Consider the following 135,250-nt stretch of genomic DNA (forward strand, 5'->3'; position numbering starts at 1 on the left):
AACTAACTACACTCAACAGTCTCTACCAAAATGCCTTCAGCGCGTACTCTAGTTACTGCATCAAGCTACAAAACTTCTAACTTTTTAAAGAATTTTTAGACATCAATAAGGTCTCTGCGTTATAAATCACATCAAAATCACCTCAGCCTAAACACTACACACTCCAAATTTCATCAAAAATTAATTAACCAGCGTACCTTATTGGGGTTTTGACTCAACATTTGATCACTGAAAATTAGCACATAACATTCTCAAAAGCATAAGTTCTTCTCTATTACAGCGTTCCATCAAATCAAAATTCTCTCAGTCATTTTATCAAGCAATTTAAGTGCCAAAAAAAAGTTACACGTCTTGACAATCCAAAATGCTAAAGGAACCAATTTTAAAAAGCCGCAATATTCTGTGTACCCAAAAACTAATACACAAATTTCACAATCCATCTTCCTCAAAATGAACCCACAAAATAATATTCAGTAAAGTTCGAAAACTTACAGTGGATTGTAGTTTGCGGTCTTCGAAAATGCTAGTAAGGCGTCTTCACAATGCAATCCCGCAAACTAAAACTTCCCAAATGCTATATCCTCAGCGTTTTTGTGGGCTTTTGGTGCTGCACGACCAGGAATTGTTTCGATTCTACTCTATTGTTAAAATATTTTCTTTTATTGTTATTTTTTATTTGGTGAGTCGGTATTCATTACAGGGGAATTTACTTCAAACCTCCGAGATTTACACCCCGTCGCAATCGGTGAAGTGAAATTCCACATATACCCGTATCAACTATACAAATAATTCAATATTTTATCTAGACAAATAATTCAAGAGATATTCCCTATAGAGCCGTCTTTACTTTATTAATTTAATTCCTAACGTGTCTAAGATTATTTTCAAATGATAGATTTTACCATAAAATCATATGACTTACCACAATTGTCTTTAATGAAAAATAAAAATGACAAAAATGGTCAGAACTTGTTAGATTACCAAATCTAGCACGGTCATGCTTTAATTAGATTGTCAATTCATGTTGTTAGATGTTACAGTCTGACATAATTTAGCGTTATACTGTAAAATCTCTCTACAGTTATACTCTATATAGGAATAAACTTTATATAGTCATAAAAAATTATATTCTCATTTTAGAATAATTATAAATAAGAATAAACTTCACATTGTAATAAGTTATAATTTTTCTAATTCTCGTCTTAAGGAAAATTGTCTCCACATAGTAATAACTATCTGTATATTGTAAAAAAATATATGATATGTTACATTAAAGGTTTAAGATGAAATAAAATATTTATCTAAAGTTGTTTGGGATAATGATTTATGCTTTAGAGTTGATACAACATCTTTTAACTTATAGGTACATTACTCGCTAGCATAGACATCTTCTTGTTGAAACTAAAATATTTTTAGCGTCTCAAGTATGTTTAGAGCTTCTTGGCACAAAATTTTTTGCGTCTCCATACTATCATACTCATGATTATTTCCTTTCTATTCTTTTTTTACTGTAACAATGATTTCTTCTTCAAAAAAAGCATATATGACTTGTTGTTCATTTCTATAATTGAGAAAGATATTAATATCCATTCAATTAGTGTAGTGAAGTTATCGAATATAATCACTCAATTCTACTATGACTCTTTGATTCTCCTCCTCCACTTAATTTGTAACTTGCAATTCATCGATGTCGGGGGTCCTAATCTTGTAATGTTTAAAACAATTGGCAATTGTCTGCGGTTTCACATCAATTGACCATGCGGCAACTACATTTACAATTCCATCAAAGACACTTATATTTGTTAGTTCCAAGACATGATCTTCTATCTGTTCAAAAGTAGGCGATTGAAGCACTGAATTTGAAATCCTAATACTGTTGAAACATGAATTATAAAATAAAAAAAATTTGTAACTACACCTCTATTAAGTAATAACCTCTTTATAGTAATAAAATTAGTTAGTCTCACCATTACGACTATAGAGAGGTTTTACTTATATTAAAAATAGTATCATTTATTATTTCATCAAGGATATAATTGATAAGTTATTAAATTTTGAGGTTAAATTTGTCCTTTACAAAATCTACACATGTTTATACCATTTTAGTCCTCAAGGTTTGAGAAAGTCAACATATCCAAGGGTTTCAAATAGTAACAAATACACCCGAAAAATAGATTACAACCATATAAAAACTATAGTACCCTTTGTCTACTTATATATTTTTTTCAGTTTTCATTTCATTCAATTTTTATTTTAAGTATATAACGTTAGACTTTTTACATTATGGTCCAACACTTTTATGCTGATGTGGATTATAATTCATACGGCTGTGTCTCTTCTCTTGGGCAGTTGTCTTTGATGGAAAGACAACTGCATATAAAGAAGACTTTATAGGTCCCCATTTGATGCAATTTTCATTTTTTGATTCCCAAAAACCATCGCTCTAAAATTGCAGTCAGTGGAAGACTCTGTATTCTGAAGAAGCAAGAAGACTAAACAACAATTGCTATGGCGGGAGGTTTGTGAATTACTTCCACATATATATTCCATGAGTATTTAGATGTTTAAAATTTTAATGTATTATGAACTTTTATATTAATATTGGAATAGAAATGTATTTTACATTTGGTATCAGAGCATTGTTTGAATCTCTGCCTAGCATGAAATTGTTTGTTGCAAATCTGGAAAATATTGCATAAAATTGGGATTTTTCAATTAAAATCCGTACTGTAAATCAAGCATAACTTTTATTATAAATAGAATCTGTTTTCGATTTTAGTGTCATTGGAATCCTTGTTGAAAAAACTTTCCAACGGTATATTATTTGTTAAAAACGGAGTTATAGTTGCAAAGTTATGCTAGTTTAAAGTTTCGGCTAAAAATTATTGTTTGAGTGTTTTCGGAAGCCATTTACGACACCGATTTAGGACGAAATTGTCATTTGTGATGTCACTGATATAGGTTATATATCCACATTCAAGTTTTCCCTCTAAAATGCCGAAAAAATGGCCAGAATCAAGCTGTTAAAATCTACAAAAAATTGGGTAAAAAAAATTACAGAAAACGGGTCAAGAAGAACCGACCCAATAGGATAAACAGGTCAAACTAACCCAATCAAAGTAAACAGTCAAAACAGTTCAAACGACCAGGTCAAACCAGCCCAGAAACCCGACGAGTCAACCCGACCCGATCAGCAAGGTCAACGGATTAGACTGGTCAATGACCCGGTCAACGGGTCAGACCGATCCATAGAGGTCAAATCGGGTCAACAGGTGAGCAAAAGGGTCAACTTGACCTGATTAAACGAGTCAAATTGACCCAAGTTGAAATCCGGCACGTGAGGAAGCTTGTGCTTGCGTCAGGCGCGTGAGTGTGTGTATTTAGGCGCGTGTATGCGTGTGAAGGCGAGTGGTAAGGCCGTGTAGGCGCGTGAAGGCACATGGAAGTGTGTGTTGCCTTCTGGTTGCGCGTGGGGACACGTGGTTTTGTCACGGTGGCGCGTGGGAGTCGGTGACAGCATGTATGATAGTTTTTATGTCATGTACTACTTTGTTATGCATAAATAAGGTGTTATTCTTGTATTGATTTGTGTTATATTATATGCAATAATTCATGTTATAAATTATTTGATGTTTTATGGTTATATATATTTGATTAATTTAGAGTACCCGCAGCATCTAAATTATGATAATATGTGCATTAAGTAATATTAGTTATGATCATATTAACTTTAATAACATCGTTTTGTAGTTAATCATATTAATATAATCATTTTACCCACAGGGAATGTTATATTTTCATGATTAATTAGGGATGAAATAGAAATTATTCTTATTTCTTAATTAGCCCACAGGTATTATGAAATATTAATAATTTCTAGTTTCATCATTAAAAGATAATGAATCATAATATGTAATGTCTTTACCCACAGAGAGATTTTATGATATGTCGATTTATTTATGATTTATTATTTATTTTACATTGGTAAACTTATAATTGTTATTGATGGTTTGTGTCTCATAATTTATTTAGTAAGCATGTATATTGATATACCTACAGTTGATCAAACTTTGATGATGGCTGAGGATAAGGTTCCTAATTTAAATGGTGATAACTACAAATCTTGGAGAGAGGTTGTCCTTCTTCATTTAGGGTACATTGATCTTGATTATGCTCTTCGTAAGGAAGAGCCACCTACACCAATAGATATTAGCTCTCAAGTTGAGATTGCTTTGTATGAACGGTGGGAGCGATCCAATCGTTTAAGCATGATGTTTATTGAATCTCACATTACGACTAGTATCTGTGGGTCGATACCGGAGTGTGAAAATGTCAAGGATCTGATAGATGCGATTCATGCACAGTTTAAAACATCAGACAAGGCATTAGGTAGCACCCTAATGAGTAGATTAACATCCATGAAGTTTACTGGTATTAAAGGAGTCTGTGAGCATATTATGAAAATGAGGGACATCGCTGCTCAGTTGAGATCCCTTCAGATGGTGATTAATGATGATTTCCTAGTGCATTATGTCCTGAACTCTCTCTCGTCTCATTATAATCCTTTGAAGATATCTTATAACACACAGAAGGATAAATGGTCAATCAATGAGCTTTTGACCATGTGTGTTCAAGAGGAGGAGAGACTGCTTTAGGAAGTGAATGAAACTGCACATCTGGTTACAGGAAATGTCAATTACACTTCAAACAAGAATAAGAAGTGGAAGGGAAAAGGCAAGCTGCATGAGGTTATGAGCAAAGGAAATATAGACAATATCAAGTGTTTCTTCTGTAAAAAGATGGGACACATGAAGAAGGATTGTCTTAAGAGGAAGGCCTAGCTTGACAAGAAAGGTAACCTCTTATCTCTTGTGTGTTATGAATCTAATATGATTTGTGTTTCACATAATGATTGGTGAATTGATTCTGGTTTTACAATCCATGTTTCTAATACCATACAGGGTTTTCTGGATCAAAGGAAGCCATTGGGAAGTGAATGCAGCATCTATTCAGGAAACAAGATGCCTTCACGTGTTGAAGTTGTTGGAACATTTAGACTTATTTTAAGTACTAATTATGCTTTGGATTTGGAACAAACCTCTTATATTCCTAGTTTTTCTAGGAATTTAATTTCAGTTTCTAAACTTGTACCTTGTGGATACTCTTTCAACTTTTATTGTAGTTCTTTTAATTTAATTAAGAACTCATCTATTGTTGGAAATGGTACTTTGGTTGATGGTTTGTTTAAAATTCATTTAAGTGATAATGTTCCTTATAGTCTTATGACTTCACATACTAACACTGGTATGAAACGTACTGTTATGTATGAAAACTCTTCTTTTTTGTGGCATAGGAGATTAGGATACATCTCCATTGATAGGATTAAAAGGTTGGTAAATGCTAGAGTTCTTAAAACTCTTGACTTTACTGACTTTGATACTTGTGTAGACTGCATTAAGGGAAAGCAGACTAACAAATCCAAGAAGGGTGCCAAGAAAAGTTCTGAACTTTTAAAAATCATACACACAGATATTTGTTGCCCTGACATGAGCTCTAATGATCAGAAATATTTCATCACCTTTATTGATGATTACTCACGATATATGTATCTCTATTTGCTTTATCACAAGGATGAAGCGTTGGATGCTTTCAAAATATATAAAGCAGAAGTAGAGAAACAATGTGGAAAACAAATTAAGATCATGAGATCTAATAGAGGTGGTGAATATTATGGTAGATACACTGGTATAGGACAAGCACTTGGTCCATTTGCTAAATTTCTTCAAGAGCAAGGTATTGTGGCTCAATACACCTTGCCTGGCACACCATATCAGAATGGTGTAGCAGAACGGAGAAATAGAACATTAATGGATATGGTACGGAGTATGTTGAGTAACTCCAAACTTCCTCATTCTTTGTGGATTGAAGCTCTAAAAACTGCAGCGTATATATTAAATCGAGTTCCAACTAAGGCGGTTCCCAAAACGCCATTCAATTATGGAAATGTTGGAAACCAAGTTTAAGTCATTTACGCATCTAGGGTTGCCCAGTTGAAGTTAGAGTTTATAATTCACAAGAACAGAAGTTAGATCCTAGGACTATTAGTGCATATTTTATTGGGTATGCAGAAAAATCCAAGGGATATAAGTTTTATTGTCCGAACCATTCTGATAGAATTGTTGAATCAAGAAACGCCAAATTTCTTGAAAATGATGTGGTCAGTGGGAGTGATCGAATCAGAGACTTAGTCCTTGAGAAAATTGATGTTTTAGACAATACTCCTATGTTTTAGACAATACTCCTACATTAAGTAAAAGATTGGTTGTTCATCCAAACAAGGTGAATAATGAGGAACCACTCAATCAAAATCAACATTCTGATGAGATTGTTTTAGAAGATCATTTTGAACAACCTCCACTACAGGAAGAACAACCAGTTGTGCAACAGTCTCAAGAAACTGTTGATACAACATTAAGGAGATCTGCTAGAACAAAGAAATCAGCAATTCCTACTGATTATGAAGTGTATATGCAAGAGTCTGATTGTGACATAGGTATTGAGGATGATCTAGACACGTTTTTATAAGCTATGAACAGTAGTAAATCTGAGTTGTGGTATAATGTCATGATTGATGAGATAAATTCTATGGCGGATAATGAAGTTTGGGACCTTGTTGAGTTGCCTACTGGAAAGAAACCAATTGGTTGTAAATGGGTATTTAAAACCAAAAAGGATTCATTAGGCAACATTAAGAGATACAAGGCTAGACTTGTTGCCAAGGGGTTCACGCAAAGGGAAGGAATAGATTATAAAGAAACATTTTCTCCAGTTTCTAAAAAGGATTCATTTCGTATCATAATGGCATTAGTTACCCATTTCAATTTAGATTTACATCAAATAGATGTGAAAACAACTTTTCTCAATGGAGATTTGGAGGAAGAGGTTTATATGAAATAGCCTGATGGGTTCATTTCAAGTGATGGTGAGCATTTGTTTTGCAAGCTTAAGAAGTCCATTTATGGACTTAAACAAGCCTCCCGACAGTGGTATTTAAGATTTCACACTGTTATCTCTTCATTTGGTTTTGTAGAGAACGTTAGACTTTTTACATTATGGTCCAACACTTTTATGCTGATGTGGATTATATTCATAGGCTGTGTCTTTCTTTGGGCAGTTGTCTTTGATGGAAGACAACTGCATATAAAGAAGACTTTATAGGTCCCCATTTGATGCAATTTTCATTTTTTGATTCCCAAAAACCATCGCTCTAAAATTGCGTCAGTGGAAGACTGTATTCTGAAGAAGCAAGAAGACTAAAAACAATGCTATGGCGGGAGGTTTGTGAATTACTTCCACATATATATTCCATGAGTATTTAGATGTTTAAAATTTATGTATTATGACTTTTATATTAATATTGGAATAGAATGTATTTTACATTTGGTATCAGAGCATTGTTTGAATCTCTGCTAGCATGAAATTGTTTGTTGCAAATCTGGAAAATATTGCATAAAATTGGGATTTTTCAATTAAAATCCGTACTGTAATCAAGCATAACTTTTATTATAAATAGAATCTGTTTCGATTTTAGTGTCATTGGAATCCTTGTTGAAAAAACTTTCCAACGGTATATTATTTGTTAAAAACGGAGTTATAGTTGCAAAGTTATGTAGTTTAAAGTTTCGGCTAAAAAATTGTTTGAGGTTTTTCGGAAGCCATTAGACACCGATTTAGGACGAAATTGTCATTTGTGATGTCACTGATATAGGTTATATATCCACATTCAAGTTTTCCCTCTAAAATGCCGAAAAAATGGCCAGAATCAAGCTGTTAAAATCTACAAAAAATTGGGTAAAAAAATTACAGAAAACGGGTCAAGAAGAACCGACCCAATGGATACAGGTCAAACTAACCCAATCAAAGTAAACAGTCAAAAAAGTTCAAAAGACCAGGTCAAACCAGCCCAGAAACCCGACGAGTCAACCGACCCGATCAGCAAGGTAACGGATTAGACTGGTCAGACCGGTCAACGGGTCAGCAGATCCATAGAGGTCAAATGGGTCAACAGGTGAGCAAAAGGGTCAACTTGACTGATTAAACGAGTCAAATTGACCCAAGTTGAAATCCGGCACGTGAGGAAGCTTGTGCTTGCGTCAGGCGCGTGAGTGTGGTATTAGGCGCGTGTATGCGTGTGAAGGGAGTGGTAAGGCCGTGTAGGCGCGTGAAGGACATGGAAGTGGTGTTGCCTTCTGGTTGCGCGTGGGGACACGTGGTTTTGTCACGGTGGCGCGTGGGAGTCGGTGACAGCATGTATGATAGTTTTTATGTCATGTACTACTTTGTTATGCAAATAAGGTGTTATCTTGTATTGATTTGTGTATATTATACAATAATTCATGTTAAAATTATTTGATGTTTTATGGTTATATATATTTGATTAATTTAGAGTACCCGCAGCATCTAAATATGATAATTGTGCATTAAGTAATAGTTATGATCTATTAACTAATAACATCGTTTGTAGTTAATCATATTAATATAATCATTTTACCCACAGGGAATGTATTTTCATGATTAATTAGGGATGAAATAGAAATTATTCTTATTTCTTAATTAGCCCACAGGTATTATGAAATATTATAATTTCTAGTTTCATCATTAAAGAAATGAATCAAATTGATAATGTCTTTACCCACAGAGAGATTTTAGATATGTCGATTATTTATGTTATTATTTATTACATTGGTAAACTTATAATTGTTATTGATGGTTTGTGTCTCATAATTTATTAGTAAGCATGTATTGATATACCTAAGTTGATCAAACTTTGTGATGGCTGAGGATAAGGTTCCTAATTTAATGGTGATAACTACAAATCTTGGAGAGGTTGTCTTCTTCATTTAGGGTATTGATCTTGATTATGCTCTTCGTAAGGAAGAGCCACCTACACCAATAGATATTAGCTCTCAAGTTGAGATTGTTTGTATGAACGGTGGGAGCGATCCAATCGTTTAAGCATGAGTTTATGAATCTCACATGACTAGTATCTGTGGGTCGATACCGGAGTGTGAAATGTCAAGGACTGATAGATGCGATTCATGCACGTTTAAAACATCAGACAAGGCATTAGGTAGCACCCTAATGAGTAGATTAACATCCATGAAGTTTACTGGTATTAAAGGAGTCTGTGAGCATATTATGAAATGAGGGACATCGCTGCTAGTTGAGATCCCTTCAGATGGTGATTAATGATGATTTCCTAGTGCATTATGTCCTGAACTTCTCTCGTCTCATTATAATCCTTTGAAGATATCTTATAACACACAGAAGGATTTTGTAACTTCGCCTCTATTAAGTAATAACCTTCTTATAGTAATAAAATTAGTTAGTCTCACCATTATGATTATAAAGAGGTTTTTCTTATATTAAAAATAGTATCATTTATTATTTCATGAAGGATATAATTGATAAGTTATTAAATTTTGAGGTTAAATTTTTCCTTTACAAAATCTACACATGTTTATACCATTTAGTCCTCAAGGTTTGAGAAAGTCAACATATTCCAGGGTTTCAAATAGTAACAAATACACCCGAAAAATAGATTACAACCATATAAAAACTATAATACCTTTTGTCTACTTACATATTTTTTTCAGTTTTCATTTTATTCAATTTTTATTTTAAGTATATAAAAGTTGAAAAAATAAAAACTGAAGAGAATCTAAAACTTTATTTCAAGAAGACTTCAGTATCTTTTATCTTATTGTGCTTCACCCTCCCATTTCATTTTATTCATTTCTTAGTATGTAATTTAATTAAATTTTGGGTTTATAATTAGACAAACGGTACTATGGTAAAGTAATCAAATTTTTGGATGCATTCGTTACTTTCTAAAACCATTGGGTGTGTCAACTTTCCTCAAACCTTGAGGAAGAAATTGTTATATCCCCCTCTTATAAAATAAAATGCATAAGTTATCCGCGTTCAAATCTAAGAAAAAAAAAAAAAAAAAAAAAACAAAAATTAATTAGCCCAGTGTTCAAAATCTTAATTTCAAAAAAATTATAATCCAAATCATAAAATATAAAAGAAAAAAAAAAGAACTATTTACGTGACTACCATCCTTATAGAGTAGAAGAACTAAATTGATGAGCCACGCCACACCAGCCACACCAAAAAATGGGGCTAGGTGTGGGGCCTTACCGGAGTAGTTTTGGTTATGGTTTTTCGTTTATTATCTAAAATGGGGTTGTATTGATTTTGATTTGTTTGTGATTATTCAATTGTGGTGAGTGACGTGGCCAGAAACTCATTCTAGGTTAAAATGTTAATTAAACTTAACAATATAATTGTAAATAAACTTGTAATAAATAATATATTGGGTATAAGTTATAAAAGATATGAGTATTTATTTATAATGCTCTTTATAATTAATATATTTATGATTGTATTTGACGATATAAAATAAATTTATAATACTTTACCGAGTGTAAAACAAAACCAAAAAAATTTACTAATAAATAAGTTATTAAGCCAACACAAATAATAACACCTTCAAATTAAACTACAATAAAATTTCTATTAATAAAATATTCAAAGATTTATCTAGTTTTTATAGTAAAATATTATGACTTTTTTGTATTTTAACTTTTATGTTTTGACCCCTTAACAGATTTTTGCTATTTTTTTTTTTTCCTAACCTCAACATATTGATATGACTCATAAGTGAGTAATCTAGATGAATAGAACGAATTAGAGATTGTGTGGATAGACACACGATCTCAAGTTCGATTTTTCATCTAAGCATTTAAGTGGGGGCCGTGGTGGTGGGTTATATATACATATAGGGGGCGTTTGGATCATATAATTTTTTTTTATCTTAGTAATAAGATTACCGGAAAGAAAAATTACATTGTATATTACCAGGTTTAAATTATTATTGTGCTTGGTTCAATTGTGATGTATTAATAATTAATGTGTTTGGTTGACAGTAATAACAAATGTCCTTAAATACCCTTTTACTAGAATGCCCTTGCAATGATTACTTGTATTACTAATTAATCTATTTGGTTTGCTGTAACGGTAGATGTCTTGATTACATTTTACTGAAATGCCCTTTAGATGATTACTGGGTGTAAATAATTAACATGTTTGGTTAATAAAAGAAATTATCACTTAACAAAATATTTTTTCTTGTATTTTAGCCAAGTATTTTATTGTTTAGTTATTTATTGACTACACAGACAATTGAAACTCCAAAAAAAACTTATTGTATTTTCTATTGGATATACATTCAACACCTGATCTTGGTATTGCAACAAATATAATTGGCATCTCCGAATTTAAAACTCTATCTAAAACTTTGATTTTTGTATTACCACAAATTATAATTCGTACATGTTTATTTCTACTTTAATTCAATTGAAACCATTTTTTTTTTTTCAAGGCAAGAGAAAAATTAACTTTTTTTTTTTGGTTTACATCATGTCTGGAAGTTAGAAACAACTTTGCATATTTGAGGAAATTTGTTAACTTTTTCCACTTATCCTGGGCGAAACCATGTGTGAAAATTGTGAGAATTATTGGTGCATTTGTCATATCACATATTTCGGAGTACCTGTGTATTTACATTATGCTAAATCCAAGTAATGTTCCAATAAATTAACTAGAAGTTGAATAATGATGCTCTTTAAACCTGTGAACCAATAATATTACATAATTTTGCACTTCGCAACAGTGAACATAATCACCACCATTTTTTAAATGAAATCCATTTTGCATCCGCAACAACTAATTACACAATACTCAATACACAATAATTATACATAAATGATAAAATTAAGGCTATGCTACTGAACTTCACACAACAGTTTGTCACGGAAGGCTATAAATTCAGCTTGTGTAAACCAATCATGCGTCATCTGTGGAGAATAAAAATCAACAACAATAACCCACATATTATAATTGAATAGAGACTAAACAAATCAACCTGATCAATTAAAAGACTGTAGTACTTACAAAGTAAGGACACCCGTCATTGATTGAAAAATCTTCTGGGGCAGCTTCCACAAACTTCATTATATAATACAGTACGAAATATCAGGAATCCATCTAGTTCCGTTGTTGAGGGACCTGGTGAGTGCATTTATCGGTCACAACAAATACATGAAATACTGAACATATCAACCACTAATTTCCATCAACCAACACAGTATGATGTTTTATCACCTTAGGCACTAGCAAAGGCAGTTTGTCAACCAATGCTGGATGCTGGGGCGTTGTTCCTGATTCATAAATATCCCTCACAAACTTGCATAATTAAGCTTGGACAATTTGAAACCCATCCCAGTACCACATCTCCAACAATACAATTTCATCATGTGTTGAAATGTGCTTGCAAATAATTGTGAAATAATCAAAGTTTACCATCGAATCAGAGGTTGCAGCGTCTTTCCATTTTCTGATCCAGCAAACGACTTCTTTGGATTGATGGGAGCTAATTTCAATTAAACTTAACAATAAATTTTAAACTAAAATTTAACTAAGAGTGCAATATTAAAACACGGATAATCAATTCAAGAAAAACAGGTAGGGTTTTGACTTCATTTGGATTTTATGGGTTAAACCTAAAAATTACACTATAATCACAAGTATACGCAATGGTTGTAAATCGAACTCACTAAGATGTTAAACATACCCTCTCGGGCTATGTTTTCCTATTCATCCTTATTAATCTTCCCCACCCAACAATTTGAAGGTTAATAATTCCAAACTCATTAAGCAAAAGAATCCTACAATGATTTCATTAATTCTTGAATCTATCTCTAGCATCCAATATTATAATGGTGATTACCCAAGAAGCCTAACATGACTCATTTCTCAATCTCATCATGTTCATCACAATAACCATTAAAACTCAGAGTAAACACACAACCAAAGCATACTCATATGAAAATAAAACAATCAATCACTTAACCCATTAAAAATCCAAACTACAATCAAAACCCTAACCCAAAAATGGTTAGTTCATAGCTAAATTAACAATACAAAAACGAAAATCACAAATAATCAAGTTCAACATAATGAAACTGAGACAAAAGATAAGAAATCTCCCCAAAAGATGAATCCCTTAGTTAGAATCGAATCTTCACCCTTGTTACAATCCAAAATCGCATTAAAAACTCATCCAAAGAATATGTAAAAGCTGTTTAACCTAAAAACCAAGACCCTCGGACAAAAGGCTTAGTTTTCCTTTTATACCTTGCCCAAAAACACGCACAAAGTAAAATTGTGCGTTTAACAAAACTGCAAATAATGACCGTCGCCGTGGCGAAGAAGAGTTCTTCACCGCGGCGAAGAAAGAAACAAATCTGGAGTGTGTCTGGCGTACTTCGCCGCGGTGAAGGACAAATCTTCGCCGGGGCGAAGCTATTTGACGAGTTCTGAAATTACAGAACTGCCACTCTGCTTGCTTCTTCGATTCCTTCTTCGATTCTTGATGCTCTCCCTTTGGAACAAGCCTCATCGTGCTTTATCCTGCTTCAGAACTCTCTGAACTTCTGAGATCCACTAACTTTTGAGTAAAAAATTCCAATTTTGTCCTTATTTGCATAAATTGTCCATTTTAACCTGAAACACAAAATGTAAAGAATTAAACAACAATTCAGGTCAAAATGCACCACAAAGTACTTAAAATCCGAATAAAAAGACTAAAGAAAATTGCATAATCCACGGATTATCAACCATCGAATCAGAGGTTGCAGCGTCTTTCCATTTTCTGATCCAAGCGAATCAAGCAGCACCATGCATCGAGTTTTAATTTCCAAGTTTACATCTCCACCAAAGTTGCACAAAATCAGTAAACTCCAATGACCCCTGTCAGCATAATTGTTGCATATTATCAATGTCAACTCTTAAGCAACCAAAATCAACTCATGTCCGCGTTTGGTAAGTATAAAACCAATGCGTATAGCCACAATATAAAAAAACTCACCACAAGACTACAAGAATGAACACATATTTCCTTGAGAATATGTTCAATTCGTGAATCCACTTTAGCAAGTTCCTTTTGTACACTTCTTCTATGTACATAAAAAACCACATGCAATCCAGGGTGACGAAATTGTGCAAGTTGTCTCCTTTCAAACTCCTCCACAAGTTCCTGCAGATTAGTACATATGCAGTCCCATCATATAGGGTAAACATATTATGTAAATATGACGTGAAGCATGTCAATTGTAAAATAGTTTTGTACCCCATGTGGAGGTCAAACATACTGCTGCTCAACATGCCCTCTCCCCTTCTGTTTGCCAATCGCCTACTTGACCTTCATTGATTTGTGGCACCTACATATGTTCATCATTCATTTACATTAGCAAACCATTCCATATATCTTTCATAACTGAAAGCATTAGTCGGTTTAAGAGTTGTAAGGCTGGGTACTTTTGCATTTGCTGCCCTTTAAGGCTGAAGGCATCTCCTCATTTTCTTCATGTACCGAATGACTGGTCCCGCCTACACCTGCACATCAATCAATTATAAGCTACGTTAATAAGCATTATTCCCAACCATACAACAAATTGACTCCATAACTATCCAATCATAATACCTTTCACATTACTATATGTACAAATTGTGTGGCTCTCTTGACATTGTTCACGAACTTTTGTGCTTTCTGTCATCACAACTGGGCAACGTGGTGGTTCTCCCATCGTTCCTGCAAACCAACCCACAAAACAAAGCATATCAAAGAGGGAAAGAAAACAAAAATTCTTGAAATGACAGTTTATAAATGCTAGAATACCTTCACCGTACTTTCCTGGGGACCTAAATGTTAGTTTCCATAAGTAAATGAAAATGCCACATTCAACATACTAAGACAACAAACATTAAACGCACATACATGTACACATCCTTTTATACTTCACTACCAAAGTTATAAAGTTTTTTACATTCCATATTAGTGATTCGTATCTTCCCGTAGTAACTGCAATCATAGACCATTACCATCTAATTACTAGATAGACCTGGTTTCACACAAAAATAACAAAAGACATCATCTGTATGCTGTTAGAATATAGGCAAAATACAACTACGGAAATACAACTACGGGAATACAACCACTATGTCAGATATTTAATAACCATTTGCACAAAAAAGAAAACCCTTTACAAGACTTCACTAGAAATCAAATGTTGGTCAGTACTCATTACTTGCTCCAAGCTGCATCTGCACAAATTCTCTCTACACGTGCATTGGTAACCCAAGCAAGATACCTATCTTATGAGGTTCCTTGCAAATTTTCGTGGTCGCTGTCAACATCTCAATGACTATGAATCCATCCAATTGAGAAATGATGGAATGCACCTGCCCTTTACGGTCTTTCTCTTGGATCTCCTTCTTGAAGTAGTCAACAATACCCTTTAGCTCTGCTCGGGTCCCAGCCAAGGCAGTCTCAAAACTACCCAATGTGGCGTGCCAATCTGTTGCTTTTCTAGAATCTTTTTTCCTCCTCTTATTGCTGACCACAACTCTGCTTTGACTGGCAGCGGCCACCTGACAAGTAGAATCAACTACATCATCCTTTGGCGGGGCACTAGTGTGCCCCTCGACATCGACCTCTACATCGGCATCGATGTCCATCTGTTTATCATTGTTCTCGGCACTGCCATTATCTAAATCCTCAACAGCATCAGCTACTGTCTCTACACCAACTCTATTGGCCCTGTCTTTGCCGTAGATTGCGACAAAGGAATCATAGTGCACCCACAGTTTGTGTCGCAATGCTCTTGCAAAAGGATGACTCTACAAAAATGTTAATCATCATAAGATATGCGACATTTGTATCAGTACATATAAACATGCAGTTTAGAATTTAAAATTTACACAAATAAACCAACAGAAGCATACTTACCCGAACCTAGTCATCGAAGACATCCTTGGTACATGTAATGCATTTCTTCTTATCATTCCACCCGAAGCCACTGCCTTTCTCAAGCATCTCGTTGATTACATTATATTGCCTCCTCAACATCTTCACCCTCGAGTTGATATGTGGTTGTGCTTTCAGACCGCAATGAGGAAGCTTTTCCCACATCATCTTTTTGACCTCATCTAGGTAACCGCACTTGAACCCCCGCTCAGTTCTCCAAAGTGGCTGCTCTTTCAGCTCTAGCAAACACTCTACCAACACAGCGTCCTCCTTTTTTGTCCACTGCCGCTTACTTCCCTTAGCCTTTGCCCTGCCTTTTCTACCCCTTTTCATAGGCACAGGGTCGTCATGCATGTTAATGCTCTTGTCAGACTCATGGGACCGCGATGCTGACCTGTCCATATTGTTGAAACAAAACAAAAAAAGGCAGATTAGTGATATTGTACAAAAAAAATCAGGTTACAACTTCGTTTATACACAGTGTCCGACCTACTGATATGCGCGAGTTGAATAATTTTAAGTCAATCAAGAGGAATAATATATGAACGGGATCACTTAACATTCAACCATCCACATTACAACAAACGTAAGTCAATGTACAAGTCCACTAACAAAGGCAGATTAGTGTTTGGGTTCATTCATACATGGCAAATCAGAGAAGACATAAATTTAAAAAGTCACAACAGTACACAAACTAAACACAAGCACAATCATTCATTCCACGCAGCCATCCAAGTATTGAACATTTCAGCTACCAAATTGTCTCTAAATGCAGTCCACGTGGCACTAGGCTCAACGTGCCTGATCAATTCGCCTTCGTCATCCTCTTGCCCTTCATCGTTCACCTCTTCGTGAAGCTCCGCTTCAAATAGGTCAATGGGCAACTCAGACCTTATGAAATTGTGCAAAAGACAACATGTAGTAATGATTCTACATTGAGTTTTGACAAGGTAGTAAGATGTGTCCTTCAATATCCCCTATCGACCTTTCAGGATGCCGAAACATCGTTCAATATAATTTCTTGCTTGAGAGTGTTTCATGTTGAAAAATTCTTGTGGTGATGCCGGTTGGTGACCTTGTCGCCATTCACTCAAATGATATCATTGTCCTCGATAAGGGGCCAAAAGCCCTTCCCCGTTAGTGTATCTAGCATCGCATAAATAGTAATGCCCTAAAATAAACAATTTCAAGTCAATAACAATTACTAAGTGCACTATTATGGCAGACCCTAACATTAAAAATACAATTTTTTTGTTATATTACCTTGGGGGACCTTTAATCTATTTCTCCTAGTAATGACATCCCTAAGAACTCTACCATCTGCAGCGGAACCTTCTCACCCAACGAGGACATATATAAACTGCATGTCAGGTGTGCATACACCATGGACTTAGTTGCGATTTCACTTTTCCTTGACCGATACCTAGGTATATCGTCAGCCGACACGTGAACCTTTATGTTTGTTCCATCTAAGGCTCCCAAACAATTCTAACACAGAACGACAACAATAATATTTTAGAGAAAAGACTAACTCTGATTTTAATAAGGTACTGAACTACATGTGCATCGTAAACCTAGTGATTACATTGTACCTTGAACCATTTCCACAGTTATCGGTTGAGTTCTCAGGAATGGCCTCTGGTTTTTTAAACAGCAGGGTATGCAACCTTAACACGGTGTTCAGGACTAAGTGAAAATTGCTGCTTACCATCTCAGTGGATCTACGCATTTGACGTTTCATTACTCTGGTCTTTTGGTTATGGGCAAGGATGTGAAGAAAGGTCCCAACTAATTCTTCTACGGATGAATGACGAGTTGATTTTAAGTTGCCATGTATAGTAAGTAAATTACATAATTTGTGAAATACAATCCTATTCATCCTACATCTCTCAAAACATAACTCATCACTTTGGAAAAGCATGGTGTGTAAATTGAACGACCTAACCTTAAACCTAGAAGAAAACTCACTGGCATATGATATAGCAGTCCTACGTCTACCCCGTATATTAAGTGCATTAGCCAACCCAAGAAGGACGAGCATAGTGTACATGGTTTCCAACATGTCCAAATGCAAGACTAGAAGGGCAACCAAGTGCATCTTCTGCCTGACTATTAAATGGGCCATAGCTGTTTCACATAATTAATGGGTCAAAGCATAATGAAGTCAATCAAGCATGTACAACAAAGAGAAATTGATTGTGAGGGGTGCATTCAGAAATAATAGCATATGTTTTTACAGATACTCTTCAGCGAATTAAGTAATTTCCTTCCTTATCATATCAGAGAAAGTGCAGATAGAACGGGTTGAAATAGAAGATAAAGAGAAAGTTGGACAAGATACATTCTCTCATGCATTAAATTAAAAGCCAACAATTATAGCATAACAATGTATTAAGGTCATGTAACATCCAAACAAGTTAACCAGTTAACCCATAGCACAAATTGGTTTACCTCTTGAGTTCGGTTTCAAAGGGACTAAAAATACAAAGTAATTTGATATATGAAAACAATGCAACTCATACAGCTCAATCTTAAAATTAATATAAAGGATACATAAAAGGACACACGCACAACAAATACAAAAAGGTAGCCAAGAAAAGGTTGACACCATTGAGAAACTTAAGATGATGACGCTTCAGCAGATATGTAAAATATCTGATAGAAATGCAGGGAATGGATTAGCTTTGAATGGGTTAATTCCATTACAAATAATTACTACTTGGTCACAAAGTATTTTTCAAGCATAAAGTTTTCACTATCAAAACAAACAGGAGATGTATAAAACAAAATATGAAGACCAAGAGTGTCTGAACAAGATGAAATTGAACATATTGATAGGTTATAAAATTGCACCACTGGAGGTGCCATATTCCCATAAAAAATTTCAGGACCCATCTCTAATTGTTCTTAACCATTTTACTTCACACCTAGTTTACTCAAAACGGTAAACATAAATCAGTGAGACCAAAAAAGATCACTAAGTTAGACCTCAAAATCTTTCATAGAATTTTTAGACCATGTATAGACACATAAAGATCCAATTGACCAATATTCCTATCACTCCATAACCCATAAACTAAGGTATTCCTGTACCAAACATATAAACTCTAAAGAATTGCAAGACACACCCCACTATACTAATAAGCTCCCTTAAACTAGACTACACTAACTAGATCAGTATAGTATACTAATATGCTCCCTTAAACTAGACAATACTAAAGCATATCAGTCCACTTATACTAATATGCTCCCGTAAACTAAACTATATACCAGATTTATAAAATTCAAAATAGCAGCATATTATCTTCATTATTTGTACTTTGTCATTCAAATCTTAATACCACAACAGCAAAGGATAGCCACTTACAGTCTCAAAAGCATAATAGCAAAAGCAACAACTTGGAATCTCAACAAAGAGCAGCATCAGAGCATAAAAGACAACAAGTTAGAACCTCAGCAAAAAACAGCCTTAAAATCTCAGCAACAAAACAACCAAAACATCCTTAAAATCTTAGCAACAAAACATCAAAAACATTGTTAAAAACTCAGCAACAGAACAACAAAAACAGCCTTAAAATCTTAACAACAGAACAGCAAAAACATCCTTAAAAACTCAGCAATAGAACAGGCACACAGCAACAGAACAGGTGGCGAGGCACTTATGAAGCAAATGGCGGAGATGGTGGACCAACGACAGATGAAAAATTCCAAAGGTAGGGTTTACGGTTGCAATCGAAACAAATAACGCTACATTCAAAGAAAAGAGGGCAAACCACATACCGGAAATAGCAATTGGACTGACGAACAAGATCGTCGAGCTATTTTTCTCCACTGCTGGCGAACGAGTTTAGCGCAGAGATCTGAGAACGAAATCGTGCCTGTTGTGCGATTTAGGAAAACAAAATTTCTTTTATCTTGTAGTTTTATTGAAATTAAAGGGCATATTTGTCATAAATGCAAAAATGTGAGGATAATATGGGTACACAAATCGGCGTGGCATTTCTGAAATAAATGATAAAAATCTGGGTAATTTCTTCCGGAAATAAAAAAACTGAGGACAAATACGTCTGTTTATGCAAATTGGCTATTTTGTAATTATTAATAAACCAAAGGATATTTTCGTCCGCATAATATACTGTTTAGGGGTAAGATTGGACAGAAATTATGATTATCCGAATAATGTTTTAATACCAGCCCCCCATGAGGTATAAATATTCCTGGCAATTCACCCCCCTTTGAGCACTGTTTGTCATCTTATTTTTCCGTAACATTTTTTTACAAAAATGTCAAACATGGTAATCTGCTCAATTAAACAAATATTACCCTTGTTAAAAAATTTATACCCGATCCAAATGGGCCCATAGTTTTATTTTTATTTTTTTAAGTAGGAAGTTTTGAAACACAAAACAATTAATAGTAGTTTAATTTGACAAATTTTTTTAAAAAAATGATATTTATTTTATAAAATATATGAGAAGATACACAAACTTTATTCATTTTGTTCTTTGTACAATTAAATGATAAATATAAAATTCATTATATAATTTATTAAATGTATTTGTGGGATTTTCTTTTGTAAAAACTTAAGAATTTAATTTGATATATTTGATATTTAAAAGTTAATTTTAATATATATATTTGATAATTTTTCAAAGTCAAGGAGCGTCAATTGACCCTCCTCCCTCCGTCCTTGATTGTGGTGGATATATTTCTTGCAAAGCTAAATTGGTAAAATTGATTTTGATTTTTTGTTTATTACTATTCATTTAGATGTGGAAATTGAAGAGTGAATGAGAGAAAGGATTTTTGTTTTTAGATTAGGGAAAAATAAAGAGGAGTGAAAAAGACTATGGAGAAAGGAAGAAAAATAATTTTCTTTTCTCCTTTAATTTTTTTTTTTTTTTTTTTTGTTTCAATTTCAATTACTCTTTCACCCTACAAACATTTGAACTAGCGGAAAAGAGTTAACATTAACATAAATTTTACCAAATTACAATGATNTGTGTTGAATTTGTGCGATGACTACCCTACTATTGTTCTCAGTGTGAATGCGAGAGTGAGTGAGCCATTTGTCTTTGCCTGTGACTGTGACTCTTGAGTGGTAGTCTTCTCAGAAATTGAGTAAAAAGATAATTCTGGGTGAATGGTGAAAACAGAGAAAAAAGAAAAGATATTTATTAGTGCTGGATCATGATATACATTACTGACCATCCAACTTTTATCTCTAAATCTTTTTTTTCAATCCATAATGATAATTGCGATCACTGATGAAATGCATTAACTGATTGTGTCACTCTTATGCTATGTGTAAACCGGATCAAATTCACATCAAATCACAGATCACACATGCTAAATTATTTGACCAAAAATAATAGTTACAAGCTGTCCTTTCGGTCTTAAAATGCATCATTTTAAAGGAAGGCATCTGCGCCTCCCATAGCAATGGCATGTGCCAACAACAAAAGAAGAAAAACCATGAACAATTTCTTAGTTTTTTTTTTTTTTTTTTTAACATTGACTTGTGTACAAAGGACAAATCTCAAATACAAGAGACCTGTCAACTGTGTACGAACAATTGGCTGAAGATTCTACTTAAAAGCCAGGGATCTAAGCTCCATAATCCATTTGACACTGATTAAGTATTCTACAAATGGCATATGCAAGATAAATCAGGACAAGGAATTGCAAAAACTCACCAAAACTATTTGTATGTGTAAAACTTGGACTGCAAGTGCAGATCAGATTTCCACCACTGGTGAATTCCATGAGCCTGTTTGAAATCTCGTGAAGGAGTTGCATTAACTGTCAGATTTGCTGATGCAATGAGGTGTAGAGGTTCTGACTCCTTTCCCATTGCATTCATAAATAGACCCCCAAGGGAGTGTTTAGTTGCCAACCTTTCAATACCTCCTGCTCCAATCTCCTCCATCTTCTTCCTATGTTCAAAATATCCAACATATTCTGAGCAGATGTGGTCGGCTGGGTTCACAAAAAGACGAGGGACCCAAGCAGCCAGCGCAACAAATGGATCCTCAGTTGCAGACCGAGTATTATGTTGATTTTTCTTTACATTTACAGCAAGAGCAAGTCCAGCTGTGATAACACTGCCTGCTATTCTAAGCCCATGCTTGACTTTCTTATCTTTAATTCTCTCAATTGGGGCTGAAAGGAATGGTGGATTAAAGAGAAAAGCTTCAAGTAAAACACCCGCCTTGGCCATAGTCTTCCCCGCAAGCATTGCCATAGCTGACCCAAGGGAATGGCCAGCCAACCAGACATTTGAATTACCAACAGAAGCAACCATGTTTCTGACAGCTTGCATAGCAATCTCAAAACGAGATGTCTGGTGGAGTCCATTTCGGATTAAGTGGAGGTCCAACTCAAGATCCCGTGTAAAAGAGTCTTGTTTGGTCAAGGTCCCTCGAAAGGCAATTACATAGCGAGGTGTTCCAGCTGTTGACAAGTTACAATTTGAAGCTGGAGGTTTGAATTCATAAATGGCACCAAAGATTGAAAAATCAGCATCATCTTTAAGCTGACGGAGCAATTGAAAGTGGAAGAACTCCCACCAAGGAGGTGCAAGAGCTTGAGATTCATAACGCTGCAGCTGACGATCTCTTTCTAGAATGTACACACCCTGAACCAAACAAGCTGCTACAGACCTTCGATGATTATCATTTGTCCTGCATGAGATAGCGCGTAACAACTTAAAAAAATGAAAATAAAAATCCAAGGATATAGCGTCTGAAGTTCCAACTAATGAAGATTCCACCACAATCGGGATTTGTTTATCTTTACAACCCAAGTTCAATGAAGCTTGACATTGTAGCAAAATCAATATAACCTAAAACAAAATATTGCACATGGAAATTTTCATGTGGAAAAAGATTTCATAAGTTTGGAACTGTGGCTTGGTTGAATTGAGTTTATTTGTTCATCATGCTTAATAGAAGGTCTTACCAATCAAGAGTAGTCAGGTGTAAAGGCCCTGAAAGACTAAAATCTTCCCTCTCAGAGGCCATTACACCATACGTTCTTTTTGTCCTTTCTTCTTGATATCTGTAAAAGCAGTTCTGCATGCACCATGAACATTGGGCAAGTTAGCAATCATAAGAGGACTCTTTCAGAAGCGACAGCATAGTTGAATAATCTACATTTTTACCACATTTTCTAGGATGAAACATGAATTCCTCACAACATGCAACTTTTAAAATTCTCAAATTGTTTCATAGAACATCTCCAGCAAATGCATTACAATAAAAGTCGGTTCACAATAGACATTCTACACAGTCATCTAGAAGTAGCTATTTAACATACAGCAAAGTCGACCAAATCAATAACTTTAATCACTTATGATTCTAAACAACTTTACATACATTTTTGACAGAATAATTTAGCATACCTAATCAAATCCTGCGCATATCTAACTACACTCTGGTTTGGCATATAAATCAAGATACACTGATCAGTCCAATTTGACCGATAAAAATCCTATTAGTGAGCCATAAAATTTCCTTGGCACTATCATTTCAATACTGATTGGCAAAAATTCCATAATTTACATTTATACGCAACTACCTTCCATCCAGAACTTCTAAGTACTTTACTTCACAGCCAGTGAACATAAGCAATACATCAAAATTTAAAGAAAACCAAGTTCTATGATTTTTCCATTTTTTTTTTAATTTTTATTTTTATATCAAGCCTTATCAACTCTAAGCTATATCAAAGTCAAAAGACAATATTTATATGCTGAAACAGATTCACCCACATCCTCCAGTGTAAAAAATGTTAGCAGAACTTTTGAATTTTGAATTTTAGCGAACGCTACCAGTTAATGATTCACCCAAATTAGTATTTGAACATTGTCTTTTCACTTTGTACTCTAGTGAGAACGATTATGTGCAGGTAATCTATTCTTCATTATTTTATATCTTACTTTCATATGATATACTCTTAATTTATATCCTAAAAATAATCAATATGAATCAAAAGCAATCGAGAGGATTCACCGGATCATACAAAGAAACGGCGATCACGATCTGTCGAATAATAACAGCTATTAAATAAAAAACCGACACCTAATTCGCAGAAAAATAAAATGTAGAAAAAATGAACTTAATTGTAGAGAAAATGTACCTGGATTAATTAAGAGGTTTGGCAGATCTGGTCGATGACGAGCACGAAATGTGTTAATTAGAAGCGAAGTGGTCGCCGTCAGAACGTTATAATGTCTTCTTCAATCTTCATCCAACTAAAGTACTTGAAAATTGAAATTCAATATTCAGTAAGCCGCTAAAGCGAGCGCAAGGAGAACGACGACGTTTTTCGGATCTTCCAATCTTAAGGGTCAAGATAGATCTTTTGGGTGTCCTAGGCCGGAGTGGTGGCGGCCCTTAGGCTGCTGAGACGAGCTAGTTTTTTTTAATTAAAATAACATTTTTTTGCACAACTTAAAAGACATGAATCCTGAACTAAACAATACCCATGATCCATATTTACTATCGGGGCTTTTGGTTAAGGGTCACGTGGATTATTGAGGTTATATCATCTTATATTATTTGATTATCACGTTTGGTTGTTAAGTAACATAAAATTTCAATAATAACTATTATTGATAATATTAGATGTAATCTGATTACCTCTATTTTCTTAGGTATTATAAGGTTACTAAAGTAATCATTTTTTTGTTATAATTCTATCTCTTATTAATAAAATTTTAGGATAATAATACCCTTATTTTTAAATTAATTTAGATGAATATAGTTTTTACCATTTCACCCTAATTAATTAACTTTTTGGATAAAATTATTCTTGAATTCAAAACAAATTGTCCACCCAAGCCACCACCCTCGCCCACATGCTGCCACTGGCTGCCAGCAACCGCCGTCAGAACGGCGCATGAAAGGCCGAAAATGGCTGCCGTGCACCGATATTCCGACTAAAGATCTGGCTAGAAATGGTCAGATCATGATAGATCTGGCTGGAAGACGTGGCTGTTAATGACCACAGATGAATCTGGCCGTCAACAGTCAAATTAAATCTAGTAGTTTTTTGACTAGATCTGTCACGATCTGGCCATTTCCAGCCAGATCTCTGGTCGGAAATGGCCATACGATGCACGAAGGCCATTTTCTGTCTTCTGTGAGCCATTAGGTTGCCGGTGGCCAACGGTGGTTGCCGACGCCCGGTAGTGGCTGGGTTGGTGGAGGTGCATTGTTGATTTTTCAAACTTTTATTATGGGGTTGTTTTTGCTAAGTTTTTAAATGTAGGAGGGTTATAAATAATCTAAATAACAATATTAAATAACAATATACTAATAATATTTTTTTAGAGGACAGTTCAGTAATTTAAATAACATACCCACTATTTTATTCATCCCAACCAAACATATTAATAAAACATACCCACCAATTTATTCCAACTAACTAAACACATTTTCCTAAAGATTTCTTGTAATCTTTATCTAACTTTCCCGTAATCCAACATTCCTAGTAATCTAACATTCCTTAAACCAAACACACCTTTTGTTAGAGTAGGTGCCCGATAGCCAATCAATTATTGTAAAATTGACTCTGTAATAAATGTTTATTTATCAATAAATATTCTTCTATATCGTGTATGTAATGATATATGTCCTTAGGATGGTAAAATCGTGATGAGGGTATCAAGTGTTTCAAATCTTGATAGTGAGAACCCTATGATCACATATGGTGGCCATTCTAGAAACGTCCGTAACCCAATATTATTTTGACCAAGGACACAGATAATACGGTAAGACTATCATAGTGTTGAACGACCCTGTCGAAAGGCAGTGGCTGATCTCACCTGTCAAGGTTGTTTGCCGAAAACCTGGTGCAACGTATGGGTGCTTGTTAGAGGCAAGTTCACTAGACAGACCCACCAGAGGATCCCATATGGATGGTATCCCCAGTGTCTATGGAATAAATCCTTTAACGGATGGTGGTGCATGTGATCCTTAGACTTGAGATCACCAGAGCACCTTATGCACTAATTGGTGTAGTTTGACACTAACCCAACGTAATTCAATTCAGAACTATTAATACAGTAGTGATTAGCTATATTGAAAAGTGTATCGAGATTATGGTGGATCGACAAAGGATTCATCACTCATGGGTATGGGAGAAGTTATCTCACTGGGTAATTCAGTAAATGACAATGACACTAAATCTGTGGCCACAGTGGGATTGAGTTGATGCTCAATCTAATTTATTATTCCGGTCATTGGTCTATTAACTGAATACAAACATGTCGAGGATATCTGAGGTTGACACTATTTCTGTACCTCAGTCTCGATGAGATAACAGTTGATGAAAAGATTTGATTGTAACGACTCCATTCTACTCATATTCTTTTAAAATATGCATAATAAAAATACATGTAAAATAGCATATTAAGTTGGGCCCAAAATTTTCTTTTATTAAACATATACATTCTTTATACAAAAAGTTGTATCATGTACAAAACTATCAAAAACAGGGTGGACAGTGTAGCCAGTTCTCTTCGCTTGATGACGTCCATCCGACTATGTCCTCATCTAGATCTTGCAAAACATAGGAAACAACGGGGTGAGCACAATTAAGGCTCAGTAAGTAAACCACTACTTATCTATCCCCGCAACTCTCTCTCTAATTCTTTCCTTACAATTCTCATTTACTCTCTCAATTATACTACTCTCTATTTGCTCCTTCTAAAATACTCTTTGCTACTAACTCTCTTTTGTAAGTCACGGCCTCATCTTACCGGAGGCACGGCCGGGACTCACTCCCACTATCTGTGACTTCTACTCATTCTAGCCAATCGGACTCGGTTATGCATGGATTCGGAGCCTTTGGCCATGTGAGTGTATAACTCTCTCTCGGGTACTCTTGGGTATAGCCCTCATCCGCATGCACTCTCACAGGCTACACCACTTCTCTCTCTATACTCATGCTGCTCTCTCAATGCGGTGTACATGCGGGAATACTCTACCCATACTCACAGATTCCCCATCGCACAACCTACTCTCTTTTCTTGTTTAGCACTACTCTAGCTTTTATTCTCTAATGCTCATTTTCTCTTTTACTCTACTCTTGGAGTAACCCACACTCCAATTCTCAACTTTTTCTCAAGCTATTTCTCAATGCACAATCACTACGTATGGATGATTCATGCTCATTAATGCAATTAGGAAATGCCCATACGTAATATTACAAGAATTAAGGTTCACAATTCATGCTTATGTTTCTCTTAGACATTTCATCAAACAACTCATGTGCATACAAAATCTCTACTATAATTACTACTCTACTACATTCTCTAACCATCCAAATTGGGAGAAAACTCCCTCAATTAACCATAACCCTGTTAAGGAAAACACTTCCAAATAGGTTTACTAAATACTCTCTCCAACTTCTTCTATCAACCCAACTCAATATCATAGAAGCTCAACACTTCTCACACTCAATATAATCAATAAGCAATATAATAAAAAAGAAATAACTACTAATCTCATCTCATCTCATCTCAACAACATAAAACATACACAATCTCTACTCAAATGAATTCCTAGAGCTCAAATAAATTCTTAAACCTCAACTTAAGTTGGATTTACTTACCTTGTGAGGGAATAACTTCTCTAACACTTCTCCTTTCCTTTGGTAGCTTGATTTCTCTCTACAACTTTAAACAACAACAACAACATAAGACTTTAAACAAAACATAAGAAAACTCTCATCTAAAGCAAGAATCCTTACCTTAGGATGCTTTAGATTAAAACTCTACTAAAAACTACTCAAAAAGTCCATAGAAATCCTTGGAAAAATTGAAGGAAATTTGAGAGGAAATAGGGAATGGAAGAGGCGGTGGAAATGGATGAAATGGAGGGTTCTCTACACTTAACCCTTTTTAGCTCAACTTATACACAAGCATTCCCATTTTGCCCTTACTCTTCCTTGAAAATTTCATTCATATCCTTTGATTCCTTACAATCACACCCCCATAACAACATATTCTCCATAAAATTTTCTTACATTTTACTCCCCACTTTTCCTGCTAATTAGGGGTAGAATGGTCAAATAGCCCCTAGGGAAGAAAATATCTAAAACTTAATACATTTTTCAGCCAACCCGTCGCCGCGGTGAAGACAATTCCGTCGTCGCGGCGAAACACTCCAACAGTTACTCCGTGGGCTGCAGCACCTCTTCGCCGCGGCGAAGCTTCTTCTTCGCCCCAGCGAAGCCTGTAACACAAAATTTCGCCAAGTCTTCATAATTTTCAGGGCAATAACTCAACCAAACCAATACATCCATATCAACCAAGGGCCAACCAAACAAAAATAACAACATATAAGTTTAATTGAAGCTGTATCAATAAACATTTAAGCAATACAGCGACTCTTAACTACGTATCTCAAATGGGGCGTTACATTGATTGCATGGTAACTATACCGTTGACAGACTGCGGTTTCGCTGAATTCGAATCTATCGGGTGGCCATGATGCCTTACTAGGGGCCAATCTTGGTTTGTATGTGGTGAGACGATTAATTGGTGTTAATCGCGATACTACACACTACCAATATGATGAGGAGCATATGGGTCATACACTTAGAAGATAATTTAAGAATCAATTTGTGAGAATGGTATTTTCGTCTTTTAGGACGAAAGGGTATTTTGGTAATCTCACAGTGCAATTAAATTTGCTGAGGTTGTTGCTTTTATTTAATTTTAATATTAAAATTAAATTAGTGAGATTATATTTAAATATATCTCTGTATATATTTAAATAAATTATTATTATTAATTAAATGTTAATATATTATTCTATATTAATTGATTTTTAATTATAATAATAATAATTAATTAATTAAAATACCATAAATAGTGTGTTTGGTTGCAAGAGTGAACTAGGTTTGTAGCGCATGGCTATTCCTAAGTGGAATAGGGTTTTAATTGTTGCACTATATAAGTGCAACTTAAAATTAAAATATTTAGAAATTTTTCATTCAATTAAAACCCTAGTCACCCTATCTCTCTCAAGAAGAAAACTTTTATTGTTCTTCTTTCTTGATTCTTGAAGCCCTTGATTGTTCTAGCAAAATAATTAAGGATTCTGCGGATTATCTTCGTGTGGACTTCCGTGAGTGCGATTCTACTTTGGATCGATCGGCGAAAAATCACGTGAACAGTAGACGGTGAACAGTAACCGTGAACAATAGGTGGTGAACAATAACTGTGAACAGTGTTCCTATATGAAATCAGAGATATTCGAAGGAGCTTTCAAACGTACATAAGAATTCTAATCCTTGAATGAATTTACTTTATACAGATTTTTGTTTATAAACATGTAAACGGTATAATCTATACTCGGATCTAGGCAAAGAAAGGTAATTAATTTACTGATTGAATTTTTGTTTTCCGCTGTGTATGGTAGATCAATTACTTACACCTTTTACATGTTATCTTAAATATCCATTTTAAAGCATAAACAAATAAAAATTTGGCTAATTTATAATATATCAAAATTCTTTTAACTCTATCTTTATGCTAAAATATTAATATTTTTTATAATTTGTTCATATAAGTTTAGATAAAATAAAATAAAATATATATAATATAATTTGTCTAAGACTAAACTAATTTTATTAGTATAAAAAGATTCTAATAAATGTGTAGTTACAAAAATTATAGTTTTGACTTAATTATCCTTAGTGCATGTGACAGAAAGGTAATGTATACACTACATTAATAATTAATTAATAGAATATGTCAAATCCATCGTATAGAGATACACATAATTTCATCCAAAAAGCTCTAAATATGCTTGAAAACATAGAAATATTTTGGCTTTATCAAAGAGATGTTCATATTGACGAGTTATTATGTACACGCAAGTTTAAAGATACAATAATAATTCTAAAATATAAATCATTGTCTCAAACAACTTTAGATAAATATTTTATTTCATCTTAAACCTTTAATATAATATAACATATATTCTTCACAACATATAAATAATTATTATTATATTAAGACAAATTCCTTGAAATAAAACTGTTGGAAACCCCCTGTAACACAGAAACTCACGGCAACCAACACATACACACACAAGGCAATAGGCAAAGATAATAGGAATGACAGATTGTATTAATAGCTACTGAATGAAAGAACAGAACAAATGCAATTAGCAAACTGATAAATCCCAGCAGTTCGAGGAGCTGGGGACCTCCCACCCAATTTCCAGAATATAAACTATATCCTACCCTCCACTCTCTTTCCCATTTATAAGCAAGTTATTCCCTTCTGTAACAGACTTGACAGCCACCTGTCCAGCCACCTGTCCAGCCTCATAACAAACTCCACAATCCTAACAACTTTTATTGCACACCTCAACCCCTGAAAACAAACTCATACCCAGCACCTCTTTATTCTTATTCCTTCTTTTGCCCTTGGATTTATAGACCTTATGTATGGGAGGTCTAACAATACCCGCCCCTCGAAGTGCCACCTTGTCCTCAAGGTGAAATTGAGGGAACTGACTGTTTATCACCTCAAAGGGTTCCCATGTGGCATCGAAAGTGGGCAGATCGTGCCATCGAATGAGAACCTCTGTAGTGCCATCGATAAGAGTCCTCACATCCAGCACCTCAGCTGGCTGAACTTGCAGTTCCAAGTCCTCGGTGAGACAGGGCGGTAGAGGATGTACAGGAACCGAGCTATGTAGGCTGTGTTTCAACTGAGATACGTGAAAGACCGGGTGAATGCGGGCTGTCGGAGGTAGTTCTAACCTGTAAGCTACTTGACCGATTTTATCCAAGATTCGGAAAGGTCCATAGAACCTAGGGCTCAGTTTTTCATTCATCCTTGTGGCCAAAGATTTAAATCGGTAAGGCTGTAGGCGCAGGTACACGTGATCTCCTGGAGAGAACTGCACATTCCTGCGATGTCGATCTGCTTGTGTTTTCATGCGACCTTGTGCTACTTCCAGGTTGAGTTTAAGGTCCTGTATGATGGCATTTCGCTCACTGATCTGTTGGTTTACTTCAGCAACTTGGGAAGGGTAGTCTGTGAATTTCAGGAGAACCGGGGGGTCACGGCCATACAAGGCTTTGAACGGTGTCATCTTGGTAGAGCGATGATATGTCGTATTGTACCAAAATTCAGCCCATGGTAACCAATTCGGCCATTGACGGGGCTGTGAGCTACAAAAACAGCGAAGATATGCCTCCACACACCTGTTGACCACTTCGGATTGACCATCCGTTTGAGGGTGATAAGCTGAGCTAAACTTCAAAGCTGTCCCGGATACTCTGAAAATCTCTTGCCAAAATTGACTCATGAAAAGTCTGTCTCTGTCGGTAATGATGGTTTGAGGGAACCCGTGAAGCTTCACTATGTCTTTCATGAACAGTAGGGCCACTTCCTTAGCTGTATACGGGTGCGATAAGAGCAGAAAATGGCCATATTTGGTCAAACGGTCAATTACAACCAGAATGGTATCGAACCCCTTGGCCCGTGGGAGTCCTCCAATGAAGTCCATTGTCAAGTCATCAAATGCATGCATGGGTATCGGAAGAGGCTGAAGTAATCCGGCTGGTTTCAAAGCTGAGTGTTTATTGACTTGACATATGGTGCAGACTTTAACATAGTTCTGGATATCCGTCTTCATGCCTACCCAATAAGCGATTTTGGCTACCCTTTTATATGTCCGGAAGAAGCCGGAGTGACCACCAGTTGGGCTGGAGTGAAATTCAGCAAGAAATTTCTGGATGAACCAAGAGTTTTTTGGCAGAACCAGTCTGTCCTTATACAATAAACAGCCATGGCGAAGTCTGTAGTTTGGTCGGCTATTGGGTGCTACAACCAGATCCTGAATCATCTGTCTAAGTTTTGGGTCTTGATGAGCTTCATTTGTCAACTCTTCAAATTCTGTAAACTGACTTACTGACAAGGATGATAATTCTGGTTCTTCTTCTCGTCGGGATAAAGCATCGGCAACCTTATTAGTGGTTCCTGGCCAGTAGTGAATATCGAACGAGAATCCCATTAACTTGGATACCCATTTTTGCTGTTCTGGGGTTTTAATCCGCTGACTCTTGAGGAACTGGAGGCTGCGTTGGTCTGTGCGGATGATAAACTTTCTGCCCAATAGGTATGGACTCCATTTGTGTACCGCAAACACGACGGCCATTAACTCTCGTTCATAAACTGATTTCTGTTTAGCTTGAGGGGAGAAGGCTTTACTTANAATCTCGATGCAAGGTAATAACTGCTGCAATTTAAAAATGAGTAGTTTTTCTTTAAATTATGAGTTACAAATTGCATAAAGTGTTTCTCTTAAAGGCATATTAATCTGTGTGTATCTATTAGAATACTCTTTACCAGTTAAGTAATCTGATATTCTATGCAGTTTTGCTCGTTATATCTACTTCATTAACTTTGACGTAAGAGTAGAATCTATTGACATGCAACAACAACAGAGTACTTGAATATCTTTGTTTTTTTTCATAAGTTTTGTTTCATTTCATTGTGATCGATGATTTCTGAGTTAAACTCTTGTGTCTTTTAGAGCAAGGCAGATGGTATAAGCAGGTTTAAAACAAGTAGAATAAATTTTGTCTATCTAGCTGGGTCAGAAAGACATAAATTAGCTGGTGCTGTCGGGGAACACATGAAAGAAGCTGGAAATATTATTCGTTCTCTCTCACAGCTTGGGTACGTTTCTCATTAAGACCCACTGATTTTAAACCAGTTTTGCCCATTGCCAAAGTTGACATCGATGTGCAAACTTCTCAAAATGGTGAGATGCCAAAAGAAGATACATAATTATTCTTATGTAACCATTGCAAGAACAGAATGAAGCTAGATGTCAAAGAGGGGAATGAGAGCTCAAATCTTCAATTGGTACCTTTTGTTGACTCACACTTTGCGAACGAGTCCATGAAGCAATCTTCAATTCCAAAAGTAAGTATAATGATTTCAGCTGCATCTTGGATTAGTTTAACATCATGACTGCTTGCATTTACATGTTTCTTTTTCTCTCAGGTAGTGGAGAAGGTTTTGACAAGAGCCATTAGGAGGGAAATGGCACTAGAGGACTTCTGTGCCAAGCAAACTTCTGAAATTAAGCACCATAATCGTTTGGTATATGTTTTTCTACGAGTTTTACCAACAAATAGCAGTGACTATATAATACTTTCTTTTTCTTCTTCTTTTTTTTTTTTTTTTCATTGGTGACATTTTTCTGCTTTTCTTTGCAGGTGCAACAGTACAAACATGAGAGAGAATGCAATGCCATTATAGGACAGACAAGGGAGGATAAAATTCTGCGCCTTGAAAGCCTTATCAATGGTGTTTTGCCAATTGAGGATTTCATGGAAGAATAATTTGTATACCTCATGCATGAGCATAAGGTATGTTAGAGCTAAAAAATATATTAGCCTAAGTTTTTGGTTACAAATCTACTTAACATAGTAGTAAAGCTAAACACTCACTTTCAAACCCCTACAAGTTTCACTTGTTTTCATTTTTCATATGTAATTTTATATTTATTTAGTTTGCATCTGTGTTTGCATCCATTTCACTATGAGATACGTGACAAGTATTATTGTAGCTTTTAAATACTTTTATTAGGTTGTTACTTATGAACTTAAGCTTTGAGGTAGAATGGTTACTTACCAAAGTATAAATTTATTTCTAAAGATAACATTAATTTATATTTTGTGCATATATCTGACCTTATTTTTTACAGCTTCTGAAGGAAAATTTTGAGAATCATCCTGAAATTTTAAGGACAAAAATTGAACTCAATATAGTTCAAGAGCAACTGGAACATTATCGGAATTTCTGTGATTTGGATGAAAGGGAAGTGTTTTTGGAAGGGATTCAAGATTTAAGAATTGAGTTACAGTACTATATAGACTTTTCTTCATTATCTGCTCGAAAACAAAACTCAATTTTGCAATTGACTTAATCATGTGATCCCAATCTAGCACCACCTCTGACTACAATCCCAGAGTCAGCCGAAAATAGTGCTGAGGAGAAACTTGAACAAGAAAGAATCCACTGGACTGAGGTAGAGAGCAAGTGGATACCTCTTGCAGAAGAATTGAGGATCAGACTTGAAGCTAGCAGGTCCTTAGCAAAAAAGCAAAAACAGGAACTTGATGCTGAAAAGCAATGTACAGAAGAGTTGAAGGAACTAATGCAGATGGCTATGGAAGGACATGCACGCATGCTAGAACGGTGTGCAGATCTTGAGGAAAAACATATTCAATTGCTTGCAAGGCACAGAAAGATTCAGGAAGCAATAGATGATGTTAAGAAAGCGGCTACTAGAACAGGAGTAATGGGTGCTGAATCTAAGTATTTGCTCTTGCAACTGAAATTTCAGTATTGAAAGCTGAAAAAGAGAAAGAGAGAAGATATCTCAGGGATGAGAATAAAGGGCTTCAAGCTCAATTGCGGGATATTGCTAAAGCTGTACAAGCTGCAGCTTAAGTACTAGTACGACTCAAAAAAGCAGAAGAAGCTGTTGCAGCTGCCCAGGTGTGCCTCCTGCTTTGTTCAGATAATTTTTTCTATAATGAAAAGTTCACCTCTCGCTAGCTTTTCTTTATTGTTTATTTTTGTGATATATTTTTACTTCAAGTTTATAGAAATTGCATTACTAGTTATGTGACAGGGATTTTACTATATCTTGGAGGATTTATGAGCACATTATTCCTTTGTTTGATTAGGATGGTTATTTTTCCTGTACTATTTTTGAGCACACTATGTTTTTGTTTTAAGGCCACTCATTTGTCTCCGTGAGGGTGACACAGATTTTAGAATGTTGGAACCCTCTTGCAACACAAAAACTCACTGCAACCAACACATACACACAATGGCAATAGACACAAGTGATATCTAATGACAGATTATATTAATGGATACTGAATGAAAGAACAGAACAAATGCAATTGGAAAACAGATAGTTCCCTGCAATTCGAGGAGCTGGGGACCTCCCACCCAATTTCCAGAATATAAACTTGATATCCTACTCTCCACACTCTCTCCCTTTTATAAGCTAGTTATTCTCTTCTGTAATAGAATTGACAACCACCTGTCCAGCCACCTGTCCAGACTCATAACAGACTCCACAATCCTAACAACTTTTATTGCACACCTCAACCCCTGAAAACAAACTCATACCCAACACCTCTTTATTCCTATTCCTTCCTTTGCCCTTGGATTTATACCCAACTGAAAGAATTTTTCTTCAGTAGTCTTGTGAGTGGCTGGGCGATGCTGCAGTATCCCTTTACAAACATGCGATAATACCCTGTTAATCCCAAAAAACCATAAAGACTCTTCACATTGGTGGGTATGGGCCAAGAAACCATAGTGGCAATTTTCTGCGGATCTGCCTCAACCCCTTTAGCTAAAATTAGATGCCCCAGATATTCCAGCTTCTACTGTCCAAACAAACATTTTTTAAAATTTCCAACCAATTCATTTTCATCCAGAATCCTAAGAGTTTGCCGCAGGTGCTTGATGTGGGATTCCAAGTCGGGGCTGTAAATCAGAATATCATCAAAAAATACAAGCACAAACTTACGCAGAACTGGTTTAAATATGTTGTTCATCAGAGACTGAAATGTCAAAGGAGCATTGGTCAAGCCGAACGGCATAACCAGAAACTCGTAGTGCCTTTCATGTGTTTGAAAGGCTGTCTTGGGAATATCTTCGTCCTTGATTCTGATCTGGTGGTATTCGGATTGAAGATCAAGTTTAGAGAAAATAGTTGCCCCTGCTAATTCATCCAGCAGCTCTTCAATGGTGGGGATTGGGAATATGTCAGGAATTGTTATGTCGTTGAGAGCCCTGTAATCAACGCAAAACCTCCAACTTCCATCTTTTTTCTTAACTAACAACACCAGGCTGGCGAATGGACTGGTACTAGGTTGAATAATACGGGCAGCTAACATTTCTTCCACCAACTTCTCAATTTCATTTTCTTGAAAATAAGGATACCGATAAGGTCGGATGTTAAGGACCGGTGATCCTTCTTTAAGGTTGATGGCATGGTCATGGGTACGGTATGGAGGGAGTTTGGTGGGCTGATCAAAAGGTGTCTAAACTGATCTAAAACTACCTGAACTCGTGGACTGACTTCTTCCTCTGTGGTCGTGAAAACTCTCCCCAGTAAGTAACATTCCATCAGAATTCCTCCCCCATTGTGGTTGATGGTCCGTAACATTGACTTCAGGGAGATAGCTGACTTCACCAAGGAAGGGTCCCCTTGTAAATTAAATCTGATCCCATCCACCTCAAAGCTCATAGTCAACTTCTTCTAGTTAGCACAGACGTCCCCTAATGAGCTCAACCATGTGATACCCAGAACAATGTTAGCTCCCCCGAGCTCAAAGGGAAAGAAATCCTACTTAATCTAAATCCCTTGCACATCCAGAGCAATCTGCCGACATACTCCTTCTCCTTTCACAGTTACTCCATTTCCCACCATTACCCCAAACATTTTCCCTTTTTCTACTGCAATACTAAGCCTTTCAACCAACTATAGATAAATAAAGTTGTGTGACGCTCCGCTGTCTACCAACACCACCACATCTGAACCTCTAATCTGACCTTTTACCTTCAAAGTCTTGTCTGATGTTATACCCACGATGGAGTTCATGGACAGAGCTAGGTCATTTCCCTCTTGATTGTGATTTTCTTCATTTTCTGGCGGGGTTTCATTCTTCTCAGACTCGTCGTCATCCAACACGAACAGGATTTGCAATGATTTACTCCAACAGTAGTGATTGGGGCCAAACTTTTTGTCACATCGGAAGCACAGCCCCATTTCTCTCTTGTATTGGATATTGGCTTCAGAAAAACGCCAAAAACCCCCTCCTGATCCCCCTCGAAAACTTGCGCTGGCCATTTTCGGCGATCTCTCTTTCCTTTCGGGTGTGCGTGAAGATGCGATCTGGCTTGGATCTGGTGGTTTTGTTGCGTTGGGCCACTAGGCGAGTAGGGTCGAATCTGGGTTATTGGGTGTTTTCACTGGATTGGACCACCATGTGGGCTGATTTGGATCTAGGCTGTTGGAAACGCGTGAGTAGCTTTCCATAGATCCTTGGGCCCTGAATGTTTTGGGCCGACTCTTATCCATGATCCAGTTTTTCTCCTCCACACGATGGGCCTGCTCAATTACTTCTTGCAATGAACTGGGCCTTAACACTCTCAGCTCAGCCCGTATTTCCTCTCTAAGCCCATTAATAAAAACTCCCATCAATATCTCTTCCCCTAAGTCCTTCAATGGTGCCGTATGGGACTCAAACTCTTCTCTATATTCAGTCACGGTGGAGTGTTGTTTCAACGCCACCAGTGCCTCATGCGTAGAGCCTTGGAATGACGGCCGGAATCTGGTGATTAGAGCAGCCTTGAACTCATCCCACGCTTTGAAAGGTTCTCTCCCTTCCATCCATTGGTACCAATTCAATGCTCTACCCTCCATGCAAACTACCGCGGCCTCCACCATCTCCGATGACCCAAATTTATTGAGAGTGAAGTATCGATCGGCACGAAAAGTCCAACCAAAGGGATCTTCTCCACTGAAAATCGGTAGTTCCAACTTCCGGCCTTTCTTCTCTTCATTCCCACTTTCCCCGCTTGTTTCTTGTTCCTGTTCTTGGCCATTCCTGGATTCTGTTTTCTCGTCGTTGGAGTGAGGCTTCTCTTTTTCATGGTTTCGCTTCTCATCCCTCTCCTCTCTTAACCTCATCAATTCCCTCATCTCAATCAAGTACTCCTTAAGACTTCCCACATCTATTTTTACTGAACTCATATCCTCCTACACAGCCTTCATTTCTTTTTCCACATTTTCCATCCTACCTTCCATCTTTGATTTGACCATTCCCTGCTCTGATACCAAACTGTTGGAACCCTCCTGCAACACAAAAACTCACGACAACCAACACACACACACAATGGCAATAGACACAAGTGATATCTAATGACAAATTGTATTAATGGATACTGAATGAAAGAACAGAACAAATGCAATTGGAAAATAGATAGTTCCCTGCAATTCGAGGAGCTGGGCACCTCCCACCCAATTTCCAGAATATAAACTTGATATCCTACTCTCCACACTCTCTCCATTTTATAAGCTAGTTATTCTCTTCTGTAACAGAATTGACAGCCACCTGTCCAGACTCATAACAGACTCCACAATCCTAACAACTTTTATTGCACACCTCAACCTCTGAAAACAAACTCATACCCAACGCCTCTTTATTCCTACTCCTTCCTTTGCCCTTGGATTTATAGACCTTATGTATGGGGGGTCTAACATAGAACATGTAGGATTTTTGGCAGTCATTAATAGAATCCTCACTTAAGAGAAAGCTAACTGATCTTTGCTCATTCTCATATACATTTTTTGTAAATTGATTTAGATCCTTTAGTTTTTGTTTGATAGGCATATAGACACTATTGTATATGAACAATTGAGCTTGTCTTTTGGTTCATTCATAGTTAATTCATGAAGTTCTATACATTTTACATACATTGCTTCATTATTCATAGCCTTATTTATGATTATGGCTACGTAACATTAACTTTGCACGATTTTCTTTTTCTTATGAAACTTCTCTTCCCTGATACTGTACAGTGTGTACTAAGGATACCTGTCTTGGTCCATTCTTAGCTTGGATGTTAATCTCTGTACCGAAAGATCAGAATTACTATATAAGACATGATTTTAAGAACTTATTATTCCTTGTTGCTTATGGCTGCAACTTCTTTCAAAATATGGTTTGCATTAGTTTGCTGGACAATGATTTATTCTTAATTATAACCTTAGCATGTTTTTACTTGTTGAATACTCCATATCGGATGGATAACTTCCCAGCAGAACTTTATTATCAATTTTCCATTTGAAAATTATTGGATTTATATTTATATTTCTATTTCTAAATGATACATTTTATTTTATACTTTTTTCTATATTTCTTTTTTTCAGAAGCGAGCTATAGAAGCTGAACAANTAGACCGAAATTAAGAAAATAAGAAAAACATCGTAAAGTCGTTTTGTTTTGATTTTCAAATACTATTTTCAGAAAATAAGAATGAAGGCATATTTAAAATTTTAAGAAACAACATTAATTTTTTTGTTTCATTTTCAAAAACAAACACTAAAAATGATACCAAACCTCATTTAAATTGATAGTGAATTAAAACAGTTTCTGTATTACATCTCATGTAGGGGAGCAAAATATTATGCTTCATAAGTTTTAGTCACTTCTTTTTGATGCAGAACGAGATGAATGGAACATTACTGTGCAGAAGGTTATGGAAATTGACAATAGCTGGAACAACACAGCTGGGAAATATGTCGAGATATACAACTCTGTCACAGTGGTGTGCTAATATAAATCCTAAGTGGATATACTATGAACATCGAGATACAGGCACCAAACTTCCCAGTTGATGCAAAACCTAATTTCAAATAAAAGCATCTGATATGCTACTGTTAAGGAACCTTGGGATGCAGCCCTGGTCCAAGTTTGATGCCCTGGAATCTAGAAGTTTATCTTTTGGGTAGAAACCAGAGTTGTACTTCGAGAATGGTGGGTACATCACCAATATTAATAATCTGTGTTATTCCAGGTGTATATATGTTACTATACTGTAAAGTACATGAGAATATTATCTCATTATGTATTAACATACTTTGCTTGACCAAATAAGTACCTAGACCTTCCAACAAACCAGTGCAGAAGTTAGACGCAAGTATGTTACTGTACTGTAGAGGGGCAGGATTTGTTTATAAACAGGGATGACATCTCGAGATTTTTGGACCTATTGCATGTGCAGAAGTTAGACGTAAGTATTTTCTGATTAATGTTGGTGACCTTTCACCCTTTGATCTTTCTTCATCTTATCATGCTGTTATTTCTTCTTGCTTTCAGATACCCTTTATAGCTATATGTATCAGAAGGAAGAGTGCTTGAGCCTATTAAAAGATCCCGAGGAACAAGAAGCCGATGATAACAACAAGGATGATTTCGAGAGACAAGGATGATTTCGAGAGACCACCTAAATTGAAATGGCACAAGGTCATTGAGCTTGTCATGGAGTGATTGAATTAGCAAATTGATTATGTAGGAAAAAATCTATTTATTAAGAAAAACATAACCTTAGAGAATAATGGCTTATTTACTGTTTTTTAGGTACTTTGGGCAATTCAAGATTTGGACAGAAAGTGGTTGCTTCTACAGAAGCGAAAGAGTGCTCTTGAATCGTACTACAAGAAGCGTTTTGAAGAAGAATCTCGACAGATATATGATGAAACAAGACTAGCTTTAAATGAGCAACTTTTTGATTCAATTTCTAAGTCACTCAAGGCTGCAGAATCAGAGAGAGAGGTTGATGATGTTGACTCAGTTTAACTTGCATTTTCCTCCGGGTGAAGTTGGTGTGGATGAAGGTCAGTATAAGAGGCCCAAGAGGAAATCACAATAAAGTATCTGCAGTTAAGGGAGGTCTATGGGAGGTTGCAAGCAAGTTGGTTACAACTCTGAGCAACCTGGTTTGCAGTTATCCTTGGAAAAGATGGTAAGTTTGCTTCATTTCTGATTGTTGTTCTATTGTTGTGGATGAGGTTACTTCCCTAGTTTGTGCATGTTTTTTTCTTACAGTAATCTCTCTGTTCAATATACATCATGAAATGTTGAACAAAATCAGTTTGATTAATTCTTGATTTTGGTTTTGATTTTCGATTACGTGTGTTTTCAAAATTATGCCTATGCTCTCTTGCTTGCTTTCTTTCTCAATCAATTCCACTCTCTCTCTACTTTATTTTTTATGTTTTATTTAACTGTTTAATTTATATTTCTTGTTTAATTCACCCCTCTGATTGTGATTTGAATTCTACATTGATTCAGAAATACCAAAATTAATTTTTTTGTTTTTCTCGTTGGGATTATTTGATGGGCTTATTAATCTTTCTCAAATGTTTGGTTTAGTTCATTCATGGATGTTACATTCTAAAATTCTGTCCAGATGTTGATATGTTGTCAATTCAATTTATATTTTTGTTCAGATCATGCTGTGGGTTCCATAGACCTGAACTACTTCATAGACTTCCTGGATATTCCATTCTTCATCCATTTTAATTTTCTAAATTTCATATACTCTGCATAAATTTCTATTTCAATTTGTTAATTATACTTTTTCCTCTCTCGGGCAGAAGTCTGTGTATTATATATTCAAATGAATTAAACATGAACTTCTTTATTGACATTATCCTCTTATCATCGTGTTCTTTCTGATATGAGAAGTAAAATTACCAGAAATAGAAATTTGGGTTGTGCAAAATGTTTTGTTGTTGGGGGAATAAAAATGTTAACTATATGAGATTTTGGTGGGTAGGTTAGTCATTAAGTACCAAGATTGCCTTTCTTTTGGTATTTTTCCATTAATCTGTGTTTTCCTAATATATATGTTTCTAGGGAGCATTGCCCAATTCCTTCCACTTTCAGCAACTCTCTTACTTATGGGGCTTGTGCTTTAGCTTTCATAATGTACATTTTCGATAAGCGGAAGCTATGTAACATTAATGAAATATGCAATTAATGGAACCAAGATGACTTTTTTAGTCCTTGAGTTTGGGCACTGTTTTTTGTTGCTAAAAGTAACTGTCAACTAAACTTTGTCACTTGAAAAGTTCTGGGAAATGAGTAAAGAGAAAACCCATGATAATTTTCTTCTGTGGCTGGGGCATTATCTTTATTTTTTTTCCAGCAATACTACTGAATCACATTGTTTGCTCAGTTTGCTGATTTAGTTTTCATGAATGATTTATGATACATCTTTTTTATGGATATCAAATAATGAACTTCTCCTCAATAGTGAGATCTAATATCAAAGCTATCAAAGTCTATGTCCTTATAACATGGTTTGATTGAAAAATAGACATATTTTGAAAACAATCTGTTTACTATTGTCCTGTTAGTTGTATATCTGCTTATGCAAATATTTTGATGTTAACTGTCATGCATATATTTGGTGGATTTCCATTTGATTTCCATAGTATTTAATGCTTCTTAAGTTTGTTTTTCTTTATCCTTATATATTTTTTTATTCTAATTTAGTTTCTTTGTTTTCTACCTTTTTTTAATCTTACAAAAATGCTTTTTAGATTCTTTTATTGGTAATCATTGTACACTGCACTGCCATGTTTGTCTCGTGCCTGTCTAAAGCGGTGATCAGGGTAACCCCGTGATGTGATACACTCCCATAAACAACCATTAGAAACAAACATGAGAATAAATCTGGGGTATGGTCCACAGACTTGTTTCATTGATAGACATTCAATTTGTTGCTTGTAAATAAACGTAATGAATATTCACACTTCTCATTCATAGCTTAAAAGGATACATATTATATACACTTGTAGTGTTCTAAACTAGGTAGGTGATCAATCTAAATTAGGATAGAAGTGATCCCTATAATCAAGGATTTTAATGTGATCCCTATAATCTAGGAAGTCATATACATCTGTAACACTCCCCCTCAAGCTGGAGTATATATATCAATCATACCCAGCTTGTTACAAAGATAATTAACTCGGATCCCAATTAGAGCCTTTGTGAAGATATCTCCCAATTGTTCTCCAGTCTTCACGTACCCAGTGGAAATCAGACCTTGCTGTAGTTTCTCACAGACGAAATGGAAATCGATCTCAATGTGTTTTGTTCGTTCATGGAACACTACATTAGATGCAATATGAAGAGTCTGGTACTGAAGTTTCAAGGCCTATTTCAGTCAGGAACTGATATATCCACATTATTTCACAAACAGCTTGTGCCATAGTCCTATATTCCGACTCTGCACTTGATCGTGACACGACATTCTGCTTCTTGCTCTTCCATGATATTAAATTTCCTCCGACAAAGACACAATAGCCTGATGTGGATCTTCTATCTACCTTGGAATCTGCCCAATCTGCATCTGAGAAACATTCAATATGAGAATGACTATGATTGCCATATAATATACTGCGTCCAGGGGCTCTTTTCAAATAACACAAGATCTGCTCCAAAGCCGCCCAATGATGAACTGTTGGGGAGGCCATAAACTGACTGACAACACTTACTGAATATGCAATATCTGGACGAGTTACCGTAAGATAGTTCAACTTCCCAACCAATCTTTTATATTTCTCAGGATCTCCAAATAGTTCACCATCTTTCGTAAGCTGCACATTAGGAACCATCGGAACACTACATGGCTTTGCCCCCAATTTCCCTGTCTCAGTTAATAAGTCGAGCACATATTTCCTCTGAGAGAGGAATATACCTCGTTTGCTCCTTGTAACTTCAACCCTCAAGAAATACTTGAATATCCCAAAGTCTTTTGTGTGGAACTGTGTATGGAGAAAAGACTTAAGAGATGTGATGCCCACACTGTCACTCCCGGTAATAGCTATATCATCCACATACACAACTAGAAGAATGATGCCAGTTTCAGACCGTTTGTAGAAAACATAATGGTTAGTTTTACATTTCAGCATACCAAATCTCTCAACAGCCTGAAAAAACTTTCTAAACCAAGCACGAGGACTCTGTTTTAAATCATACAGAGATTTGCGAAGACAACATACTTTCCAACCCAGGAGGTTGCTCCATATATACCTCTTCCTGAAGATCGCTGTGAAGAAAAGCATTCTTGATGTCTAGCTGATGCAAAGGCCAATCATAAGTAGCTGCCATAGAGATAAACAGCCGAATAGAGGTGAACTTAGCCACAGGGGAAAAAGTATCAGAATAATCAACTCCGTAAGTCTGAGCATATCCTTTAGCAACTAGACGAGCTTTTAGTCGAGCAACTGACCCATCTGGATTAACTTTAACTGTAAACACCTATTTGCATCCAATTGCCTGTTTCCCTGAAGGTAAATCTACCAATTTCATTGTCATCTAAGACATTCATTTCCTCTATCATTGTATTACGCCAACCAAGATGAGAAAGGGCTTCATGAACAGTTTTAGGGATAGTAATAGAATCAAGGGAAGCAATAAAAGAGCATGATGAATATGACAAATGATCATAAGAAACACAAGAAGAAACAGGATAAGTACACTGTCGTTTACCTTTTCACAATGCAATAAGAAGATCATCACTTGAAACTGGATCGGATGATGAAGAAGTTGGTGCCGGACATGAAACTGGAGGAGGTGGACGAGGAGAGTAGACTTTGACAGGAGCAGGATCAGAGATAGAAGCCGATGTAGGAAGCGTAGGAATAGTGACAGGGTTAGAGACAGGAGCCGGTTCAGATATTGGTGCAGGGGAAGTGAAAGTATAAACTAACAAATCATCATTATCATCATCCTTCAGACGATCTGCAGGAGAAGAGGGAAAGTATGGTGTTTCTTCTAGAAAGGTAACATCAATGGAAACAAGATACTTATTAAGATTTGGACAATAACACTGATATCCTTTCTAAAGTCGAGAATAACCAAGAAAGACACATTTTAATGACTTGGGATCTAATTTAGTGACTGATGGTCGAACATCCCGAACAAAGCAAGTGCTACCAAATACCCTAGGTTCAAGAGGAAATAATGCTTTGTTAGGAAAAAGAATACTGTACGCGGTCTCACCATGAAGGACAGAAGCCGGGATGCAGTTAATCAAAAAACAGGCGGTGGAAACGGCATCAGCCCAGAATGGTTTAGGAACATTCATTTGGAATAATAAAGCTCTGGCAGTTTCAAGAAGATGTTTGTTTTTTCGTTCTGCTATTCCGTTTTGAGATGGAGTATCAACACATGAAGTTTGATGAAGAATGCCATTCTGGGTCATGTAATTTTGAAAAGAAACTGACAGATATTCTTTTGCATTATAACTGCGCAATGTATGAACATAATCATTGAATTGAGTTTTAATCTCAGTACAAAAAGCACAGAAATAAGAAAACAAATCAGAATGATTTTTTATTAAGAATAACCAAGTCATACGAGAGTAATCGTCCACAAATATAACAAAATATCTAAAACCAGTTTTAGATAGAACTGTATAGGGACCCCAAACATCAGAGTAAACTAACTCAAAAGGAGAATTAGCTCTTTTATTGACTCTAGGACTAAAACTGACACGATGATGTTTAGCAAATTGACATGACTCACACTCTAATGATTAATTTCTAGAATACAGAAACTCCAAATAATTCATCAGTTCTTTAATAAACTCACAATGATTAATTAGGCCAAGTACCTCACCGTCAATAGAGTTTCGTATTTGTAGAATCAACCGAGCAGCATCCCGAAGCCATGTCTTTTTCGAATCATCCTCAGGTGGATCATCAGTCATATGATCATCTTTCATATGATCATCTTTATCAATACTCCGCAAATACAGTATAATAGTTTTACGCCAATCATGGTAATTAGTTATACCAATGAGCTTATGTTCTATAATTTTCGACATCGTCAGTATCATTTCCATCACTGGCTTTGTATCAGGCATGTCTTAAACAGATGATAATCCCAATGCACACCAACAAACGGTTAAAACAAAGCAAACTAACTAAATTTCCATGACACACCAAATCAATCAACAGTACCACCAACCAGAGGCCACATCAAGCAAAAAAAACCAATAACCAAATGAAAACAAAGTGTCGAAAGATCACAACTAAGTCCTCAGAAATATCCAAACAAAGAACAGCAGTGAACCAGTAAGAGATTACCCAATCCAGCATGAAAATGTGCTGTAAAAGTACCGGCAAAGCAGACGAAGAGAATCGGAGGAGAAGTCAGCTGTGCATGCGCTGCGCGTGGTACTGTTCACCAGAGTTTCAGGTGGCGCATGGAGCTCACACGCGGTGATTCTGATGGCCGGAACTCAGGGTTTTGCCAATCGGCGGCTTCTGAATCTCCCTTGGGTGGCAGTGTTGAACAAATCTCAACCTAAACAGGTTTTCCCAATTTGAAACCCAAACCCTAATTTCCCAATTTTGAGACCCAAACCCTAATTATCTTTTAAGGCTCTGATACCATGTAAATAAACGTAATGAATATTCACACTTCTCATTCATAGCTTAAAAGGATACATATTTATATACACTTGTAGTGTTCTAAACTAGGTGGGTGATCAATCTAAATTCGGATAGAAGTGATCCCTATAATCTAGGAAGTCATATACATCTGTAACACTTGTCATTGTCATTTCTAGATAGGATGGACATCTGTTGGAAGATTATTTATTATTTCTTTTTTGTAATTTTAAAAATTAACAGGTATTTTGTATTGCAGTCAAGTTGAATGCTAACTGGATGGTTGTTGGAACACTTTTTGGGTTTGATTAGTTTATGAATCCATTGGTTGCAAACATAGTGGAGGTGAATGGCAATGAGAAAACTGATATAGGGATGGTGGTGAGTCTCTGTCTTTTCCTGTTGTTAGCAAATAATCAACTTCCAATTGAGTAATGACATTGCAACAATCTTTTCTAATTATTTTCTGTATATAAATTGAGTTAAATCATATGTCACTTGGGCCATTCTGTGAGTTTAAAGCCTTTTATTCAGTTTTGAGTCATGACACTTTCATCTATGTAAATGGTTTGCGTTAATGATTTTCCCTTCTTTTTTCCGCACTAGTTTTGTGTTTGCTAAGTGTGATAGATGGTTAGGTGTCGGAGATGGCTAAATTCACACTGAAACTTAAAAGTTCTTAAGTATGTGGGTGAGAAAGAACACCGGTGCAGTTTACACAAAACAATGAACGAGCAAGTAAAGAGAAGTCCTCATCATCTGATGGAATTATATGTTAAGTGAATTTTTTATATGATGTTACAGGTTAAGTTTTTAATGGATGGAATTATATGTTAAGTGAATTATGAAATTCTTTTTCTCTTTGTTGGTTCCTAGGTGTTAATTATGGTTTACCCATTTTATTTGAGATATAAATATAAATGTTTCCCCTGACATCTTATGTCTGTTTTAATTGTTTATTGTAAGTGAAATTCTTTTGCAGGTATCTTCATTGCCTTTTGATATACTGTTGACAAGATATGACATACCTTGATGGATCAGGACTTTCTATCTCAAACACCTTGGTACTATGCCATAATCGATGAAGCCCAGAGAATTAAAAACCCTTCCAGTGTAAGTTTGAGATTAACATATTTAATAATATAAATTTTCTGTGGTAGCAATTGTTTGCTGATAAAATTTGTTTTACTTTTAAAAAATATAAGAGATGCTACTGTCAATCATCAGATATAACAAATATAAAATGAATGTAATGGTAGTAAGATGGCCGCATGTTCGTGAATTCTTGATTTGTTCCTCTATTCTTCTCCTTTCTTTTCTCAACTTTGTGGGGCGATTACTAGTGTGAATTTTGAGTAAATTTCTTCTAGTTGTCTAAAATAAGTCTAAATCAGAGTAGGTAAAAATTAATATTTTAATGCAAACATTTTTCTCGATTTTCCTATGATTTTCTCATTCGAAAGACTTTAATGATTGAACCACAACATGTTGTATATAAAGTCCTTAGGAAGCGATTTGTCATACACAGAAGATTGTGATGAGTGGCACACCCATCCAAAATATTTTTTTCGAACTTTGGGATTTGATGCAGTTTTGTATGCCTTCAGTGTTTGGGACACTGGAAGAGTTCCTTTCTACTTTTAATGGAGCAGGACATTGTTTAACAGGTTATTTTCTTAATTCTTGAATAGGCTGTGCAACATTGATAAAAAATGTCCTTTACTTTTCTCCGATTGTAATTCCATTATGGGTAATTTCACTAGTTGTGCTTCAAAATTAAAAAAAAAAAAATACAAACCTCTATGCCCCCATGATGCAATTACAATCAGAAACAAAACATCTTAGACATGAACTCATTGACACAAAAATAATATTAGGTATTGGATATTGAAATCAGGGTTATATTACATTGTTCATTTTGTATTTCTGCACCTTTATTTTGAAGCCCAAATTGGTAGATTGATGCATATGCTTTTAATTACTTTTCTTTCTTAAATTAAATCACTGAACCTACCATGTACTGTTACCTTTTTATTCTACTTCTTCTCGGGAAGTTGGGCATATGCTCCTTTTTGGTGCAACAAAATCTATGAATTTTATATTGTTACCTTATTTATGCAAGGACAAGATCAGTGCTTGTGTAATTTCATATTTCTTTATTGGGAATTTATTTATATAATGACTAAATCTCCATTTTTATCTCCCTCTTATATACTTCCATAAAAATTGTTGTCTTTTTAATAATTGAATAATTTTAAATCAGCCAAGGAAGGGTTTAGAAGTTTGAAATGTATATTGCATGCCTTCAAGCTTCGGTGAACAAAATTTAAACTGATTTGAGTATGGAAGTTGAAGGCTGCCACCTCTTACTGAGATAACAGTGTAGGCTTACTATTCTTTTTTGAATTTATACTCGAATGTTTCCTCTGGGTTCCTACTGTAACTACTCATAAGAGATTATTGGACTTGGTCATGATAGGATGGTTCCAATGGTCTCGTTGCAAAAGAAAGTGTAATATTCAATATTGAGGAAGGAGCTACCAAAACTTTTTGCATTGTCTTCTGGTGTTTCTAACCATCAGTCTTTACAGAATATTGTATGTGTTTGTTTCTTGAATTTACTCCTTGATGTGTTTTTCTTCATTGTCCCACATATACTGCAGTAAGACTAAATGCTCTCTTCTATTGGAAAACTTAAAAAGAAGACTATTATATATCTAAGGAGAAGTTAGGTCAACTCATGATAATCTTATTTTTCTCATTCTGAAAGAGTTTGTGTAGAGATTTATGCACTTGATGACCTTCAGCCAAGATTCTTCCTCTGAAATATTTAGTTCCATATGGACTTTGGTGTAATTTAGATGACTATTCATTGTAAAATTTGCTGGGTTGGGCCTTTGTTCAACTTAAAGATAAATCTGCTGATTCTGTTGGAGACCTCCTGCAATCCAGAGTTTCACAGCCAACAACAATACACAGAACAAACAATATGCACAAAAAAAAGGCAATAGCAGATTATATTGATAGATACTGAGTAACATGAAACAGAACAAATGAAATGACTGATAGTTCCCAGCAATTCGAGGAGCTGGGGACCTCCCAAACAATTCCAGAAAATATTACTTGATATCCTACTCTCCCACATTCTCTTCCTTTTATAAGCTAATTCTTCCATTCTGTAACCCTTATGACAGCCAGGTGTCCAACCTCCTAACAAACTCATCAATCCTAACAACCCTTATTGCACACCTCACCATTTTGTAACAAACACACACTCAACGTGTCCCTTTATCCTTATTCCTTCCCCTACCCTTGGATTTATAGACCTTATGTATGGGAGGTCTAACAATACCCGCCCCTCGAAGTGCCACCTTGTCCTCAAGGTGAAATTGAGGAAATTGGCTATTGATGACATCAAAGGACTCCCATGTAGCATCGAAAATAGGCAGCTCGTGCCAGCGAATGAGAACCTCAGTGGAGCCATCTATAAGAGACCTCACATCCATTACCTCAGCAAGCTGAACCTGCAGTTCCAAGTCATCGGTGAGACAGGAAGGCAGAGGCTGTACTGAAACTGAGCTATGCAAACTGTGCTTCAACTGGGATACGTGAAAAACAGGGTGAATACGAGCTGCTGGGGGCAGTTCTAACTTATATGTTACTTGGCCGATTTTCTCCAAGACTCGGAAAAGTCCATAAAATCGAGGACTCAGTTTCTCATTCAACTGTGTGGCCAAAGATTTAAATTTGTAAGGCTGTAGGCGAAGATACACATACTCCCCTGGTGAAAATTGAACTTCCCGTCGATGACGATCTGCTTGTGTTTTCATGTGAACTTGTGCTGCTTCCAGGTTGTGTTTGAGGTCCTGAAGGATGGCATTTCGCTCATGGATCTGATGGTTGACTTCATCGACCTGAGAAGGGTAGTCTGTGAACTTTAGGAGAATCGGGGGGTCACGACCGTACAAGGCTTTGAAAGGTGTCATCTTGGTGGATCGATGATATGTTGTGTTGTACCAAAATTCAGCCCTTGGCAGCCAATTTGGCCATTGACGGGGCTGTGAGCTGCAAAAGCAACGAAGGTATGCCTCCAAGCACCTGTTTACCACTTCGGATTGGCCATCCGTTTGTGGGTGGTAAGCGGAACTAAATTTCAAGGCTGTTCCGGAAACTCTGAAAATCTCTTGCCAAAAATGACTCATGAAAAGTTTGTCTCTGTCGGCAATGATGGATTGAGGGAACCCGTGAAGCTTCACTATCTCTTTTATGAATATTAAGGCTACCTTCTTGGCGGTATAAGGGTGCGACAAGAGCAGAAAATGGCCATATTTAGTTAATCGGTCCACCACAACCAGAATGGTGTCGAACCCCTTGGCCCTTGGAAGACCTCCAATGAAGTCCATTGTCAAGTCTTCGAATGTCTGAGTTGGTATAGGAAGTGGCTGAAGTAATCCAGCCGGTTTCAAGGCTGAATGTTTATTAACTTGACATATGGTGCAGGTTTGAACAAAGTTCTGGATATGCTTCTTCATGCCTACCCAATAAGCTACATTGGCTACCCTTTTATACGTCCTGAAGAAACCGAAATGACCACCAGTTGGGCTAGAGTGAAATTCGGCTAATAGTTTCTGAATGAAGCGAGAACCTTTAGGTAGAACCAACTTGTCCTTATACAACAAGCAGCCATGGCGAAGTTTGTAGTGTGGTCGGCTGTTGGGTGCCAAAACCAGATCTTGAATCAGCTGTCGAAGCTTGGGGTCTTGATGGGCCTCAGTTGCCAAATCCTCATACTCCGTAAACTGTCTCACTGTCAAGGAAGATAATTCTGGTTCCTCTTCTCGCTGAGATAAAGCATCAGCGACTGTATTAGTGGTTCCCGGCCAATAGTGGATATCAAACGTAAACCCCATTAATTTGGACACCCATTTCTGCTGTTTCGGGGTTTTAATCCGCTGATCCTTGAGGAATTGGAGGCTTCGCTAGTCTGTTCGAATGATGAATTTCCTACCCAATAAGTACAGACTCCATTTGTGCACCGCGAACATGATAGCCATTAACTCTCTCTCATATACTGATTTTTGGTTAGCTTGAGGGGAGAAGGCCTTACTTAAATAAGCAATGGGTCGTCTTTTCTGAACTAATACAGCCCCCATACCTTGACACTATGCGTCTGTGTGAATCTCGAATGGAGAGTTGAAATCTGGAGCTGCCAAAACAGGAATTGAAGTCATGGCTTCTTTTAAGGCATGAAAGGCCTGCTACACCTCTTGATCCCAACTAAAAGAATTTTTCTTCAATAGTCTTGTGAGTGGCTAGGCTATGCTGCCTTAACCCTTTACAAACCTGCGATAGTACCCCGTTAATCCCAAAAAACCACGAAGGCTCTTCACATTAGTGGGTGTGGGCCAAGAAACCATAGCAGCAATTTTCTGCGGATCGGCCTCAACCCCATTGGCCGAAATTAGATGCCCCAGATATTCCAGCCTCTGCTGCCCGAATAACCATTTCTTAAAATTCCCAACCAATTCATTGTCGTCCAGAATCATAAGAGCTTGCTGTAGGTGGCTGATGTGGGATTCCAAGTCAGGGCTGTAAATCAGAATATCGTCAAAAAAAACAAGCACAAACTTACGCAAAACTGGTTTAAAAATGTTGTTCATCAAAGACTGAAACGTCGAGGGGGCATTGGTCAAGCCGAATGGCATAACCAAGAACTCATAATGTCTGTCATGTGTTCGAAAGGTTGTTTTGGGGACGTCTTCATCCTTTATTCTGATCTGATGGTATCCGGATTGAAGATTGAGTTTAGAGAAGATAGTAGCCCCGACCAATTCATCTGTTACAGATATACATGACTTCCTAGTTGATGGGGATCACATTAAAATCCTTGATTATAGGGATCACTACTATCCTAATTTAAATTGATCACCTACCTAGTTTAGAACATTACAAGTGTATATAAATATGTATCCTTTTAAGCTAATAATGTGAAGTGTGAATATTCATTACGTTTATTTTACACAACAGCTTTTCGATGGTAGGGATTGGAAATTTGTCAGGGATGGTTATGTCGTTGAGAGCCCTGTAATCGACGCAAAATCTCCAACTTCCATCCTTTTTCTTGACTAACAATACCGGGCTGGCAAATGGACTGGTACTAGGCTGGATAATACAGGCAGCTAGCATTTCTTCCACTAACTTTTCAATTTCATTTTTTTGAAAATAAGGATACCTATAGGGTTCGATGTTAGGGGCTGGTGCGCCTTCTTTAAGGTTTATGGCGTGGTCATGGGTACGATGCGGAGGGAGTTTGGAAGGTTGGTCAAAAAGGTGTTGATATTGATCTAGTATTGCCTGAATTTGCGGACTGATTTTTGGCCCTGGGTTCATGAATTTATCCTCCAGCGAGCAACATTCCACCAGAAATCCTCCCCCGTTGTTGTTGATGGTCCGTAACATTGACTTTAATGAAATAACCGACTTTACCAGAGAAGGGTCCCCTTGTAAATTGACTCTGCCGCCATCCAGCTCAAAGCTCATAGTCAACTTTTTCCAGTTAACACAGACATCCCCTAAGGAACTCAACCAAGTTATACCAAGAACAATGTCAGCTCCCCCGAGCTCAAAGGGAAAGAAGTCTTACCTGATTTTAATCCCTTGCACATCCAGAAGGACCTGTCGACACACCCCTTCTCCTTTCACAGTGACTCCGTTTCCCACCATCACCCCAAACATTTTCCCTTTTTCCACTGCAATACCAAGCCTCTCGACCAACTCCAGAGAAATGAAATTATGTGACGCGCCATTGTCTACCAACACCACGACGTCTAAACCCTTAATCTGACCCTTTACCTTCAACGTTTTGTTGGACGTGATGCCCACGATGGAGTTCATGGACAGAGCCAAGTCGTTTCCCTCTTGGCTGTGATTTTCGTCAACTTCCGGTGGGGTTTCACTCTTCTCAGATTCATCTTCATCCAACACCAACAGGATTTGCAAGGATTTGCTCCGACAGCGGTGATTTGGGCCAAACTTTTCGTCACATCGGAAGCAAAGCCCTCTTTCTCTCGTATTGGATGTAGGCTTCGGACAAACGCCGGAAGTTTCCTCCTGATCCCCCTCGGAAACTTGCGCTTGCGTTTTCTGACGTTCTCTTTTTCCTATCGGGTGTGCGCAACGACGCGTTCTGGCTTGGATCTGGTGGTTTTGATGGGTCGGGTCGGGTCGGGTCGTTGACTTTGCTTGGTTGGACCACCATATGGGCCGATTTGGTTCTGGGCTACTAGAAACCCTTGAGTAGCTTTCCCTGGAACCCTGGGCTTTGAATGTTTTGGGCCGACACTTATCCATGACCCAGTTTTTTTCTTCTACGCGATGGGCCTGTTCAATTACTTCTTGCAAGGAGTTGGGCCTTAACACTCTCAACTTAGCCCGTATTTCCTCTCTGAGCCCATTAATAAAGACTCCCATCAATATCTCTTCACCTAAGTCCTTCAACGGCGCCGTGTGTGATTCAAAATCCTCTCTATATTCAGTCACGGTGGAGTGTTGTTTTAGCGCCACCAGTGCCTCATGCGTAGAGCCTTGGAAGGATGGCTAGAATCTGGCGATTAGAGCAGCCTTGAACTCATCCCACGATTTGAAAGGTTCTCTCCCTTCCATCCACTGGTACCAGTTCAATGCCCTACCCTCCATGCAAACTGCCGCGGCCTCAACCATCTCTGACGACCCAAATTTGTTGATAGTGAAGTAGCGGTCGGCGTGAAAAGTCCATCCAAAGGGGTCCTAACAAACTCATCAATCCTAACAACCCTTATTGCACACCTCACCATTTTGTAACAAACACACACTCAACGTGTCCCTTTCTCCTTATTCCTTCCCCTACCCTTGGATTTATAGACCTTATGTATGGGAGGTCTAACAGATTCATCACCTTGTTTCTCTACTTATTGGATATCAATGCTCATAATGTTTTAATCATTAAATCTTCTTTCCTTTTCTAGGTAATATGACTGCGAAAGGCATGTTGCCATCCGCACCTCTTTCCTGGTATCAAGCCTGAACCATTTGTAAAAGGTGAACACCTAGTTCAGGTAGCCTTCTCATCTAGGTTTTGTAGACAAAGGATGATGAATGTGGAATTATAATCTATCTACTGCTTCTGAGTTTGCAATTTGTATCTTCCTTCGGCTATATCATATTGCTCCTTTCAACCAAAATGTTGTTTTTATGGCTTCTTTATTAGGCTAGTAGTAAACTTGTAGTTTTGGACCCACCACTTCGATCGTATGCTTCTTAGCACTGTGTTCTTCTTTTTGCTCAGATGAACCATATGCTTGATATTTTACAGGTTTGCTTTTTGAACCTTAATAATGTTAAAAGTTTACGTCTTCAGCTCGAGTGCTGAATGCTAGTTGATTTGACAACTATAGGCACTACTTTTCACATGCAATGTATGATTTTTTAAAGTTATGAACCTATGAATGTCTTGATGGATCAATTCAGGCTAAGGAGCGTTTAGCTGCTGCTATAAGAAATTTCAATGCTTCATCATTTATGGGAAGACTCAATTATGAAGCTGATGGAAATAATGCTTTTGTTTTTCTGATCCCTACAAGAGACGGGGGAGTTTGTTTGAATCTCGTTCTTTAGTCTCTTTACGAGAAGTTAGGCTTTAGTTGGAAGCATAAGAGTCCTTCAAGTCATATATATCGATGAGACATCTGGTCTTATTTTTTGTTCAATGAATGTAAAATCTATATTGTGGTATTTGTACTTATGTGCCACATTTTTTCTAGTATTTAAATAGTTGGTTTCTCTCCTCCTAATCACATTATCACTAAACAACTTTTGTTTCTATGCATAGAGGACGTGAGGAGGGTAGTATAAACATGCTTGTCAATCAGTGGCTTTTGTGCAATCATATATCCTAGGTTGAAGTCCCCTTGGAGTCATCTCTATTCCTGAACTGAATGTTTTTTATCAAGAGACGCCTTTTCAGAATTCTGGTTAGTTATTGCAAAACTGGTCAAGTCTGACTTCAATTCAATATGTTTTAATTTGTCTTAATGACTGATTGGGTGGCCTAGTTGCTTCATGTTTGAAGATCAAACTAGTCTTTTAATATTTTATCTAACTCTGAATTTTCACAGATAGGTAGATCTTATTGGATGTCATTACTTCATTTTGGACATTATATTATTTCAAGATATTCATTTCTTTTTAGGGCTATTTTAGAATTTATGACTGCTTTTAATCCATTTCTTTTACATCAACAGGTAATCGAGTTAGGATTCTTATCTCACTAGACTTGGATATATTTTGTCTTTTTCATTTTACACTAATTGTTTATTTAATGTTTGTAAGAAGGCCTTTTTCTATCATCTCAGGTTGTGTAAAAGTGTGGACTATTGGAAGCTGCATCTTTTGGTGCATTTCCCTCTTAGGAAAGCATTGGTTTTAATTTTTCAAACCAGGGCAAGAGATGGGTCAGATTAGTAACAGATAGACTCACCAGTTAGGTTGTTGATACTGAATTAGTTATACACTTTAGAGAAGTTTACTTGATTTACAGAGTCCAATTATTATCACCAGAATTTTAATTTGGTAAATTATTTGCTTCTGGGGCTCACTCCTTTATTATTTTACTCTTGGAAGTCGTATTTTTTGAATATCATCCTTTTAAACAGAGGATTGATATGAGTGTTGGATGATAGTTGAGAATGTAAGTTTCTACTTCCAAAAGCTCTCTTGCTGTTGTGCTAATTTCTTCACTTTTTTATTGAATTTTTTGCATATCCCTTTCTACTTATGGGAGGGCATACCTACAAGAAATATGAACAGATGCTTCACGTTGGTTCACCGGAAGTTTTTCATGTAAGTTAATTATTTATTATTTGTATCCCTTTTTTATTGCTTTAATTATTGGTAATCTGCTCTGGTGGGTTATATGGTTGAAATTTATACTTGATGCAGTGTTTTATTTCCAGGAATTTCTTTCCTCCTTATAGAATGGTAATTTTGATTTCTTCATTAAAAAAGGGGATTCTATACATATATAATTTACTTAGCTTTGCTATTTGGATTTGTCTTCCATTGGTGATGATGTAGATTGTGGTGCAAAGAGGCCTTTTTGGCTGTTGCACTAAGGGTACTCCTAAAAAAATACTTTGGTAGTGATGTAAGATGAATCCCATTGTTTGCTTTCTGTGAGTTGCACTATACAGTGTAGGAACCACGCACAAGCTTTATTGTGTTGATAGGTGCCTTCTTGCTAGCTGACTGATATTATATTGTGTCGTTTTTCTATTCTCACTTAATGCATCTTGTTTCTTTTTTGGATATCAATGCCTTGATTTTTTAATCTTGTATCTTCTTTTGTGGGAGGTAATACAACCATCTTCCCCCTTTCTTGGTATTAAGCCTGAACTGTTTAAAGAGGTGAACACCTGTCAGGTATCCTTTTCATCTCAGTTTGTAGACAAGGATGCAGAGACTGGAGTCTGGTGCCTTTTGCCTAGAAAAGAAAAACTTTTGTTTTTCTGTTGCCTACAATTTTGTATTCCATACTAGCGTTCTACCTGTTTCCTTCCAACAAAAATGTTGTTTCAATTGACCTCGTCCTGGATTAGCGCTAATGGTACAGTTTGTAATGTCTGAAACCATTTACTTAAAAGTTGAATATTTCTAGTCATTGTGTTTACTCTTCGCTTCAGATTCCCCATGCTTGAAAAACTTATAGGTTTGCTTTCCAAGACATCTAATGATGCTAAATTTAATCTCACAATGATGACTGAAGCCTGTTGATTTGGACAACTAGGTTATTGCTTTTACACATGACAAAGTAGGCAGTGTTTTGCAGGTATGAAGATATTCCAGGAGGGTCCTCATATGCCGCACTTGGGTAATTGATGATGTTCTGTTTTGAATGATTTGTGTCTTAGTTTTGCTTATAAATTATAAATTGTTTCCAATTGAGCTGACAATATATTAAAAATCTTTTCACTTTAGAAAGTTTCTCTTTGTGACAGTGTTTAGCAATATGTACTCAGAGCTCCATATCTGTCCAAAGCCCCTTAATTTAAGATACTAGTTATTGGTCGTTTGCTAGCATATTGATCATTATTGTTTGTCAGGTGTCAGTTGTATTAAATTGAGTATAACTAGTTCTGTTTTATTTATGTTCTGCACGAACAATATATTGGTAACTTTGGATAGCTTCTTGTATTGAGGTTGAACTGTTTTTTGTAGGTTAAGTCAGTTGTCATGCATTATTCCATGAAAATAGTCTATATGCTGATATAATAAATATGAACTGGAGTATAAAATCTTTGATAAAATTTGGGTGGCTAATGCATTCCCATTCTTGGAAGGTGGTGAAGTTAATATATAAGCATCTTCAAAAGGGTGAACCTTACATATAGAGGAGGTCTATTGCTTCATATCATTTGGCCGCCCTCAAGGAGTACACCCTTCAAGGATAACTTGTTCGTTTCTTCACACTTCACTTTTTTTAATTTAATACTCTGTCAAATAGGAAGTAATGCCCCGATTGAAGTGTCCATCCAGATGTTGACAGGTAATGTATCAAAGGGGAAACTTAGATCCTTAAACTCAAAGTATCAACATTCTAACAGTTTCAAAGGATTTTCAAAATATGGTTTAATCTTAGAAATGGATAATGACAAGCAAGATATTGGGATGAGGCTAGAAAGAGTTGGATGAGCATGTTCCAAAGTTCACTATCTCCGGGACGTATAGGGCATTTAGGGAACTCACAAGAGAAGATAGGGTTGTGTCTATTGTCATGAAACAACTTTGGAGACTTCACTTGATTTCATTTGTGTGAGATAGAGCCCCTTAATTTTTGTAGTAATGTTATTTGCACACAGAATTTTTTATTAATCAAATTAACTTTAATACGACGTACAAAAAACTTTGGATAAAGCCCTGAACTCAAGTTTGTGAACTGAAAGGGCCATAACAAAATTATTGACATCCCTTTCTTTAAAAGAAATTCAGTTGAAGAGTCTGGCAAAGAAGTTGTCGGTTTAAAGCAGCTAATGTGAGTGGTGTTAATAATGCAGCTTGCAACTGGTTCTTATGTGTATATGTCTTGTTCAAAAATTGCATTCTTATTGATAGTTGATGGTCTTGCCTACTCCTACCAAGACTTTAATCTTCATCTAGCTACTCCTATTTTTGTGTGTCCTAGGTAACTTTAAGTATGTCGTGAATTACCAAGAATCTAGTACTCAATTAACAGTACTGTGAGCAATCAGCACACAAAATAGTTTCGTTGGTTATCAATTGTGAACACGTTGTGAAAAAAAAAGTGCTTATTTCCCTAATATTTATTTGGAGAAATATGAAAGCGTATTTGGGTATACAATCGCTAATAAGGAAGTGCTTATTTGATTGGTCACAGTTGAGATTCTAAAAAAGAAGTAAAGACTGGTCGTTTGATTGTGCTCAATTGTACTGCAGTGTGAACTCAAAGGAGATAGCGAAAGAACAATGCTTGTTTAGCATAGGATGGTGATTACATAAGTTGGCACGGGCATTGGCTATTGAATTTTGCGACCATGAAGATAATAAAGAGGCCTACTTCACTATGTGGCGTATTCTTCTTCGGAAGTGGAAGGAGGATGTAGATAGAATATCAAGATATAAGAACCTGAGGGAGATTGATTTTGCTTGTCTCTACAACAGGTGGTAAAGCCAACTAGCACTCAGATGATTTGGGACACTTAGTAATACATGGATTTTCAATTTTCTTTTTATAAGAACATATGGAAATTTATAGTAAATTAAATAGGGAGAGTTACTAAGTAGACCATCAAGGTCATCAATAAAAGCCGAATAATGGTGAGTGAAGTATCCTATGTAGTACTGACAATGTCTTCTATTGATACTGAAGTGTTTGATTTTGACAATTTAGCTAATCGCTTCTCATATGCAATGAGGATTTTACTGGAGTTATGACAGATTCTTTGGAGTGTCTCTCGTGGATCAGACTTAAGCTGAGCGGCGTTTCTCCTATAAAATTTTAGTGCGCCATCAACTAGTGGAGGTTCAATTTTAAGCTGATGAAATGACTGCTTTGTAGCTTTTTGAAAGACATATTTTCGTTTATTCTCTCATTTTTAATATCAGTGACAATTTTCTAATTCTAATTTTTGCATTCACGTCTTTTCTATAAGTAGCTTTTAGGACTCCCAAGTAGCAAAACAAGCATTTGTATGGGCACAGTGAACTATTCTCTTTGGGAAATACTTGTTTACAGAGAGACAATTATTTGCAGAAGTCGGAGTGGACTCATCCTAATCTGTGTTTTCTCTTCTTGAAGAGGTTTGTGTATAGATTTATGGTGCTAGATGACCTTCATTCAAAGCTTCCCTCTTAACTATCTGAGTCCATAATGGGATTTGGAGTTTTCAGATGCTATTTTAATGGCATTTGTTGATTTTGAACTTCAAAGTCGACCAAAGATCAATATGACGGGAGAAACCAAGATCGATTGCATAAGTTTATCAGTTTCTAATCAGTTAATCAGGTAAGATTAATTGACTCAAATTTTGAACATGTAGATATTGGCATTGGTGGCTTTCACTGTTCTCATTTATGCACCTATTCTCTTCTTAGTGAATGTTAGTGCTCTTGATTTTTACTATCTGTTATATTTGTTTCGTGTTCTAATATGAACCACATTTACCCCTATCCTGATTTTGAGCCTGAATCCATTTTGAAGAGTGATACATGGTTTAGGTATTTTTTTTCATCTCCGTTTGGTAGACAAAGTATGTGATGTTTGGAAGTCATTTGTGTCGTTGCCGGGATAAGAAAACTTATGCTGCTTCTAGCTTTGCTATTTGTATTTGCCTTACTTCTTGTTACATTGTTTCTTCCACCAAAATGTTGTTCAAGTTGACGTTCACGGAACAGGCTAATGGTGAAGCTGAATTTGGCCAACTATTTCAAAGTTGTATTTTCTAGGCATGTGTTCTCCACGTTGCCTAGATGACCCATATGCTTGGATATTTACTAGGTTTTCTTCCAACTCTAAATGATGTAAATATTATATGTTCAGCTAGCGTTTGAAAGTTAGTCTTCATTTTGACAACTATCTAGCTTATTGCTTTGTCACATGCAAAATAGGAGTTTTTAGAGTTACGAAAGATATCCACACGGACCGTCTTGAGGCATGAATTTCCAACTGAGTTACCTTTTGCTTCTAAAAAAAATTTCATGCTCATCTCGTTATCAGGACACTTATCTGAGCTTATGAAATATTGCTTTTACTTTTATATGCTCTATACAAGAGTGGGAAGTGCTTTGATTTGTTGCTGTTGATACTATGAACTTTAGAAATTCTCTACTAACCAATTTTTCACTTTCCCACAGTGATAGTTTACTATTGGGCTCTACAATTTTCCTTAACCTAACCTTGTGAAAGATGTTGATCTTTTTCTTTTAATCTATAGTGGGTTGTTTACTAATTTCACAATTGAGGATGTAGAAAGAAGGCTGAAGAGTAAAATGGTTACTTAGGACGTTACGGATACCATTCTCGTGGTCTGTTTAATGCTTTCATAGATGCCCAAAATGGTCCGAGTCATCGTTCTGTTTTTCTTATAATTGTTTCATTCATCACCCTTTTATAATTTAACGTGATTTATTTTTGGACGCTTCACAAGAAGTTAAGTGGTGGTATTTCGTTTTCTTGTATCTGTTCTTGTAATTATTTTCTCTTCTATATTTCACTTGTTTATGCTTTGTTTTCTAGATGCTTTTGTATAATTTTTCTTTGAAATATAAGCATGGATAGCAGCCATTGTATCAAAACAAGACAAAGCTCAGACTTTTTCTTCTATAATGCTTAGAATATCTTATATGTTTTACCATTGTAGATATTTATTGTAATTTGTCATCTAGAATGCTTGGAGGACAAAATTCTTAGATATTGGATGAAAGCTTAATTAAAAATTTAAGTTTAAAAGGAAACTTCTAATAGGGCTTACACTATCTTAGAGTTGGTCCGTTGCTGTTGAATTGTCAGAAGTAATAAGGGTGTGTGCTCATTTAAGAATATGTGAATTTTTGATGTAATATTCCACTGGCCATGGGTCAATCCTAGAACTGGGGAGCATGGAGGGATGTTTGAGCATTCAAAAAACTTATGTAAAATTGCTTAAGTCTATCGAAGTGCTTTGAGTTGAGGGACATTATTTGGTGATCCGATCATTTAGAATAATGGTTTTGCTTTTATTTTCTTTCTAACTTGTGTGGGTTATATTGTTTTTTCTATACTAATTGCTTCTCAGGGCACCACACAACGCTTACGAATTATTTGGTATAAAGAATGTTGGTATATTCCAAGGCATAAAATCTTGGTAGTGATATATTGTTCCTGACCTGGAATATGCATATCTATTAGTCATGGCACTTAGTTTGTCTAACTGAATTGAGTGATGTTTTATTTTAAATGACAATTAGGTGGCTAGTTTCTTCATGTAGAGTTAAACAACTACGACGTCTTGGTTAATATTTTGTCTTACTATCTGCTGTTACTGATAGTAGATTCACAGTGGATGTCTCATTTCCTTTTAGGCTATTTCAATAATTATACTAGCAAACTTTATCAATTTTCTAGTTAAACCTACAGGTAACTGAGTACAGGATCTCCAGTTTTACTGGACTTGATATGGATATGTGTTCCTTGTACATAACTTTTAATTTATGTTTTGTAGCGAGGGGTTCGTTTTGTCTATCTGAGGTAATCTTCCCTTCTTTGTAAGTAGCCCTTATTAATTTTTGAATATAGAGCAAGAGATGGGCTCTAGTGTAGAGGAACAAGATATACTCAAAGGGGGGCGTTCCGGGTACCCCTCATTTTACGGGGAACCGGAAACCGGAACGCACAGTGCGGTTCCCAAAAAAGTTAACTGGAACCGGAACGCACACAGTGCAAAGTTCTTCAATTCAAGGAACCGGAACACTAAAACGCAGGTTCCGTTTCCTTTCAGGGGACCCTATAAAAAATCACATACCTCCACCTATATTATAAAAATACAAAAAACTATATAATTTACCAATACACCCTTAACCATTTTAATTATTCATTCATTTGTTCCAATGACTCATAATCTTAATCTAAGCAAACCACTTGATTCAATCAATTCATCACAATTCACAATAACATTCGTCACATCAAAACCAAAAACACAACAATTTATCATCACAATTCACATAAATAATTATTAATATTTATTATTTCATTACTTTATTTTCTATTGGTCAATTGGTATTTCTAATAATCAATTAATTTAGTAATTAATATTCGAACTAGTAATGTTATAATGAATAAGTGACATCTACAACTGTAATTGTAATCATTTATTTAATTACGTGATCATCTACATGTAATTGTAGATGTTTAACTAATTAAGATACTATACTATTTAATTATAATGTAATATATAATCATTATCTAAATGTTAATCATTTTTAATTAAGTATTGTAATATTGTTTATATATAAAATGTTTAATTAATTAAAATAATCATACCAAATTAGCATATAAGGTTATAATTCAGAAAATTAGCATAATGTGATTAATATTTGTAACTTAGTAAATTACTAATGTTTTATATATAATGTCATATCTTAAGTAATCAATTTGATTATGTAATGGTTATTATTAATTATATGATCAATACTATAATAGTATAAGTAATGTTATAATGAATACGTAATCATCCTATAAATCTCTATAATTAATATTATAAGTAATTAATTCTTAATCATTTAATTAGTATCGAATGTTTATAATGATGTTCATCATTGATTAAGTTCATCATTATAACATCTATAAGTAATGTTATAATTTTAATTCAATTTTTAATCATTTAATTAAGTTACTGTAGAATATAGTACATTACTATGTTTATAATGTAATGTTATAAATTCATAACTTTATGTCAATTAGTAATCCATTTAACTCTGATATTCTATAATTAAGTAAAGTGATCACTAATATATCATGTATATAATATATTTATATTTATTTGAGTAATTATTTAACTCTAATGTATGCTTAATGAATGTTTATAAGAAATACTTAAAGGTAATGTTATAAATTCATTAATTCTTATCCTTAATTAATATGCGTCTATGTTTATGTAGTAATTAGTAATTACTAATGTTTAAAACATAATATCAATACACGTATAATCAATTAAGTATATCTTTTATTATGTATGTTATTATTAAGTAATATGATCATACTATAATACGTATAATGTCTGTTGCTCATAATTAAGAGTAATCATACTATAATCATCATTTTTAACTTATAAGTTAATTAATCTTCAAATCCTTTGATTATATACTTTGTTATAATGGAATTTATAATGATTAAGTACTCCATATCCTTGAACTATACAGCTCACATCATGGGTATCATTGTGTACATTAAAGGTTTTGATCGTTATTAAGTAATGGATAGTATAGTACTTACTAATGTTTATAATGTATGTTAGAATGTCATAACTAATTAAGGAATTATGTGATCATTATAACTATATAGCTATAATTAAGTAAGTGATCAAATATAATTTAATATGAATAATATTATAATTTATTGAGTAATTATTTTAACTATAATGTATGCTTATTATGTTTATCTGAAAGTTTATCAAGGTAGTTAATAAGTAATTACAATTTCTTCTCATTTCTTAAGTATGACTGCTAATGTTTATGTAGTAAAATTAGTAATTACTAATGTTTAAAAACTACGCTCATAACTCATATCATTAAGTAATCATTCATATGTAATGTTATATTATTATAGGATCATACTATATATAGTATAATGTCATGTTAGATGATTAGTAATCATACTATATCTATAATTTAATATTTTATTAGTAAATTTCCAACATTTGATTAATATACTGATGTTTATATGGCTGTTTAATTGATTAAGTATCAATATGATAAATCTGTCAGGTAATGTTATCATAATTAAATTGTAATCGTTTAATTAAGTAGGTAATAAATATTCAAATTAGTAAATACTAATGTTATAATGGTATGTTATAATTCTACTAATTGTAATTATGTGATCCATTTACTATGTATTTATCATTTAAGTATTAATCAGCATATATATGTAATATGATAATCTTATCATATTATTTGAGTAATTTATTTTAACGATATGTAAGTTAACTTGAATGTTTATAATGAATGTTATAGGTTGTTTATACTTACTTAAATTTATTATCATTTATTACGTTTGTGCTATTGTTTATGTAGATAAATTAGTAATTCCTATGTTTTCCAACCTAATATCATAACTCAATATCCATTAAGTAATCATTTATTATGTAATTTATATTACTTCTCATTATCATAACTATATCGATATAAAAACGTAATATTATAATGAATTATACTCATACTATCTCTATAATATTATATTATAATTAATTCAAATTTCAAATCATTTGATTACTACTAGGTTATATAATGAAATGTTATAACATTGATTAAGTAATCCATATTATAATATAATTAAGGTAATGTATACTTCTTATATTTCCAATGCGTTCATTAAGTATGTAAATCTATAAAGTAGTAAATTACTAATGTTTCATAATGTCTGTTTAATTCGATAACTAATTATGTAATTATTAATCATTTCACTATGTACAGCTAATAATTCATATGCTCATAATATATACTTCATATACTAATCTTATCATTTAATTGGTAATTCTTTAACTATAATGTCAATCTTAATTAATGTTTATAATGATGTTTATAAGTATGTTATAATTAATTAATTTTTTATCATTTCATTACAGTATTATGCTAATAGTTTATTAGTAAATAGTAATTTACTACTTTTATAATAATGACCATCGTCAATCTAACGTACTTATTACATTATGTAATGTTATAATATTATATAAATCATCTATAATGTAATGTTATCGTGGAATTACTATTAAGTACTCATAAGTATAAATTTTTAATATAATATTATAATTAATTAATTTTTAATCATTTAATTCAGTTTGTACTAAGTTTATAATAAATTTATAATTGATTAAGTATTCCATACTATAAAGCTAAACGACTGCTATAATTAAATTAATTTCTAATTATAAAGTCATTAATTAACTATTTTATTATTTATAACTTAAAGTCCATTCTTAAGTCATATCACCTTAATGTAATGCTACTAATTCCTCTCTACTAATAAATCCATTAGTAATGTTATATTAGAATTAATTAAGTATCATTTAACTAATGTAAATGTTTAATTCATTAATCTATTATTTTAACTAGTCAATTAAATTTCTTATGTTTATCAATTTAACTCTAATATAATTAATTAAAGTTACTAATTTTTTATAGATACTTCTTCCGAACTTGATATGAAGTAATAACTAAATATATCTATTTACTCAATCAAATCTACTATTTTATCAAATAATTCTTTTAAGAACATAAAACAGTAAAACACTGTTAATTTAGACGAATTCCTATTATCACTAACTTGATCAAACTTTAATATTATGTCATTCTCATATCATTACCGCTTTTAATAGGTGTTTTATATGTCATGAAGTATAACTAATTGCGTTATTTAATTAATTATGTTATTCTAAATTTTTAACTTTTATGCTATTTTAATTTTTTTAATATGTAATACTAGCACTCCCCCCATTTTTACCTTTCACAATATTTCATATATAGTCCTGTTCCAAATAGGGTTTAACGGTTTCCAAAACAGTGTCCAAAAAGGTTCCAAACAGGTTCCCCAATAGGTTCCAACTAGGTTGCGCAAAACAGTTCAAACCGGGTACCCCTACAGGGTTCCAAACATGGTACCCTTTTACAGGGTCCGGTTCCGGTCCGGTTCTCCCATGAAGAAAAACCGACCGAACCGGAACCGCACAGGTGTCGATTCCTAAAAATGAATCGGAATCTACCCCACAGTTGTGGGTTCTGGGTAGGTATACCGGTTCCGTGTATCTACCCGCTACCATTGCTCACCCCTAGCCTCCAACCCGTCAAGTTGTTCAAACTTAAGTAGCCGACTTTAGAGAATTTTCCTGCGATTTTATCGAGTCCCACTATTTATCACAAAATTTTTAATTTGCTAATCATTTTGGCTCATTGGCTCATCCTCCTTTATTATTTCACTCTGGTGCTCTTATGTTTTGAATTGTCATCCTTTTAACCTTAGGATGGAAATGAGTGGTGGGACGATGGCAGAACAATAGTTTAGAAAGTAAGCTTCAAATTGGTTGTGGAAAGTCTTTACTGTAAGTTAACCATTGAAATGATTTGTTTCCCCTTTTCTTGCTTTTAATTAATTGGTAGTCTACTCTTGTTTCGTTATGTTGGTTGAAATTTATAAATTGATACATGTTCCATTTTCAGCAATTTCTTTCATCTTTATAGAATGGTTAATGCTGATTTCTTCATAAAAATTAGGGTTTATTATTCGTTTAAAATTTTCTTAACTTTGCTAGTCGGATTTGTCTTCCATCTTTTTTTTTTTCTTAACTTTGCTTTTGGATTTTGTTTGAAATTCTTAGAATTAACTGACTCCCTGCTGATAAATTATTATCTTTTGGGAGTATTTTTTTGAGTCTCTTTAGAGAAAGCTAAGCTTCATTTTGAAGCATAAGAGTCCTTCAACTCAAATATATCCATATGACATCTGCTCTTATTTGTTTTGATAAATTGAAATTGAAATTATGTATTCTGACATTATGTGCTTTATGTGCCAGTTTCTTGCTCTCCCAAATATTTTATCACTAAATATCAACCATTTTGTAGCTATGCATAGAGGATTATGATGAAGGTAGTATAAATAATACTCCTCAGTGGGTGGCTTTGGCTGTTGTACAATTATATAATCCAAGGCATAAAGTCCTCGGAGTGATATATATCTTTCCTAACCTGGAATGTTAATTCTAGTTAGTTGCTGCACACTTAGTTTAGTCTGACTTGAATTGAGTATGTTTTAACTTTTAACGACAGATTAGGTGGCCTAGTTTCTTCCTATTATGAAAACCAAAATAGAGTCTTGGTTTTATTATTTTGTCGTAATGCTGAATTTCAACTGACAATTAGATTTGCATCGGATATCTCTCATTTATTTTCAGGGCTATTTCAGTAATTATATGACATAATTTAATCCATTTCTATTTAAATCTACAGCTAATTAAGTACACGATCTCCGTCTCACTAGAATTGATATGATATGTCTTTGCTTCTACAATAACTTGTTCATTTAATGTTTGTAAGAGGGCCTTCTTTTATCGTCTTAGGCTGTGGTAGATTTTCCCTTCTTTGTAAAGCACACCTCTTTAATTTTTTAATACAGTGCAGGAGTTAGGTCGGTTAGAGGATAAAAATAAACTTACCAATCAGGTTGTTTCAGACTTAAGTAGCTACACTGTAAAGAAGTTTACTCGATTTAGGGTCAAATTATTTGTCATCAGAATTTTAATTTGTTAAATTGTTTTGCTCATGTGGCTCACTCCTTATTATTGAACTCTTGGTGCTCTTATGTTTTGAATTATCATCGTTTTAACCCTAGGATTGATATGAGNATGTTAAGAAAGCGGCTACTAGAGCAGGAGTAAGGAGTGCTGAATCTAAGTTCATAAATGCTATTGCAGCTGAAATTTCAGCATTGAAAGCTGAAAGAGAGAAAGAGAGGAGATATCTCAGGGATGAGAATAAAGGGATTCAAGCTCAATTGTGGGATACTGCTGAAGCTGTAAAAGCGGCAGGTGAAGTACTTGTACGGCTCAAAGAAGCAGAAGAAGCTGTTGCAGCTGCCCCGGTGTGCCTCCTGCTTTGTTGAGATAATTTTTTCTATCATGAAAAGTTCACCTAGTTCTTGCTAGCTTTTCTTTATTGTTTATTTTTGTGATATATTGGAACTTCAAGGTGTATAGAAATTGCATTACTTGTTATGTGATGGGGATTTTACTTTATCTCGGAGGATTTATGAGCACATTATTCCTTTGTTTGATTAGGATAGTTATTTTTCCCGTACTATATGTGAGCACACTATGTTTATGTTTTAAGGCACTCATTTGTCTCCGTGAGAGTGACACAAAGATTTTAGAACATGTAGGATTTACGGCAGTCATGAATAGAATCCTCACTTAAGAGAAAGCTATGAGCAATTGAACTTGTCTTTCGGGTTCATTCATAGTTAATTCATGAAGTTCTATCTTTTTCTCAACATTTTACATACACTGCTTCATTATTCATAGCCTTAATTATGATTATGGCTACGTAACATTAACTTTGCACAATTTTCTTTCTCTCATGAAACTTGTCTTCCTTGATACTGTACAGTGTGCACTAAGGATACTTATCTAGGTTCATTCATAGCTTGGATGTTAATCTCTCTACCGAAAGATCAGAATTACTATATAAGACATGATTTTAAGAACTTATTATTCCTTCTTGCTTATGGCTGCAACTTCTTTCAAAATATGGTTTGCATTAGTTTGCTTATGGCTGCAATTTATAAATTGATACATGTTCCATTTTCAACAATTTCTTTCATCTTTATAGAATGGTTAGTGCTGATTTCTTCATAAAAATTGGGGATTCTTATTCGTTTAAAATTTTCTTAACTTTGTTAGTCGGATTTGTCTTCCATCTTTTTTTTTTTTCTTAACTAGTGTGATGTATTTTGCCTATGAATCACTTCTTGATTTTTTTTTTTAATTTTCTAATTAGTTATACCCTCACCTTTTACAGTTTATGCAAATCTAAATTAAAATAGTTACCCTTATAACAAGTTTTTTATGGTCTTAGGAGATATTTTTGTGTTGGTATTTTTATTATTTATGATGATGGATTGATTCAGTGGTGGTGTGGATAGTTTGTTTTGTTTATATACTCTTCTCCTATACTATTATTTGGCACCGATCAATTCCCTCCTCTCCCTGTTCTCTTCTTTTCCTTTCATACTTTTTTGTTTCACTTCGACGTGGATAAAAGGTATTCTTCTCTCTTTCTTTGATTATTTGATGTTAATTCTTTCTTTTTCATTTCCTTTTTCGGGTGTCAATTTAATAAAATTTGAGTATTACTCAATTGTTTTTGATTTATTTCTACATGAACAATAGTATAATGGTAAACATTGACAAAAATAATATTAGGTATTGGATACTGAAATCAGGGTTCTATTGCATTATTCATTTTGTATTTCTGTACCTTCATTTTGAAGCTCAAATTGGTAGATTGATGCATATGCTTTTAATTACTCTTCCTAAATTAGATCATTGAACCTACCAAACATGTATTTTTCCCTTTTTATTTTGCTTCTTCTCGGGAAGCTAGGCATTTGCTCCTTTTTGGTACAACTAAATCTATGAATTATATTGTTACATTATTTATGCAAGGACAAGATCAATTATATTGTTACATTATTTATGCAAGGACAAGATCAATGCTTGTGTAATTTCATATTTCTTGACTGGGTACTTATTTATATAATTGCTAAATCTCCATTTTTTTTCTCCCTATTATACAATTCAATAAAAACTATTGTCTTTGTAATAATCAAATAATTTAAAATCAGCCAAGGAACGGTTTAGGAGTTTGAAATGTATATTGCATGCCTTCATGCTTCGGCAAAAAAATTTTAAACTAATTTGAGTCTGGAAGTTGAAGGCTGCCACCTCTTAATGAGACAAAAGTATAGACTTACTATTCTTTTTTGAATTTGTACTAAAGTGTTTCCTCTTGGTTCTGTTGTAACTACTTCTATAGAGATTTGTCATGTCATAAGAGATTATTGGACTTGGTCATGACAGGATGGCTCCAATGGTCTCGTTGCAAAAGAAAGTGTAAATTTCAATATTGAGGAAGGAGCTACCAAAACTAGGGGTGTTCAAAAGCGGTTAACCGGCTTTTCTAAACTGAACCGGATTTTCGGTTCGGGAAAATTCTCGAACCAAAACCGAACCGGTTTTAGGGAAAACCGGTTTTTCGGTTAACCGAAAAACCGGTTAACCGTTTTAAAAAAAGCTGTTAACCGGTTTGAACCAGTTTTCTCTTTCTTTTTTTGATAAAACTTTTTTTTTTAATTATCCAAAATTAAATTGTAAATATAGACAATACATTGGGAACTAAGAAAAAAATTTTGGGTTGGCATTTTAGATTGAGTGAATTAGGGATTTATTTTAGCTTAGGCTATTATTTATTTATTTAATATAATATATATATTTGAAAAACCGGTTTAGAAAACCGGTTTTCGGTTAACTGTTTCTAATTTTTCTCGAACCGGCAACCGAACCGAAAATTCGGTTTTTTGAATTTTTTGAACCGTAACCGAACCGTTTTTTCGGTTAACCAGTTTTTCGATTCTGTTACCGGTTCGGTTCGGCTTTTTGCATTTTTTTGAACACCCCTAACCAAAACTTCTTGCATGGTCTTCTGGTGTTTCTAACCATAAGTCTTTACAGAAAATTGTATGTGTTTGTTTCTCAATTTATTCCTTGATGCCTTGTTCTTCATTGTCCCATATATACTGTAGTAACACTAAATGCTTTCTTCTCTTGGAAAACTTAAAGAGCAGACTATTATATTCTAAAGAGAAGTTAGGTTGACTCATGATAATCTTACTTTTCTCATTCTGATAGAGTATTGTGTGGACATTTATGCACTTGATGACCTTCAGCCAAGATTCTTACTCTGAAGTATTCAGTTTCATATGGACTTGGTGTAATTTAGATAACTATTCAATGGAAAGTTTGCTGAGTTAGGCCTTTGTTCAACTTAAAGATAAATCTTCTTATTGGATTCATCACCTTGTTTCTATACTTATTGGATATTAATACTCATAATGTTTTAATCATTAAATCATCTTTCCTTTTCTAGGTAATACAGATGCGAAAGGCATGTAGCCTCCCACACCTCTTTCCTAGAATTGAGCCCAAACCATTTATAGAAGGCGAACAGCTGATTCAGGTAGCCTTCTCATCTTGGTTTTGTAGACAAAAGATGATGAATGTGGAATTGTAATCTATTTACTGCTTCTGAGTCTGCAATTTTTATCTTCCTTCTACCATATCATATAATTTCCTTTCAACCAAAATGTTGTTTTTAAGGCTTCTTGATCAGGCTAGCAGTAAACTTGTAATTTTGGACCAACTACTTAGAAACTTGTATGCTTCTGGGCATTGTGTTCTTCTCTTTGCTTAGATGAAGCATACACTAGATATTTTACAGGTTTGCTTTTCGAATGTTAATAATGTTAAAGGTTTATGTGTTCAGCTTGAGTGCTGAATGTTGATTTTGACAACTATAGGCACTGCTTTTCACATGCAATGTATGATTTTTTAGAGTTATGAAAATATTCCTATTAGCGTCTTGATGGATCAATTCAGCCTGAGGAGCGTTTAGCTGCTGCTATAAGAAATTTCAGTGCTTCATCATCTACGGGGAGACTCAATTATGAAGCTGATGGAAATAATGTTTTTGTTTTTCTGATCTCTGCAAGAGCTGGGGGAGTTGGTTTGAATCTCGTTTTTTAGTCTCTTTACAAGAAGCTAAAGCTTCAGTTGGAAGCATAAGTGTCCTTCAAGTCATATATATATCCATGAGACATGTGCGCTTATTTTTTTGTGAGCTGAAACTAAAAATATGTATTATGGGATTATGTACTTTATGTGCCACATTTTTTACGTCATGGATCTAGAAATAGTTTGTTTCTTGATCTCCTACACACATTATCACTAAACATCAACCATTTGATTGCTATGCATAGAGAGGATGGTGATGAGGGTAGTATAAACAATGCTTTTCAATTAGTGGCTTTTGCTATTGTGCAATCATATAATCTTAGGCGTGAAGTCCCTAGGAGTCGTATATCTATTCCTGAACTGAAATGTTGTTTATCAAAGGCGTCATTCTCAGAATTCTGGTTAGTCATTCTGCTCCTGGTTAAGTTTGACTTGAATTAGATATGTTTTAATTTATATTGAAGACTGATTAGGTGGCCTAGTTGCTTCATGTTTGAAGAATCAAACTATAGTCTTCTTTTTAATATTTTGTCTTAATGCTGCATTTTCATAGATTATTGATTCTCACTGGATGACATTGCTTCATTTTGGACATTATATTATTTCAAGATACCTCATTTCTTTTTAGGCCTATTTTAGTAATTTTATGACTGCTTTTAAAGAATTTCTTTTTACCTTAACAAGTAATTGAGAACATGATCTCTTATCTCACTAGACTTGATATGTGATTTGTCTTTTCTTCTACATTAAATTGTTTATTTAATGTTTGTAAGAGGGGCTTCTTCTATCATCTCAGGCTGTGTAAAAGTACGTACTATTGGAAGCATACATCTTCTGGTGCATTTTAATTTTTCAAACATAGGGCAAGAGATGGTTTAGTTATAGAAACAAGATAGACTCACCAGTCAGGCTGTTGATACTGAAGTAGCTATAGACTTTAGAGAACTTTGCTTGATTTAGAGAGTCCAATTATTTGTTATCAGAATTTTAAGTTGCGAAATTATTTTTCTTAAGTGCCTCACTCCTTTATTATTTAACTCTTGGCAGTCTTATGTCTTGAATTATCATCCTTTTAAACCTAGGATTGATATGAGTGTTGGGATGATAGCAAAACAATAGTTCAAATTGTAAGTTTCTAATTCTGAAAGCTCTCTTTGCTACTGTACTACATTTCTTCACTTTGTGTTGAATTTTTTTGCATATCCCTTTCTACTTATGGGAGGGCACACCTACGAGGAAACATGAAATAGGATGCTTCAAGTTAGTTCACAGGAAGTGTTCACCATAGGTTAACTATAGAAATGATTTGTATCCCCTTTCCTTGCTTTTAATAATTAGTAGTCTACTCTTGTCTTGTTATATTGGTTGAAATTTATTAATTGATACATGTTTTATTTCCAGGAATTTCTTTCATCCTTATAGAATGGTTAATGTTGATTTTGTCATAAAAATTTGGGATTCTTATACATGTATAATTTACCTAATTTTGCTATTTGGATTTGTCTACCATTGGTGGCGATGTAGACTATGATGTGAAGATGTTTCATTGGCTTTTTTAATAAGGGTTCTCCTTGAAAACTACCTTGGCAGTAATGTAAGATGAATCCCATTGTTGCGTTTATGTAAGTGGCACTCATACATTGTAGGAACCACGTATCAAGATTTATTGTGTTGATAGGTGTGCTTCTTGCTGGTTGACTGATATTATATTTTGCCTCTTTTCATCGTTCTCACTTAATGTTTCTTGTTTCTCTCCTTCTTGGATATCAATTTCTTGATTTTTTAACCTTTATATCTTCGTTCTGTGTTGAGGTAATACAACCATTCTTCATCCTTTCTTGATATTGAGCCTGGACCATTTAAAGAAGGTGAACACCTGGTCAAATATCCTTTTCATCTTGGTTTTGTAGACAAAGGATGCTTATATCTGGAGTCTATGTGTTCCTTTTGCTTGGAATAGGAAAAACTTTTGTTGTTTCTGTATGCTTGCAATTGGTATAGTCCTTACTGCTTTCTTACATTGTTTCTTTCCAACCAAAATGTTGTTTCAATTGACTTCCTGATCAGGCTAATGGTAAGGTTGTAATGTTGGACCCAGCACTTAAGAAGTTGAATGTTTCTAGGCATTGTATTCCAAGGAGCATCCTCACTATGCACCGAACTTGATTGATAACTGATGATGATTTGTTTTGAATTGTTTGTGACTCGTTGTTTGGTGCTGATAATTAAGTATGTTTCTGTTGAAGCTTAAATAAATTAAAAACTTCCACTTTTATACTGTTATCTTTGTGATCATGTGTTAGCAATATGTACTTAGGCCTCCAATTTTCAAAGACGTAATTTAGATAATAAGTTATTTGGCTATTGCATATTTATCAATTATTGTTTGTCAGATGACAGTTAATAAAATTCGAGTATAACCTAGTTCTTTCTGATTTATTTCTGCATGAACCATAGTATAGTGGTAAACATTTTGTTATAGCTTTTGCATACGGTAGTTGAACTGTTGTTTGTGTTAATTAGTTGTCATGCATTATTCATGAAAAATGTCTTATATGCTGATATCAGAATATATTGAATGGAGTATAAAATCTTTGATAAATTTGGTGGGCTAATGCATTCCCATTCTGGATGCAGTGAAGTTTATATAAGAGCATCTTCAAAAGGGCGGCCATTTACTATTAGGGAGGTCATTGCTTCATACATTGGCCAGCGCTTAAGGATATCTCGCATTATAATTCCGTTGTTTAGATGTTAAGCCACTTCTGTAGGTAGCAGTATATACATGTGAAGTTTGTGGTTGAAATCTACTAGGTAAGTGAGCACAAGGCCTCTAATCTCACTATACTTGGATACACTTATTTTTTTTTTTCATTTAACATCTGTCAAATAGGAAGTAATTTCCCAAGATTCAATGCCCTTCCAGACGTTGATAGATAAATATAACAAAGGGGAAGCTGATCTTTAAACTCAGAGTATAAACGTTTCTAAAGTTTCAAGAGGTTTTCAATTTAATATGTTTCAATCTTAGAATAGGGTAATAACAAGCAAAAATATTTTGACTATGAGGCTAAGAAAGAGTTGGCTGAGCATGTTGCAAAAGGTCATAACTCTCGGACTATGGCTGGTCATTTAAGTGGAGAACTCACAGGAAAGAGTAGTGGTTGTGTCATATTTCCTAAAAACTTTGGAGGATACATCTTGTATTTCATTTGTGTATTAGAAGAGGCCCTTAATTTTTGTAGCTAATGTTAATATGCACCAAATTGTTATTAAACAATTTAACTTTAGTCTGATTCGTATATATAACTTCGGATAAAGCTATAACTCAAGTTTGGTGAACAAGGGGCATAATAGAACTAATTGACTCCCTCTTCTTATAAACCTGTCTCAACTAAAAGAGAACGTAAAAAGAATGTTGTCGTGTTTAATGTGAATTGTTGAGTGGTGTTAATAATTGTAGCTTGCAACTGGTTTTTACAGTGTACATTCTTTGTTTTCAAAAGTTGCATTCTTGTTGATAGTTCATCGTCTTGGCCTACTCCCCAGCAGAATTGTAAATCTTCATCTAAGCTTTTACTCTCTGTTTTTGTGTGCTCACAGGTACCTTCAAGTGATGTTGTTGAATTACCAGGAATCTTTCTTCCTATCCCTTACTCTGGTTATAGCAGTTTTTGCTAGCTTAGCTATAAATACGTACTTAGAGGCCATGTGTGTGACTTATTTCAAGAAAATTATGATGAGTAACCCATCTCTAGTACTTAATTACCATTAGTGAGCAATTTCATGCATCACAAATAGTTTCATTGTTTTCAATTTTGAACAGTTTGTGAAAAAAAAATGCTAATTTCCTAAATTTCATTTGGAGAAAATGAAACCTTGTATTGTAGTCAAGTATCTAACAAGAAGGTGCTTTTTGTTCGGTCAGTAGTTGGGATTCTGAAAAGAAGTAAAGAATCATTCTGTTGATCTGCTCAATTGTACTGTAGGTATGAACTCAAAGGAGATGAGAAAGAACAGATTGCTTGTTTAGCATAGGATGGTGATCTACAATAAGTTGGCATTATCATTGGCTCCTGAAATGTTAGGGACTTGAAGATAATAAAGAAGCTCTACTTCACCTTGTGGGTGTTCCGTCCTGGAAGTTGAAGGTTGGGGATGTAGGTAGAATTAATCTAGTGATATAAGAACACTTGTGGAGAGATTGATTTTGCTCATCACTACAACAGGTGTAAAGTCCAACTAGAACTCTGGAATGATTTTGGGATACTTAGTGATACATAGTTTCATTTTTTTTGTAAGAAGATATGGAATTATAGTAGTAAATAAATTAGGATGAAGTTCCATAAGTAGACTAGCAAGGCATAATGAAAGCTGAAACCTAATGGGGATTTAAGTATCCTACACGGTAATTGTATGTCTTCAGCTTGATTGCTGAAGCTATTTGATTTTGGCAAGTAGAGTTACTGCTTCTCATATGCAATGAAGGATTTTTTGGAGTTGTGACAAGATTCCTTTGGGTGTTTGCATGGATCAGTTAAGGTTGAGAAGCGTTTTGTTCCTCATAAGAAATTTCAGTGCACCATCAACTATAGGGAGATTCAATTTTTAAGCTGATGGAAATGATGCTTTTTGAAATCATTTTTTTGTTTTTGGGCTCCAATGTTGTAGGAAACATAAACTTCTCTCCTTTCTAATTTTAAATGACATTTTACTAATTCTAATTTTTTTTTTTCAGGTCATTTTCTATGAGCAAGATTGGAAACCCCAGGCTGACTGACAAGCTCTGTAGTGGGCACAGTAGATTTATCTTTTTGGACACTTGCAGAGGAGACTATTCTATTTCTAAGAAGTTGGGTGGACTCATGCTAATCTTGTTTTCTCATTCTTGAAGAGGTTTGTGTATAGATTTATGTGCTTGATGACCTTCATTATAAATGCTTCCTCTTAACTATCTAATTCCATATGGGAATTTGGAGTATTCAGATGACTATTTAATGGCAATTTACTGATTTGGAACTTCAAAGTTCCAACCTAAAAATCAATATGATGTGGTAAACACAGGCAATCGATTGCATAACATTTGAAGTTTTTAATCATTAAATCAGTAAAGATTAATTGACTAAAATTTTGAACTGACAGATATTGTGTGTCTCCTTTCACTATGCTCACTTAATGCACTTTGTTTTTCTTCTTATTGGATATCAGTGCTCTTGATTTTTTGATCTTTATATCTGCCTTTTGTGTCTAGGTAATAGAATAATACTTACCCCTATCTTGGTATTGAGCCTAAACCATTTGAAGAAGGTGAATACCTGGTTCAGTTATTTTTTTCGTCTCAGTTTGGTTGACAAAGGATGTGGGTGTTTGGAGTCTACTTGTGTCGTTTGCCTAGAATAAGAAAAACTTTTTTTTGCTTCTATGAGTTTGCAATTTGTATTTACCTTAGTTTCTTGTTACATTATTTACTTCCAACCAAAATGTTGTTTCAATTGACTTCCTGGTCAGGCTAATGGTGAAGCTGAAATTGTGGACCAACTATTTCAAAAGTTATATGTTTCTAGGCATCGTGTTCTCGTTGCTCAAAGGACTCATATGCTTGATATTTTAAGGTTTGCATTCCAAATCTAAATGATGTTAAAATTTACATGTTCAGCTTGAGTGTTGAAGTTAGTTGATTTTGACAACTATAGTTACTATTTTTCACATGCAAATAGGAGTTTTTGGAGTTACCAAAGTATTTGAACAAGTGTCTTAATGGATAAATTTCGGCTGAGGAGGGTTTTGCTGCTATAAAAAATTTTAATGCTTCATCATTTACCGGGAAACTTAATTTTGAAGCTTATAAAAATATTGCTTTTATTTTTATGATCTATACAAGCACTGGGGAAGTGGTTTTGATATTTGTGGTTGTTGATACTGTGAGCTTTATGAAATTCTCTACTAACCAAATTTTCACTCTTCACACTAATGGAAGTTATGGCTGATTAGGGTTCAAATCATACACTTTCTGCATCTCTTGTTTTCGACTTTTGGTTTGGTTGATTGTATGCCTTTGATTAAAAAATGATATATTTCTTTATGAATTTTGATATTGAATTTGTAATTAGTTGTAAACTTTGATGTTGAGATTGTTATTGAAGCTTCTTATTGAATTTTTACAATACTGGGATTTTTTGTTGTCATGCTGATGTGCCCCAGTCGAGTTTAAGAACATTAATCACACTACCAGAAGGGTATCAATCATACATGAACATGTGCCAAATTTAATTAATTTAGATTAAATATAAAACAAAGGACTAAATAAAATACAGCATAAAATTAAGGATTAAATTAAAATCAATTGTAGTACTCAACTAAAATAAAACCAAAAAGACGGTGGCCAACCTTTTGGGATTGTTTTTCCGTTAAAAGCCAAAGAAATTTTGAAGGGGGGAAGTAGATTGGAAATTTTTGAGTTGTGTTGACCTGAAAAGCAAGAAATCCTATTCTGAATCAACCAAACTAATGGTAAAAAATTGTTTTCATTTGTCTTAATGGAAGAAAACGCAAGATATGTTCTAGGAAATAAAGATCAGAAAATTCAGAACGAATATGAGTTCCATTTTATCCTCCATTAACCAGATTGAAATAGTTGAGTTTTAGATGGGATGAACAAAAAACTAATTTTTCCATTATTTAAACATTTTCCTTTATTTTATGTTTGTTTGATGGAAAAATGGAGAGGCTGACGCAGGATTAATTGGAAAAGGGAAGTTGAGACTTGAGACGGTGATGGAGGTGGTGACTAAAAAAAGGGATGCTGAGGTCGTGATGGAGATGATAGCGGTGATGGAGGCGATGTACAGGGGTGAAAGTAGGAATTTATTTTGGGGAGGGTTGAAAATTTTTTCAACATAATACTTAATTATATTTATTTCGCTTTACAAAATCTTATAAGAGCTTTTAATAATAGATTGAGAACTTTGAAATTTGTTTTTCACTGAAAAGAAATGTTTTTTTTTTTTTTCTTTGTTAAGTAAGTAAATAAATTAAAAAAGAGAAGAATGTACAAAGGCCTGATAAAGGGCGACCAGCCTATTTTGGGACATGTCCCAAAATGGGAATCAAAGGAAACAAGCCTACAAACGGCCATTCACTCTTGGGGTTAATCTTAAACCACAAAAACCAAGAAGAGAGCAAAGAGAACAACAGCAATTCCGCCTACCATAGTACACCTCCCTAGGTTAGGATCATTTAAAAGAAGAACAAAAAGAAAAACACAATATCAAACTCATTACAAATGAAAGAAACACAACCAAGCAAAAACCATTTTGCGTAACGCTCCGTAATCCAGTCTTCAAACGGTGTCGGGAACTTGAGGAACATCTTTGAAAATAGATCTAGGCAGGCTCCAATCATTCGCCAACTTCCTATTGCTATAGGATACTTTGACATTCCTAAGATCCATAGCTTTGTCTCTCACAACACTTTTGATAACATCAATTATGGTGAAGGAATCCTTATAGTCACCCCTAAAAGTCCGTGAATTCCGCTCCCTCCAAATCCAATAAATTGTAGCCCCTAAACAAAGCCTACCCCAAAGTGAATTTTAGGCTCTTATCTTTCCATTTCCTTGCCAAATGGGGGATGTAATCATGCCAAGGTCTAGCCACATAGCCAAGGTCAGCAAGTATAAGGATCTTACTCCAGATAGACTTAGAAAAAGGGCATGCAAAAAATAAGTGGTCAAGAGATACCATAGATGAGTTACAAAGGCAACAAAGAGCGTTAGTAGTAGCCCCATACCTCATCAACCTTTCCTTTGTAGGTAATCTCTCCTTAATAGCCATCCATAAGATCACAGAGTATTTTGGGATAGCCTTTGAGAACCACACCAAGTCACACCACTCAACTTTTGCTCTTCTTCCTCTAATAGCCTCCCAAGCCGATTTGGTAGAGAAATCCCCCGAAGGTGAGGGTATCCAACAAATCTTGTCGTCAACATTGGAAGGTGTGAAATTCACAGAATTCCTTATATTAATAAGAGCCCAAGAATTGGCACTTGGCCACTTCCAATTGCATCCATCAATCACAGAACTCACCTTAGCATCCTTAGCAATCCCTGCATCATAAATAATCCTTTCCCCATAGACACAAGCAAGGGGGCCGTTCGGGTGCCAGTTATAACCAAAGAGAGGTGGTGTTACCATTGCCAATGTGACATTTGATATTCTTTCTAGTCATTTCCCTATTTTTTAGGATATGTCTCTATGACCATGTACAATTTTGGGGAATGTTGATGTCCCAAATGCTTCTATTTCTCAAAAGATGAATTCGGACCCAAGAGACCCACAAAGTATGGTTTCTATGATTGCACAGGTTCCAAATATGTCTTAAAAGAAGCGGCGAGGTTCCATTCCTGAAAAGAAATGTTAATTATATGATAACAATGTAAAGAAAAATAAAAAATCGTAAAAATGATACTAGTGAAACGGTGGAGACCTATCTATGAATTTCCTTTTTAATAAAGAATAATAAGAAAAAAATTCATTTATAACAAGGAATATGAAATCTTTTTAATAAGGATGAATAGGATTGATGAAATAAGATAAGTATTTTTTCTAATGATATACAAATTGTGATTGTATTGGTAGGATTATTAGTAAGTGTTAATGTAAATATATATTAAGTTGATTTAGAGAACTGTATTGGAGTTATAAAATTAATAGGATGATTCAAATAAGCCTACATGAAATTTAAACATAAAGCTCAAAATGCAAAACTTGATTATTATACAAACTTATCCTAATTTAAAGGTACAAATTCAAAATGCTGAGTTGGTACCCAGGTGATAGAGTATGTTTTTTTTTTTTTTTTAAGAGACCGGGGATGTCTAACTAATCCCCCAAGACCTTGAAGTTAACGACTGGGTAAACCCTCTAGGATTTTTTAATATAAAAATTGAGAATAGGCTGAATTTTATCAAATATATTAAGGCCGAACGACTTACACTTACCCAAAGTTTTCCATAAAGACAAGTTGGTACCTAAAAGGTTTGGAAATGACAAACAGATACTGGTAGCGGTTATAAGGATAAACCGTCGTAACAGTTTTAAGAGTAAACCACCGTAGCGGTTTAGATGGGTTTTTATTAGCGGTTTTTAAAACATCCAACCTACACGTGAGAGTTTATTTTCTAGCGGTTCTAATAGTTTTTTAAAATAATAAATTTACATATATGCCCATAAAAGTACCCCAACTTAAACCAGTACTTGGGAGTTTTGTTTTTTCAATTACAAGGTAAAGGTTCTATATTTGTTTTCTACTTATTAGTATTTTATAACTTCAAATGTGATAAAGTTTCCTTATCCTTCTTCGCCATTCTTTGCAACATATGAAATGATTGAAAAATTGCAACTCCACTCCTTCAAGAAAGCATCTAGAAATAAGATTTTAATAATTTTTTTTTTTTTTTTTTTTTTGTTTATGATTGCTTAAAATTTATTTTATATTTAATATAGTTGAAGATGCGCAAAACATATTAATAAACGAGTACAAAGATGCAGGTTAATGTGATAAATCATGTTATTAGGAGGGAGTAATCTAATTAGACGGGGCATAAGACCATGGATTAATTATTAAGAGAGCAAAAAGCATGGGGGGATATTTAATACTTAGTTTCTACCCATTGGAGATGGTTTGCTTGTTACTAAAACAATTGTATAAATATAAAGTAAAGATGTATTCAATAATTGAATGTTCCACTAGATAAAAATAAAATTAATTAGGATCTGCATCAACTAAATCACATAAAGTCAATATACTTAATAAGCAAGTATTCTTGTTTTCATATGCTTTTGTACATAAGTGAGCAGCCCATGGAACTAGTATAAGTGGTTATCACTAATAAAAAGCAACAGCAAAAACTCACTAAATCTAAAATATATACCTGGAAGTAACTTCTTAAGTTTCTTCAAGCCAAATGGTCAAAAAAACTAGCAGCTATTGTGGGACTTACCTTGTTAAAAGAATTAAGTAGCTGCATTTTCAAGCATTTTCATTAAGATACTCTTGTGGCGATGGGCTGGAAACGAGTAAAACACACGCAGCTTCATGGGATTTTCAAGAAGGAAAATCTGAGCACGTAGCAACTCATCATCATCTTTAATCCCAATCTCAACTAAATGCTCCAACAATTCATTGTCCTTCGAAGAAGATTTATTAGCACACTTTTTAGCACGCAAGTGTTGCCCTAACCACTTCACCTAGGTAATGTGTTGCCCTAACCACTATACTACCTCCTTTATAGGATTGTTGTCCTCTTTAACCTTGCGTCAGACTTACGTGATGTAACTTCAGATTGGTAGCCTGGAGAAGTCAAGTCATTCTCATTTCTTTCAACATTAATAGCATTCAATAAAGCTTGATTTTGTGCCACCACGTTATCAATGTCCTCAACTGAATGAGGGCATTCTACATTGTTTTGAGATAAGTGAGCTCTTTTTCTCTTCATCTCCCTAGGGGTGTCACCATCTTCCCCATTCGCCCTATCTTCTGCAAAGAGCTCATATAACTTGTCGTAGTTTTATACAAGCTTGCTCCTCCATTCAACAGTACTAGGATTTGACTATATAAAATACACACATTGTAAGTAACAATATAATTTCTCCAACAAGCATATTTAAAGTGTATGTAAACAATTAAACATGAGCTCACCTTGATAAGTCTGTCCCACACTTCTGGTTCAACGTGCCACATTGAATTAGTTTGATCATATGCAAAACCACTCAATCCATCCTTAGAAATCTCATGACAAGATGCCCATGATTTCTTGATAAATTTCAAGTGATTTTGGATATTTTCTTTCTCCCATACGATATTTGGAAATTATTTCTTCATTGTTTGCAATATTTGGTCATCGCCTTGTGATGTGAAGGTTCCTCCCACCATGTTTCCTTGCACATGCTTATGCAAATAGGCTGAAATGCAATCATAGTATGACCCAAAAAAAAGTCTCTTTATATCCATAATTTCACTCAAATAAAAAATCTTAATAAACTCCACACTTTACGTCATCTTCTAGTGATTAATTTTCAGCCTTCCAAGGATCAGTTTTTTATTTGCATTCATGTTTTTTTTTGTTTTGTTAAGTAAGTAATCATATTAAAGAAAACAGAACAATGTACAAAGGCCTAATAAAAGGCGACCAGCCTATTTGGGACATGCCCCGAAAATAGGAAACAAAAGAAACAAGCCTACAAACAGCCATCCGCTCTAGGGGTTTATCAAAAACCACAAAGGGAGATGAACAGCAAGAAGAAAGAAAAGAGAACACCAAATTTGCATTCATGTTTAACATCATCTCACAAACAATCATGCATCATATAACCCATCTCAAAGATTTAAAAAAAAAAATTACTATAAAAAACTTTTTAACTATAAAAAAGACCCCTATTAAAACCACAAATCCATTAAAAAGATAAAACAATAACTAGAAGAAAGAAAATTAAAAAGAATAACTTTTTGCAAATCTAGGGCAAATCAAAGTAGTATCCGAGATTGAAATAAATTTTAAATTGCTTGTAAATGTCAAAAATAAAATAAAATAAAGAATAGCCCATCATTTCAGTCAATTATCAAGCACCCAATAAAGAAAATCAAAAAGGAAAACATGAATGATTCTACCAAGAGAACGAATGATCCTTCCCTCATTTAAGCATGGCAGATATACCATTAAACCCAAACAAAAAACGAGAGAGAAATAGAAAAACGAACCTTGTTGAGAGAATTGAAGAAGCTGAAGAACAAACAATCGAATGAAAAGAAGTCAAGTCTTTTTCTCTTTCCTTCTGTTTTGTGCATTTTAATTTTATCGGCAATAGTGATTTTTGGATATAATTGGGATAATTTTGTAGTGAATAGAGTATTTGTGGAATAAAATTTTAAAACCAACAAGAACACCCCGACTTAGGGGGTTTCTTTTTTTTTTTTGATAAGTAAGTAATCATATTAAAAAAACAGAAGAATGTACAAAGGCCTAACAAAAGGCGACTAGCCTATTTTGGGACATGCCCCGAAAATAGGAAACAAAAGAAACAAGTTTACAAACAGCCATCCGCTCTACGGGTTTATCTAAAACCACAAAGGGAGACAAACACCAAGAAGAAAGCAAACAGAACACCAAAAATCCCACCTACCATAGGACATCTCCCTAGGTTAGGATCATTAAAAGAAAAACACGAAATCAAACTCTTTACCAATGAGACAAAACAACCAAGCAAAAACCCTTCTGCGTAACCCTCTGTAATCCAATCTTCAAATGCTGTTGAGAACTTGAGAAACGTCTTTGAAAATAGATCTAGGGAGGCCCTAATCATTCGCCAACTTCCTATTGCTGTAGGATGCTGTGACATTCCTAAGGTCCATAGCTTTATCTTTCACAACACTTTTGATAGCATCGATTAGGTGAAAGAATCCTTATGGTCACCGCTAAAACTTCGCGAATTTCATTCCCTCCAATCCAATAAACCGTAGCCCCTAACAAGCCTACCCAAAGTGATTTTAACTCTACCTTTCCATATCCTTGCCAATGGGGATGTAATCATGCCAGGGTCTAACCCTAACCAAGGTCACAAGAATAAGTCTTGCTCCAAATAGACTTAGAAAAAGGGTATGCAAAAAAAAGTGGTCAGAGATTCCATGATGGTTACAAAAGCAACAATGAGCATTAGTAGTAGCCCCATACCTCATCAACCTGTCCTTTGTAGGTAACCTCTCCTTTATAGCCACTAAGATCATAGAGTATCTGGAATAGCCTTTGAGAACCACCCCAAGTCACACCACTCAACTTTTGCTCTCCTTCCTCTAATTGCCTCCCAAGCCGATTTGTGTAGAGAAATCCCCCAAGGTGAGGGTATCCAACAAATCTTGTCGTCAACATTAGAAGAGTGAAATTCACAGAATTCCTCATGTTAATAAGAGCCCAGAATTGGCAGTTGGCCCTTCCAGTTGCATCCATCAATCACAGAACTCACTTAGCATCCTTAGCAATCCCGGCATCATAAATAATCCTTTCCCCATAGGTGCAAACAAGGGGGCCGTCGGGTGCCAGTTATCAACCAAAGAGGTGTTTACCATTGCCAATGTTATATTTGATATTCTTTCTACCCTTTCCCTATTTTTGAGGATATATCTCCATGACCATGTACAATTTTGGGGAATGCATATGTCCCAAATGCTTCGATTTCAGTTTAGTAACCACTTGATACATAGGGGTACCCCTAACTTCTTCTCCCAAGCCTTACTAACAGAAAAAACTTTCATGGTGAGCCCAAAAGTTGAAGAACCGAAATGGGATTTTCCTAAAGGAAGACATAACCCCACATTCAACAATACAAGAAGAATGATCTGAGATGTCGGGGGAAGGAATTGGCTATGGAATTACCAAACACCTGCCCCACTTTTCATTCACAGACTCGATCATCTAGTGGTAATCCTATGTTCTCCTTCTCTCATATTACTCCAAGTGAAAAAGTTACCCATAACCGAAGTCCTCAAGCCTTCTCATTACACATATTATTCAAGTCTGAAACGTAATTTCTCCACCTATAAGACCACTATTTTCTCATGCCCAAATCTCATCGCATTAAAATCACCCTAATCCACCATGGTATTTCCAAATCTTGAGCTTTACCCATTAAGTCTCTCCATAATTCTTTCCTTTCCATGGATCATTAGAGCCATAGACAAGAGCAACAAAGGAGCAATTAGACTCCAAATAAACAACCTTACCATGGATAGCTTGATTCGTAGATTGTATGATTTCAAACCTCACTAAACTAGGATTCCAAGCAACCCAAATTCTACCATTAGGGCAGCACACATAGTTATGGATTACATCCCATCCCCCAAACGTCAAGGACTTAGTAACCTCAAATTTGGTTCACGAACTCTAGTTTCCAAAATACCACAATTGTAATTTTATTGGAAGAGATTAGATGTCTAACCTCTTTTTGTTTCAAAGGGGAATTAAGACCCCTTACATTCCACGAAGCAAGCTTAATCATGGGACGGCTGGGCGTTAGGAACTTCTCTCGCCTTCTTGGCTAATCTCCTCCTTTGGCTTTTAGAAAGACTTCTGTCCCCCTCCGTAAGACCATCCTTTTCATCTACTCTAATCAAATTTCCGAACCTCACAATAGCCGGTGAAGTAGACCCCATATTGTGCCCCGCTAGGGACATTTATCCCACTCATTTCATCCTTATCTTTCCCAAACCTATCTTCAACATTTTCACTACCCTCTTTGCCATCAAGTTCCCCATTAACCAGCCTATTTCCCATACTAAGAACCACAAATGGATTAGTGGAATTGTCACCATTTGCCATTCTTGAGTGAGATTCAAGTTCCTGTTCTCGGCACTTTCCTTCTCAATTCTAGGGGCTAGGTGACATTCCTTCATATTGTGCCCAAAAGTTCTACACAAAGGGCAGGCCCTCGGTTTCCAAAAATACTCCACCCCTATGTTTACATAATCACCATTCGGGAGGCCTAGTTCCACTGAATTCGGGGATGACGAAGCTCTGTCAATTTCAACACAAACTCTTGCATACTCCAATCTATCTCCTGCATCTGTGATGTTATCCATGTAGAGAGGTTTTCCAATGGCGCTCGCAACATAGCTCAACCCTTTAGCAATCCAAAACTCCAATGGAACTCCACTAAATTTGACCCAAATCGGCACACTACTGATGCCTTCACCTGCCATTTTTAAATTCAGATGCCATTTTTTGAGGAAAAGCGGCTGCCCCCCAATATGCCAAGGGCCCCCTTCCAAGGCCTCATCTCTAGAGCTATCATTATCAAATTTCAGAATAAAGCATAAGACCCTCACCTTGATACCAATTGGGTATCGATTCCATTGTATTATTCCTAATGAAAGTAGAAGCGATTGAATGTCATCTCTCTTCTCCCAAGACAATGATATTGTACTCCAAATGATCATTACTTAAAATCAGCTAGAAAACATGGAATGCTTCATTTGGATAAATAGATTCACTGTCGAAGAACTGACAAGTTCTTCCTGTGTTTTTCTTTTTCTTTTTTGGTCAACCAATCTTTCAATGATTTTGCTCCAATTAAAGGACATTTAGCGAATGCTTACCCCAGCCAATCTTCCTTTTGGTCGTGCAACAAGCAGCTCATAATCCTGCATATTTCTATAAATTAGGGCTGACCACATAATCAAACTAGACATAGAACTCTACTTTCTCTTCATTTTACTTATCTGCTTTTCAAATCTTTCATATTCCTATCAACTATATTCATTTAACCTTACACTAACAATCAAAACCTTGTGCACTCCCCCCTCAATGCTAAAATGGTTTTGCTTGGTTTAGAGCTTTCTCACAAAAAGAACTTCTGCTAAGGCCATTTTTAAGGAAGAAATTGTGGTAATAAAAGACAGCAGATAGTAAATTTTTCGACCAAACAAAATGCAGTTGTATGATAGCTTGAGCACAAAGCTTTCCTGACAACACTGGACCTTCGAGCTTCGGCCAAGGAGAAAAGATTTAATAAAGGCTTATGACTTGGTTGATTGGGAGTTTCTTTTACAAGTCCTAAAGAATTTCAGATTCCCGAGTGTTCTTGTCAATTGGATATCCAAATGCATCACTACTCCCAGGTTCTCAGTGGTTTTCAATGGGGAGGTGGTGGGTTTATTTTAATGATCCTAACCCAAGGAGGTGTCCTATGGTAGGTGGAATTTTTGGTGTTCTCTGTGCTTTCTTCTTGGTGTTTATCTCCCTATGTCGTTTAAGATAAACCCCAAGAGCGGATAGCCGTTTGTAGGCTTGTTTCTTTTGATTCCTATTTTCGGGGCATGTCCCAAAATAGGCTGCTCACCTTTTATTAGGCCTTTGTATGTTCCATCGAACCTAAATACTTCTGTTTTGTGCAATCCCCAATAAAATAGACTGGAGATCTTTGCAGGGGATGACAAGGTTCACAATTTGGGACAGTCTTGTACACGGACTTGAAATAATAAGTTAGTCTTTGAAAATGGAAAAATCAAATGAAGTACAATAATGGAAATCGTTGACCTAGTTATGGATGGCTATAAAGGAGAGATTACCTACAAAGGACAGGTTGATGAGGTATGGGGCTACTACTAATGCTCATTGTTGCTTTTGTAACTCATCCATGAAATCTCTTGACCACTTATTTTTTGCATGCCCTTTTTCTAAGTCTATTTGGAGCAAGATCCTTAGGCTTGTTGACCTTGGTTATGTGGTTAGACCCTAGCATGATTACATCCCCCATTTGGCAAGGATATGGAAAGGTAAGAGTCTAAAATTCACTTTGGGTAGGCNCATCAACATTAGAAGGAGTGAAATTCACAGAATTTCTCATGTTAATAAGAGCCAAAGAATTGGCAGTTGGCCACTTCCAGTTGCATCCATCAATCATAGAACTCACTTTAGATTCCTTAGCAATCCTAATGAACACGACCTGAACGTGCGATAAGTGATCTGGCCACGTGAACTGGGCGATCTGAACGGTCTTGAACGTGCGATTTGAGCTTGCAATCAGCGATCTGACCACACAATTGGAGAATTCTAACAAGTGCGATCTGCGATCTGGCCACGTGATCGGAGAACTCTAACACGTGCGATCTGCGATATGGCCACGCGATCGAAGCTCTAATACATGCGATTAGCGATCTGGCCACGCGATTGGAGAGCTGATGCGTGCGATCTACGATCAGGCCATGTGATCGGAGAACTCGGACTCGTGCGATCTATGATCTGTCTACACGATCGGAGAACTTGGACGCAGGTTTGAGAATCGGACCTGCATAGGCCACCAAACTGTTGACGCTTGATTTTGGACGCCAACGACTTGCACGTGGGAAACGTTGAGCTGACTCAGGATACACACGTGATGGATCCATGAGATTTGAATATGGAGCTGAGATTATATATTTTGCAGAAAAATAAATAAAAGATTGGCAAGAGGGGGTTTTTATAGTGGTTCGGCTGCTCAACAAACGACTCCTACATCCACTGTTATTTTATTGCTCACTGACTATTTCTATGATTTTGCCCGTAAGGCATACAAAGATGAAGAAATACAGTGTTTACAGAGAGAGAATGAAAATGAAGCTCAAATCTCAGCCCAACCTCCTTCTTCGGGAAGAGGAGTGCTAATTTATACAGCTAAACACTTAATGCAATGAGTGTGTGACAAGTTGCCTTGACACATAGAAGGCTCTCGTCCATTCATTTCTTGAAAGGAGATATGGTTGGTGAGAATATCTTTGGAGATATGGGCCTGGCAGCCGGTACAAGATGACATTAAATGAGCTGACATAGGCATGACTTTTGAGGCATAATAGAAGCCTCCCAGTTTTTGAAGTGCGTAATCGCACTTCAGAAACTAAGTCTTTGATCTGAATTGCTGTAGTTTCGAATTGAAGAGCTCGAACTGAAATCTGTTAGGAAAACGACCTGAAATATGTTGGGAGCTCGACCTAAAAACAAAACGAGCTCAATCTGAGCTAAACAGGCTCAATATGCACATAACGAGTACGACCTGGGCACATAATGAGCACGAGCTGAACGCATAACGAGCATGACCTGGGCGCGACTTAAGTACATAACGAGTACGACCTAGGCTCATAATGAGCACGACCTGGGCTCAACCTGAACGTATAACGAGCACGACCTGGGCTCGACCTGAGCACATAACGAGCACGACCTGAGTTTGATTTGAGCACATAACAAGCACGACTTGGGCTCATAACGAGCACGACCTAGGCTCGACCTGAACATATAACGAGCACAACCCGAGCTCGACCTGAGCACGACCTGGGCTCGACCTGAATGGATAACGAATACAACCTAGGCTCGACCTGAGCACATAACGAGCACGACCTGAATGGGACCTGAGCATATAACGAGCACGACCTGAGCGTGCGATAAGCGATCTAGCCACGTGATCTGGGCAATCTGAACGGTCTTGAACGAGCGATTTGAGCGTGCGATCAACGATTTGACCACGCAATTGGAGAATTCTAACATGTGCGATCTTCGATCTGACCGTGCAATCGGAGAATTCTGACACGTGCGATCTGTGATCTGGCCACGCGATCGAAGCTCTAATGCATGCGATTAGCGATCTGGCCACGCGATTGGAGAGCTGATGCGTGCGTTCTACGATCTGGCCACGTGATTGGAGAACTAGGACTCATGTGATCTATGATCTGTCCACACGATCAGAGAACTTGGACGTAGGTTTGAGAATCGGACCTGCATGGGCCACCAAATCGTTGACGTTTGATTTTGGTAGCTAACGACTCGCACGTGGGAAACGCTGAGCTAAATCTGAAGATACACGTGATGGATCCATGAGATTTGAATATGGAGCTGAGATTATATATTTTGCAGAAAAATAAATAAAAGATTAGCAAGAGGGGATTTTTATAGTGGTTCGGATGCTCAACAAGTGACTCCTACATCCACTGTTATTTTATTGCTCACTGACTATTTCTATGAGTTTGCCCGTAAGGCATACAAAGATGAAGAAATACAGTGTTTACAGAGAGAGAATGAAAATGAAGCTCAAATCTCAGCCCAGCCTCCTTTTTCGGGAAGAGGAGTGCTAATTTATACACCTAAACACTTAATGCAATGAGTGTTTTGCAAGTTGCCTTGACACATGGAAGGCTCTCGTCCATTCATTTCTTGAAAGGAGATATGGTTGGTGAGAATATCTTTGGAGATATGGGCTTGACAGCTGGTACAAGAAGACATTAAATGATTTGACATAGGCGTGACTTTTGAGGCATAACAGAAGCCCCCCAATTTTTGAGAAACTAAGTCTTTGATCTGAATTGCTGCAGTCTCGAACTGAAATCTGTTAGGAAAACGATCTGAAGTCTGTTAGGAGCTCGACCTGAAAACAAAACGAGCTCAACTTGAGAGCAAAACAAGTTCAATCCGAGCTAAACGAGCTCAATATGCACATAACGAGCACGACCTGAGCACATAACGAGCACGACCTAAATGCATAACAAGCATGCCCTAGGCTCGACTTGAGCAAATAACGAGCACAACCTGGGATTATAATGAGCACGACCTGAACATATAACGAGCACGACCTGGGTTCAACCTGAGCACATAACGAGCACGACCTGGGCTCGACTTGAGCACATGATGAGCACAATATGTGCTCATAACGAGCACGACCTAGGCTCGACCTGAACGAATGACGAGCACGACCCGAACTCGACCTGAGCACGACTTGGGCTCGACCTGAACGCATAGCGAGCACGACCTAGGTTCGACCTGAGCATATAACGAGCACGACCCGGGCTCGACCTGAGTACATAACGAGCACGATCTAGGCCCGACCTGAGCATATAACGAGGACAACCTGAGAATGCTATAAGCGATCTAGCCACGTGATCTGGGCGATCTGAACGGTCTTGAGCGTGAGATCAGCGATCTGACCACGCAATTGGAGAATTCTAACATGTGCGATCTGCGATCTGGCCACGCGATCGGAGAACTCTGACACGTGCGATCTGCGATCTGGCCACGCGATCGAAGCTCTAATGCGTGCGATTAGCGATTTGGCCACGCGATTGGAGAGCTGATGCATGCGATCTATGATCTGTCCACACGATCGGAGAACTTAGACGCAGGTTTGAGAATCGGATCTGCATGGGCCATCAAACTGTTGACGCTTGATTTTAGACGCCAACGACTCGCACGTGGGAAACACTGAGCTGACTCAGGAGACACACGTGATGGATCCATGAGATTTGAATATGGAGCTGAGATTATATATTTTGCAGAAAAATAAATAAAAGATTGGCAAGAGGGGGTTTTTATAGTGATTCGGATGCTCAACAAACGACTCCTACATCCACTGTTATTTTATTGCTCACTGACTATTTCTATGATTTTGCCCGTAAGGCATACAAAGATGAAGAAATACAGTGTTTACAGAGAGAGAATGAAAATGAGGCTCAAATCTTAGCCTAGCCTCCTTCTTCAGGAAGAGGAGTGCTAATTTATACACCTAAACACTTAATGCAATGAGTGTTTTGCAAGTTGCCTTGACACATGGAAGGCTCTCATCCATTCATTTCTTGAAAGGAGATATGGTTGGTGAGAATATCTTTGGAGATTTGGGCTTGGCAGCTGGTACAAGAAGACATTAAATGAGCTGACATAGGCGTGACTTTTGAGGCATATTTTACTCCAAAATCAAGCGTCAATAGTTGAGTTGGCCCCAAAAGACACGTGAAAGGTTTTTAGGAAAAATGAAAGTAAATGCAGTGAGAAAAGAGTTTTAAAGTGGTTCGGATGCTAAGGAGGCAAATCCTACGTCCACTGATGTTTTTATTTATGACGATGGTTAGGTCGCTTTAGACGACTGACTTTACACTGATGATACAAGGTATCGAAGACTGTCTTTTCTAGAGAGTGAGTTCTTATCAAGAGTAAAATGTGCGAATCCCTTTAATGAGAGAGAAGCTCCCTTTTTATAGTGGGATGTCTTGAGGCAATCATAATTGAATCTGCAAGTTGGTAGGATGATCCGTGCAAATCCTTTGTTTAGAGTAATTCACGTGATTTGCTGCAGGGGTTGGACACGCGAGATTATCACAACTCCTTGCTGGCCTAACGTGCACCCATTACTCTGACGGAAGGAAGCTATGGGTGCCATCGTGATCACACGAAGCAGTTGCGTCAGGATGGCAGTAGGCTCTTCCTGAGGTCTGACCTTGCGCACTTACCAGGGCGCCACGTCAGCCCTAAGTTCCCAGGCATAACATTGTGATAAAGTGACCTTCGGAGCTATAAAAGCCTAATTTACCTATGTTTTAGGTCATTCAATCCTTCATTTCTGATAATTGAAAGGTCAAACATTAGTTTCTTGAGTCTTAGGGGATGTAAATGACATTGGCCTTTATTTTTATTAGAGTAGAGATTAAAACTTCAAGATTGATAGTCAATATGTCGACTAGTTGGTTGAGTATGATCTAGAGGCAATAACAATTCCCCTTAACAATAAGGAAATCAAAACTCCTTTAGAGATAAGAATATAATGTTGAGAAATTTCAAGTTCTTGGATAATAAACTTGTCCAACTATTTGATGGATTAGATCCATCATCTAAAGACTAAATTTATAAAAAATATAAGTTGAAAAGTCTTCATTATCTATTAGATGAAAATTAGGCTTACAATATTAACATGTGAAAGTAAGGCTAAATTAGTAATTTCCTTGTTCAATTATGAATATTATAGGAGGGTAAACTTGTTATATTAACTGCAATTTGGATAATTTTTTATTTTCTAATTCAATTTTGATTAAATTATTAGAAATTAAATAAGATAAATGTGGGGTGTCAAAAGTATTTGTAAAGAATTAGAAATTAAACTCAATTTTGATAATTTAACGTAGTGATAAATTTGACATTATAAAAGTTATTAAAAAGCAGGGTTTCTTTAGCTCATTAATAGGAGTGTCAATATATCCATTGGAACAGATTTTTAGCCTCTGTCTATTTTATCATTATCCTGTCACTTTTAAATTTATTTTTTCTTTTGACAAGTTTAATTTTAATTAAAATTACTAGAAATAACATTATAATTTTTAAATACACTTATACTCTATTTTATATTTTTGTTTTAATTTTTAACATTTAATCTTACATAAACCCCAACCCTAAATTTTAATAATAATTAAAACAATTTATTTTATTTTAAATATTTGATTGTTTGATGAAAATATAATACTAAAACTATAGAAAAAATAATCACACAATAAAATGAATATGAATTTGTAAAAGGAAAAGTAAGTTTCAAATTTGACATTAGGAAATTAGGGGAAAAAGTTTGTAAACAAAAAATCTAATTAAATTTGAGATTGGGGAAAAAGGGTGTAAAACTAAAAACCATAATTAAGTTTGAAATGGGGGAAAAATAATTAACCTTATAGGGCTATTTTTAGTATTAAATGAGGTTTAAAGATATATATTTTTCTTAATTATAGGAAAGATGTATTTAGCAACTGGGGATACTGATAAATTGAATAGGAGTTAAAAAAAACTTCCCTATATCCACTCATCTATTTTTTCCTATCAAATGGGGATAAAAATACACAGGCCCCAGTTGGGCTTGCCCGGGCTTACATTTGAAAATTCCTAGCCCGAGCCCAAGATTTTAGAGAGCTCTCTATACCTGAAATTTTTAAGAGAAACAGGTTTTGGTAAGCCTTGGTATACCCCGAGCCTGATTTTTCAGGCCTTAAAATATGTGTGGGCACGGTTAAGGTTTCTATTATATCCTTAATCATCAAAGAGGTACACGGTTAGTAACTATAACTGAAATGAAATCAAGACTGTAGAACTGATCAAAGTGGGACATACTTAGATTCTACAGGTAAAATGAAATTAGGACTGTAGAGCTAATCAAAGTAGGACATTGGTTGCAGGACACGTCATATTTGTCCAAACTCCATCGAAATGCTCACGTTTAGAAAAGCTTTCCCCACAAAAAATAAACAAACGTGAATAATCACTCTCGTTCTCTGTCTACAAAATTCAAAACTCTCTAACGGGTGCATTTCTCTCTCCTCTCCTCTTCTTGTCTCCAACGCCCTCAATCTCAGCAATCAAGCCCAAATTAACAAAACCTACTCTCTCTTCTCTCTCTTTAGTTTACTGTTCGGAATGAAGCACTTCATGCAGCCAAGAAACACAATCTTGAGAGAGACTCACTCAAGTGAGTCGCCATCTTCGTCGTCTCCAAACCCTAATTCAACATTAAAGTCATTACAGAAGCAAAAATAATCCAAAGAAAACGCTCTGCTGTCAAATCTGAACTCACTTCTTCCACCTTCTCCGGCACCTTCCAAGATGAAGAGTCCGCTGCCCCACGCCCGCCCAGTCCACTCAAGCGCAAGCTCGCCACTGATACACGTCCCGAGAACGTAATGGTTGGGGTCCCCAACTCGGGTGTTCAAGTAATTGTTTCGATCTTCTTCTTTTCAGTGGTTATTTGATATTATCTTTTTTATATTTTGAGGGAATTTGGGGAAAAAGTGACTCAAGCTTGAGAAAATGTAAATTTTAAAGTTTTGTTTAGCTTCTGTTTGTTACTGAGAAGAAAAGAGAGAAATTGTTGAGTTTTTTTTTTTTTTTNGATGCCTTAGGTTGATTTTCTACCCCAAATCATTCCAAAAGCCCTTTAAAACTCCTTGATCAAAAGAAAGAGAAATTGAGAGGAAGCAAGAGAGGAGAGTGGCGATGGAGAAGAAGAATGAAGGGTTTGCAATGACTTAATTCCTTTTAATGAAATTTGTACACAAGCATTCCCATTTTGGTCGGCCTGTCGCCGCGGCGAGGAAGCTTCTGTCGTCGCGGCGAAACTGTCCAGCAGCTTCCCGTGGCTTCAACACCCCTTCGCCGCGGCGAAGATTCTTCATCGCCCCGGCGAAGCTTGGAACACTGAACCTTTTCTATTTTCAACCAATTTCAAGGCAAGCATTCAACATAACACTCAATCAAAGGTCAACCAAACAATATTACCAAGAAACCAACTCAAATAAGAGCAAAAGAAGAAACAATAACTATGTACCTCAAGTGAGGCGTTACATCAAGGGGATGCTGCTGGTAGGCAATGGTTTTAAGACTCTTAGACTTATAGAACATGACTATTAGTTTGCTTTGTATCATTTCGTAATAGAACAAACGTATTATTGACATGTTTATGTAATTTAATCTTGCAAATTTGATAAATTTCACCCTCCCTTTTGTACATTTCTAATAGGTGATGGTTGAATCATATGTAGGTACGCTATCTTGCACATTTGTGGCTCTAAAAGTTCTATTTTTAGTGTATAAATATAATCCTTCTTTTTTTTGTTTCATAAACATGTGATGTCTAATATCTTTTATGGTCTGAAAGGCCAATAGGCCTCATGGATAAGGAAGGATGTGTCCTCGTGGAGAACAATGGGACTGTTAGCTTGGATATTTTTCGCTCCTTATCGTCACCTATTGGCATAATTGATTCTGGAAAGGTTTTCCATTTAGTTTCAATTTTCTCTTTATTGCTACGTGCATTTCTATTTCTTTGATATTTGCAAATTTTGCTTGAGAGTAGGTATTTATTATTATTTTTGTCATTGGCATTAGTGTGTATTTATTGACAATATTGATTGGGAATTGCAACCAGAGAAGCAACATCAGAAAACTCCTGCTTTGATTGACTTGTTGAACGCAACACAATGTCAAAACTTAGATTGACTTGTTGAACGTAACACAATGTCAAAACTTAGTTGATGAGGTCTGTATTCATCAAACTTCTCTTATTTTGGTTTATCAAGGATAAGAACAATGATTAAGTTATCTAGAAATTCATAAATATAGAATGTCACATCTTGTATATATGTAAAAATATTTTCCCTTTTCTTTTGGCACTTAGCTTGATGAACAAAAATTCAATCCCTTTCTTTTCTCTTCCGTCAAGATATTTAATCACAACTAATTAGTTTCTGTTTTAGGCATTACCTTTCAGTGCTAAAGATGGAGAAGTTCCTCCTAGAGAAATTGTGGCTGTTGTTCGACCTGCCAATGCTGTTTCTTCTAGTGCGTCAAAGAAGTTGGACCAAAAGCACATTGTTAAGAATAATTTAGAGATGATCATGGAAGTCGGATTCATACGTGAAAGGAAGAATCTTCAAAAGGGTATCAACATCTACGCAGCTGGAGTACCACCAACTTCTACAAACAGATATCAAGGTTTATATATATTTTAATTTGGGTGCAAGTTACCAAACTTCTTTCAGAATGCTGGGATGTATAGGTTTTCATTTCACCTTGTAAGTGATACAAAAGATTCTTAGCTCTTTTTGTTCGTTACAATATAGTATGATATCGTTTCTTGTGTTTTATGATTATATAACCTGATATGATGAAATTTTGTGCTTTAGCCTCAGTCAAGCTGTAAGAGTTGTGAGAGATAGGTGGTAGTTAAGGGATCTTCTAAGGTTGGAAATTGGAGACTGTTGAGTTGTAAACAGAGCCCAGAGTTCTGTGTTAGGTAAGAAAACTTTTAACGAATCAGCTAATCAATTTTTCTGTTCATGAAACTCACAATAAAATTCTTTCCATCTTTTGGTTGAGATAGCTCATTCATACAAAATTTTGAAGAAATTTCAAGTAACATTATTCTTCGCTAGTCTTAAGCCCTAAGTACAAAATGAGGGATGATAAGTAGCCCAAATAAGTTATTACAAGATGCTTTCTGTATTGCATAAGAATGAATTGCACAATTTCCCNATACTGTATTAGCAGTCATTAAACAACCAATGTGTAGGAGATGAATGAATTATCTGTCAAAAACACAATCCTAATATAGGGATTATTTTGACCTTATGCTTTATGCCCAATTGGTCTTCAAATCAAAATCCATCCAAGTTCAATTCAACTTCCAAACCTTTGTTGATGTGATTACTACAAGTATCAAACATCTAGAAGAAATGAATGGTTAAATAGGTTAGCAAGTATGCATTGAACCACTCTCAAAAGATATACAAGTTTCCAATTATATAACTTAGATAATACATTTGTTTGATTGTTGCAGGTTGAGCCAAAAAAATATTTCTTTAAATGTTATGATGAAGTACCTCAATATTCCATAAAAGTGTTCTAAATCTCTAATTATGCTAAAAGGAAATTAATATTATCATGTTTCAGCACTGAAATCAAAGATTAAAGGTATACACTAAGTACCACGGGTTAAATGAATATACATTGTGAAATAACATATGTAGCATTAAGGAATCCACCCCATTAATGTAGTCGATATGCTTAGGTTGTCAAATAACATATAATCATCTGTATAATCAATTGTGTTCCTAATACAATATACGATGTCAATATTTAAGAATTAACTTTAAACTAAGTTCAACTAAGCCCCTCCTTTATAAGATTAATCTTTGAGACTAATGATTAGTCAACCACTCCAGTTTGCTTCATTAATCTAAAATGTACTTAATTACTATCATAAGACATTACAAATTTTCCAAAATAAGTCTAGCCATGAAAATTATAACATCCCCAAAATACCTCAAATTTAAGCTGCTTAACCATAGAACCTGGAAGCAAATTGTTCCCAAAATTTGGTGATTGGATAGTGACATACTTTAAAGATCTAGGAATAACTGATACATATATATAAANTTTCAGCTGATAAATTGACCCTTAATATTGAGGTATGAGTTCACACATGAATATCTTTTATGTGCCCTTTTAAAGAAGTACCTCTTATTTAAATAGTGTTAATATGTTTTTGGTGTGCATTAGCTCCTTTTTTAAGTTATCCTAATTCTACAGGATATTCTAATTGAAAGCTATGAGTTGGACAAGATCCAACCACATTATGAGGCTACCTTGGTGATATCTCCACAAAATGAATTGGCATCAGTTTCAATTCCATGTCAAGGTATTCCAGTGCTTTTAACATATTTGCATCTGGAACCTGTTTTAATTTTTTTTCTAACATCATCTTGCAATTGTACTCATATGTAATATGATTTATATATATGTATCAGTTATTCCTAGATTTTTAAAGTATGTCACTATCCAATCACCAAATTTTGGGAACAATTTGCTTCCAGGTTCTATGGTTAAACAGCTTAAATTTGAGGTATTTTGGGGATGTTATAATTTTCATGGATAGACTTATTTTGGAAAATTTGTAATGTCTTATGATAGTAATTAAGTACATTGTAGATAAATGGAGCAAACTGGAGTGGTTGACAAATCATTAGTCTCAAACATTAATCTTATAAAGGAGGGGCTTAGTTGAACTAAGTTTAAAGTTAATTCTTATATATTGACATCGTATATATTGTACTAGGAACACAATTGATTATACAGATGATTATATGTTATTTGACAACCTAAGCATATCAATTGCATTAATGGGGTAGATTCCTTAATGCTGCATATGTTATTTCACAATGTGTATTCATTTAACCCGTGGTACTTAGTGTATACCTTTAATCTTTGATTTCAGTGCTGAAACATGATAATATTAATTTCCTTTTAGCATTATTAGAGTTTTAGAACACTTTTATGGAATATTGAGGCACTTCATCTAACATTTAAAGAAATATTTTTTTGGGTCAACCTACAACAATTAAAACAAATGTATTATCTAAGTTAGGTAATTGGAATCTTGTATATATTTTGAGAGTGGTTTACGGCATACTTGCTAACCTATTTTAACCATTCATTTCTTCTAGATGTTTGATACTTGTAGTAATCACATCAACAAAGGTTTGGAAGTAGAATTGAACGTGGATGGATTTCGATTTGAACACCAATTGGGCATAAAGCGTAAGGTCAGAATAATCCCTATATTAGGATTGTGTTTTTGACAGATAATTCATTCATCTCCTACACATTGGTTCTTTAATGACTGCGTAAGGTCAACATTGGTGGATGATTATGGATGTGTTGACCTTAGTGGCCTTTTGAAAGTAACAGGTGGTTATGGAAAAAGTGGTATGATCTTAGGGACCTTAAATATTATTTTGGGGAAAATAAATTGGTTTATTCACTTGTAACATTCCTGTCTCCCCTCAATATCTGATTTTAATATGTTTGATTTGTTAATTTTTCTTGCATTAAATTTATGATCAGTGCTTTTATGATGCAGGGATTGTCAAACAGGAGGACAGGTGCAACTAGTATAAATGCAGAAAGCTCACGCTCACATAGTGTTTTCACTTGTGTTGTTGAATCTCGATGCAAGGTAATAACTGCTGCAATTTAAAAATGAGTAGTTTTTCTTTAAATTATGAGTTACAGATTGCATAAAGTGTTTCTCTTAAAGGCATATTAATCTGTGTCTATCTATTAGAATACTCTTTACCAGCTAAGCAATCTGATATTCTGTGCAGTTTTGCTCGTTATATCTGCTTCATTAACTTTGACGTAAGAGTAGAATCTATTGACATGCAACAACAACAGAGTACTTGAATATCTTTGTTTTTTTCATGAGTTTTGTTTCATTTCATTGTGATCGATGTTTTCTGAGTTAAACTCTTGTGTCTTTTAGAGCAAGGCAGATGGTATAAGCAGGTTTAAAACAAGTAGAATAAATCTTGTCGATCTAGCTGGGTCAGAAAGACAGAAGTTAGCTGGTGCTGCCGGGGAACACTTGAAAGAAGCTGGAAATATTATTCGTTCTCTCTCACAGCTTGGGTACGTTTCACATGCCTTTTGTTTTTTTCTTTTTCATGATGATGAGAATTTGAGGTTTGCAGCAACATGGGTCTTCGTTATAGTTCACTTGATTCAACATCTGTACTTTATAAGGTAATCTTTAGATTCTGGTGTCTGTCACTTGAATCTACATCTTGGTGCTGTTTAATGCACTTTTTTTTATTGCGTCTGTACAGCTATATAGTTTAATAGAACAAAAAATGTCAATTTTGACCAAGTGTGTTATCCTGGTGATGAGACTAGAATTTAAAGAACTTTATGGTACTAGAAATGTAGAAATCAAATAAAAAGAAAAATGAAATATCGAAAAAGTGAAGTATTGTTAAAATCATTTGTATTGTCATGGGAACATGCTAATGCAGTTCACATGTACTGAGACTTATGCAATTTCCATTAAATTAAAAATTATAGAGAAAATAATTATTGTTTGAAAAATATATCTAAAAGTTTTTTTTATTCTAGGTATATTTCAATTCTGTTCCTCATTACTTGAAACAATAATTAGCTTTCACACAATTGAGAAATACCTATTGCGTGCCAAATTATCGATGTAATTACCACTCTATGCACCTCAAGCGATGAATTTGTGTAATTTGCATTTTCGTAATTTTCATCAATTGTTGCTTAGATTGTGTGACTGGTTCACTATCGTATGAATTTGTGTTTGGTTGCTGAGAAAATTCAGAAACTATAGTTTACTGTATATTAATTCTTATTTTGCTGAATTTTTCCATCCAACTAGCAAAGCATAATTAGTTTTGTTGTAGAATAGGTTGATTCAGTCAAACTTGATTTTCTTCTTTAGAGCAGAAGCTTTAGTTGCTTATTTGGTCATATAATCCTTACGATATGAATTAAATCATGTACATAGCTCAACCTTCTTCCCAATCAACGTAGAGAGCACCAAAACTACTTTCTAAAATACTGTGATTTCCATGTCTTCTGTTTGGCAGAATATGTACAGTTGAGATAAACATAATTCTTAAGCCTTATATACTGGAAGCACTTATGATGACAGTTCTTTTATGCTCCTGATTAAATATTTTGAATGGCCTTTGGAAAATAAACTTCAGAAGTGTAAAGACACATGAGTACATCAGTTCGACCTTAGTTATCTTTACATGTAGTCTAAGCTTAGGAATATACAAGGATGCAATGCTTAGAGTAATTGTATGGCAATTAAAAAAAAAAACGCAATTGCTTATTTGTTCAAAGCAAGGTTTTCATCTTCTAGTAATGTTCTTGCAGACTTCACAATTTTTTTTTTAATCCTTTTCATTTTATGGTCTTTGTAAATGCAGCTTCACTGCTTTGGGGTTCTCTTAAATAGTCGAACAAATAATTCCTATGTCCTCATTAAAGACAGAGATGCCCTCATCTCCAATCTTGTTGTAGGCCTTCATTTGCCAAGGTAATAAGATTTACCTTGAATGCATCTACCCTATCGTAAGCCTGCCTATCTGTTATATAGCTTCAAAATTGTTGCATTTTTTATATGTTCATCCCAATTGTGAGGATCAGTGTCTTGGTTGGTTCTGTTACTGTGAATTTTTATTTTCAATTTCAGATTTTGTAGTTCATTATAATTGAATGAATTATTATATTGTTTATTCTTCTGTATTTGCTGGAACATATCCTTTTCCAACTTATCTTATAGGCAACCCAAATTGAACTAGCTTTCACATTTTTTATTGCATGTACTGCTGGTAAATAAAATGAGGGTTTCAGCAGAGGTGTAATGGATATGGTGGGACCAAAGTTGTAGAGACAAAGGGAGAATAACAAGATGTTAAGAAAATAGAGGTCATTTATTTGTTTGGTTTGAGTGTCAAGAGGATGGGGAGCAATGTTGAAGTAGATGAGAGAAGTACGTTTATTGTCCCACTTTGGGTCATGGAGCCCATAAAACAAGAAGCTTGTGGCCTTGTCTTCTTACATCTATCTATTTTCTACCTACGGACCATTTCTAAACCACAACTAGTCTGCCCAGACAATTTTGGGGATGGAATTAGAATGAAAAAAAGTAGGCTTCTAGAACCCTAGTCATTCATTATCCTATTGGAAAAATAAAAAGCAAAGAGGAAAATGGGTTTGAAAGCAACATCTAGATGTAGGGAGAAGTAGGGCTGGGAAAACAGGTTAGTGTGTTGTTTGTGTCATGTCAAATAACCCTTAACTCGAAATTATAGTAGTAAATTAAATAAGATGAAGTTACATAAGTAGACAATCAAGGCATAATAAAAGCCGGAATCCCGTGGGGAATGAAGTATCCTATGCAGTAATAAAATGTCTTCACGTTGATTGCTCAAACCATTTGATTTTTACGATTATAGTTTTCGCTTCTCATATGCCATGGTGGATTTTCTGGAGTTATGACAAGATTCCTTTGAGTGTCTTCGTGGATCAATTAAGGCTGAGAAGCATTTTGCTCCTACAAGAAATTTTAGTGCGCCATCAACAACAGGGAGGTTCAATTTTTAAGTTCATGGAAATGATGCTTTTTTAAGCTAGTTGATTTTGACAACTATAGATTTTGACAACTATAGTTACTGCTTTTCCCATGCAAATAGGAATCTTTGGAGTTACGAATGTATCCCAACGATCATATTGATGGATGAATTTCGGTTGAGCAGCATTTTGCTTCTATAAAATATTTCAATGCTTCATCATTTACCAGGACACTTAATTCTGAAGCTTATGGAAATATTGCTTTTACTTTTATGATTATATTTTTTTTTTTTGATTATATATCACAAAGATGAAACTGCAAAGAAAAACAATTTTATTAGTGTCCTGTAATCCTTTTAAACCTTTAATTGCATAATCAAATTAGCTCCCACTATTTTATTCGAGTCCTACACTCACTTAGATAAGATCCGAAAATTTTCGTTGGATTAAATTTCTTAGTGGCGAATCAATTTCTTATTAAATTCAATTAACCTCACATAATAGAATTCTTTGTCAATTAAGTCTAATAAGTAGGAAACTATTTTCCTTTTATATCACTATATAAGATCTGATCCATATTCCTTGTCCTAGCTTCGGATACCTCACATTATAGAATTCTTGGTAGCCTAGGCTAGTTAAATCCAAACCATTGTGCTTTCTTAGGATGGCATTTTCATTATGTCCTCACAAAATATAAATCTTGGTCAAGGTGAAAATATCCATCCAAGAACAAGATCACCTTAATTCTATGATATAAAGATCATATCCCTCACATAATAGAAATCTTGAGATATTAAAATTTATATTAAAGAATTTAGTTATCCCACAATGGGAGACTTGGATTTAATAATTTTAATTGGGGAGATTTAGGTTTAACATTAGTTAATTAATTTTAAACATGTCATGTTTAACTAACTCTCCATACATATCACATATATGCATAAATTAAAGCATGTGGGTTTGTAACACCTACATCAAGGTACGTAGCTTTATTTATGCCCTAATACTCTTAGTTGTATTTTATTAAAGTTATCTTGAACAAGTGTGAAGAAAATTCCTTAAACCTTCATAGGGGGTAAAATGGTATTTTCACTCATAATTAGTTGAAAGAGTGGGGAGTGAAAAGAAATAGAATAACATGGAAAAGATAATAAAAATGAGGGCATTCTTGTAATTGACTAAGGGACATAGATGGAATTTTTAAAAAGTGTAAGGGTAAAATGGGAATCTAATATATATTATTTTATGATAATAAGAATTGAAGAAGAGAAACCCTAGCCACTCTATCCTCCGTTCAAGCCATTCTCTACCCAAATTCTCTTAAATTTTTTCATTAAATTTCCAAGGAAATTCATAGGATTTTGACTAACTTTTGATAGATTTTCAATTCTAAGCATCTAAAGGTAAGATTCTTGCACCAAGAAGTGAGATTAAATTTTAAAGTTTTGAATTCTTATGGTTGTATATGCTTAGGGTTTGAGAAGGAGGGAATTCTACCAAAGAGAGAGTATAGTGTTGGAGTTGCTCAAATTCAAGGTAAGTAAACCTAATTTGAACCTTAATTTGAGCAAGACTTTGTTGAATGAATTTTTTTGCATGTTTGTATGTGATGGTATGAGAGAATTATGTGCTGTTTTTGACGTTTATTGATGTAAAATTCTAGCCATGAGAAGTAGTGTATGTTAGTGTGATTTGGTGAAGTTGTGGAAGATTTGTGTTGAGATTTTTGGTGCGAGAAGTGATATTCAACCAGGTTTGATACTCAATTTTGTGAGTTTTTTTTTAAATTGGTTTAATTAGAGAGTTTGTGAAGTGTACCAACATGGTAGTAGCATGTGCATAGGAATTGTTTGATGAAAATCCTAAAGAAAACAGTGCCCTGTCAAATCCGTGACATTATGAGTGATTTTTGAGCATCTTACTCATTGAACTGGGTTTAGACCTAAACATAATTTGTAGCCCTGTCTCTAAGCTTTAAAATGAGACCAAGATCATAGCAATCCGATTGTATAGCTCAAGATATGGCTTCTTGAATTGACTTGCCATATGACTACTCAAAGTACCTCCAATTTATTAGTTATTTTTAGTGTAATAATCTATGATTGATTTCAAGTATGGGAATGTTGTTGGTAGAGAATACTAGTTCCATAATGGTATCTTATATACCATAAGCATTCTCACATCCTCACATTTGTATTAGAAAAATAGCAGAATGAGCATATTTCCATGCACATACACATATATGAGAGCATTAAAGAACAAAGAGAGAGAGTTTGATGAATTGTAAGAATTTCTTTTATGCATGTATATGCTTATATATAAAGAATTGTTGATGGAATGGATATTGAATGATGGTTGAATTTATCCATGAGAAGTAGTGTTTGTGTACTTGTGTTTGATGAGAGTTTGGATGAATTAGGAAGAATTGAGTAGAAAATTTTGGAGTGTGTGCGTGCTGTCGTAGGCACCCAGAATTAAACCTAAAAATACACGTAGTAGTGTAAGTTAGGGTCGATCCCACGAAGAGTGTCTAGCTGAATTTGCTGTTATGTGAAAAAGGGGGGGGGGGGGGGGGTTCTGTGAAAATAGGAATGTTCTTAGCAAAAACTGAAAAACAAAACAGTTCAATTCGAAATCAATTATATAACGAAACTTGGTCTCCGTCAACATCCACCATCGAATCTCACAACTGATCATTGATGTAAAAATAATCAATTCATACATTGAATATTCACCGTTGGAACTATTTTCCTATCTCTCCTTAATTTTAATTATTAGGAACAAGCGCTCTTAATTAATCTTACCACTAAACAACCCTAGACAAGCGCTCAAGATTTAATCTAGTGGCAGCCTTAAGAAGTAGAGAGATCGATGAAGCTAAACAACACAAACACAACGGTTGTATTTAATTTAGTTGAAGTTCTTCGAAGGTTATTAATTCCTACGCAGCAAATATACACCCTATTGCTTCGCAAGTTGGAGGATCAACAATTACGGATTGATATCTAACTTAGCAGTAGATTGCGACAATTATAAACTAGTAGCCTCCCTAGTAATTAAACGAAACAATCATAAAATTAGGCATAGAAAACATCCAATACTCAACACGAAAATTGAACACAAAGAAAAATAATTAGATCTCACAGTTTATCGATTCCGAGGCTTCCGTTTACTTCGACACGTTATCAAAATCAGCCTCTCTGGCCTCCCCGAATTACAGAGGAAAAGTTCAGAGAAACCGAAGAGGCGTGTGTCCCACCAAACCTCTCTGATCTCCCTTCCCAAAAATCTAATTCAAGTGTTTGAATCCAACTCAATCTCCTCAAATCAATTATCCTAATCTGATTCTAATTAATTGAAAATACAAATAAATTTCTTAAAAATAAAAATAGGAAAGTGATGTGTCCAGCTGTAACTCGTGTGCCACATGTCTTCAAATCTTCCAATAATAAACTGCCTCTTGGACTTGCATTACAAGGCAGAATGTTCCAGAACATCGGCAGTGCAGATGTGTCAACTTCAAGCCCAATTAAAACCTTGATGCAGCAATTATCTCTCCAAACTCAAAACATAAAAGTTGTAGATATATTTCTTAGCGTTCTACAGAATTTTGAATCATCTCAATCGGAGCTCAGATGAGAGAGTTATACCCAAAATACGAAACAATGTCAAAACTGTCCGAATTCACTTAATTAGTTCCGTTTTGCAATTAACGCTCCCATTTGCTTCCTAAGTCAAAATAGAATAAAAATCAGTACATTTTAGGCAGCAAATAGGTATAAAAGACTAGACATTAAGGGGGGTAAATATGACATTTTGCATTCTCATCAGTGTGCATTTTGGACAGGTTTGGCATTAAATATGGAGGATTTTATACCAAATTTTTGGTGGCTTAGAAAAGAGATAGAAGTGTAGCCAAATTAGAGTTGCTTTATGCACATAAGTTGTTTGATGAAATGTCAAAGAGAAGTGCATGTATGAGTATGATTATGTGTTATATTGAGATGAATTTGTAGATGGTAGAGAATGACTTGTTTACATTCCATATTGCATTATTGCATCTTAACATGTGAATTTAGAAAGGATTATAAGCATGAAACCATCTACATGCATACATACTCATAAGAGCATGAAAAAGCACTAAAGAATGTTAAAGAGTAAATAGAAAGAAATCAGAATATTAAAGAAGTTCAAATCTGAAATTTTATCTAAAGAAGTGTAAAAAGATAAAAGAAAAGAAGATTGTTGCAATGGGTAACCCGTGAGTGACAAGAAGAAAAATATTCCTACATGTATGCCACCTTTAGTGAGTGGCCTAAGAAGAAGAAGAATTTGTACAGTCCGTAAGAGTACATGTGGATGAGGACTGTACCTAGAAGAATATTCCTACATGCAGGCCACCTTTAGTGAGCGGCCTAAGAAGAAGAAGAAGAAGAATTTGTATAGTCCATAAGAGTGCATGTAGATGAGGACTGTACTCACTCACACGGCCAGGGTTCTGAATCCATGCCTCAACGGAGTTCGATCGGCAAAGAATAAGAAAGAAAAGAAAAGAAAAGAATAAGAAAGAAAAGAATAGAAAGAAAAGAATCAGAAAGAAAAGAAGAGTAAAGAAAGAAGAGAAAGAATAGAAAGAAAGAACAAAAAAAATAAAGAAACAATAGAAAGAAAGAAACAATAGAAAAAGAAAGCAAAAGAAAAACAGAAAAGAATATGCACATTCTATGCATTTGTGCATTTGCATCATACCTATGCATGATACCATGCCTATTATCATCGATGGTGATAAATTAGAAATAGAGAAAGAACAGAGAAAGAATAGAGAAAGAACAGAGAAAGAACATAGAAGAATAGAAAGGTGTGATGTAAGGAAAGTGTTAGAGTAGATGCCCTAGAGCCAATCAATTATTGTAGAATTGACTCTTTGTAATAATGTTCATTAATAAATAAAAGGCATTTTATTCTATATCGCGTAAATCATTATTATTGCAATATGTATTGATATATGTCCTTAGAATGGTAGAACCGTGACGAGGGTATCAAGTGTTTCAAATCTTGATAGTGAGAACCCTATGAGCACATGTGGTGGCCATTCTAGAAACGTCCGTAGCCCTAGTATTGTTCTGAAGTAAGGGCATAGATAATACGGTAAGGCTATCATAGTGTTGAACGACCCTGTCAAAAGGCAGTGACTGATCTCACTTGTCAAGGTTGTTTGGTGACAACTTGGTGCAACACATAGGTGCTTGTTGTAAGCGGATATACAGCAGCAAGTTCACTGGACTGACCCACCAGAGGATTCCATATGGATGGTTACCCCAGTGTCTATGGAACAAATCCTCTAACGAATGGTGGTGCATGTGATCCTTAGACTTGAGATCACCGGAGCGTCTTGTGCACCGATAGGTATAGTTTGACACTAGCCTGACACAGTTCTATTCAAAGCTGTCAGTACGGTGGTGATTGGATGTATCAAGGAGTGTATCAAGACTATGGTGGATTGACAGAGGATTCATCACTCCCGGGTATGGGAGAAGTTATCTCACGGCGTAATTCAATATATGGCAATGACACTAAAACTGTGGCCACAGTGGGATTGAGTTGTTGCTCTATCCAGATTATAATACGGGTCATTGGTCTAGAAACTGAATATATAATATCGAGACTAACCGAAGGTTGACACTATTTCTATGCCTTCGTCTCGTAGAGATAACGTATGATGAAAGGATCAAATTGTTAAGACCTGAATTCCCCACGTAGACAGACAAGCTCTGTAGGGGGCACAACGGACTATCTCTTTCAACACTTACAAGGAGACAATTCTATTTGTAAGAATCATTGGACTCATCCTAATCTTTTTCCTCTTTCTTGAAAGGTTTGTGTATAGATTTATGAGCTTGATGATGACTTTCATTCTAAATGCTTCCTTTTAACTATCTGTTCCATATGGATTTGGAGTTTTCAGATGACTGTTAATGAAATTTGTTGATTTGAACTTTAAAGTTCCAACCTAATGATCAATATGATGTGATAAACACAAGCAATCGGTTGCATAAGTTTTAAGTTTTTATATAATCAGTAAAGATTAATTGACTAAAATTTTGAACAACTGCAGATATTGTATCATGTCTCTTTTCTCTCTCTGTTCTCACTTAATGCACATTGTTTCTCCTTATTAATGTTAGTGCTCTTGATTTTTTAATCTTTTTATTTTTGTTTTGTGTCTAGTAATAGAACCATTCTTACCCTATCCTGGTATTGAGCAACCATTTGAAGAATTGAATACCTGGTTCAGCATTTTTTTCATCTAGGTTTGGTAGACAAAGGAGTGGGTGTTTGCAGTCTATCTGTGTCGTTTGCTTGGAATAAGAAAAACTTTGCTGCTTTTGTGTCTGCAATTTGTATTTGCCTTACTTTCTTTGTTACATTGTTTACTTCCAACCAAAATGTTGTTTCAATTGACTTCCTGATCAGCTAATGGTGAAGCTGAAATTTTGGACCAATATTTCAAAAGTTGTATTTTTCCAGGCACATGTTCTCATTGCCCAGATTACTATATGCTTGATATTTACAGGTTTCCTTCCAAATCTAAATGGTTAAATTTATATGTTTGGCTTGAGCACTGAAGTTAGTTGATTTTGACAACTATAGTTACGCTTTTCATATGCAAATAGGAGTTTTTGGAGTTACGAAAGTATCCAACTATTGTCTTGATGGATGAATTCGGTTGAGCAACATTTTGCTTTAACAAAATTTCAATGCTTCATCATTTATCAGACACTTATTCTAAAGCTTATGGAAATACTGCTTTTACTTTTATGATCTATACAAGAGTTGGGGAGTGCTTTTGATTTTTATGGTGTTTGATACTTGAGCTTATGATATCTACTAACCATTTTTCACTCTTCACACTAGTGGAAGTTTTACCATTGGGCTTCGAATTTTTTTCTTAACCTAACATTGTGAAAAGATGTTGATCTTTTTCTTTAATCTTAAATGGGTTTTTACTAATTTCAAACTTGAGCTATAGAAAGAAGGCAAAAGAGTAAAATTGGTTAATTAGGATGCTTATGGATACCATTCGTGGTCTGTTAATGATTCTAATGCCCAAATATTCAAAAACTATTCTGTTCGTCTCATAATTTTTCATTCACCCTGCTGTTTATTCTGTTATTTGTCGTGCTTTCGAGAAGTTTACTGGTAGTATTTCTTTGTCTCATATTTTGTTCTTGTAACATTTTCTCTTCTGTATTTCACTTGTTTATGCTTCGTTTTCTAGAGTGCATTGTATAATTTTTCTTTGAAATATAAGCATGAAGCCATTTATCAAGCAACACTGAAATTCATGACTTTTCTCTTATATGCTATTATTTACTTATTATGTTTCACCTTGTAGATTTTTATTGTAATTGTGATCTGGAGCTGTTGGGAGACAAGAATTCTTAGATTAGTATGAAAGTTGTACTAAAATTTTAAGTTAAAAACTTCATAGCTAGGGCTTACCATTATCTTATTTATTTGTCTTTCTGTTTGAAATTGTCAAGTAATAAATTTGGTGTCATTAAGAATTATGAATTTTTTGAATGCTAATTTTCCAGTTGCTGATAACTAGAAACTGGGGGCATGGAGGGAGTTTGATGCATTCAAAAAACTTTATGTAAACTTGCTAATTCATATCAAAGGGCTTTTGTGTTAAGGGAATTAATCTTGGTGATCTGCACGTTTACAAATTAATGGTTTCTTTATTTTCTTTCTAACCTTGTGTTACATATTGTTTTTCTCCTATCTAAATTGCTTCCCGGCACTCACAAACACTTAGAATTATTGTGATAAAGATTGTTGTGTTAATCCAAGGCATAAACTCCTCTGGTGATATATATATTTCTTGAGCTGGAATGTTGATTCTAGTTAGTCGTTGGCACCTAGTTTTGTTTGACTTGAATTGAGTTTTTTTAATTTTTAGGACAAATTAGGTGGCTTAGTTTCTTCATGTTACAAACTAAATCTTGGTTTTAATATTTGTCTTAATGCTGATTTTTTTACGATAGTTAGATTCACAGCGATGTCTCATTTCCTTTATGGCTATTTAGTTTATATGACAACATATAGTTGCCAAAACAAATTACTTACAACTAAAATTTAGTTATATAAAAATAATTTGAACACGCCAATTGTTTCTTGTTACCGAGAAGGTGGGGCGCCAAAATTGCAATTGCTTCGGGCAACTAAATTCAATTTAGTTTGTTTATTGAGTTTTGGAAACTACTTTTAATTAGTAAAATAATGTGTTGTTGTTGCTGTGTTTTCTTGTAGTGTAAACAATACAAAATAAAATACCTAAATACTTCTGATCTCCGAAGTTTTTCTTAGTTTTGTGAGTGTGTTTCTGGAATTTAATTGCGAGAATAACAATTCACCTGTTACCATTGCTAACATGACCAAGTATATTCTAATCAATTCTAAATTATCCAAACCTGTGAAAATGTCTAAATCCTTCCAACGGAATTCTAAGATTCCTAATTCTAAACTAACTCTGAAAAATATATCCTGTGGAATATACTCAACAAGTTACCACAGAACTCAATATATTATATATATATTTTACCGATTGTTTTGTATAACGAAATAAACCAATCAACTCAGGAGGATGACTTCTAGAATTAGTCTCTACACAATTCTTCTTTAGGAAATCCATTCTAAAAATCCATCACATAAAAGTCCTTTCGACTCATGTGCTCTAACACCTCCTCCTCTGGCTATTTTGTTTCAAAACACTAAGTCAACAAAATAATTAGAGTACTACTAAATATACTCTTGTTAGGGCAAAAAATCGTCTTGAGCTTGACGGACCCAATAAGAAATAAACATGTACGGCCCAAGGCCTCAACTCAATCCCGATTGGGCCTACGCTTAAAATCACCTTGTGAACTACCCACTCTACGAGTTGACTATCCTATAAGTTAAGCTATAGTTAATTACTGGGTTTCACCCATTAGCCTGCACAGTCTATAAATAGGAAATCAGAATCCCATTCTATTCCTCTTCTACTAAGATTCCAAATCTTACTCAAACTATTAAACTTAATCTGATAAGGTTAAGAAATCATATTTCTTTCTTGATAGGAGTATCTCCCAAAAAAGAGGACTCAATGTCCTACTAGGATTCAGCCCCTTGGTTCACTATAAAATGGAGGCTTGCCCTCTCATTAGGCCCATCTCCACACATTACCAAAACCATCTATTCGTCCTAAAGTTCTTGCTCTCAGAACCCGACGCCTCCGCTGTAGTCCTAGCCTCCGACAAGACTTTGGTAATTCTTCATCTCCTTAATTCTTATCAAATACTCTTTTTAGCTTCGCTGACTTAAGCGTCGGAGTGCCTACGGCAAACACCACCCTATTTTCCGAAGCTTCACGCTTGTCCTTTCATGTGTGTAGTCTAGCAGATTTCAGTGGCCTCAACCTCACGAGATCAAACCCTATTTCATGACGGTAGATTTTTTGCATTTACAGTTTTGCGCCCACCTGGGGCCCTGACATCTCATCTGCAACGCGACTTACAACATGGGAGGCGACACGGAACTCCTTTCGACTGACAATGTTAATCAGAAAATCCCATCACGATAAGAATTTTTTTTCTTTATTTTCTCATTTGTTTTATCTATTCACATGCCATATTATATCTATTCGGCATATCGTAATTTATTTATATTATATCCATTCAGCGGGTAGTATAAGACCTTGAAGCTCATATTATTGTTCTAAATTAATATAGAAATAGATGTGTCGTTTAAAGTGGTGTTCCTAACCACTTGTCATTGACTTTGCTTCAACAATCTCTATTCTCTAATCCTCTGTTCAGATAAGGCAATAGCTTCTGTCTCTAACCTACTTTGAGCGCGTCTTTTCACTTCAATCATCAAACACCAGGTGGTCCGCCACCGTTATCAGAGCTTTGCAATGCATTACCTGCCATAAAACCATCATTTGTTCATTCAGAAGATGCCGCAATACGCTAGCTCTTCGGGACCTTCGCTCCTTAAAGGTAACTCAAACTCGACGCAACCTTGATCCAATCCCACAATTCAACTTCACGGAATTTGCCACCACTTTGAAACCCAAAACCCGTCCCCCTGTTCTCCTAAAATCCCCTAACAGCTTCCCAATCACATAGTAAATCCTAAAACACAGCAGTAATCCTCTCAAACACCCAAAGTCATTTACTAAACACGAGAGAAACTCCCCAACAAAACCTCTTAAGTATGCCACCCCACTCTCGCCTAATCTCCTTACCCCCCGTATTCCAAACTCCACCTCAAACCATCGCCCCTTCCCAACCAATACATATCAACTCAAACCACCTTCATATCACAATCTTTAGCACACCTGTCACAAAAGCCCTCACGCTCCCTGTTTTGCAAACTTTCCACCCCCCACTGCAACTCAGCAGCACTAACACACAGTAGTCCATTCAATGATATTTGGGTCTGCACATACAATATCAATGTCCCATTCGTTTCAGCCCAAAAGTAATCACGTGCCCACTCAACTTCAACTGGTTCAACTTCGACATAGAAAGTACACACCCCTCTCTCCACTCGATACAGCAAGCATGGGTGGCAGCACCTGAAAGGGAAAGTTATGTCATTATCTCCTTTTAACTACCACTCTATTTGGTTAAATCTTTCTCTATTCGGCCCACTTAAATACATGCAGCCCATTTTTTCATTTAGCTCACTTTTTATTCATTCCGTAACACATGCACATCATGCATATTGACTCTCTATTCGGCTTTTTGCTTAAAACTTCATGCCATGCATGTCACTGCTCCAGCTTCAATCAAATGTTTTCAACTACAAGTTGGTCACGTCGACTGGCCATATAGCCTCAAAGGTTTCAACTACAAGTCGGTCACGCCAACTCGACTGCAAGCTCCATATAAGCTCCACTTGGCATACACCTTCATCGGCCCAGACCGATTTAAAGTTTACACCTTCAATCAGCCCAAACCGATTCATAAGTTTACACCTTCGATCGGCCCAAACCCATTCATGAGTTTACACCTTCGATCGGCTCAGACCAATCATGAATTTACACCTTGATCGGCCTATACCAGTTCATGAGTTTACACATTCGATCGGCCCAGACCCATTCATGAGTTACACCTTACACTCGTCAGCTCAGACCGATTCATGAATTTACACCTTCGATCGGCCCATACCATTTCATTAGTTTACACCTTCGATTGGCCCAGACCGAGTCATGAGTTTACACCTTCAACCGCTCAGACTGATCATGAGTTTATACCTTTGATCGGCTAACTGATTCATGGTCTACATCTTCGATCGGCCTAAACCGATTCATGAGTTTACACCTCAATTGGCTCAGGCCGGTTCATAAGTTTACACCTTCAATTGGCTCAGGCCGATTCATAAGTTTATACCTTCGATTAGCCCAGGCCAATTCATGAGTGTATACCTTCGATCGGCTCAGACCGATTCATGATTTTCACCTTCGATCGACCCAAACCAATTCATGAGTTTACACCTTCGTCGGCTCAGACCGATTCATGAGTTTGCTCTTTGATCGGCCTAACCGATTCATAAGTTTACACCTTTGATCGGCCCAAACTGATTCATAAGTTTACACCTTCGATCGCCCCAGACCGTTTCATAAATATACACCTTCGATTCGCCCAGACTTATTTATAAGATTTACACATTCAATCGACCCAGACCGATTGAAGGACTGCACCTCAAATCAACAAGTCATCGACCCAATCCACACAATGATCCATCCACCTAACGAGCTGCTATCACTAATCCGCTCAGTCTACACTCATTCAATTAAATCTACTCTCTAAGCTAAATACTCTTTAACTTAGAGAGTGGGGGGCTAACTGTTAGGGCAAAAAATTGTCTTGGGCTTGACGAGACCCAATAACGAAATAAACATGTCACGGCCTAAGCCTCAACCCAATCTCGATTGGGCTTACGCTTAAATCACCTTGTGAACTACCTACTCTACGAGTTGGGCTATCCTATAAGTTAAGCTAAATTGGGTTTCAGCCCATTGCCTACAACAGTCTATAATAAAATCAGATCTCATTCTATTTCCTCTTCTACTAAATTCCAAATCTTACTTAAACTATTAAACTTAATCTGATAAGGTCAAGAAATCATATTTCTTTCTTGATATGGATTATCTCCAAAAAAAGAGGACTCAGTGTCCTACTCGGATTCCAGCCCTTTGGGTTCACTATAAAAACAGAGGCTTGCCCTCTCATAGGCATGCATCTCCCATAGTCAATCTACACTACTCAAAATCATCTATTTGCTTCTAAAGTGCTTGCTCTCAAGAACTCGACGCCCTCGCCATAGTCCTAGCCTCTAACAAGACTCCTGGTAATTCTTCATCTCCTTAATTCTTATCAATAATCTCTTTCAGCTTCACTGACTTGAGCGTCAAAGTGCCTACGGAAAACACCACCCCGGTGTTTTCTAGAGCTTCACGCTTGTCCTTTCATGTGTGCAGGTCTACGGATTGTCAGTGGTCTCAACCTCACGGGACCATACCCTATTTTTATGACGGTAGATTTTTTGCATCTACACTCATGACAAGACTTCAACATACTCACAACAACATCTATTCTGTTCCTGCTCTGTATCTTCAATGTCGAATTTCTTTATGATTTTAATTTCTTTATTCTTGCGCATGTAAACTTAAACACAAAATTTGAAATGCATAATGTGTTGTAAAACAATTTAAGTACTCAATATCAATCCTCATTTGACATTCTTGATTCCTCTATAACATCAATCATGTGTTAATAACTCCCCCTAATGTCACAATTCGTTTTCTCTTCAGAATGACAATCCTCTCTGTTCTCAAGTGAAATTTTCTCTATTCTCAGGATAAAATTCCCCCCTAAATATGTAAAGGTCAAACTTCACTTCTTATGCTAAATAAGAATTATCTTTTTTATTGAGACCAGGAATTATCACATTTCTTTCCCCCATTTAGAAGATCATTACATTCTCTCTCCCTCTTTTGGAAAAAAATAGACAAAGGTGTGTTATCACAGATAATTAAGAAACAGATTAATGCAAATGACTATCAAACATATTCGGCTTTTCGAACAATACAGGTTAATACAAAATGAAGGACCTTAAATCCTTTCAGTAATCTAGTACTATAGCACTAAATAAACATTAATTATATCAAAGTTAGAATCAACAATCATCCATCATGGCAATTTAATCTCCAAGAAAATGGAACAAGTCAAGTCACATCTTGACTAACTCAATAACGTCTTATCCCAACTCGTCATATATCAAAGCAAAGTTATCTGTATGAATTCCAACTCTATAAGCTCTACACAACTAACTAATCAACCCACCAAAGAGTAATGACTCTCGTTCATTTCGCATATGCGCTACTCTACATATTAACCTATAAATGTAACTGCAAAGTCTATCCTCAAGGACTAGTCATAGCATACATCAACTGCAATCTTTGGTTGCTGTGGTCGATATGTGTGAGACTATCAACATTGTATATACAATGTCCCTCATATCAATCTGGAACAGTGTAGGTCTTATTGAAAATGTGATGGCATCTCTATCAAAGTAGCATCCACAAAATCAAAAGCCTGAGCCTTTTAAAAGGAAAGATCTTGGTCCTAAAGCATCCTTCCTGTTTTAGTTCAACTCTAAAAACAAAAACACATATTAAAATTCGCTATGATGAGTTTTTCTTTGCTATAACGTACGTGACTTACCTCATTTTCGTTATTGCAAACAAATTTTGCTATAGTGACTTCCATTTCGCTAAGGTTTGCTGCTGAATTTGTAGCGAGTTTTTTATTTTTCGCTACAACGAGAATAACAACCACCTATTACCATTCCTAACATACTAACTATATTATGGTACAAATGACAATCTTAATGTCTGCCTAATCTTGTCCAGAGATAGCTTACTATTCGTCCTCTACAAAACACAAAATAACCCTTGGGCATCTATCCTGTAGGTGGAAGTGGGGAATGTTCACATAGACCTCCCTAATAATATCCACATGGATGATTCACTCCCCTCAAGAATCCTGTCCACTACATTCTCTCGAAGATGGATAATGAATGTGTTAGTGAATCAGTCCTAAAAATTAAAAAGAAAAAAGTAGAAGGGAAAGGAAATGAGAAAAGAAGGGAAAGAAAATGAGGAGGGAAAAGAAAAAATAGTGAGGGAAATTCTGGAATTATGTAGTAACTCATCAATGATCTCTCTTTCAAGTATTGAGTATATTGGTGGTTTGTAGCGACGACTCTACCCACTACAGTTGGCAATGCCTAGTGTCACGGCTGGGAGTTTCACACCCAAATGTTACCTATTAGGTGAGGAACTCTTCCCATTTATAGCCCAAGACCTCCCCAATACGCTTCCGATGTGGATTCGTTACATTCTCTCCCACCTAAATATTTGATGCCCTCGTCATAGGTGGGGCTCCCTACCTACCCATCCACCTCACTCTCATGGACCCCAATCACATGTGGAATTTTCAATTTTAATTCTCTGTCTTCACCTTCTAAAGCTAATGAGTGATTTCTTGTTAATTCCTTGGGCTATACTGTTTCAGTTCTTTCCAAGATAAGATAGAAGACAAATTGGGTTAGCTTTGACTGCTGAGGATAGCAAATTTAATTATGAAAAGGCAAAGGGTTTACTTGAGGCCATTGATAGAAGAATAACAAGACGTCTAATGTAGAGTTGAGGATGCTCCTTGCCATAGACCAAACATTCCTTCTGCTTAGATGTTAAACAAGCGCTTTTTGGAGCAACCAAGTTTTTCATTTTAATTCATGTTTCTGTTTTATTTCAGTTTGTTTGACTTCGTTTCAGTATTTCATTTAGTGTGTTGTAGGTAATTAATAGTTGTTATTTTTTTTAAGGGAAATCCAGTTCACTCCGCGTGCAATTCGTGTTTTTATGCGCATTTGATTCGTGTGTGATGATGCAGCGCAAGCTCCTACTCTGCGGCATAATTCAGCGTGAAACGCACAACGAAACTGTGGCTTGACTTCAGTGTTTTTGACTTCATGAGAAAATCCATGTCACGCTGTGGGCGCAGAAACTCATGCCACAGCGCAACCCATTTCCATATAAAAACACACAATTTTTTTTTTCTTCTCATTTTCGTTTCTTCTTGTGCTACAGTGTCATTTTCTCTCTCAAATCTTCAATTATTTGATGATTTTGTGCTGATTGATCACTCCTACACTTGTAAACACTTCTCTACACTTGATTTTGCAAATTTCAATCCTATTTAGTGTAGAAATCTACCAAGGAGAAGTTAGGGTTGAATGGGGGTTTTTCAAATTGAGATCAAAATTCAACAACCAAGGTTCTTAGAATTGTCAATTGTGTTGGCAAATCTTTAATCACTAGTTTGTCGTGTTATTTTTGTGAGGAATTTCCAGAGATTTCAATTTTGAAGATTGCAAAATTTTGGGTTCTGATTTTATTTCTGCAATTTGGAATATTTGAAACTGTTGATTGGAAATTGTGATTGTGTGGGAAAATTTGGAAATTGGTTGATTGAAATTGTTGTGATTGTGGATTGCTAGTTTGTGTAGTGTGTGTAATTGCCATGTAATTGGGCAAATTAGTTGTGGTGTGATTAGGTGAGTAGGGCTATTGCGATTGATTTAGTGTTGTGTAATTGGGTAGATTGGTTGGATTGTTTTTTTGGGTGTTGTTGCTTTGTTTGTGGAGTATTTGCATCCTGATTTTTGAAATGCATCGCATAAGAAGAGTAGAAATGGGGTTGGATTGAGTAGGAGTCATGGGGTGCTCCACGAGACACCCATGTGATGATTTGTGACCCATTGCAGAAGAGAGATATAATGAGGCTACCATGAATGGTCAAGGGTTGTGATGACGAGGATTGAATTGAGAGTGCTTATTCCGGGTTTACTAATTATAAGGGACCTGACATGGCAAAATTTACAACCCACCGATGCAGCTACCGATCCTGTAGTGATGGATTTTATGCCAACGCCTTTGAGACGCCGACAAGGAAGATTATGATTAGAGGCAAGGAGGTGAGCTTCAATGAGAACCCTCAACAAATTTTATGGTTACTTGACATTCCGATCGACCAGGGTGAGTACTCCAATTCACAAAGGATCCAAGTATGATAGGTGCTACATGTGTTTGAAAGGATCAGGGAGAGTTTAACATCTCTCGTATGGTAAGTATAAGGGTTTTCCAGCGAAAGAACTTTCATTCACCCATCGGTTGTGGCAGTACTTCATATGTGCCAAGATTTTTCCTACACTACATCACAGAAAAATGGAAATTGAGAGAGCCTTCATGTTGTATGCTATTGCTCGTAGATGTGTGAGCCATTGGCCAGGTCATTTATTATAGATAATGCATACTGCTAGAGTTTATGATGTTCCTACCTATTTTGAGTCTCGTTACCTCTTTGTACATTAGAGTGGGAGTTCCATGTGGGGAAGATGAAGTAAAGACACCGACATCTCTAAAGTTGATGCTTCAATACCTTTAGACGTACATAGTGGACCCAAGGGAGCTAACACTATCAAACAACAGCGTAATCAGAGAGCTTCACACCCATTGACATCATCTCACTAGCCAGAGCTTAATTCAATGGGAGTATAGAGCACAACTTTCTAGGGTGATTGTGAGGTTTCCTGGATAGGAGTGGTAGTCATGGGCCACAGGTCGATGACATATCAAGTCGAGTGCTAGCAACTACGCAGAGGATTCAACAATTTCAGTTATCTCAAACATGAGCAATCCTGGTCCGATGAAGGAGAAACGTGAGATGGATTTGCTTCAATGGTGAAACCAACATCAAAGTCGATTCCTCATTGTAGCCCAAATGACACTTGACATTTTATCTGTGCTGGTTTCTACAATTGCATCCGAGTAAGCATTTTCAACTAGTGGTCACATTGTTGAAGACAGAAGATGCTCTTTAACCGATGAGATGATTGAATTGATAACGTGTTTACGAGATTGGACTCATGCAGAGAGAAGACTACAACAGCACTCTGAAGATCCCTAACTACTCGAACTCTTTAGGAACACATATTTTAATGATTTAAATATTGTTGACGATAAAGATGAATAATTTAATAAAAAAAAATATTTAATTGTTTATTTGTGAAGCATGAATGTGTAATTGTGTGAATATTACATTTATGTTAAAATTAACCATTAATTAATTAATTATTTTTTAAAATTAATTAAACTTTTAAAAACTTACTAATCTACCCCTAAAAATTACTAAACCCCCCTACAGAATTTCATTTTGACTCTAAAATATAAAAAAAAGATAGGGGAGAAAATAAAAGTTTGTAGGCCACCGGACCGGTTCGGGTCCTGAAATTGCTCATGGGCCTGGGATCCCAGGCCCATGAGTGACTGGTCCCAAATGGGACCAGTCTCAAAGGGACCAATCCCAAACGGGCCCAGGCCTGTGCCTGCTTGGGAACGGTCCTTAACTAGCTCTAGCTGCAACTTCTTTCAAAATATGGTTTGCATTAGTTTGTTGGACAATGATTTATTCTTAATTATAACCTTAGCATGTTTTTACTTGTTGAATACTCCATATCGGATGGATAACTTCCCAATAGAACTTTATTATCAACTTTCCACTTGAAAATTATTGGATTTTTTTTTTCTATTGCTAAATGATACATTTTATCTTATACTTTTTTCTATTTTTCTTTTTTTTCAAAAGCGAGCTATAGAAGCTGAACAAGAAACTGCAAAGGCATACAAATAGATTGATCAATTGAAGAAAAAACAGGAAATTGATATTAGGACTCTTAATGAAATCATAGCGGAGTCTCGTCTACCCAAAGAAGCAATACAACCTATTTATAACAATTCTGATGTGGCCAAGTACGATGTAGAGGAGCCTCATGATGACGGCGATCAGCAATGGAGAGAGGAATGCAAGCCATTTTTGACTGAAGATAGCAAGTTATCGAAACTTGCAGAACCCTCATCATGGTTCTCTGGTTATGATCGATGCAACATATAGAGATGGAACTCATCAGAAAATTAGTGTATGTATTACTATATAGTTCTATTATATAGCTTCAAAATTGTTGCATTTTTTATATGTTCATTCCAATTGTGAGGATCAATGTCTTGGTTGGTTCTCTTACTATGCGTTTTTATTTTCAATTTCAGATTTTGTAGTTCATAATAGTTGAATGAATTATTATATTGTTTATTCTTCTGTATTTGCTAGAACACATTCTTTTCCAACTTATCTTATAGGCAACCCAAATTGAACTAGCTTTCACATTTTTTGTTACATGTATTGCTGGTAAATAAAATGAGGGTTTCAGCACAGGTGTAATGGATATGGTGGGACCAAAGTTGTAGAGACAAAGGGAGAATAGCAAGATGTTAAGAAAATTGAGGTCCATTTATTTGTTTGGTTTGAGTGTCAAGAGGATGGGGAGCAATGTTGAAGTAAATGAGAGAAGTATGTTTACTGTCCCACTATGGGTCATGGAGACCATAAAACAAAAAGCTTGTGGCCTTGTCTTCTTACATCTATCTATCTTCTACCTGTGGACCATTTTTAAACCACAACTAGTTTGCCCAGACAATTTTGGGGATAGAATTAGAATGAAACAAGTATGCTTCTAAAACCCTAGTCATACATTATACTATTGGGAAAATAAAGAGCAAAGAGGAAAATGGGTTTGAAAGTAACATCTAGATGTAAGAAGTAGGGTTGGGAAAACAGGTTAGTGTGTTGTTTGTGAAGTGTCATAACCGTGTCGTGTCAAATAAGCTTAGCTCGAAATTATAGTAGTAAATCAAATAGGATGAAGTTACATAAGTAGATCATCAAGGCATAATGAAAGCCGAAATCCAATGGGGAGTGAAATATCCTATGTAGTAATAAAATGTCTCCACCTTGATTGCTGAAGCTATTTGATTTTGACAATTATAGTTACTGCTTCTCATATGCCATGAAGGATTTTCTAGAGTTATGACAAGATTCCTTTTGAGTGTCTTAGTGGATCAATTAAGGCTGAGAAGCGTTTTTCTCCTATAAGAAATTTTAGTGCGCCATCAATTACAGGGAGATTCAATTTTTAAGCAAATGGAAATGATGCTTTTTGAAAGCGATTTTTCGTTTTTGGGCTCCAATGTTGTACGAAACATAATCTTCTCTCTCTCTCTCTCTCTCTCTCTCTCTCTCTCTCTCTCTTTTTAATATAAATGACAATTTTCTAATTCTAATTTTTGCTTTAGGTCATTTTCTATGAGTAAGACTGGATTCCCCACGTAGACAGACAAGCTCTGTAGTGGGCACAACGGACTTATCTCTTTCAACACTTACAAAGGAGACAATTCTATTTGTAAGAAGTCATTGGACTCATCCTAATCTTGTTTTCTCTTTCTTGAAGAGGTTTGTGTATAGATTTATGAGCTTGATGATGACTTTCATTCTAAATGCTTCCTTTTAACTATCTAGTTCCATATGGAAATTTGGAGTTTTCAGATGACTGTTTAATGACAATTTGTTGATTTTGAACTTTAAAGTTCCAACCTAATGATCAATATGATGTGATAAACACAAGCAATCGGTTGCATAAAGTTTTAAGTTTTTAATCATTAAATCAGTAAAGATTAATTGACTAAAATTTTGAACAACATGCAGATATTGTATCATGTCTCTTTTCTCTGTTCTCACTTAATGCACATTGTTTCTCTCCTTATTGAATGTTAGTGCTCTTGATTTTTTAATCTTTTTATTTTGTTTTTGTGTCTATGTAATAGAACCATTCTTACCCTATCCTGGTATTGAGCCTAAACCATTTGAAGAAGGTGAATACCTGGTTCAAGCATTTTTTTCATCTAGGTTTGGTAGACAAAGGATGTGGGTGTTTGCAGTCTATCTGTGTCGTTTGCTTGGAATAAGAAAAACTTTTGCTGCTTTTGTGTCTGCAATTTGTATTTGCCTTACTTTCTTGTTACATTGTTTACTTCCAACCAAAATGTTGTTTCAATTGACTTCCTGATCAGGCTAATGGTGAAGCTGAAATTTTGGACCAAATATTTCAAAAGTTGTATTTTTCCAGGCATCATGTTCTCATTGCCCAGATTACCTATATGCTTGATATTTTACAGGTTTCCTTCCAAATCTAAATGATGTTAAATTTATATGTTTGGCTTGAGCACTGAAGTTAGTTGATTTTGACAACTATAGTTACTGCTTTTCATATGCAAATAGGAGTTTTTGGAGTTACGAAAGTATTCCAACTATTGTCTTGATGGATGAATTTCGGTTGAGCAACATTTTGCTTTTAAACAAAATTTCAATGCTTCATCATTTATCAAGACACTTAATTCTAAAGCTTATGGAAATACTGCTTTTACTTTTATGATCTATACAAGAGTTGGGGAAGTGCTTTTGATTTTTATGGTTGTTGATACTATGAGCTTTATGAAATTATCTACTAACCAATTTTTCACTCTTCACACTAGTGGAAGTTTTACCATTGGGCTTCGAATTTTTTTCTTAACCTAACATTGTGACAAAGATGTTGATCTTTTTCTTTTAATCTTAAATGGGTTTTTACTAATTTCAAACTTGAGGCTATAGGAAAGAAGGCAAAAGAGTAGAAATTGGTTAATTAGGATGCTTATGGATACCATTCGTGGTCTGTTAATGATTCTAGATGCCCAAAATATGGTCAAAAACTTATTCTGTTCGTCTCATAAATTTTTCATTCATCCCTGCTGTTATATTCATGTTATTTTGTCGTGCTTTCGAGAAGTTTACTGGTAGTATTTCTTTGTCTCATATTTTGTTCTTGTAATCATTTTCTCTTCTGTAGTTCACTTGTTTATGCTTCGTTTTCTAGATGCATTAGTATAATTTTTCTTTGAAATATAAGCATGAAGCCATTTATCAAGCAACACTGAAAGGTCATGACTTTTCTTCTTATAATGCTTAGTTTATCTTATTATGTTTCACCTTGTAGATTTTTATTGTAATTTGTATCTGGGAAGCTGTTGGAGGACAAGAATTCTTAGATTAGTATGAAAGTTGTACTAAAAATTTTAAGTTAAAAACTTCATAGCTAGGGCTTACCATTATCTTATTTATTTGTCTTTCTGTTTGAAATTGTCAAGTAATAAATTTGGTGTCATTAAGAATATTATGAATTTTTTGAATGCTAATTTTCCAGTTGCATTGATAACTAGAAACTGGGGGCATGGAGGGATGTTTGATGCATTCAAAAAACTTTATGTAAACATTGCTAATTCATATCAAAGGGCTTTTGTGTTAAGGGATATTAATCTTGGTGATCTGCATCGTTTACAAATTAATGGTTTACTTTTATTTTCTTTCTAACCTTGTGTTACATATTGTTTTTCTCCTATCTAAATTGCTTCCCAGGGCACTCACAAACACTTATGAATTATTTGAATAAAAGATTGTTGTGTATAATCCAAGGCATAAACTCCTCTGAGTGATATATATATTTCTTGAGCTGGAATGTTGATTCTAGTTAGTCGTTGGCACCTAGTTTTGTTTGACTTGAATTGAGTATTTTTAATTTTTATGACAAATTAGGTGGCTTAGTTTCTTCATGTTACAAACTAAAGTCTTGGTTTTAATATTTTGTCTTAATGCTGATTTTTTACTGATAGTTAGATTCACATCGGATGTCTCATTTCCTTTATGGCTATTTAGTAATTATATGACAACATATAGTTGCCAAAACAAAATTACTTACAACTAAAAATTTAGTTATATAAAAATAATTTGAACACGCCAATTGTTTCTTGTTACCGAGAAGGTGGGGCGCCAAAAAATTGCAATTGCTTCGGGCAACTAAATTCAATTTAGTTGTTATATATGAGTTTTGGAAACTACTTTTAATTAGTAAAATAATGTGTTGTTGTTGCTGTGTTTTCTTGTAGTGTAAACAAATACAAAATAAAATAACTAAATACTTCTGATCTCCAGAAGTTTTTCTTAGTTTGTGAGTGTGTTTCTGGAATTTAATTGCGAGAATAACAATTCACCTGTTACCATTGCTAACATGACCAAGTATATTCTAATCAATTCTAAGATTATCCAAACCTGTGAAAATATGTCTAAATCCTTCCAACATGAATTCTAAGATTCCTAAGTCTAAACTAACTCTGAAAAATATATCCTGTGGAATATACTCAAACAAGTTAACCAGAAACTCAAATATATATATATATATATTTTACCGATTGTTTTGTATAACGAAATAAACCAATCAACTCAGGAGGATGACTTCTAGAATTAGTCTCTACACAATTCTTCTTTAGGAAATCCATTCTAAAAATCCATCACATAAAAGTCCTTTCGACTCATTGTGCTCTAACAATCCTCCCCTCTGGCTATTTTGTTTCAAAACACTAAGTCAACAAAATAATTAGAGTACTACTAAAATATACTCATTGTTAGGACCAAAAATCGTTTTGGGCTTAACAAGACCCAATAATGAAATAAACATGTCACGGCACAAGGCCTCAACTCAATCCCGGTTGGGCCTACGCTTAAAATCACCTTGTGAACTACCTACTCTACGAGTTGGGCTATCCTATAAGTTAAGCTAAATTGGGTTTCAGCCCATTAGCCTGCAACAGTTCATAAATAGGAAATCAGAATCCCATTCTATTTCCTCTTCTACTAAGATTCCAAATCTTACTCAAACTATTAAACTTAATCTGATAAGGTTAAGAAATCATATTTCTTTCTTGATAGGGATTATCTCCCAAAAAAGAGGACTCAATGTCCTACTAGGATTTCAGCCCCTTGGGTTCACTATAAAAATGGAGGCTTGCCCTCTCATTAGGCATCCAATCTCCCACACATTACTCAAAACCATCTATTCGCTCCTAAAGTTCTTGCTCTCAAGAACCCGACGCCTCCGCTGTAGTCCTAGCCTCCGACAAGACTCTTGGTAATTCTTCATCTCCTTAATTCTTATCAAATAATCTCTTTTAGCTTCGCTGACTTAAGCGTCGGAGTGCCTACGGCAAACACCACCCTATTTTCCGGAAGCTTCACGCTTGTCCTTTCATGTGTGTAGGTCTAGCAGATTGTCAGTGGCCTCAACCTCACGAGATCAAACCCTATTTTCATGACGGTAGATTTTTTGCATTTACAGTTTTGCGCCCACCGTGGGGCCCTGACAATCATCTGCAAACGACGACTTACAACATGGGAGGCGACACGGAACTCCTTTCGACTGACAATGTTAATCAGAAAATCCCATCACGATAAGAATTTTTTTTCTTTATTTTTCTTCATTTGTTTTATCTATTCACATGCCATATTATATCTATTCGGCATATCGTAATTTATTTTATATTATATCCATTCAGCGGGTAGTATAAGACCTTGAAGCTCATATTATTGTTCTAAATTAATAATAGAATAATGATGTGTCAGAGTTTAAAGTGGTGTTCCTAAACCACTTGATTCATTGACTTTGCTTCAACAATCTCTATTCTCTAATCCTCTGTTCAGATAAGGCAATAGCTTCTGTCTCTAACCTCTTTGAGCGCGTCTTTTCACTTCAATCATCAAACCACCAGGTGGTCCGCCACCGTTATCAGAGCTTTGCAATGCATTACCTGCCATAAAACCAGTCAATTTGTTCATTCAAGAAGATGCCGCAATACGCTAGCATCTTCGGGACCTTCGCTCCATTAGAAGGTAACTCAAACTCGACCAACCTTGATCCAATCCCAATTCAACTTCACGGAGATTTGCCACCACTTTGAAACCCAAAACCCGTCCACCTGTTCTCCTAAAATCGCCCTAACAGCTTCTCCAATCACATAGTTAAATCCTAAAAACACAGCAGTAATCCTCTCAAAACACCCAAAGTCATTTACTAAACACGAAGAGAAACTCCCCAAACAAAACCTGCTTAAGTGATGCCACCCCACTCTCGCCTAATCTCCTTACCCCACCGTATTCCAAAACTCCAAACTCAAACCATCGCCCCTTCCCAACCAATACATATCAACTCAAACCACCTTCATATCACAATCTTTAGCACACCTGTCACAAAAGCCCTCACGCTCCCTGCTGTTTGCAAACTTTCCACCCCCCACTGCAACTCAGCAGCACTAAACAACACAAGTAGTCCAGTCAATGATATTTGGGTCTGCACATACAATATCAATGTGCCCATTCGGTTCAGCCCAAAAGTGAATCACGTGCCCACTCAACTTCAACTGGTTCAACTTCGACATAGAAAGTAACACCCCTCTCTCCACTCGATACAGCAAGCATGGGTGGCAACACCTGAAAGGGAAAGGTATATGTCATTATCTCCTTTTAACTACCACTCTATTTGGTTAAATCTTTCTCTATTCGGCCCATTACTTAAATACATGCAGCCCATTTTTTCATTTAGCTCACTTTTTATTCATTCCGTAACACATGCACATCATGCATATTGACTCTCTATTCGGCTCTTTGCTTAAAACATGCATGCCATGCATGTCACTGCTCCAGCTTCAATCAAATGTTTTCAACTACAAAGTTGGTCACGTCGACTGGGCCATATAGGCCTCAAAGGTTTCAACTACAAGTCGGTCACGCCAACTCGACTGCAAGCTCCATATAAGCTCCACTTGGCATACACCTTCAATCGGCCCAGACCGATTTAAAGTTTACACCTTCAATCAGCCCAAACCGATTCATAAGTTTACACCTTCGATCGGCCCAAACCCATTCATGAGTTTACACCTTCGATCGGCTCAGACCAATTCATGAATTTACACCTTCGATCGGCCTATACCAGTTCATGAGTTTACACATTCGATCGGCCCAGACCCATTCATGAGTTTACACCTTCGATCAGCTCAGACCGATTCATGAATTTACACCTTCGATCGGCCCATACCAGTTCATTAGTTTACACCTTCGATTGGCCCAGACCGAGTCATGAGTTTACACCTTCAACCGGCTCAGACTGATTCATGAGTTTATACCTTTGATCGGCCTAGACTGATTCATGAGTCTACATCTTCGATCGGCCTAAACCGATTCATGAGTTTACACCTTCAATTGGCTCAGGCCGGTTCATAAGTTTACACCTTCAATTGGCTCAGGCCGATTCATAAGTTTATACCTTCGATTAGCCCAGGCCAATTCATGAGTGTATACCTTCGATCGGCTCAGACCGATTCATGAGTTTACACCTTCGATCGACCCAAACCAATTCATGAGTTTACACCTTCGATCGGCTCAGACCGATTCATGAGTTTGCATCTTTGATCGGCCTAGACCGATTCATAAGTTTACACCTTTGATCGGCCCAAACTGATTCATAAGTTTACACCTTCGATCGGCCCAGACCGATTCATAAATATACACCTTCGATCGGCCCAGACTTATTTATAGATTTACACATTCAATCGACCCAGACCGATTGAAGGACTTGCACCTCAAATCAACAAGTCATCGACCCAATCCACACAATGATCCATCCGACCTAACGAGCTGCTATCACTAATCCGCTCAGTCTACACTCATTCAATTAAATCTACTCTCTAAGCTAAATACTCTTTAACTTAGAGAGTGGGGGGCTAACTGTTAGGGCAAAAAATTGTCTTGGGCTTGACGAGACCCAATAACGAAATAAACATGTCACGGCCTAAGGCCTCAACCCAATCTCGATTGGGCTTACGCTTAAAATCACCTTGTGAACTACCTACTCTACGAGTTGGGCTATCCTATAAGTTAAGATAAAATGAGTTTCAGCCCATTAGCCTACAACAGTCTATAAATAGAAAATCAGAATCTCATTCTATTTCCTCTTCTACTAAGATTCCAAATCTTACTTAAACTATTAAACTTAATCTGATAAGGTCAAGAAATCATATTTCTTTCTTGATATGGATTATCTCCAAAAAAAGAGGACTCAGTGTCCTACTCGGATTCCAGCCCTTTGGGTTCACTATAAAAACAGAGGCTTGCCCTCTCATTAGGCATGCAATCTCCCATAGTCAATCTACACTACTCAAAATCATCTATTTGCTTCTAAAGTGCTTGCTCTCAAGAACTCGACGCCTCCGCCATAGTCCTAGCCTCTAACAAGACTCCTGGTAATTCTTCATCTCCTTAATTCTTATCAAATAATCTCTTTCAGCTTCACTGACTTGAGCGTCAAAGTGCCTACGGAAAACACCACCCCGGTGTTTTCTAGAAGCTTCACGCTTGTCCTTTCATGTGTGCAGGTCTAGCGGATTGTCAGTGGTCTCAACCTCACGGGATCATACCCTATTTTCATGACGATAGATTTTTTTGCATCTACACTCATGAACAAGACTTCAACATATACTCACAACAACATCTATTCTTGTCCTGATCTTGTAATCTTCAATGTCGAATTTCTTTTTATGAATATTTAATTTCTTTATTCTTGCGCATGTAAACCTTAAACACAAAATTTGAAATGCATAATGTGTTGTAAAACAAATTTAAGTACTCAAATATCAATCCATCATTTGACATTCTTGATTCCTCTATAAATCAATCATCATGTGTTAATAACTCCCCCTAATGTCACAATTCGTTTTCTCTTCAAGAATGACAATCCTCTCTGTTCTCAGGATGAAATTTTCTCTATTCTCAGGATAAAATTCCCCCCCTAAATATGTAAAGGTCAAACTTCACTTCTTATGCTAAGATAAGAATTATCTTTTTTTATTGAGACCAGGAATTATCACATTTCTTTCCCCCATTTAGAAAGAATCATTACATTTCTCTCTCCCTCTTTTTGGAAAAAAATAGACAAAGGTGTGTTATCACAGATAATTAAGGAAACAAGATAATAATGCAAATGACTATCATAACATAATCTGCTTTTCGAACAATACAGGTTAATACAAAAAATGAAGGACCTTTAAATCCTTTCAGTAATCTATGTACTATAGCACATAAAATAAACATATAAATTATATCAAAGTTAGGAATACTCAACAATCATCCATCATGGCAATTTAATCTCCAAGAAAATGATGAACAAGTCAAGTCACATCTTGACATAACTCAATAACTGTCTTATCCAACTCGTCAATATGATCAAAGCAAAGTTATCTGTATGAATTCCAACTCTATAAGCTCTACACAACTAACTAATCAACCCACCAAAGAGTAATGACTCTCGTTCATTTCGCATATGCGCTACTCTACATATTAACCTATAAATGTAACTTGCAAAGTCTATCCTCAAGGATCTAGTCATAGCATACATCAACTGCAATCTTTGGTTGCTGATGGTCGATATGTGTGAGACTAGATCAACATTGTTATATACAATGTCCCTCAGTATCAATCTTGGAACAGTGTAGGTCTTATTGAAAAATGTGATGGCATCTCTATCAAAGTAGCATCCACAAAATCAAAAGCCTGAGCCTTTAAAAGGAAAGATCCTTGGTCCTAAAGCATCCTTCCTGTTTTAGTTCAACTCTAAAAACAAAAACACATATTAAAAAATTCGCTATGATGAGTTTTTCTTTGCTATAACGTACGTGACTTAACCTCATTTTCGTTATTGCAAACAAATTTTGCTATAGTGACTTCCATTTTCGCTAAGAGTTTGCTGCTGGAATTTAGTAGCGAGTTTTTTATTTTTCGCTACAACGAGAATAACAAACTCACCTATTACCATTCCTAACATGACTAACTATATTATGGTACAAATGACAATCTTAATGTCTGCCTAATCTTGTCCAGAGATAGCTTAACTATTCGTCCTCTACAAAACACAAAATAACCCTTGGGCATCTATCCTGTAGGTGGAAGTGGGGAAATGTTCACATAGAACTCCCTAATAATATCCACATGGATAGATTCACTACCCTCAAGAATTCCTGTCCACTACATTCTCTCGAAGAATGGATAATGAATGTGTTATGACTGAAATCAGTCCTAAGAAATTAAAAGAGAAAAAGAGTAGAAGGGAAGAAGGAAATGAGAAGAAGAAGGGAAAGGAAAATGAGGAGGGAAAAAGAAAAAATAGTGAGGAGAATTCTGGAGAATTATGTAGTAACTCATCAATGAATCTCTCTTTACAAGTATTGAGTATATATGGTGGTTTGTTAGCGACGACTCTAGCCAACTACAGTTGGCAATGCCTAGTGTCACGGGCTGGGAGTTTCACACCCAAAATGTTAACCTATTAGGTGGAGGAACTCTTCCCATTTATAGGCCCAAGACCTCCCCAATACGCTTCCGATGTGGGATTCGTTACATTCTCTCCCACCTAATATATGTGATGCCCTCGTCATAGGTGGGGCTCCCTACCTACCCATCCACCTCACTCTCATGTGGACCCACAATCACATGTGGAATTTTCAATTTTTAATTCTCTGTCTTCACCTTCTAAAGCTAATGAGTGATTTCTTGTTAATTCCTTGGAGCTAATTACTGTTTCTAGTTCTTTCCAAGATAAGATAGAAGACAAATTGGGGTTAGCTTTGACTGCTGAGGATAGCAAATTTAATTATGAAAAGGCAAAGGGTTACTTAGAGGCCATTGATAGAAGAATAACTAAGACGTCTAATGTAGAGTTGAGGATGCTTCCTTGATCCATAGACCAAACATTCCGTCTAGCTTAGATGTTAAACAAGCGCTTTTTGGGAGGCAACCAGAGTTTTTCATTTTAATTCATGTTTCTGTTTTATTTCAGTTTGTTTGACTTCGTTTCAGTATTTCATTTAGTGTGTTGTAGAGTAATTAATAGTTGTTATTTTTTTTAAGGGAAATCCAGTTCACTCCGCGGTGCAATTCGGTGTTTTATGCGCATTTGATTCGTTGTGATGATGCAGCGCAAGCTCCTACTCTGCGGCATAATTCAGCGTGAAACGCACAACGAAACTGTGGCTTGACTTCAGTGTTTTTGACTTCATGAGAAAATCCATGTCACGCTGTGGCGCAGAAACTCATGCCACAGCGCAACCCATTTCCTATATAAGAAAACACAATTTTTTTTTCTTCTCATTTTCGTTTCTTCTTGTGCTACAGTGTCATTTTCTCTCTCAAATCTTCAATTATTTGATGATTTTGTGCTGATTGATCACTCCTTACACATTGTAAACACTTCTCTACACTTGATTTTGCAAATTTCAATCCTATTTAGTGTAGAAATCTACCAAGGAGAAGTTAGGGTTGAATGGGGGTTTTTCAAATTGGATCAAAATTCAACAATCCAAGGCTTCTAGAATTGTCAATTGTGTTGGCAAGATCTTTAATCACTAGTTTGTCGTGTTATTTTGTGAGGAATTTCCAGAGATTTCCAATTTTGAAGATTGCAAAATTTTGGGTTCTTGATTTTATTTCTGCAATTTGGAATATTTGAAACTGTTGATTGAGAAATTGTGATTGTGTGGGAAAATTTGGAAATTGGTTGATTGAAATTGTTGTGATTGTGGATTGCTAGTTTGTGTAGTGTGGTGTAATTGCCATGTAATTGGGCAAATTAGTTGTGGTGTGATTAGGGTGAGTAGGGACTATTGCGATTGATTTAGTGTTGTGTAATTGGGTAGATTGGTTGGATTGTTTTTTGGGTGTTGTTGCTTTGTTTTGTGGAGTATTTGCATCCTGATTTTTGAAATGGCATCGCATAAGAAGAGTAGAAATGGGGTTGGATTGAGTAGGAGTCATGGGGCTGCTCCACGAGACACCCATGATGATAGATTTGTGAGCCCATTGCAGAAGAGAGATATAATGAGGCTACCATGAATGGTCAAGGGTTTTTGGATGAGCGAGGATTTGAATTTGAGAGTGCTTATTCCGGGGTTACTAAGTTATAAGGGACCTGACATGGCAAAATTTACAACCCCACCGGATGCAGCTACCGATCCTGTAGTGATGGAATTTTATGCCAACGCCTTTGAGAGCCGACAAGGGAAGATTATGATTAGAGGCAAGGAGGTGAGCTTCAATGGAGAAACCATCAACAAATTTTATGGGTTACTTGACATTCCGATCGACCAGGGTGAGTACTCCAAATTCACAAAGGATCCAAAGTATGATAGAGTGCTACAGTGTTTGACAAAGGATCAGGGAGAGTTTAACATCTCTCGTAATGGTAAGTATAAGGGTTTTCCAGCGAAGTAACTTTCATTCACCCATCGGTTGTGGCAGTACTTCATATGTGCCAAGATTTTTCCTACACTACATCACAGAAAAATGGAAATTGAGAGAGCCTTCATGTTGTATGCTATTGCTCAGTAGATGTGTGAAGCCATTGGCCAGGTCATTTATTATAGGATCATGCATACTGCTAGAGTTTATGATGTGTCCTACCTATTTTTGAGTCTCGTTACTTCTTTGTACATTAGAGTGGGAGTTCCATGTGGGGAAGATGAAGTAAAGACACCGACATCTCTAAAGTTGATGCTTCAATACCTTTAGAAGCTACATAGTGGACCCAAGGGAGCTAACACCTATCAACAACAGCGTAATCAGAGAGCTTCACACCCATTGACATCATCTCACTAGCCAGAGCTTAATTCAATGGAGAGTATGAGAGCACAACTTTCTAGGGTGATTGATGAGGTTTCCTGGATAAGGGAGTGGTAGTCATGGGCCACAGGTCAGATGACATATCAAGTCGAGTGCTAGCAAACTACGCAGAGGATTCAACAATTTCAGTTATCTCAAACATGAGCGAATCCTGGTCAGTGTTAGAGTAGATGCCCTAGAGCCAATCAATTATTGTAGAATTGACTCTTTGTAATAATGTTCATTAATCAATAATAAAAGGCATTTTATTCTATATCGCGTAAATCATTATTATTGCAATATGTATTGATATATGTCCTTAGAATGGTACAACCGTGACCAGGGTATCAAGTGTTTCAAATCTTGATAGTGAGAACTCTATGAGCACATACGGTGGCCATTCTAGAAACGTCTGTAGTTCCAATATTATTCTGAAGTAAGGGCACAGATAATACGGTAAGGCTATCATAATGTTGAACAACCCTATCGAAAGGCAGTGACTGATCTCACTTGTCAAAGTTGTTTGGTGACAACTTGTTGCAACACATGGGTGCTTGTTGTAGGCGGATATACCGCAGCAAGTTCACTAGACTGACCCACCAGAGGATTCCATATGGATGGTAATCGTAGTGTCTATGGAACAAATTCTCTAACGAATGGTGGTGCATGTGATCCTTAGACTTGAGATCACCGGAGCGCCTTGTGCACTGATTGGTGCAGTTTGACACTAGCCTAACGCAGTTCTATTCAGAGCTGTCAATACGGTGGTGATTGGCTACATCAAGGAGTGTATCAAGACTATGGTGGATAGATAGAGGATTCATCACTCCTGGGTACGGGAGAAGTTATCTCACAGCGCAATTCAGTATATGGCAATAACACTAAAACTGTGGCCACAGTGGAATTGAGTTGTTGCTCTATCCGGATTATAATACAGGTCATTAGTTGTAACGCCCCGCTTGAGGTACGTTGTTATTGTTTCCTCTTTTGCCCTTAATCGAGTTGGTTTTTGTTGTTATTGTTTGATTGAGTGTTGTGTTGAATGTTGCCCTGAAAATTGGTTGAAAACAGAAGAAGTCCAGTCTGCCGTGCTTCGNCCTCATTCATTCCCATAATGCCCTTGCTCTTTCTTGAAAATTCCACCTATATCCTTTGATTCATTACAATCACACCCCCACACTAACATATTCTCCATGAAATTTCCTTACATTTTACTCCCCACTTTTCCTACTAATTAGGGGTAGAATGGTCAAATTGCCCTTAGGGAAAAATATCTAAAACTTAACAAATTTTTCAGCCGGCCCATCGCCGCAGCGAAATACTCCAACAGCTACTCCATGGGCAGCAGCACCTCCTTGTCGTGGCGAAGCTTCTTCTTCGCCCCGGCGAATCCTATACTCCAAAATTTCGCCAATTCTTCATAATTTTCAGGGCAAACACTCAACCAAAGCAACTCATCAATCCAACTAAGGGCCAGCCAACCAAAAATGACAACATGCAAGCTCCAATGAGGACAAAACAATAAACATTCAAGCCAATCATCAAATCTTAACTATGTACCTCAAGTAGGGCATTACATGTACAATTTTGTTTTCTATTCTAAGGCTGCTCACTGATGGCAGCATGCATGTGGGAAACTTCTGCATCTCTGTCGCCATTGGTTAACATAGCGAATGCTCACAGGTTCCTCATCGCAACAACCCTCTGAAAACATTCTCTGTAAATTTGCAAAATAGCTAGCTAGACATTTCCAATAATTATAAAATTTCTGAAATATATGCTATGCTATGTCATGCAATTATATGTTGTCTATGCATGATCCCAAAATATGTGTCTAACTCTGGCATGTATTCCATTAATTCTAAAGCTTTTATTTCTATGCTTTTCTGGAAAGCCCAAAGTTCTATTCTACTAAAAGGCTTAAACTAAACATTTTCTATGTTATTCTTTATTTTTGAATTCTATGCATCGTGTTTACATACGCGATTCTATAATTTCTACATAATTCTATAATTCTTCAATTCTAGCATGCTATGTAAAATGTACACGTACACAAGTACATTAGCTTTCACAAATTCTACTCTTCTATAATTCTATTAGTTATATATTAAAACAGCATAATTTAATTAGGGAATGAATACTACATTTTGGACAATCTAATTTCTTCTATAAAAATCTATGCCACAACTTAGGTATTAAGTCTACTAACTTGCCCAATTATACTACTAGTTTTTCTCAAACTTATATGTCACATAATTGTAACGCCCTACTTGAGGTACGTAGTTATTGTTTCTTCTTTTGCTCTTATTTGAGTTGGTCTCTTGGTAATATTGTTTGGTTGACCTTTGTTTGAGTGTTGTGTTGAATAC

General features: G+C 35.7%; 3 protein-coding genes, 2 long non-coding RNA genes and 1 pseudogene across 10 annotated transcripts in view; 4 read left to right on the plus strand and 2 right to left on the minus strand.

The window, feature by feature from the left end:
- The window catches only part of LOC116107548 (mediator of RNA polymerase II transcription subunit 8), a 13,649-nt gene extending 12,953 nt beyond the window's left edge, over positions 1–696 (minus strand). Inside the window, exon 1 of one of the 2 annotated variants that reach the window (XM_031393822.1) lies at positions 493–696. The gene's annotated coding sequence lies outside the window, so the exon portion shown is untranslated. The remainder of the gene's footprint in view (positions 1–492) is intronic. The other variant, XM_031393827.1, reaches the window with a different exon arrangement.
- Positions 697–21,598: 20,902 nt separating this feature from the next.
- Positions 21,599–24,174, minus strand: LOC116107538 (GDSL esterase/lipase At4g10955-like). Its single transcript, XM_031393815.1, has 3 exons — positions 24,071–24,174; positions 22,892–23,004; positions 21,599–22,614 (listed from the first exon to the last, which is right to left on the minus strand). Exons 2-3 carry the CDS (start codon positions 22,951–22,953, stop codon positions 21,633–21,635), a joined length of 1,044 nt encoding a protein of 347 aa, XP_031249675.1. The 5' UTR covers positions 22,954–23,004; positions 24,071–24,174; the 3' UTR covers positions 21,599–21,632.
- An 8,011-nt stretch (positions 24,175–32,185) lies between these two features.
- LOC116106888 lies at positions 32,186–120,377 on the plus strand (annotated as a pseudogene).
- On the plus strand, positions 70,905–77,174 carry LOC116107696. 5 transcript variants are annotated; one of them, XR_004124519.1, is made up of 6 exons: positions 70,905–71,007; positions 71,161–71,268; positions 71,383–72,688; positions 74,199–74,375; positions 75,165–76,457; positions 77,070–77,174. It is a non-coding gene; the product is annotated as an uncharacterized LOC116107696 (long non-coding RNA). The 5 variants fall into 5 exon arrangements; XR_004124518.1 differs by having other exon boundaries at positions 71,161–72,688; XR_004124517.1 differs by lacking the exons at positions 71,161–71,268; positions 71,383–72,688 and having other exon boundaries at positions 70,909–71,007.
- On the plus strand, positions 96,357–98,075 carry LOC116107710. Its single transcript, XR_004124522.1, has 3 exons — positions 96,357–96,443; positions 96,555–96,664; positions 97,960–98,075. It is a non-coding gene; the product is annotated as an uncharacterized LOC116107710 (long non-coding RNA).
- On the plus strand, positions 99,204–121,645 carry LOC116107683 (kinesin-like protein KIN-12B). The gene is made up of 4 exons (XM_031393982.1): positions 99,204–99,385; positions 99,692–99,951; positions 101,160–101,269; positions 121,613–121,645. Exons 1-3 carry the CDS (start codon positions 99,266–99,268, stop codon positions 101,182–101,184), a joined length of 405 nt encoding a protein of 134 aa, XP_031249842.1. The 5' UTR covers positions 99,204–99,265; the 3' UTR covers positions 101,185–101,269; positions 121,613–121,645.
- Positions 121,646–135,250: the final 13,605 nt, after the last annotated feature.

This window comes from Pistacia vera, unplaced genomic scaffold (genome assembly GCF_008641045.1).
Source record: "Pistacia vera cultivar Batoury unplaced genomic scaffold, PisVer_v2 Contig117, whole genome shotgun sequence".
Classification (NCBI taxonomy): domain Eukaryota; kingdom Viridiplantae; phylum Streptophyta; class Magnoliopsida; order Sapindales; family Anacardiaceae; genus Pistacia; species Pistacia vera.

Coding starts and splice junctions, on each gene's coding strand:
- LOC116107538 (XM_031393815.1), bottom strand. CDS start 22,953: ATGGCCTCTGAGAGGGAAGATTTTAGTCTTTCAGGGCCTTTACACCTG. Junction 22,615..22,891: donor CACCTGACTACTCTTGATTG/GTAAGACCTTCT, acceptor TATCTCATGCAG/GACAAATGATAATCATCGAA.
- LOC116107683 (XM_031393982.1), top strand. CDS start 99,266: ATGATCAGTGCTTTTATGATGCAGGGATTGTCAAACAGGAGGACAGGT. Junction 99,386..99,691: donor TTGTTGAATCTCGATGCAAG/GTAATAACTGCT, acceptor TGTGTCTTTTAG/AGCAAGGCAGATGGTATAAG. Junction 99,952..101,159: donor CAACATCTGTACTTTATAAG/GTAATCTTTAGA, acceptor TTGTAAATGCAG/CTTCACTGCTTTGGGGTTCT.